This window comes from Empidonax traillii, unplaced genomic scaffold (assembly GCF_003031625.1).
Source record: "Empidonax traillii isolate 1590-97213 ecotype Southwest subspecies unplaced genomic scaffold, ASM303162v1 scaffold563:size410408, whole genome shotgun sequence".
NCBI lineage: Eukaryota > Metazoa > Chordata > Aves > Passeriformes > Tyrannidae > Empidonax > Empidonax traillii.
In genome coordinates, this window is record NW_020955756.1 from 170,970 (window position 1) to 315,148 (window position 144,179).

Consider the following 144,179-nt stretch of genomic DNA (forward strand, 5'->3'; position numbering starts at 1 on the left):
TTTCAAGCATGCAGAACATGTTTTGTAGAGCTATGTCCATGTTCATTGCACCTCCCTAAATTTTTAAAAGAGATATGCTGTTAGAAAAAGTGATTTTCAAATCAGATTCCTAAATGGACACATCAGCAATAACAAAGTGCCCAAATCATCTAGGATTCACACCTGCAATGAAGTCACTAGGAGCTGATGGAATATTGCTGCACAGAGATAAGAGCCTCATACTTAACAACTATTTTAAACCAAGTTTAGTGAAAAAAGAATGTTTGCTCAGTAATTTTCTACACATTTGCCTGTCTTCATGTACGCTCAGCTCTCTTAATGGCCTTCCAGTTAACTAGCCAGTTTCCATCAAGTTTGATGGAGGTTGAAATTATACTACAAGTTATTAAATTCCCACAAGTCTCATGAAAATGGACACCTAGGTTGAGGAAGGTGGTTCTGTTTGTGCCCTTATTGAAGACAAATCCTTAGCAAATGCTTAATCTTAGTAGATGCAGGGAATCTGGACAAAGACATTATGAATGTCTCAGTCATTGGGAAAACCTTCACCTAGAGCCAACACTTTATTAAACACTAGAGTATACAAACACAAAGCAGAAATCCTGTGGACATCGCGCTCTTCTAGTTCTTCTACCCTTCTTGTCTTAAATTTTTAACTAATTTTCTTAAATGGATGAATCTCATGTTTCCCTGCCTTGGTCATTATGGGCCATTTAAAACATCCAAATCAAAGGAAAAATACAAAGCATTACACAGGCAGTCAATCTACCTTATTAATCTGATTGTTTAGTCCGTTACCACTTGTATGTTTGTGTGCTCCTTCCACTTACCACCTAAATGCAGGTAATCAAAGAAAGGTGACTGGAAAAATTTTACCAACAATGTCCTGTATGGGCACTTCCTTTCTGAGGGTAGTATTTATTTCAATTATGGCTCTACCAAATTCTACTGTCTGGGGCTAATGGGGGCATTTGCAGCCCCATGAATTTTTTGACAAATATATTACTTTACTAAGGATAAAATGCTTCCCAGGAACATATCCTTTTTAACAATTTTCTGGTTCAGATCTATCTAGTCACTTCTTATTACAGAGAGAGGAGAGAATGAATGGAAAGTTTTGAGTTTTCAATGCTATACATATGAAAATCCTGTAACAGGGGAGGTATCCATCTGGTTCCAAACAGGAACCAGAAAAATAACAGTAATATCAGAAATTTATGTTAGTCAAATAATGCAAGCATTGAATGAAAGAAATTTAGTCGGATGGGAATCCATCTTTGCATTATTTTGCTGTTGTATCTTACTGAGTTGTTGAATTCTGCCTTTTTGCTAAAATTTCATACCTTCTGTGTGGTTAAGGAAAGTCAGGGAAAGTGTAAAGAATATCTGTATTCCTCCTCCTATTACCATTTGAGTGCTTACTGAGGTGGAAATACAGTGTTTTTCTTCTCAATCAGTGATGGGGTAGTTAAGTGGCATAATTTGAAGGGTCAAATTTTGAGTTAGGATGGATTTATCTGAATGAATCATCAGACTTTTCATTATCTCTATGGTTTGTCTGTTGTTACAGAACTTATCTGTGTGGTTTAGCAGTTTGGTGACAAATTACTACTGTCAATCTGGTTAGCTTTTCCAAGACGGTCACCAAATAAATGAAAACTGAATGCCATGATATCAGTTTTCATTATACATATGCTCATTCTGTTTATGTTTACACAGTGGTGAACTTTGCTCCAATTTACTCATTGTTTATTGCAGATTTGAAATATCAGTGTTACATCAGTGGAAATAAGCAGTGAAGAGAGGAGGAGTGAATGTTTTTGAAACAACGCAGAAAGCGCGCACACTTCACACAGTTTTGGAATGTCAAGCTGTAGATTAAGTTACATTCATTTGAAAATACTCTTTCTGAAAGCTACCTAAATCTGTTTCAAGATATTGTCAAAGGCTTGAACAAAAGTGAAGCGCCACAGATTCAGGATTATGGGAAGTATGAATTACCATGACCAAAAATAGATCTGTTGTGGTGTCATTGGGTTAAAGTGTTAAGGAGCAATGGTTGCAAAGGGAGAAACTTCCAGGAAAACAAAGAAACAGGACCCATGGAGTATTAATGTATCTTCCACCAGAAAAAAGCCCCAAACTTAAAAAAATACAGGCCCCTGAACATCCCCCCCCACCCATACTTGAGGAGACAAAGGACTAGCAAATAGTAAAATGGAACACACCATGTGCTGATGCCCAAGGAAGGAACATTGCAAAGAACCAGCATCCTTGCCATTTTCAATAGAGAAATTGTGGCTGTAAGGGTTCGCTAATTTCTGGTGGTGTTGCTATTTGTACTTTCAAGCAAAAGAAGCCAAAATAAAAGCACAGAAGAATACCAAATGGATAATCCAAATTTTGAATATTTTGCAGGAAAACCCCCTTTGTATATGAAATGATCTCTGCATTTTTTGTAAAGGGTCTTTGTCAATCCAGATATGGTAGCAACTTTTATCTCAAAGCATGAGTGGTTCTATAGAAAAAGAAAAAGTGGAAACCAATAAATAATAATTCAACTGAGAAAAAAAAACTTTGGAGTCTGAAGGACCAGGTTTGAAGCAGACACTAGGTATGTATCAGCCAGGATGACAAAGGAAAAACTGATCACGCATCCAGACAACTTGTTGATGGATATGCTTGCCAAAGGTAATTTAGTGCTGAACACAGAGCTGAAAGCAACCAAGTAAAAATCAATAGGCATCCAAGTGGTGCTGTGTAGAGCAGTTTCACAGAGGACAGCACACATCAAAGTACACAGTGAGAGTGAGCTGTGGCCCTTTCAGTCCTCAGAAATGAATTAAGTCAAACGCACATGGCTTCTTCATACAATGCTAACAGGATAGAAGGAAGACTTAAGCCCATCAGCAAGAACAGAGCAACGGATAAACCTCTTTGACTAAGTCTTAGTTTATTTAGTCAGATGGGGAAAAAAAAAAACCAACATCCACCAAAGCCCCCCTAAAACCATCACTATCCCATCTGTCTGTGTTATTAACAAAGCCTTGTTCAAAGGCTGAGTGGTGTTAACAAGGCATCTCTGCTCATTTGAACTATACGAAGGTGCAGAAAGTCATAAAGTTAATACATTGTTAAGCATTTATCAGACAATAACAACAAAAGGTAGTGAGAAATCCAAGAAGATCCACTACCAGCATTTATTTCAAGGACACAACTGCAGGACACGAAATTCAAATAAGAAAAATTTTTCTCTTGTCCCATCAGCAAGTCAAACTTCATCAAATTCTTGCTTTAAAGATGGGAGTGTGTGTGTCTGCGTGTAAATCAAAAAGGTAAAGCATATCACATCTCAATTCAGCCATGATCCTCTCCTTCCTAACCAGAGATCTCCACAAGAAAACAGGACTTCTCAAAGGATCATTAAAGAAGAAAGATGTGTGTTATACTGCATGCTCAAACAATGGGTAAAACCCAGCAGAATTATAGATCTTGGCTAATGCATGAGAAAGCCAGAAAACAGACACAAAGCATCACTCACTGACAGTAATATAATAGCGTGCTCCCCCGGGACTGACGCATGCAGAGTACTGATTGGCCTGCATGTCTTTTGGGGATGCAATGCTGTTAGTGTTTTTTTTCAGACAAAGGAAAACTGGGAGCCCTAGAACTCATGCAAAGAAAATGCCATTATCAATATAACTTTTCAGTGTTTGGACAACCCTGGGAGCTTTCATCAGGCTTCTTTCAGAAATTACAAGAATTCACATGCCATCTGTTTGTCCCTAAAAGTGCAACAACTGATGCCATTATCAAACCTTCTCTGCCAAAAGGGATGAAATTGACTCCAGCCAGCGTCCCCCATGCAAAGATTGCTTATTCCAGCATGAACTGCATGCAAACCATTAAGCAGGAATTTGGAGATGATTCCTGCAATGTGAACCCACTCTGCTGGATCCAGCAAGTTATGGCTGGACAACTGATGCCAAAGGGAATTTGGACATTCAGTGGATGCCTGAATCATCATCACCCAAAACTGTCTTGAAACTTATGAATTACAGATGTGTAACATCCATCCCTGCCAAACTGATGAATGCTTATGCATTAGTAATGGATTCAAATGCACAACAACATGCAAGTTCCAAGCCATATCAAGTAAATGACTGATGGTGAAAAGGAACAGAGTTTGCAAGGTCACTGTAGTGAAGATTTGGCAGAGAAAGATAAAAAAGAGAATAATCACATTATACAAGACCTGTGAAGCAAATCTCTGACATGATGCCACAGGGGGGAAATATCATGTTTTTTATTTATGGTATATTTAAAATTGTCAGTTCCCTACTTGTGTTCAGTTTTTTTGTTCTCTTTTTTGCCTGAGAACTATGTACTCTGATAAAGTGAGGATTGTCATCAGAAATATGCTTAGCAGAACTGAACTACCCCACTTAGAAAGTTATCACATCCAAACAATGTCTAGACATAGTAACACCTGCAAGGAGCTTCAGAAGAATTTTGACCACAGGAACCATCAGCAAGAAGAATGCCTGACCTTGACTCACCAGCTGTTGGCTGGACAAGACACTTATGCTTTGTAAGATCTCATCAGCTGGCTTCTTTCGGCAAGTGATCCAGCTACTAAAAATGGGCAAGCTGTCCTTGTTAACTGGGGAAATAAACTTCAGTGGAGACAAAAACCTAGTGCTAACGGAGGGGAAAAGTGGTTCTGCATCCTGGATGTTCAATTCCATCCTTGGTGGTACCATGCGTTGTCTACTGAAACAAGGGTTTATATATCCATGCAATGAATTAGACTGGGAAAAATGGATTCAGGTCCACCCTCATCCTCTCTCAACTGCAGCTGAATCTGCTCTAGTTCACCATTAAGCTAGTAAAAATATAGTGAAAAGAAGATAATAGTACAAGGGTAGCGAACAAGCAGCCAGTAGCAGAGGAAATGTGGAACTACTGTTTTTATCAATACTGACAACTTATGCTGGCTTAAAATATATGCCTGTCTACAATCCTGAGATCTTCCAAATAGCTTCTTATTTCAGCATATATATTACCACTCCATAATCCTGTCATCACTGCCTAAAGCTGGTCAAAACATTGCAAGGGAAGAGTGTTTTGGAAAAGCAAGTTTCTTTTTCAAAAACTAAGCTCAAGCCTTTCTTCAGGTGCGAAAAGGACCAAATACCTGAAGACCATTCCTGCACATTTAAATTGAACATCACCATCAACCCAAAACACATCTTGTCTCACTGCCCTTCACATGCACTACTGCCTGATTCCTGAGCACCAAAAGTTTAAATCAGAGAACATCCTAGAAGATGATAGAAGAGCCTGAGGAGGAAAACGCAGAATAAACTTGGGAAAGTCAAAACTGAATGAATTGATCACACCTACTTGTTCAGAGAGCAACCTAGCTAACTAAGTTCCAGCACTCCTTTCCCAAGTTACAGAAGTGATAGCCATTACCCAACTCCCTTCTTTTTTTGCATGCCATGCACAGTTTCTTGTCCAGCTCTGACAGTGTGCAAAAGCCATGCAGGTCTCTCATCTCCAGGGGGAAGAACAAGTATTCTTCACACAGATCTAGCTCACTCATTTCTATTCATTAGCATTACCAGCTTGAAAGCTTTAGGTCAGCATTTAAAAAAGAAATGTTTTTCTGTCCATTAGAGCCTCCATCTCCAGGATCTTTTGATTTTTACATAGCTATGAAAAAAAGAGTCTTTATCCTTTCAATTTTATTAATTTTGGCACAACTTCTTAGCTTCACTTGTTACTAAAGTCAATTGGCTTTTGTAATTAAATTATTTTAAACATATTTTACTAATTTTTTTAAAAAATTTGCTGTAATCTGCCATATTTTATCACAATTTATTATGCCTTTTAATGTTGCATTTTTGTGTGTTTGTGTATAAAAAGCAAAAAGAAACTGACATGGCTGAAATAAGAATTTCAGCCCTACTGAAACAGTCAATCAATCTGAAGTAATAAAAAGTGGCATATCTATTCTTTGGCCTACATAAACACTTCTACCTTGCACACTGATTCTGAAAAGAAACATCCGTGACATTCATTTCCCATGTACTTCCCACCTCTGCAGACCCTGGCTGTGGCAGGTAGCCCATGCTGTGTTTGCTGACTCAGTGGTACACTGGCTGCTGCTGCTGCAGCTCCTTTGGACAAGGCACGAAGCCTGCAGTGCTCTCCCTGAGCTACAGCTCACTAGTTACAACTTTATGTGCACTTTTTTTTTTTTTTTGTGAAATTGATTGTTAGTCCTAAACTTCTACATTCAGCACCTGCAGTCCTCTGGTATCTGCATACTCCTTTGCTCCACCTGAATCCACAGTTTCTTCGAGATCAGAATTTTTTCACATGTGCAACAACTTCAGGCAGAGTCAGATGATGATGTCAACCTTCTCAGTGTTCAGGTGATGAAAGAGGTCTCATTTCAATCTGATGACTCTAACCTACCTTTGCTGTAGAAGCCTACTATCCCAGGCAGCCTATAAGACTGTCTGAAAAACTCCTTATGGAATTATTTTCTTTCCCTCATATCCCACTCCACGCCCTTGGACCAGTGCTGAAAATAATACCAGAAACAACTAGAAATTCCTACTCAAGGGAGGGATGTTGCACCCGGGAGGGAGGCAGGTAACGCAGTTCCCTCCTTCTCCCCAAGCAGATCCTCCCCTCGGCGGGAGCGCACACGAAAGGTTTTATGGAAGTGACATATGTCTAATTGGCTGAAAGGTAATATTCAAAGGCCCACCGCTCCTCCCTGAGCTCAGGGACTGCAGCTGGCAGAGTGTTAAATCAGTTAACAGTTGGGCCCATTACTGCGCTGCACCACTGCTGCTGCTGCTGCTGTTACCGGGGCTGCTGCCCAGTTTGGCTCATTGAGCTCCCCAGTCAATGGAGAAGGCATCTCTATTGTGCACCTCAAAGCATGCTCACAGCCCCTGAAAGAGAAACAGGCCCCAAACTACTGGGGCAGATCGTATGACAGGATTACTTGCTTGTTGTTCCTCTTTCTTTCTCTTTTTTTTTTTCTTTAAAGGACTTCTATTGGACTACAGGAAGGAATTACGTGAGGGGGAGACCGTATTACATAGCGACAGCTGGAAAACTGGGGATTGCAGACTAGTAATGGAGCTGGGTTCCTTCTGTGCCGGCTGGACACCTACCTAAGGCATCTTTTAATTAATTTGTGTGGAGAGTGATCTCCAGAACTTGGGCAGCACAGAGCAAATCCTTGCGCGACTGATGTCAGTGGCAGCCTGCTCCCAGCACTGCAGTGAGGAAAGGATTTTTTTCACAAAGTCGCACACAACAGCCCCCCTTTGCAAACTTTAGAGCACAGAAGTGCAAGCATTTATTGTTCCTACAGGATCCAGCCATCCAGATTCAGGAAATGTGTTAAAGCTGTGATTAAGCAGAGTTCTGAATGCCCAGCGCTCCAGCCACAGCAGAGAGCAGGATCTCGGTCTGTAAAACTCAGCATTTCTCTAATGATGTCAGTAGATACCACCCAGCTGAGGAACTTCCCTAGCAGCCCAGCAGTGCTTCTTCTGCAAGTGGTTCTGATACCTCTGTCTAAGCAACAACGAACAGGAAATTTATATCCACCCCTCTGCTCTTTGCAAGTCAAGGCCATGTGTATGCACCTCAGACATCTGTATGTGTGCTTGCAATAAGCCATCTACAGTTTGCCTTCCAGAACTGTAGACAGGCACAGCACTACAGAACTCTGACATTGCTTAAGATAAGGACAGTAATCATTCAGTAGGTGCTGCCTCTGATGGCAGCAAGGGTATCACTATCTGGAACTTCAACATGACCCATAGCTGTTACACTTCCCTAGAAATGCACAAACACTACAAATTTCTGGTAAAGTACATTTATACGCCTCATCTCCCATTATTAGCAGCATCTCAAAGTGTTGAAACTTTATTTTACCACTCTCACTGTTCAAATACCACTCAGTTAATCATAGAATCAGATGGGTTGGGAAGGACCTCTGAGATCATCAAGCCCAACCCTTGATCCACTACCACCAGAGTTACTAGACTATGGCACTAAGTGCCACATCCAGCCTCTTCTTAAATACCTCCAGGGATGGTTGAATCCACCACCTCCCTGGGCAGCCCATTCCAATGCCTGTTAAATACCTGTTGAGCCACACTGTAATCTGTCTTCTCAGCCACATACAGAAAGCAGTGCCATCATTTAACCTGAGCCTAAAAACTGCACAAAACATGCAGTCTGTCCTGGGTAAAAATAGCACTTTCAGTTGGGAACTGCAAATCTTTCTGGAGGCTGGACAGATGGTGGCTTGTGCTACCAGTTTTCCTTCCCATTTTTTGATTGAGGGAAAACCAAGTTGTCAAATCTTGAAGCAAAGTGTTAAATTCTGCATTGTTTTGAGTCAAAATGCATAGTAGTCCAGGTCTGTAAAGATACCAAAACCCCCAAGCTTTATGACGTTCTTGGAGGAGAGAAAAGATCAGCCCAATTTTCATCTACATACTGGCACATTTGCATGGTTCTGGCAACAAACAAGGACACCAATGTGGATTTAAAAGCAGACTGGCACAAAGCAAGTTGCCACAAGAGAGAGTTTGAATTTAGAGTGCTTGGGCTCCGTTGTGGTAATTGTGATAAGATCAGATAAATGCTTTTATCATACCACAATAAAGGCAAAGTAAGAGACCTGACTTGCCGTTTGACACAAGCACAGGGCACTACCTCACACGTGCCACAAAATAAGACCCAACACTCAGTCATTTACCACAGAGCAGATGAGGCAATGCAAATCCCCGGGGTGAATAAAACCAGCCTGTTGTGCCAGAACATCCTGAAATAGCAACACATGCTGAAGCTGTACATTATTATTAACACCTAGGATTACGTCAGTATGGATCAAATCTTATCCAGCTCTTCCACACGTCATGTAGTCTCTGAGCATGCATTATTGTACTATTCAGTCATTTAATTAAAACAATAATTGATGCACAGAAAGAAAAATAAAGAGCCTTTTTTCTCAAAAGCTTACAACTTAAGCTTTATGAAAAGATGGTGTAGATACCTGACAGGATGCATTAAAAAATGGGAAGTGGATTTTTGTGCTAGCAACAGAAGAAAAGAGAATTTTAGAAACATGAGAAGCAAGGGGAGCTGGCAGAAAGGCCAGTCAGAGTACAGCTGAGTGGCCAGGCTGCAGGAATGACCGGATTGTGACAGGAAAGAGAAAGGATAGGCTGGATGAGAGAAAGACTAAAAGGTTTGCTTTTCCTATGTAGAGACTGCAAAGGGGCAACATATCTAAACAAAAAATTTTGGGAAAACATGGAAGAGGCAAGGCTGGGTGGAAGGGAAACAAGGGAAATTGAAGGATGATGGCATAGTGCTTAGTTCTGAAGTTAGGGCTGAGAGATCATGTAAGTGACTGCTGTCATCCTGGAAACAAAACCCCAGCGTCAGCGGGGAAAACACTGAGGAATACCAACACAGAAAATTAAAGACCAAGAGGTTTCACAGCTTTAAAGCATTTAACACTACTGAGCATCCAGAGTTTTTGGATCCTAATGTCTGTCATATTTTACCCTAGCTTTTGTGGTCAGCCTCACCAACAACATTAATTTGTCAGATGCTGCTCTATTCCCTTCACATAGAAGACAGAAAGAACTACAGGCCAGAGTCTACTCAGCCCTTGTGTCTGATATGCAGCTCCTGTTGGCACCATGGCAGAGCTGGAGCTCTTGGTGTGCAGCGAAGGGCAATCTGGTCTAGTGATCTCAGCAGGGGAAGGCTGGGATGTGGGCATGCTGCACGTCTTGTGCCAGCTCTCACACTTGCTTCTCCCTCTGTAAAACGGGAATACCACCTGCCAGCCCCACAGGCTTGTCAGGAGGATTGATTAATGTTTGTAGACATTTCTAAGAGAGGGGGAAAGCTCACCAGACAGAGCTGCTAAACTGCTGCATGCAGGCAAATGGTTGTATCACTGCTATGGCTTAGCATTGTCTTCACTCCACAAACTGAGACCTACACCATAAAAAAAAGGTTACATTTGGATTTAGTTATGTCCCAAAGATTTGTGGCTGTCAGGCACAACTACAACACACAGCAATTCCAGAACAAGTGGTTCTTAACCAAGGGAAAAGTAGCCCATCCCTTGCCTTTTCCTGGCATCCAGAAATCACGATGTAGGCTTGCATGTGTTCAGGGCTACAGGCGTTTCAGTCACAGTCTCATCACACAAACTTTCTAACCACTACCAGACATGCTCCCTCGTCCCTGGGCTCCCACCAGAAAGCATGCCTGCCCTTGTGTCTGAGCCTACAATGGCAACAGTTAATCCACGGGCACATTGGCTCTGCTGCAGCATTTTACTAGTTTGCCCTAAAACTTGTACCTTGAATTTTGATTGCCCTCTCCACCCAGACTGAGCGAAAATGCAGGGATGGGGTAACCCCTACCACGGCAGGGCTGCCATTCCAGAGCACAGATAAAAGTGAAACTTGAGCGGAAAATGTTTGCGGTGCCACTGGCAATCAAGGGCCGGGTTGTCCCAGCAACGGGAACACTTCATCAGCTCAGCTAACAGATGGTCAGTGAGCAACAGGCAGCATATGTTCCAATAAGCACTGACATCAGCACAGATGGAGGGTGGGCAGGAGGCTGGCCCTGAAACATAACCTGACATTTCCTTCTCATTTGGTGCTGCATTGTTATAACTCACACAGGAAGATTAGCAGGGAAAAGTGAATAGCATTAGGGAATCTGCTCAGGAACCGATTACTAACACTTCACTGCAGTTTTAGATTTTTACTTAACCAGAGTGCAACATTGTTAACAACATTCAGGGGCAGAAAAGGAAAATGCAGTGGATTTTAACGATGGGGCTTTATTTTCATCGCAGACAGGTTTTCCCAAGAACTAATTAACAGATTGCCACCTTCTAGGGCTCTAGATCTCCAGTTCTGATTTCTACAGCTTTTTCTTTTACTCCTTCCACCCCTCTCACAACAAAATGCACCCAAATACCCCACAGGATTAAATAAAGCACCACAACACATTATCACAAAGGGTATAACTTTCCTCAGTCCACAAATAAACTTGAATGGTTTCTACAAAAGACAGAAAAACAGCCACAAAAGAAAAAAAAATAAAATAAAGCATATAATTCTTTTGATGAGCATTCAATAAAAAACTAGGTATCAAAGGTGACTATAGTCCTTGGAATCAACAGTGGATTGATCTGGGACACAGAGAATCAGTATGCAAATGGGTTACACACAAGTTGTATATTTATAGACTTGCATTGAGGATAATGGGGAAGTGTGCTGCACGGCTGCAAAATGCCTCTTTGTGACAGGTAGCAAGATGTCAAGTATATACATCCAAATGATGTAAGTGTACAGCTGTATCACAGGCAGATATTAAAGAAATGCAACATGTGCAGCAACAGCCTTCTGTTACCTTGTGAGATACCTTTAGAAGTCTTTTCCCCTGCTAAGGCGTGGGAAAGTTTAGCAGGCACCTCCCTTCAATGCTAATGGGACTTGTATGTACATACATCTCTTGTGTCAGCAGAACAGACCCTCCAGTGAAGCCAGTCTACAGTCCTGGGGGACTGCCAAGCTGTTTTGGAAATGGCAAACCCTTCCATCTCTGTTCCTTGTGCCTTTCTTTGGAGGGCATGAATTTGATCAGAGATTTGCAGTCTGGATAACCCCCTGTACACCCTCCTGTTTATTCACACACCTTCTTCTCTGAAATTTTACCCAGATACTATGCAGTTGCATGGCCTGATTCACATAAGGATCTTCTGCCCTAATTCAAACTATAATCTCTCTGAGAGGTGAATAACATCAACCCCCTTTTAGCAAAACGTTGTGCAGGGAGTCAAATACTGATATTTTCATGTAGCTTCTAGTTTTGCACAGCTCAGTATCTGACCTCGGCACTGCAGAGTTATTAGGGGTAATATTCCACACATTTAGTGGCCATGCACTACAGCCACCAGTTCCCATGGTTCTAAGCTTGCTAGAGACTTCTAAAGATGGCAGGCTGTGCTCTAACATTTGAAATGACATTTAACAAATGAAGTCTTTCAGGGATCCACAAGGATTGGTCTGGTTTTGTATAATGTGCTCTTTAGAGGAAAAAAAAATCGGTATCTTTGTTTGCACTACATATGTTCCAAAATATGAGGCAAGTAGGTAATTTGGATTAGTTATCCAATAAGACAGGTCCTGAGTGTGCCATTTCTCCCCATAAACATATCTGTACAGAGGTAGTTTTTCTAGGAAAACCAGAAGCCTAAGGATGTTAACATTGTTTAGATCTCCGGAAGTTCCTGCCTCCATGTACATCCATTAATCAAACTGGACGAAGTACCTGAGCATTCTCTTCGGGTGAGTCCCTCAGTTCTCTGAAGCAGTATGGATAAGGACTTGAACAAATACATAATCTGAGCAAGGAACAGAAAGAGAGGAGATTGTTTCCACTTCTACTTCACTCTGCGACTTCCTGATCTTCAGAACGAGCAGGACATCCACATTTACAGAAATAAAAGTTATGTCTCTCTCCTATACACAACCCTCATTCTTCAGACTGGAAGAGCGGGATGGCAAAAACAGTTATGAAGTTTAACACGCACAAGAGCAAAGTCCTGCACCTGTGACAACACAACCCAAGTACCCAGCACAGCCCAGGAGCTGTGTGGCTGGGGAGTAATCTTGCTGAGAGAGACCTGGGGGTCCTGGTGGACAACAAGCTGAAGAGAAGTCAGTAGTATGCTGCTGCAGCAACAAAGGCCAACTTGATCCTGGGCTGCATCCGCAGAGACAGAGAAATAATTATGCCACTCAACTCAGCACTTTTTTGGCTACACCTAGAGTACTGTATCCAGTTCTAGTCCTCATAATTCAAGAATGAGAAAAAAGGTCTTTCACTGAAAGGCTGGACAGGGTCTAAAGGAGTTTGTGAAGTTCATCAAAGGGCTGAAAACTGGCACTATCAGAATAGGCTGAAGGAGTGAACTCCTCTCTTTGGAGAAGAGAAGGCTCAGGGACAACCTCGTCACAGTATTCCAGTACTTTAAGGGTAGCTACAAGATGACAGAGACTCTCTCTTCACAAGGAGTCATGTGAAGAAGACAAGGGATTTCATCTCAGTATAATAAAAAAAATTCTTTACAGTGAGAAAAATCATTCACTGAAACAGCCTCTGCATGAATGTGGTAGGGTTCTCATCACAGGAGGTTTTCAAGATGTGATCAGACAAGGTGCTAAACAATCTAATCTGGGTTCCATTTCCAATGGAAGGTTGGGTCAGGTGTGATCTCACAAGGCCCCTTCAGCCCCTGGGCTGTTCTATGATTCCATCTCCTCCACATCTTAAAAAAAAAAAGTTTTACAAAATGCCCTTGGGAGGTGAGACTGGTTACACCTTAATGTGTAGAACATCCTTTCCCTAAAAGGAAGTTTTATGTTCCCTCACCTGCTCCCCAAATACCAGTTTCTGTCCCTTCTTTGTGCTGGCCACAGCAGATAGATTGAGTAACTGATCAAAAACGATTATTTATTGTTAGTTTCTTGAGGAGGTTAGCTTTCAGTCTAGTCAACTCCCTGACTGTGTAAACAAGGCATGAGCAAAGCAAGTCTGTGGACAGTAGTTTTCAATTTGCTATAAAATAGTCCCCTGGAAATTCTGAGGACAGATGAGACTAATATCAGTTGATTTCAAATTCCGTGGACACACAGCAACAAGTGTGTCCAAGTGACAGACACGGGGCAACATGGGTCTTGTCTGGAATTTTAACCACCGAATCTGCAAAGTACAACCACAGGCAGGACCTATATCAGATGTGATATACCTGCAAGTGGAATATCATTCAGGACAGAGAAATGAAACCTGGGCACGGTCAATTCACTGGGGACTTCCTGAACACTTGCCTTTGGGACACTGAGAGGCCATAAAGTATAGAACAATCCTTACTGAGAGAGTATCCTGAAAACGCAGGGCTAACAGTGTAGCTGCTTTGCCCAGCGTCCCCACCAACATGAGAGCTCCAGTGATAGGTTAGAGCATTGCAAATAGAGAGATCCCAGCAAAATTTGCTCCCAGGAAGCATAAATAGAGCAGTTCTAGCAAGGCTCATGCAATGTCAGGAGCATATTTGTGCAGGGACTGGCAGTGTCTTACAAGCAATTGCAGGTGCCTGATCTTAATGCTAACAACTGCTTCTTTTTGTCTGTACTGCAGCCAGGACTTGGGAGTGTGAGAGAGATTGAATGCTTTGTAATGAAGGTATATTGTAACATTTCTCTCCAGGTGGCACTTTGTTAACAACAATTAGATCCTGATTGATCTTTGAAGGGCTAATTCTTATGTGGTTTGCAAGGGTCCTACAAGGAGCAAGTGTTGAGTGGGGGCACTTTAAAAGTATTAGTGAGGAAAAAAAAGAATAGTGCCATAAGAAATTTGCAATACAATGCCCAAGCCTCCTTTGCACCCCACAGTAATTTGTTCTTATTCCTGTTATTATCCCCTCGGGCACTAATGGTCACTTTATTAATTAGTTGAAAATTGCATTCTAGGTCAAATGGCAGCTTTTTTCCCTCCCATTGTTGCAAATTGCTAGTGGTATGGCCCAGTAAATGGCAGTATTACTGCAAAATGGGAAAGATCCTTTGCTTTTCAAGATAAAGCCTATGGACCAGCTGCACTTTCCATGACATTTCTAAGCAGAGCATTTCCCCAGGCCTGCTTTTAAGCAGTTAGAAATTAAACAGAACTCACTGTCATTGTTAAGATTTCTAATCATAGGCTGTTACTGTATTTGCTCTCACTCTCTTCACCCTCCCCCCATTTTAATTCTAGCTGAGCCCGCTTTCTAAGGTGCATCTCTGCAGTGCTTAGCCCCATTGTTCAGCAAAGTAGGCAGTGCGTTTAGGTGCCTTAATTTCTGGTGCTCTGATGGAAATACTTACTTAAAGACATCTGCCTTAGCAGGAGAGGACAGATACTTAGCTTATTTCTGAGAAATAAGGCCATGTCTGTGGCATCTGAAGTTAGAGACCCAAAAGTTACAAATCACTCTTGAAAATATTTGCTGGCTACTGAATGTAGAAATAGAGCAAACCACAGTCTCACAAAACAAAATGGGAAATTACAGATTTTGTGAAAGCTTTTTCATAAAGAAAACTCCTACTGAGGACAATAGATGTTTAGCCTTTAAACCGAGGATCAGCCCACCAGAAGTGAACATCAAAGCAGTCTATTTTCCATTAACTACTTTCTGCAGCCTACTGTGCTGGATGCAATCTGTCATGTGAGTTCGTAGTCCAGCAGTCAGGAAAGCTACCAGAAGTCAGAAGGCCTGGGCTAATTTCCCAGCACTGTCAGCCTAACACATCTAAAAGGGTGCAGTTAATCTGAAGTCAGCTGCATAAGCCATCTAAAAGACAAAACATAGCCTTTAATTTCTACTTTTCTTTTACAAGCAACTCTGGCCTCATATCCTCTTAATTTTCTTCTGTAAAGTTGCTTTTAAACTAATATAACTTCTGTTCTGGTGGGCCCAGTTTAAAATCAACAGAATTCAGTGGAAGAAAACCTCCATCTGGCCCTTCAGGGATGTAACTGAACTCATAGAAAGAACAAGAAAACTCTGTATGCGAGAAAAATGTTACAAAATATCTTACAGAAATTTCACATACACTACCCTCACACACTTAAAGGTACAACTGTTTTGGGGTTGAAACTATTCCCCCTGGAAGGATGGATATATCCAGCACACAGAAAGGCATCTTATCCTCCAGCAGGCTGGACAGTCCTCTCAAAATCTAAATGCTGTGAGGTGGCACCAGCTGTAGCCTCTAGTGAGCATTACACATAGCAGTTAACAACAACCCCTTGAATCACTGCACTCCTGGATCACTAGCAAGAGAAGAAAAGCTTTATTTCTTTTCTTCTTTTTGCCCCCTCCTCTACTCCTTCCCCCTCCCTCCCCCGCCCCAGTTTCTATAACAATAAGCTATCAGCCTTGCTAGGTTGGCGCTCTCTACAGACAGATGGGGGTGTTTGTCAGGGAGAGGGATGGTGGAGTGATCAAGCAATAACACGTTAGTGTAAACAAATGCACAATGACAAATTTGGGATTTCTTTCAAACTCCCAGCAAGTAAGTGTTAGGACATGCGAACTGTCTTCTATTAGCACTTAATATTTTTAATTTAGCGCTATTTTTTAACTTGCTTGGAGTAAAAGTTTCTTACAGCACTACTTGTTGCCAAGAATTAATATAGTAATCAGTAATGCAAAGAAGTAAAAGAATTCCATCATCAGAGTAAAAGAAGGTAAAGAATGCTGAATTTGCAGGTTATTATTTCTTCTGTTCAAAAACCTTCAGTAATCATTCAAAATGCAACCTTTATTTAAAGCATAAACCGCAATCACTGTGTAGATTTGCAGAGGTGTCACACAGTTACAAAATGAGCCTAGAGATGTAGAGAGTTAATAAAAAACCCCTAACAAGCCTGCATTAAGTGTATTCCAACCATGATGGACATTCAGTATGCCCAAGGTTTCTGAATTGTTTTTAAAACTTAGAAGTTTTGGTCTAGATGCATTGGCCACCTTTGCTCTCTGCTGCTGTGCATCAACTCTGTGGCTGCTCTCTTTTGTTTGGAAATGCAAAGTGTCCAGTGGATTTGTTTGAGCCTCTCCCACTTGCTCCTTTGTGGATCCTCCTCCCTCTGCACAGGGAAGGTAGAGCAGAAATTAAATCACACCTACAAAATGAAGGCTTTGTTGAAGAGAGAAGTATTGCAATTTGCCCAGAGATGGTCAAGATTTGAAGGCAGCCTTATCACCGTATTTAAATGTGGTGATCCCTCATATGCGTATTATGTAACAAGAGGTCTTGCTTTATCACCAGCATGCCTCAAAACTTGATAAACTTCACTGAAATTTAAAACCCTCCAGCAGAATGTAGATCAGAAGGACTGAAGGATTTGATGGGTAATTAAACTAGGGGGCAAAGATGATTATCAGAAGGCAGCACATTATACACTTACATACTTTTAGATGAGCTGCATCATCATCACAAATGAAAACTGAAGTATTATCAGAAAGTAAAACCAGAGCCGGCTGGCCCTCTGCTATTAACAAATAAACAAAGCCTTGACTAAAATAAAACTGGATGTGATGAAGGTAACTCCTTACCTTCTTACCTTGACCTAAATTTTCCAAATGCCATAAATGACACTCGAGTTTCTCATCACTTTTCTAAAACTTATAATTGCTTTCAATGAATAATGAATTTTTGAGCTACCTAAAGCATATTTGGAAAACATATCTGAGATCAGAGCAGCTCTTACAGTACAGTTTTGTTCTATAAGAGTCCAAAGGCCAGCTGCATACTTGGCTACCTAATTTCTGAGACAGGGGGCACTATATTAAAAAGCTTGCAGTTATCAAGCATTTTCAGAAAGCTGGGATTGGTTTCTGTGCCTAGTATTTCTTGTGCCTTCTGGCATTAAAAAGAGCAGATTAATACATTTGAAGTATCAACATATATAAAAATTCATGCCTAAATTAACTATATTAACAATTAATATATCCCTGCTTATCTGTGTGACCACTACCAATAAAAGGTAATTTGATAAGTGATCCAGTGACTAACTGTGGGAAAATAAGAACCAACACAAAGCTAAAAGCCTTGAAATATTAAATGTTGTATACATCCGTCCCAAGTATTCTGTTTTGTCCTTGCTTCCCTGGCCTGTGTAACTTTCAGGTTTGTATCTGATCAGCAAATCCAGTCCTTCATCTCCAAAAGACTTGTAAGCAGTGGTCACAAATATCACCAATGAGGACAGGAGAGTCTCTTGGTGATGTTTATTGACGAGATACAACATGATATCAAATATGAACACCCAGCGCAGAATACAATACTGTGTGACTGAAATTCTGTAGTAAGAGCAGTTCTTTGGCCCCAGTTACCTCCCTATTTGTAGTATATGGAGATATGGGAGACAGAAATTGCAATTACTACAACTGATGTCCTGCCTACACTCTCATTTCAGATGTGTTAGTGAATTTTAAGTTGTGCACTGCTTTAACTGGTACCTGGGCAATGAGCAGTACTCCATCCAAGATCAGGGTCAGTAACTGGTTTTCATTCCTTACCTGAATAAACAAATATTCCAGACTGTAAGGCTGAGGGTTTTTAATACAATAAAGATCTATTTTCCCAATTAGCAAAATCATAAATAAATATTAGTCCTTAGTTTTGTACTAAGATTAAATAAACTAAGGCTGGTGAGTATTCAGCCAGAATACCCTGCCAGCTGACTCTTTGTCTTTTACAGACAACTCTTCAGCCCACCATGTGTTGCTTCAACTACTTACTTCCAGGTAAAGAACACTTACCTGCCAAGACACTGTAGGCTTAACTTAACACCTGATCTTCCACCTAGGGCTTCAAAAGCAGTACAAGCCAGCAGAGCTCTAGGAGTATCAGTATCAAGCACATAATCTTTAACAAATGAGCTTCCATGTTCTGAAGCAGCTTCAGATTTGTGGTGTGTAATTCTGAAACATGGCGTACTCAGTAGCCTAACTATGGGGTAAGAAGGGTCTGGGTGTCAGCTGCAAGGTCCAGGAAAGCAATGAATGCAAGGTCCTAATTGTATAGAGATACACAAAGACACTTTGCTGGTTGTAGCCGTTTTCAGTTTCTCAAGCTGTTTTCAGCAGCAAGTAATCCCACAGACCACATCTATTGTTTTGACACCGTCCAATTACTATGACAGTTTCAGCTGAACTTTCTGACCCCCTGTGCTGTCAGGGCTCACAGGGCAGCAAGGGAAGGCAGGCCAGTCATGGCAGGGCAATGTAGGGCAGTGACCTGACTGGTGAGGGTGCAGTCCCACAGTAGAACTGCAGAGCAGGTCTGATGATGGTAACCATATTCACACAACATTCCTCTGGTCACTGAACAAGTCTTTGGGGATGAGGGACATGCAGGTCAAACCAGGAAGTCAAATCAGCAAGGCAAAGGCAGAGTCAGATAGGCAGGACACGGGAATACCTGCAAAGTAGATTAAGCAAGCACCAAGGGCAAGGACCTGGGCTTAAATGAACGCTGGACTCTAAAGCCAAGGGTCTCATGAGACTCCTGTGAGATTTCTCACATCTCTCACAGGTCTTTCTCACACACCAGCTGGATCCAAGGTCACCCAGCTGCAGGCAGCTAAACCCCTTCAGGGGGAGGAGAAGAGCCTGGTAGTGCATTCAGGATGCAGGCATTCAGCTGTCAGGCACCTCTGCACCTGGGACACCAGGTGACTGTATACTCACCATCACTGAGCCCTGCCCTGAGCAACCTCATCCAGTTTGAGTGACCTACATTCAGGAGCAACCTTGCCAGGTCATCAACACATATCCAAAAGGGCAGCCTCGCCAGATTCAGAAAGCATCATGATATTCCTATACTCTCAAGCACGATATGCCTATATAGCATAAACATGCCAAACGTTTCTGCTTATTTACTGGGCTGACCATGCTTCTGTATCACCAAAAGATATTCTCTTAGGAAGCTCTGCACCGCTGAGGAACATCCCATCAAACCTCCTAGTGAAGGACATATACCAGCCCACCTCCCAGCTTAGCTGACAAAGATGGAGTCAATGTTTAAATATGAATATGTAAACTTCTGATCTTCTTCTCCAACATTTAAATAAAGAACACCTTTACAAAATAATACCATATGTTTGACTACTCTTATAATTTTGCTCAGACAAGCAGATCACAAAAAGATCTGTAGAGCTTTAACACTGCTGTTCCCCTCCATCTCAGCACAATGCTTGCTAAGGTAGCGAAGCAATTAAAACTGTGGTTTCCTGTTTTATAAAAGAGGCATAAACTATGTTTTGATGCTTACAGTCCCACAGCATCATAGGATTAACTCAGTGTTTCCATGTTTTCTGCAGTCCATATTCAGATTCCCAGTGGAATGGTGTCAGAAATGAGTAAAGTAATGTAAGAGGAAGGATCCATAACACATAAAAAGAGAAAAGGTGATAAATGTCTTCCTGTCATTCTTTCTCTCACAATGACTATGTTAAAATTTCTGCTGAGTTACAGTTGACTAAGTTATTGATGTTACAGAATACTCTCTGATTCTCTTTCCTGAAGGGGAATGCATAAAGCTAACAAATCAATCCACAGTTTCAGTGAACACTGGATGACAGCTACCCAGTGCATAGGCTAGGGAAGATTGCAAGCAGTACAGCTGAACAAAAATGCTTTTCTTCACAAACACATATTCCTTCGCTTCAAATCCACATCTGTTTTTCCTCTGTCCTGTAACCATTCAAAACAACCCTGTAGTCCACATTTAAGGAAATCCTATTGGACTGGAATCTTTAAGGTCATATTCTTGTCTATGATTTCCTTCTAGAGTCCATAAGCTTTCTGGTACTCTGAACAATTCAAAGTTCAGTGAGATAGGAAAGTAGCACCTCTATGTTTCGACTTCCTCTTTATGCTTTCACTCCACAGTTCCTGGTGGGGAAAAAATATTTTGGCTTGGAAATAATAATAAGCAGCTTCTGCTTATGGTCTAACACTAGGAAGGAAAAAACCCTCACAGAGACACTATCAATTCTTCAGTAGTCAGGGTAATTATTACCAACAATTCATAGCATACCACAGCTAGCACAGCAAAACTCCCACTCTAGCTGTATTTAACTTTGTTTATTGAGGCCAACAGAAATCTTTTCTCATATCAAATCCTGAAGGGGGAATTACCAACAAATTCTGGCACACAATCACATTCTTTTCAAACACACCATTATACATCATGAGATCCCTGAAACTAGAGAACTTTCCATAAAACTCAGACCACATTATTCCAAAAGGTTCAGGGGAGAGGGGGGAGAGTGGGTGAAGAAAAAAATGGTAGTAAAATTACAGTCAGTGAAAAATCAATCAAAAAAGGAAGCAGGAATACCCCATCATGACAGGATCCCTGGAACACAAATCAAGACATGGTGTTGTGTAAAAATCGTGTCTGTTAATACTTTTAATATAACTAGAAATCTTGTACTGCTTATTTGTTTAGTTGGATTGTTGCTGTATGCTGAGTACAAAATAATATATTTATTTGATTACAAACAGAAAAATACATGCAAGGAAATCAAAGCACGGAGTTAGGTTTGTCTGACAATACTATTCATTTGGACCTAATATGTATCCTAAATAGGAACTAAGTTCCACTGAAACATGAAGTTACCTGCACAAGGCCCAAGAAACAACATTAAGTGAATAATCACATAATCACAGAATGGGTCAGGTTGGAAGGGACCACAGCGGGTCATTTGGTCCAACCTCTGCTCAGACAAGGTTGTCCTAGAATACATTGTAGGGGATTCCATCCACATGATTCTTGAATATTTTGTGATGGATACTCCCCAACCTCCCTGGACAATCTGTTCCAGCGCTTGGTCACCTGCACAGTAAGGAAGTTCTTCCTCATATTCAGGTAGAATTTCCTGTGCATCAGTTTCTGCCCATTGTCTCTTGTCCTATTGCTTGGCACCACCGAGAAGACTGTACTGAAAATGCTGAAGTACAAAACTAAAGATACTGTGATTCCGAAGCACATACACAGACGAAAACCCAACAGTTCCATAAACATCGACTTGAACCAACTCTGTTCAAAGTTTGCTACAAATCTAAGAAAGGCATGAAATTGTTGAAGTCTGTGTAGATGGATACACTTCAGTTGAGATGCAGATCAGTAAAAAAATAAACACAGTTCTAAGTGTGTCACATGCTTTCCATGATCTTATGTGTTGTTAAAAATTGCACAAGCTTTGTTATTTTACATTTTTTAGTACTGTTTATACTCTGTTTAATTAATTTTAATACTATTTAAAATTAATTAATTTTTAATTTTAAAGAAATACATATATCACTGAAATTGAGTCACAAAGTGAAATATATAAATTTTTATGAAATAATTCTGAAGATAGGTGTTTGAATAAGAATTCTAGACAGAAAATAAATACTGAGTTCTCATAAGTATTATTCATTACAGAAGTAAAGCATGACAGATTCTTTCTCTCTTCAGTTGGCAAAGATAGAAAAAGTCGCTTAACTGGAAGCACCAAATGCAATAGCAATGTTTCTGTCTTGTAAGAAAGTGTTACATTTTACAAAAAGATGATACTGTTTCACAGGCAGACAATGTCTACATCAGTGATGGCATGTTTCAAACTTTTCTACAGGTTTCAATAACAATGGTATAACCCTTAAGATACGGATATAACCACAATTACGACACAAACGACATACAGCATGAACATGATACATTACTCACAGCGGGGAAAGTCTTGTAATATAAACAACTATAACAAAAATATTCAAAAACATAGTTTAAGTAAGTCCTAAATTTACTTTAAAAAACACTTGTAAATTTACTTATAAAAAACACTTCAGACTTTCTGTTGTCAAATGGACACAACCATGCAGCTGTACTGAGATGTTATTGTGCCTCAGGTACCTGTAACTTAAGTTTTAGTGATTCTGGTCTCGAAACAAGAGACCTAACATGACAAGTGATTATCAAGGTGAACAGCCTCAACTTTGAGTGATTTCCTCCACAGTTAAGTGGTTCAGTTATTTGTACAAAGTTTACATAAAGAAGCTCTCATGAATAAAAATGATCTCAAAGGTAATTATCCCATCATCTCAGTTTGCCTCCTGTAGACATGTATTCTTTACCGAGGAGGAAGGTGAAATCTCCTCCGGTCTGGGTGTCCCAATCCACCACAGGGTCTCCCACCTGGAGAAAGGAGGAGAGGAATTAAACACTTTCAGTGAACATTAAAGGAGGAAAACAAGAGCTTATTCAGGTAGCCCTCAAGAAAAATTACATTTATACATATCTTGAAAAAAGTACTTGTCGCTGTCCAGTTGGTGTATAATTATGTCTAAAATTTTGAGATGTTGGAGGATGAAGTCCATGGTGTCACTGCTTTTCTTAAAACTCTTGGGTGACTGTAACTTTTAAATCTAGACCAATTAATGGGTTGGGATAGTGAGTCATACACTGTGGCTGGTAGATAAGACTGTTTGAATTCAGGAAAGAAAAATACATTATTTAGAACCAGACATCATAAGCTATATTTAAAGATATTTTCATATTGGTTAAAGTGTGCCCGCGTACAATACTGCTTTAGTTATAGATTCCCATAAGCAAAATAGTACTCACATTGTAAATTACATCTTTTTTTTTCAGCACTGAAGTTCTACCAAGTCCCATCTGCATTACAGCTCTATAAAAATCCTATTAATCAGAAACATGATTGAACACAGAGTATGCAACACAAGTGTGGAAGCCTCGACTAAATACCTCACAAATGAGGGCTTGCTTGCATTGTCTTATGTTACATGTTTTACAGTGTGCTAAGACTGAAGTGAATGTACCCTCTTGATGAAATTACATTCTGTGAAGAAATGGAAGTAATTCCTTTTTGCCTTGGACACAGTGAGACACATCTCCAATAATTTTTTCCCCTCTTTCCTTGACACTCATCTTCTGTTTCTCCCAAAAACTGCTTTCAATGCTCCATAAAAGCTTTTCTCCAAGACCTTGTTTTGGTTTTGGTGTTTGTTGTTGTTGTTGTTTTAAATAAACTACTTTTGCAAGTGATTTCTAAGTTCAATTATTTAAAAACCAAAAAGCTGCCCAATTCTTTTCTACCCAACTTTTCTTTTTTCCTTTTTTTTTTTTTTTTAAGAGAAAGATGGAAGAAAAATACAGCAAAGATGGATGGAAACAAGGAAACAAAACATTTTTTTTTAAAGAACATAGTTTTCTTAGGCACAATACAGTTGACCCCTAAAATCCAACAAGATCTAAATGCAAGAATGAAATTGTCAGAATGCTTCATGGTGTTCCCATCTCACTGTTTATGATTCTGGTGGTAGATGACTGGTAGCTACAATTATCAACCATTACTTCTAGCGCTCTGCGAGCTCTTACTCATTATGATCCCTCCCCTGAGCCAATCATACAGAGTTATGATGTTTATCTTATCACTGGCAGAAATTCTATATAATTTCCAACATCTTTCACTATTTCTAAAATATTAGGGTATCCTTGATTTTAACCATTCATGTAGCTGTTTCAGCTACATAGACACTCTCTCCCCTATCTCCAGTTCACTTTTCAGGCAGATTTCAAAATACTAGTGTGGGAACCATTGTACACATCACACAAATTTTAAAATATAGCCATAAAAGTACAGATAAGGTTACATTTACTTATTTAGTTTTTTGCTATATTTTGTATGCTGATTCAGATCTGAGTGGTAATTTATATTCTATGACACAAAATATCAGTGTTTAACAACTGGACTGCTGAAGAGAGCGACAAAGACACATGGTAATTCACAGTGATATACACAGTTCTTAATGCTCAGTTTATTTTTAGGTTTTTGTAGAATGAGATAACAATGTAATGCAAAATAGTGGTCTTCTAGTTATTGAAGTTTATCTACCAATAGGCTACATAGCCTGTGGTGTGGCGTTGCAGCCACAAGGCTAGAATCCATAAATTATCAAACCAGAAATACTAAGGGAAAATCTACCTCCCTGTGAGGCTTAGTTGTCCTGCTCTGAATTACACGGATGTGCTCTTACCCCTTTGTAACACCCAGCCAAGAAATTTACAGAGAGAAGCTAAATGACTAAAATGGAACCAAACCAAAAAAACCCCAACCCTCCTGAAAACCAGGCCCCCCCAGCTGAATTCCCTACATTCAAAATACAGCTAGAGGATGAGCTGTAAATCACAGCAGCTCAATGTTTTCTATCCACCATACAATGAGGGATGCCTAAATCCAATTCTTGTTCTGCCTGAGGGGATTCAAGCCATCATCTCAGAGAAATACCAGTGCTTCTCAGGTTGATGCTCTCTTGTAAAGGCACTCTTTCCTCTACTGGTGAAGTTGAGACAGTCATAGAATTCTTAAACATTAACTGACCAGAGAGAGCAAAGGCTGCCTAATCATCATTATTCTCCTGACACAGAAGATATGTATCCTGTGGTTACTGTTCCATTACTTTCTAATGCATTTAATCCAATGACTGATATATCATATGCAACAGTAGGAACTATATAACAGTTTACCATGGGAAGGTACATAAAGAGTGGGAGATGCAGGTATCAGTAGTATTAGTAGGAAGTTTTATAACATAAGCTACCATGAACACAAAATGGCTACTTTTTTGTTCTTTTTTCTCTCTCGTTGGTGAGACACATACAGCAGAGACATCAGCTACATAAAGAAACAACCCAAATACCTGTGCTAATATTAGCCCACTTAGGAAAAAGGAATTTTGTCAAAATGAGTCATGTTGGCAGATCAGTTTAAAAGGAGCTCTAAAGCATTGCAGGGCTCTTCTGTAAGGGCAGATGTATTTTTCCAATAAATCTGTTTAACTTCTAACAGAGGCAATTTAACTTCAGTTATAGGATCATGTTTTAAGAGCGTCCTGAGGGTGAGAAATAGGGCTAGTGTCGAAGAAGCCATGATGTTTTAATAATGCTTCTGAAAGACATTTATAACACAGCAGCACAGTTACTGTGGAACATACTTTGTGGAATCCATCTAGTCATAAGATCTCTGGAGCTGGTCAGAGATGATCTGACCTCTGAATATTAGAGAGTTTCTTGAGATGATCAAGAACTCATAACAATGACCAGTTTTTGTTTTGCTTATAGTCAGCATACATACTCTATACTTTAGCTTTACATTTTACATATAGGACTGAACAATCTTATTTGTGAATCAAATGGTAGCATCTTACTCGCAAATACTCAAAAGTGGCAGCTGAAACACATTAAAGACTTCACTGAATTTATTTATTATTTATCTTCCCTAATCACATCATCAATCTTCTTTGAAAACCTCACCTGGAAACACAAAAGAAATTCAGGCTCTGTATACTTAATAAAACAATTGATGTTTCTTGGACACTTCATTTTGTTGATTTTCTTTAATCTATGTGTATGTGCTTCAACTCACAGTAACGAGGATGTAGAACTGAATTATGTCAGCCCAACAGTGCTATCCACAGTGATGCTTCATTGAAATGTCTGTTCAAGAAGTGAGACTGGTGAATGACTTAAGATTAATGCCAAGGCAAGACAGAACATGCATTTGTTTCACTCAGGGAGTGACTTGGAAGCTGAGACCCTGACCTAGAAAAGCACTTAAGAATGTGTTTAACTTTATTCAAATGCTTAAGTGTTTTGTTGAAGTATGAACAAAAATCTGCAGCTAAAGACTTCAGACAGACATTTCTGTGCAGCTGTGCCAATTTGCTTTAGAACTATTACAATTTGAAACACAGTTCAGCTGAGACTGAGCACGAAAATTATAAATACCACATAAAAGCTTTTTTCCCAGAACACTGTGAGTAAAAGATGACTAGAGATTATAATGCTACATTCTACCTCACCCTGCAGTTAGATTTTCCTGATAGTAGTAACAACTATGATGCAAGTTTTGTTACTGACTGCTGTAGCCACAGGGTAACAGCATATAGCTTTTATATTGTTGATAGAGAAAATTCCAAAAACACATATGTGCACACATTTTTTACCTTGTGGTTGAGGATTTCTCTGTACAAACCCCCTCATCTGGTTATGATATGGAGAAACAAAATGACTTCTGCGTGGTTGTTGGAATCTGGGATTAAAATCTCTTTGTTCTCTTCCTGAAAAACAGTATTTACTAAGCAACTGTGACAGTATGTAGGATTAAATGAAGAAACAATATTTTTCAGGAAACAATATTTCTTAGTTTTACGCCAAAACACTCATGCACAATTACAATTTTTCCAAACTAAAGTCAGCCTAATAAGTGTGGTCCTTGTCCTCATTTCCATCTATGCTCATCATGATTACAAGCTGTTAACAAGTGTATTTAGAAACCAGATCAAAATTTTATGACACAGATTTGGAGACTGCAGTCATTAAACCAAACAGAAATCTCTGCCCAAATTGGAATCACAAATCATAATTAAAATGGTTAAGTATAGTTCTCAAAGAAAAGCAGATGCTAACAAGGTCTGGTACTATAAATCACCAACAGATATCCTTAATTTTTAAAGTCCAGCACCAGCACGGTGTAGTACCACATCAGAAGTATTCTTATCACTTCATACAAAGTACTGAACTAGCAGAAAAACATTCTGTCCGGTGTAATTTGCTCAAGGAATTCTTAAGGGGTGATTTTTACCCTCACAGACATTATAATTGATTGATAATTGATTATTAAGCAAGTAATAAACATAATATGAGCATAAACACTGAGATTTGGGGTTATTCTGAAATCTCAAAAGCCTCAACATTCAGGCTAATCTGTGATTGATGCTAAAAACCTTTTAGATAGTTTTTTTCCACTGAAAGTCAGGTAGATCACATAGGGAAAGCAAATGTCTTTAGCAAACCATGCCATAAAGCTGGGGGGAAGAAGCAAGGTTGTAAATTAAATAGCACAGTTCCCCAGGCTGCCCAAAAGCTTTCTTATAGTTTGAACCATATCACTGAGTCTAATAAAAAATATTCTCTCTTCATTTCCTCACTCAGACCTTCAACTATCAGTGGTAAAATAGGTCCCCTGAGGGAATGGGAGAAAAAGGTCTGAGTCATCTAATGCCTCCTATAAAAATAACTTTAGTCTCAGAGTAAATAGTGATTTTTCTGTCAATGAATGATATTAATTGCATGTAGCTAGATGGAAATATTATTCTATGTAAAGTTGGTTAATCATATTCACATGAATTGCTAAAAAGGGAAATATTTTTAAAGATGTCTCCTTTGGAGAAAGACCTTACAATTTACTTAGCTTGATGGGATGCCTATGTAATTGTCAGTGCTGTTTAAGGATAACTGAACTCATTGATATATTAATTTTACTGAGAAAATAAACACAATGCCAACCTGTGTTAAATCCATTCCCTCTTGGTCTGCTCTGTATCATTCTTTTCTTTGCCATGCAAACCTTGCAAATGAAAGACTTCAGATTCTGGAAGGGTGTATACAAAGACTCCTGCAAACAACAGGGTTAAAAATCAGTGACTGTTTTGCTCATCTTTCTTCAAGTGTAGCACAAATCAAACACATACCCAAGAACTAAAAGACTTGTCTTAGCCACACTCATGCACACATGAAGGTGGTAGATCTGATTCACATTTTTTCAGGAAGTGAATTTCAAACATTTAATATTAAAAGTGGATATTTGGAGGGATGAGTAGGGGTGCAGAAGAAGTGTTTTCCCATGTTCTCAGCAAAGTTTGTTTTTCTTCTCTGCTCATATCTCTAAATCACTTGTCTTCCTATTCTATTACCTTATACCTGTAGATATACTTAATTAGACTTCTATCAGCAATACCTCAGGTAGAGATGGTTAAAGCCTCTGGATAAGGACTGATAAACTCATGGAAAACACACCAGTTAAAATCAGTGTCTCCTAATCTCATATATTAGAAACAAAACTTAACCCAACAGTAATACATCAGCCCCAACTCGTGACTGATAAAATAGAATGAAGTCTAAAGAGAAATGGAGGAATTAAATAAAAATGTTTACCTTGTCGTGATGAAGAATTTTACTGTCAAAAAGAAAAGCTGAAGCTATTTAAAGATGCAACACTGAGAGATGTGATATATCCTTAACTTGCTCTGATTTCTACGAGCTTTGAAGAAGCGACATGTCTCAGAATGTATTTCTTTTCTCCTGATTTGTACTGGGCATGTGGGATTTTAGTACACAATAAAGAGAATTATGAAAAGAGAGATTTTAGAGTGATAGGATAATTTGTGATTTTCATAAATCTGAACAGATTTTTACAGGAGAACAATGCCTTTTTTAGGAGCAGGCAGGAGGGAAGAAGATGATGTGAAAGGTAAAAATTCAATAGATAGCAAGACTGCAGCAACTAGGGAGATTTCTTAAATTAGAGGTAGAGTCTGAATCCCTGAACCCTGCTGCGAACTTCCCAATTACATTTTTTGAGTTAACAAACTTCTTTATAGAGTCTTAAACAAAACTCGCAGGTCTTCTTGGTTTTCTTTTTTTTTTTACCACACAAGCTGATTCCAGTCTGTGAAGAACACCCTCTAATGGGAAAAACCTTTCATTTTATTCTTGGGAGAACAAATTCAGAATGTGTTTATGAAGGTTGGATGAAAGGCATGATCAGAAAAGAACAAAACATATCACTTATGCTGACCCCATTATGTAATTTGGCTTTAATTTTAAAAACTTGATTATAAACATACTCATTAGTGAGAAGCACAATAAAAAGGCTAATAAAGTGATAATATCATTGCCTCACTGCTTTATGAGACTATTATATCCAATTTTCTGTGTGGATAAAGAAACTAATATGATTACTGTTTTGAAAAACAGAGAACTAGCATAATGTGATCTAAGCATACTTCAAAAAAAAGCAAGATGGCTCTACTTTTTTATTCTTATCCAAAGCTGTCCATTTTTTATCTTTAACAGCTGCTAGGTTACAAAGAACTGAGTCACAGAAAAACTTGCCCACAAGTATATCAACTGTATTTAATGTATACACTATCTTCTTTGGGTACAAGAATATGCAGGAAGCAAACCCTAAAATGTTCAAAATTTTGAATATATATATAAATATTTGTATTTCTACTGTAATTCTCAGAAAGCTATTAACAGTTTTTAAGCCCCAAATCCAGCACTTATTCTGTGATTGCCTGAAGTTCCCAAAGTAATGTAACTGTCCAGATCATAGAGAAGGGACCTTAGGAGTTAGGAGACAAGCACTGAACAACAAAACGAATAACTTTTTCCTACTATTTATATATTCTGTAACAAAACATCCCATGTAGAATAACTTCTTTTCTGAATACAATGCTATCACTACCACCAGATTATATTTATGGTGCTCAAGATTGTTAACAAACAAGTTGCTGAAAGATCCTGGCTTCCAGCAGTACATTAAGCTCTGCCAGGAAATAAGTACCATTTCTATTCATTAAAGCTGAACTTAATAGGAAAAACCAATCACATAAGCTTGCTGCCTTGCCAGTGTCCCCAGCTAAACTGGCATCTCTTGGCAATTCTCCTCAAAACAGATTCTTGCTTCAGACTGATAAGCTGGAAAGCTATTTTATTAGTCTGGGTACATATCTCTGCCATATATGTACCATAAAATCATACCTAGAAAAGAAAATTATATTTAAACTACTCTAAAAATTCACATGCCTAGAGTATCTTTTCCTCCCAACAGAACACTTTATCTGGGTTTTGGGTAAAACAGAGCATCAGGCTTTTAAAAACCCTAACCTAGATATTTTAGTTGATCAAGCATATTTCTAACTCTGTTCTAGGGAAGTAATCATCTTCCTTCATCTTTGTTATAAAACAGGATAAAATATATCTCAAACCTTACCACACCAAAATTTTCAAATGTTAGCTAAAACCCACAACCTAACACATTTAAAAATACTGATCTCAATTAACGTAAATCTTGTACAGATTTAGATATACATTGTCAAAATTATCCACTAACCTGAAGTATCAATTTCACACAGATCTGGATACTTTATATATTTTCCTATCTATTCTCTAAACCATCTATTGTTCTGCAAAAGTCTTGCATGAAAAACTGGATGAACCATTGTCCCAATCCAAAATCTACTGAAATCAACCAAACAATTAATGGGAACCACAGGATTTGGATAGAAGTTATGGTCCTAATCATATGATTGAACACATATGGAAAGGATTATTCTCCTCCTTCATGCTAAAAACACATTCATTCCACACACCCACAAGTGTTCCACTCATCACTCCAGACCAGCACGGTATGTAATTGGACACAAAATTATAAAAGAAAACTATACAACAACTGGCACTGAATGCACAAGATTAAAATAAATTAAAACTGAAATATTTTTTTCTCTCTAATTATTTTAACCTCAAGTGATACATTCAATAGCAGATAAAAACATTTAAAAGGTAAGATTTTCAAAAGTAATTAAATGATACAGACTTTTCAGGTCCGCAATGAAAAGACACACATTAATTGAAGCTACCTTCACCGATGAGTATAGACCTATCCAGAATCTCTCCACAAATTCTGTGCTAATGGGGCACAAGCCAGGGCTGGTTTGAGGCTTCACTCATGCATCAGTACAGTCTCGCACCCAATCTAGCAGACCCTACCTCTGAGCCTGGACATGACGCCACTGCAATGCATTGTGTTGGGCAGGACTCTGATGGTACCTTGCTGCCCAGACATGTTTGAAGTCACATCAGTTTTTTGGTAACATTGCATGTAAATCTTACAAATCCCCAGATTTGTAAGATAAAGTGGGACTGAGAACTAAAGTACTTAGAGGTACAGGAAGGTTCTTGGTGAGAGTTTAAAAAATTACCTAAATACACAGCTTCTTCTGATTTACAGTTCCTCTGAATTTACCAAACCTTCACCTCAAACTTTATGTTCCTTAATACCTGTAAAAATATCACTCTTAAATACTTTAAAAATTATATCCAGTGCACCTATTTAAAGATGTTCTTAATACGTTGCCTAAAATCTTACAGGAAAAAGATCTTAATAATATCTCAGTACTAGGAAACCATTATGGGCATTTTCATTTTTTGAAATTGACAACCATTTTCCTTATATTACCTTCTGCGTAATGGAAACCAAAAAAAAAGGTAAATTAAAGGTTTCTTCATAGGCTCAGTATTTCTATTTTTTTTTAAAATTATTTTTTGCGGAGAGTGTGAAAAAGGAATGAGAGAGAGAAGAAAAATACAAAGAAAGGGGAACAGTATAAACACGAATATTAAAACAACAAAGTAAATGGACAGGTGCATTTTTTCAAAGAATACAGAAATGTCTAAGAGGATGTGATTACTTACATTGCCTTCCAAAAGCTCTTCCATAGAGCAACCTCGGTGCGACTGCTGGTATTTTTCTTGAAAAAGTTTTCCATCAAACACTGCCCAAGGCATCAAATCATCCATTCTGAATGGATGGCCACAGGCACTATTGGCCATGAGCAACGTTGTAAGGCCACGAACCAAGACAGCGCCAAGATGTACAGCTCTGGAGTCTACTTCTGCAAGCTGTAACAACACACATACAAAAAGATAGGCCTCACAAATCAGGAATGTGAGCAATCTTATCATCACATCTAACCATAAGAACAGCAGAGAAAATGATAAACTGCCCCAAAGTTGTGAAAAAGATGGTCCTCTCTTGCACAGCAGAATTGGTCAAAGGATTCTGGATCTAGTTTTATTCAATAAGTGAAGTTTAACAAGTACAGCATCTCACTCAAGTTTTTGAGACAGGTACATTCAAAATGAAAATGGGAAGACAAAATAAATGGCTATTCTCCATTGTATTTTTCAAGCATCAGCAGTTCTCCAGAAAAAATTCTGTTAGTGGAATGTAAAGCACGAACTGGGAGTATAAATTGATGCGTACAGTCATCCGTTGACCTTCCAAAGTTTGATTACCCCGGAAATGCTACAGCATTTAGAGATCATTTAAATTATAGGATTTGACAGAACAAAGTTTATTGTATCCACATTTTTATTTTAAAAACTCTAAAATTTCCTCTGACTGTAGTCTAAAAGTCAAATTATTTCAGCATGGATTTTTCCAGAAGAAATACTGCAATGGTATGACAGCATCTAGAAAATGCAAAATGAGAAATTCAATAAGACAAGTAAAACTCACAGTAAAAGTAAACTTGATGGGTGAATTTAACAGCCTGCTATGGCAGAGCATAGCAAAATACAAAAGCTTTGAATCTAATATGGGCAAAACTGTGATTTTAAGTATTGTGCAAACAGTACAAAGCTCCTCAGTGAGCAATGCCTTTTTCACAGTCTGTACTGAAGCAGTCTGTCAGGACCAGAAGAGATTCATAATAGTGTGGCCATCAATACTGTAATTAATGGCAGCTGTTGTGTCCTTACAGTATAAATTATACCAGAAATGGAAAAGGGCAGAATTGTAGAATGGTTTGGATTGGAAAGGACCTTAAAGATCATCTAGTTCCGAGTCCCCTGCTGTGGGCAGGGACACCTCCCACTAGAATTTGAGCAGTGATTTAGAAAATGAAAGGTCCATCTTTTTCTGACTGTTACACTTCATACTTGAGTAAGGGAGACTCTCTTATACCCTCCCTTTAAAATGTAAGTATTTTCAGAACGGGAGCAGGCCACTGAGTTTCAGGAAGCTATTGCCTCCAGATGTAAGCTATCATTTTGCCAGCTGAGACTAATAACTACATGCACACTCATAACTCTATTGCTCTGGCAAGTAAAGCAGAGGTTTGCAAAATGTCTAACAATGCTAAAAGGTACTTGAAAGAGGAATGTGGTTTAAGTGAACCAGTATTATTTGTACTAAACTAGACTGCAAGACTGCACACAGTCAGTTACCACGTTGCAGCTGAGAGATTCTTACATTGCATTTACCACATTGTTTCTGATCACTTTATCAAACTCTAACATCTGATAAGGAAGAGAGTCCACATCATTGCAAGCTTTAAAATTGAATCTGCTTGGTTTGTGATCACAAAGACTTTATGAGCAGGAAGTACAAAGAGAAGGAACTGCTGGGAATCCTCAGAATTCCAGGAATTCCTTCAGATTTTATATACCCGCATCTTGTTCTCAATGCAACAACAAACTGAACTTTAGTAACTTCAATAAAACACTTCAGAGCATTCTGACAAGTGGTTTGCTCTTATGCTACAAGGAAAAGGGACTACATGGTAAGCTACAATTAGCAGTAGAGGTCCAGAGTGACGGTAGCACACCAGCCAGCTGAATCAAACTTGGCCAAATTTATATCAATATGATTTATGTCACCAGTAGTCTCTTTATTATAGGTCAGTACAAAACCAGACTGAAATGCACAGTCATATGAATTGGTATCTCCTATCACTGAATTATTGGTACTGATGATGTCAAAAGATTCAATTGCTGAAAGCAAACGTTCATGAAGAATAATGAAAACAAGTATTAAGGAAAATGAAAGAGTAAAAGCTGTCACCTGCAGCAAGCAATTTCCCATCTATTAATTTAGTGGATGTGCACTATATAAGTTCATACCTTTCTGTAAGATGCTTTTACTGTCCCTTTTAATCCTACTGGTATCAAGGATATAAAACAGCTGCTATAACAGATTACTAATACTACCTGTGGATGCTGGATGCCATCTGGGCCATAAATATTGCAATAAAGCTTTTATATATTTATTTTATTCTGAAAACTCTAAACATAAACCCAACAGAAATGTGATTAACCCAACTTTCTTTGGTGATGCCATTCAAGTTAACACAAACCAAATGCATACATATTTGCAGAACAAATGTCCAGGTAAGAATCTGAAAAAATTTGCATTTGATGGTGATGCACAAAAAAGTAAAATACAGAAGAGTACTTTGAGTGCTGTCTCAAAATGGAGATCAATGTAATACTGGCATCGATGCTGTTACTTCTGTCTAAGTGAGTATGAAATCTGAGCCACCAACAAAACCCTAGCTGTGCTCTTTTCAGTTACACTTCAAACATATTGGTTAAGAAAGACAATGTTGATGGTGACAGGTTTTACAGGTAGAAGACTTTATTGTCTAAGGATATCAATCCAGAACTTTCCTAAAGCACTACAGTATTGTAGAGTAGGGTGTGTATGTGTGTGTTTGTGTGTGGTGGGTATCAGGTAAGGCTTGTATTTTTAATGGAAATCAATATTGGCAAGACCAAGGCAAGAACTATCAACAGTAATTTCTTTATTTTAATAGAACAGGAAATACATTCACTAATGGGTAATTTCTATTTTCCATGTCTGGCAATAAAAACCAAAGAAAATGAAAGCAGAGTGAGTCTGTAACAATGAGGCTGTGCACTTGGCAAACCACGGCCTTGCTTTGCCATGGGAATGCTCACAACAGCTTGGCGTCTGCAATATTAAGACGTCATGAAGAGAAATGGAAAATTCCAAAAGAAAAGGAGTCTTGTCTTGCAGGGCATTAAACCCTAGAGATTACTTCCTTTCAGAAATCGTATCTGTTCTTTTTAATATGTTTACAAACTCAGGACCCCAGTGAATCATGCGAGATACACCCCTGTGATCTTGCTGCTGCTGCTCCTACCACCAGCTGATGACATTTGTGTGAGAGAAACAGGGAGTGTGTGAGAACTGCTCCTTCTGCACCAGCTGCCTGTGCTGTGCCCCTGCTGCTGCCCCTACCAACAGCAACTTCCCACCCTCTTGACACTTGGGGAAAAAGATTACTTTTCCTATTTGTCAGCATTAACTGAACACTGAGAAGAGAACTCAAAAGCTCATAGTCCTCAAGCATCATTTCAGCAAAGGTTACTGATATCATGCTTACAGTGCCGATCTGAACTGGATAAGCCACTTAAAAAGAGCAAGAGAAGTGCTACAGCACCCACAACGCTATGTATAAAGTATTTTTCTAACAATTTGAGAAATGTCTTTGCTAGAAAAGCTATCATCACAGACTTATATCACACCTTCTTCTGCTCTAGAGACACAGGGCTCTGGCCTGTGGACCACAAGTTCAGACCACAATCTCTGTGGTCATGTGCATATTCATTGGCCCCAGAAAGAGGTCTTCCAAGACGGAAAGTGTTTGCTCACAGGAACACTTTGCAAATCTAGACCCAGAGACTGTACATCCTGCTGAAAAGTATCAACTTACAGGAAGAAAAAAATACATGGATCTTGTATATGAAATGCAAACTTCCAGTTCAAATTAATCAGGATGTAAAAATATGTTTATGTTCTAAGGAAATACTACTAGTCCTCTGAGTCTTCTTTGCAGATTCACAAGTGATTTTTTGATAGGGGTGCAAACTTCATGCTATGCATTTTGAAAGCGGCACAAACTATTTTCAGGAATATACTAAAAGAACCCCACAACTCCTTCACCCCTTGGCTGCATGGAGTTTAAAGGGTTCATATTCTGTTAAAATGATAAATAGGTTCTACGACAGCTGAAATGTGAGTATAAGTATCTGAACATGCCAGATGTTGGCAGGCACAAATGAAGGTTGGAACCATACCCTCCAGCAAAGCCATCTCACTATTTGAATTTCTAGAAACCAAGGAGAAAGTAAAGATATAATAATAATTTTACTATTCTTTACTTGTGTTACTTTAAATGTCCTCTGTATCTCTATGTATTAAATACCACATTTTGTTTAAAAACTGGTTCCTTTAGTAGGATTTTCAACAACATTCTGGGGACGGTCTTTTTGTATTAATAATTGTTATTTAGGTTAAAGTTGTTCTTACGCATTTACGTTTTTTCCTAATCTGTTGCTTTCTTCCTGTGATGAAGTTGAATACAGAAGATATGACCATTTTGAAATAAAAATGTAAAAAGAAATAACTTTAAAATCATATAAGGCATTTCTTGCCCTCCTCCCTTCCCCACCCCAGCCACCCACAAAAGAACATACCTGTTTTTATTATAAAAGGGAAAACATAACACTCAAGGACAGGTTAGTATTTGATAATTTCTAGTTAAAATTAATAAATTCAATAACAATAGTTACAAATCAATGTTATTTGATCCAAGTAATAAACTGCTGGAATTCAAGTGGTAGTGATTAAAATCATACTGCCCTAGTTTAACCAGTCCTTTTTAGATACATCTGAACTCAGTCGGTATATTACCAGTATGCTACTTCTTACACTAACTCCAAGAGCCACTGCTACCTTAAATGATCGAGTATTTAACCATAGGCAATTTATGCTTGAGCAATAAAGGCAGCAGGTAGATTCTGTCTCAGGAACTCGTCATCAAAGCAGAAAGGCTTAGCTTTGCCTGAGAGTGCTAAGGCAAACTGTGTTCCAAATACAGAGAGATGAACTGTCCACTGATGACAACTTAAGTAGTTAAATTCTCTGCAGTGGAAAGCATCACCAAACAATTTCAAGCAAAAGGCAGAGACCAGATCTTCCTGCCTTCAGACATTAGTATGAATTCCCAGTGTGAGCTGTCAAAAGATGCTAAAGTCCCTGCGCACTGGAGCTGTATGTTCTGTTTTTGAGCAAAGATATCCTAAACTGGTGTGGTGGTGACAAATTTCAGACGTGTCACCCTACAGAGGTGGGCTGGTGAAATGGTATATTTACTTGGCATCATTCAGCTTTAAGCAATAAGCTGCTGGGAGCATAGTGCATCATCTGCTTCCTTGACCTGCCACACTGAGGGGGGAGAGGAGCACTAGTATTTTGAAAACAGACTAAAGTTTATTCTGATAAAGAATAAAAGAGCTTAAATTAAGCTCTTCCTGCTTAAACAACATGTGTGCAAAGGAAAATGGGGATTGAAAAGCAATCCTGTGAGGGAATCTGCTGCACCAGAAACTAGAAAAACCAGTTTTTAAACATTTCTAAGGCTTGGAAGTAAATATTTAGCAGTAAACAACCTAATTGTTTAGTATTTATATGTTCAGCAAAGTTTATTTACCAGGTTTTATCAGGACTTTGATGTAAAACGATACCTCTGTGCAAAACAACACTGTTATTTACAATAAGCCAAAACCACCACAGAACTTAAAAAAAAATAAAAATTGCTTTTTTTTAAGCATCCTACATAAAATAATACAAAAGTACTACTGTTTGCCCATTTGCAACTAGAAAAAAATCTCCTTCAGTTACAGAAAGATAACACCTAATTTCTGCGTTAATTTTCAAATATAGCCACCTTTATCAGAACTTTTAATCATATTCACAACAACCTCCAGCATAAATTACATTTCTGTGATAGCAGTTTTCACCAGTTAAAAAGTTTAGCCCTCTCAGCTTATTTATACAGTTACTTAATGGACAGTGCATTAACACCTGTAAAAAGACTGAAATAACATTATTTCTCTTACTTTAGCCACAACTGCTGAACTCTGATCTAAATGATCAGAGTCATCAGGCTAACTATGTAGCCCAACCAGCAGTCATATCCTTTCTATAAAAGTTAATGGATTTATCTGGATTTTAATTCTTAGTGTCTCAAATACTTGCTCATGTTTTCGGTGACATACTTATCCTTGAACCGCCTCACCTTTCCATCACACAGATAATACTGAATTTATTTGGTAGCAAAACGTATTTTATTTGTTTGGGACTCTGAAAATTCTTGTAATCTGATTTTCCTTCCTTTTTTTTTTTTTTCCCCTCATACAGTAGTTATATGTTGTGGAATTATGAGAGGGGGAAGTATGAGTAGCTCCACTTGTCTTGCAACTAATAAAGTTTTCCCCCAGATGGATGATAAACTGCCAACAGACTCCTGATATGTCTGCATCATGAACTGATGGGCAGGAATGTCCTGCCTGTGCTATGTAACAGGCATCTGAAATGGTTCAATAATTATTAGAATTTTCTTCCCTATGCCTGTAGTGATGTATCCCTCTCATATGGATGCCCTAACAATGTGATATCATGTTAAAGTTTCCTCCTGTTGGGCAATTTAGAGTGCCTTCCCCATCCTCCCTACTGTCTAATTAAAACAATCATCATTAACATATTTCTCTCACAGACTCCTACATCTTTGTCAAATGTGGCTGAAATTAGTCAAGATACTCAGAAGTTATTAGGGGACACAGAGAAAAAAATTAAAAATCATGCAAAAGGTCATTTCTCTTCCAGTAACTTTCCATTGTAAGCCTCAAAACATCAAACTTTTTCCACTACTTTACTTTCTGACACTCACTATGTATTTCTGTATTCTACTCTACACTGACTAGCTCTTTTACCAAAATCTTTGAAGCAAGGGTCTTCATTTGCTACCTGCATCTTCACCACACTCCTGATCTGAAGTCCTTACCCACACCTTAACCCAGTGCTTTCCCATTGTTTAATCATATGGTTGGTCCATGGAACAAAGTTTTAGGAATGAAAATTCTGCCAGCAGCAGAACTACTCAGCAGAGTATGCTTGGCTGCCTTTGATAACACAATGTGTGCTTCCACAGCCATGGACCAGATTGGCAAATGGTAGCTGGGTAGGCCTGCAACTGCTCACTTCATTGCTGCAACTGTCCAAGGCTTAATTAGCCATGCTTAAAAATTAGTTTACTTTTTTATCTCCCCAGAATCAGAATAGATGTTCCAGATCTACTCAACTGCCCTAATGTATGGCCATTTGCTCTCTTAAGCTGTTTTGAGTTTATACTTTTTAAGGGCCTGATATTTCCCACTGAAGCCAACAGAAAGACCACTGAATTTCAGCAGAAGGAGATTAGGCAAAATTTAGCATGTCTGAAGCACTACAGCTTCCAGAAACATTATTACAATTGTTATTAATGTCATGTCTGGTATATAAGCTCTTCAAATACAACAGTCATTGAACCATGATGGTTAGTGTAGAGAATTCCAGGGGAACAAATACTGTTTGCCAGTGCCATATTGGTTTTGTTGGAGTTTTTTTCTCCTTTGGTTTCTTTGTATTGCAAAGCAGCTGCACAATAAGATTGTTGATACTGTGGTTCACCCTTTGAAGTGATACCTCCAAGGTAAACAGTTCTAGCTAAAGAATTTTCTAGGTGTTAAGTCCACAGGTTGAGAAAGAAAAGAACTGGTCTGCTTCTTTTTCACGACAATCCAAAGGTCCAAGGCAAATCGAACTACAAGTCACAACAGCAGTATCTCAGATGACCTATGAAAGAAACTGACAACCTGCAACCTGTGATCAGGTATGCTCAAGAGATCAGGAATTTTCTTGTAACCAAGCTGCAATAGAGTAACCACTTCCAGAATACCTATTCCTTTTGAAATGGAAAACTGCCATACACAAGTTGAAAGCTGCTGCCTTTTCCCACAATAATGTCAACCCCGTGCTGGGGTTTAGATAAATACATACAGAGAAATTAGAGAACCCTTGTTTGGTGCACACAGATGTTGGATAAAGATGGTCTTCTGAGCTGTAACTGACTACAAACAAAGGTTTCAAAGAAAATTACTTACACGTAATATTCTACATTTTCTTGTACTGCCACTATGTCAGAGCAAATTAAAAATAAATAGGGAGTTTCTGTGAGAGTAACTAGGCCACTTTTAATGATCTATTCAACACAGAGAGCAATGCCGTTTAAAAGAAAATGTATGCTCTGTAATAAGCCAAACTTTGGGATCTGAGCCCTTCAGCCAGCACTGGACTCTGCAGGTGCTTTGTTGATAATGTTCCAGTCTCAGGAATTGATCCACAGCCATTTTAAAACAAAAGGTATCTTTTTTTCCCAGTTATGCAGTGCCAAAATAAACTTCCTGCAGAACCACTATACTTTCAGCCTCCTATAACTGAAAAATATTACTTGCCATTGTTGCTAGCCTGAAATATTCCTCTGCTGTATTGAAGCCGTGGGGTACAAATACAACGCACAATTGCATAATTTTGCTAAAAAGTAAAAAACACCGAGCAGATTGAAGGACGGATTTTAAAAAGTGTATTGGCATAGCTCTGCTTTTATTACATTCAGAAGTAAAGCTCTCCCTGACTTTAGTAGGAACTTAGGGAACTTAAGTGCTACCATAGAAACACTTTCTGCCAAGATGTGTTTGTGTATTCTATACACAGACGTAGTAAATAGAAAATTATTGCTGAATACTTAGGTATGCATTAACTGCCCTTGCTAAAACCAATGCATATATAACTTTGTATTTGGCAAGGAACAATGGAATATCTTTTCTTTTAAATCTATCAGGGGGATATATAGCAGCCTACATGAATGTAACACACCTTTTTAGTTGATGTGCATATCCTTCCTACTAATGCCGGTGTGACATGATATGCTGACGAGATTACTAAACAATTAAATCTCTTCATAAATTTTCTTTGGAGGTAACCTATCTTTACACATTTAGTGCTACTGTCCCTGCATGTTGTTTTCTCTCTTGTAACACTAGGATTATAATTGTTTTAACAGCTGGTGATGTTAATGCACTACAAGTTCACATTTATATAGCATTTGTACTTTTGGCTAAAGAACTTCTACTATTGAGACTACTGGTGCATGAGTACTGCAAGCAAGAACCAAAATAGGAGAAAGAACTGAACAATTTGACCAAACTCAAACTTATAGAAACTGGACACCATCTTGACTTTTAACCCCTGGACAATGATCATGTCAATCAAGAATATACTTGAAAAGAAAGGGAACAAATCAGTTCTTGGTTAGCCTGGCTGTTTCTGATATCTTCCAGAGGAATATTTCTTCTATAGTAATTTGAAAAACTCCAGTACATCCAACAAGGAACTGTAACCATATGCCTATAAATGCATCCACCTATAAATGGCTCATTAGGTCATTTCAGAAAACATTTTTGCTTCTCTGAAGTTGCACATAGCCATCTGCTTCTCCAGGGAAAGCCTAGACAGATGTGCAGCTTGCATTCCTGCTCAGGCGTGACAGAGGCAGGCAAGCAGGTGCAGGCAGCCCTGAGCAGATGACAGGCAGGTGCACGCGTGCCACCGCTTCCTGACGGCACGCTCCGCTCCCTCCCTGGCTCCAGCCCCTGCGCCTCACCTGCCCTGTGGGGACACAGGTCAGCCCGTAAAGGCAATGAAGAGCAACCCCACCTACACCAAGCAAACACCACCTCCAACCCTCACGGACTGCTTGTTCCTTCGAGCACACAACAGGCAAGGAAGTGAAAACTATTTAACTCAGAAGTAAACGTACACTTTGACCAACAGAAACTTGGCAGGATAAGGTCAGTTGATATCAGAAATATTTATTTTCCCTCTCTGTAATAGGTTATCTCTGAGTTTTTCAAAGCTGTCAGTTTGCTTAATATTTTGCAAGAGCTTTATTACCCTCACTACTAATAACTATGTTTCACTTCCTGCTATATTATTAGGCATAGATCAAAAAAATTAACAGTAATTTCGTTATCTGAAACTCCTGAGTGTCTTTTATGTTAAGCATCCTGAAATATTCTTTATGCTACATACAGTCTCAAAGCAATTTATAACTGAAACACTGCTGCTATTTCTGTGTTGTTGAAACCTTGCTAATAATGAACCATGGGGCAGTAAAGGGGAAAACTCCCAGAAAGCAGAACAAACTTACACAATTACACAGAAAAATGCAAGATCATCTTCCACAAAGGAATATAAATCGTTTTTTTAAGGCTCCTGCTCAAAATCTGAGTCAAGATCTCATCCATGGACAAACTGAATCCAACTAAAGAATACATTTCTTTTCAGAAGGTAGAAAAGATAATCCACAACTCGCTCTCTCCAGCTACCTGAAAGAAGGCTGTAGTAAGATGGTGGGGTGTGTGTTTTTTCTGCCATGTCTCAAGTGAAAGGACGAGAGGAAATAGTCGTAAATTCAAACAGGGTAGGTATAGGTTAGATATTAGAAAAGCTTTTTTCACTGGAAGAGTGGTTATGTACTGGAATAAGTTGCCCGGGGAGATGGTGGAGTCACCATCTTTGGAAGCGTTCAAGAGGCATCTGGAGATGGCACTTGGAGATATTCTTTAGGTGTGAATATGGTGGTGCTCAGTTGATGGTTGGACTAGATGATCTTGAAGGTCTCTTCCAACCTTGGCAATTCTGTGATTCTGTGATCTAGTTATACTGTGGTTTGTATTTGTGCCAGTGACACATAATGGAATTCCCACAGTTATGTGAATTCTGATACTAGAGCTTACGTCAAATGTAAAAAATGTTCAGGGAAACAGACTCTAATAATACTAATAAATACACCAAATTTGGTCAAGAAGTAAGTGGGGAGAGTGGGGCAGAACATCAATCTTGTCTGCAAGTTGAATATGTTAGCTTAAGACTTTTTTTTTATATGCTTAGGAAGCAACATCAGCAAAGAAAGATAGAGCCAGTTGTCAATGCAACAGGACTGAGAAAACCTGAATTTCTTCAGAACTTCAAAACACTCCTATGAAAATAGAAACAGATTTAAAGATGGGCTTCTCAAAAGCTGCTGCAAGCAGTGAATAACTTCAGCTCCTGACAGATAATTGTATTTGCATTAATGCTTGACCTGTGTAAGTGGACTGTTTCTATTTGAACTAATTCATTTAAGAATGTCTTGAGGACATGAGAAGACAGTTATATTTCTAAGTTTGAACCAATCCCAACTTGAAACCACATCCAATACTGTGAGACTTTTGTTCCAGAAAACCTAAAGACTCCAGATAAGAGAATGGGCTGGAAAGCAATGCCAAGATAGTAAACCACCTCAATCCCCTCTATTCCTACTCCCTGCAGTTACAATCCCACTTATCATTTTAAAACCGCTTTTGACAGATGCAAATTTTGAGGGAATATAAATCCCAATTTAGTTAAGCATCTGGGAATGCACTCAAATTCTACTTTGGTTAATACTAACTTACATCACAGAAGCAGGCCCTTTCTTTGTAAGAGGGGGTTATCTGTGAAATCTTTACAATATTCTTACTTGCATTTCATGTTTCATTCAACCCAATTAGACTTAAAGCAAATATTTATTAGGAAACAGTCACAAGGGAACAATAAACACACACTCTCTGGGGAAGAAAGAATTTTTTTAAAAAATTATATTTTGAAAAATATAGATAGCTCACAAAGGCTGTTTGGAATCTGTTTGAAAAATATCACACAGTGTTGACAAATGTAGCTTGGCTTGCCAAACAGGTCAGAAATTCTTGAATGTTTAGAATCCAAATATTATTTACGTTTTTCTGTCTGCACAGCATAGAAGAATGAATACAGAGCTTAAAAATACAGAATAGATTTAGCAATGCCCTTTAAATTTGAGGGACCCTAACCAAGATACCTACACACTACTAACCAGGTTATCTATACTGCTGCCATACATACTCTAAACCATACTGCTATTTTGCATGGATGTGACTGAGTATTCCTCAGGAAATAGTTAGAGAAAAGTATCTTGTGCAATATTGGTATAATACTATTATTAAGGTAGTTTTGCTTCCACGACACTGTACAATGGAAAATACTCAAAGGTTCTGCACAACTACAATTCCTGCTAAAGCTATTTCCACCTGTCAAGCTAGTTAACTAGTTTGCTGAGTATTTTTGTATCATTATTATTATATTATTATTATTATTCCAAAAGATAATTAAATAATACTTAATACACATTTTGTGAAATTCATTTTCAATCAAATTGCAAAGACTCTCTGGAGCTTAAATTTTAAGATCTAAAATGAATGTGTTCATTTCATACCAGTAATACCTTTAAATAATCGAAAGTACTTAAAAAATTGAAGGAATATACTTCAGTGCTTGACAAACACTCAACAACCAGTGGCCAGCTCAATATAAGAATCAAGACTGGAAGCATGACTGCTGGTGCCTCTTTTTCTCTGCAACAGCCTCAAAGTTAGACTGATGGCTCTCCGGGCTTTTTGCCAACACCACACACCAGATTAAAATAGAAAGTAGGGAAATAGACAACCTGGGGTCCAAAATTTAATTCTGACCTTATGTATCAGCTCTATGGGAGGCTTGGGCAAAGCAGAATGCCAATCTACCATATAAGGGGGGGCAGCACAAGAAAACTAGAAAAAAACTTACCAGAAAAATGTTTTCTCTATCTTGTGCACATTTTGGTATTGTGAGACCATCGATCTTGAAAAATAATCAAATCTTCATGTATAAACATTATGTTATTCTCAGAAAGTAATATTTAATGTACAATGTAGTTACATGTCCACAGCCCACTTTCTTTCAGCATGAGATAAACTATATTTTTTACGGCTTCAACCCACTTTATTCAAACCATAGACATTTCTGTTTCAGAAATTTGTGGGTTTATGGATCTCATTAACTATTAAATATGGACAGCATATTAGAAAGCAGAGTTGAAAGTCAAGGCTGATCTCTTCATGCTATCAGAAGAACAGGCTCTAGATTTTCTCTCATATTTCACAGTGGAATTTCAGTGTTCTTCTGCTGAAACATATTTGCTAATAGAGTCTTTTACAGAAACAGAGAATTTTTTTTAATCAAATTATTGTATTTCACAGAATTTTTTACAAGAAGCAAACACTTTTTCTACATTTAAAATAATACTATAGTTATAAGTCTAAAATGGCAAATGAGCAAACAACTTCATAAAATTTTGCAGATGCTGACTAAGTTTAACATAATTTTCCTTGAAAGTTCTGCAAGTCTTTCTAAAGATCACTTTTAACCTTTCAGTGGAGAATAAGAAGTATGGTAAATGGACTAAACTCTATTCCTGATTTCTACTGTAAATCCCACGTATTAATTAGCTATGTAGTAGTGTAATTCATTGCACTTGGATCATTTGATTTTAAACATAAATGTCTAGAACATTAAGCTCTTAAATAACTATTGATAACCTATTTACTAACTATTAAAATAACAGCCTATCTCAAATTTGCAAAATGACTAGATAAACATTGTAATGAGCTAAACCAGCTTAAGCTGTTCTGAGGTGGAATCCTGAAAATTAGATTCTTGAATGATAATGCTTAGAAAGCTTGCTTTATTAACCATTATTCTTAGAGTACTTACATAAGATACTCTATTTATTCAGTGTACTGTTCTTTCAAAAGAAAATTCCCAGGACATAATTAAATTCATCTACACACCACACTTCGGAAGCACAGAAACAGGAAGCAGCTCATTTTTTACTAGTCCTGTGAAGTGAGAGTAACTTCATATAAATCTTGAAACTGATCCTGGTGCTTCCACAAAATTACAGGCGGTTTACATATGACGAAAAAAAGTATTTTTATGTCAACTGATACAACATAACATCTTTTCTTGATATAGCTTGACAAGACACAGATATAAAAGAAACTGAAAAACAGCAACGGTTTTCCACCAGGAAATCCATGTCATCAAAACACAGGAAGAGAGGTTAATTTGAAGGCAAATGGAGGAGAGTTTTGAAACTCTTATTAATCTATTCACAAACTCAGAAGAGAAAGAGACCAAAATCTTTCCTCACTATTCCCTTTAGTGGGATTTATTCTGACTCAAACTATTACCAAAGTCACTATTGTGAATTTCAATAGAATAAGACAAGGAAGTGCTCTACAAAATAGCTTGATATAAAATTTTTGACTGCATTATACAAATCTTTTGGGTTTTTTGTTAGCACAGCAGAAGGCATTATTGGACAGTGCATGAAGTACTTTCCTAAGCAGCAGAGGGACAGAACTTTGGAAAGGACCTGCCAATAGCACACAGAAGTCAATTCCAACAACTTTCTGTCCACTTCACAAGACAGTGTAAGACCAGCTTCTCATTTAATGCACTTTTATGCCCATAACTATCTGCCATAAGCTTTGGGGGAAAATAAAAAAAATTTCGTGAACAACTCTGAATTAGTACAGTGCTGGTAAGTAGCATACATTGATTAATACTACATCTTTGCAACACTCAGATTTCTATTTTCATAGAATCACAACACAAATGAAGCACACAAAGACCTCTAACTCAAACAGAATAAACTTTTAAACACTTTAGAAACTTATGTAATATTACCTAAGTGTATCTTATGTATACATATAGTATATGTTATAAGTGCACCTATAAACAAATTGTTTCAACACTTAAGCTTGGTTTCTTTAATGCTTTTGCTGAATGACTGCCACACGGATTTGATAAAGTAATGATACAGTGTTGAGTGCAACACTATGTGCAATAATGTCTTTGACAGAAATAAATCCTACATTTTTGCTGTTTTCCATATTGTGTTCATTTCATAGCTTCCTTTTAGTAACACAGACCTTACACTTGACCAGCTGCAGAATAAATTTGTGATGAATTTTTAAAAAATGATAGGAGACTGGATTTCATCTGTTATAATGACTGAAATAACGAAACTGGAAGCACACTGGTTTTGTTATTTTGGTCCCTGTGCGCTGGAAAAAAATGGATAGTAATAGGAGTGGTTGGTTTACCTTGCTATCAGCAGAAAGTACTTTTAAAATTCTAACATGGACTGTTCAAAGCAACAGAGAATTTACTGGAAATATAAGCAAGACTTAAAGAGTGAAGATATGTTAAGGTTCTAACTATTTCTAACCCTTTCCCACCTACTTCTCAATGGCCATTGACACGCGCAGTGTGTGCTCTACATTGCTAATACTTTGAATACAATTTCAAGATGTGACATTGAAAATACTCTTGTATAATGGCCATATGCAAGAAGATATACTTAAATGGTTCTACTGCAATAATCATCTAGGAACCTGCCTTTCCACATGTGGATTGAAGAAGGTAAGAAAGGAAAAAACCAGATTTGCATGGAGTACATAAAATATTTAAAAGAAATCGTGACTAATTATAGAATAGTGTCATCCAAGTAGTTTTCACTACCGTGGGTCACATTAGGTAACATTTTTTCTGGTTAGGTTTATACTATGTTTATATTCTTCCTCAAGTATACTAAAATTTGATTTAATGTAGTGATTTTCACACAACCTATGTCCCAAAACACAATCAGTAAAAAATAATGTAGCAATGTTGTAAGTTCGGATTCATCATTACAGATTTTTTAATCAGTTGGAAGTCTGGAAGCCAAGTAAGGAAGAAATCTGAGACTACTCACTACTTCACAACCACCAAAAAATGTAATTTCCATTTTAATTTTTTATGTGATTAACAAATCTAAGTATTCACATGAATTCACATTAAAAGCCTGTGTATTTACCATGACCGTTAGTTCCCATATCTGAAAAAAATTAATGTAGAACAACTTTCTCCCAAAATATCTTTCATGACCATTTTATGCAATACAATTATTCTGGTCTGTACCTGCAGACCTGCCAGTTGAGCAGCTGACTTCCCTTTGAGGCAGAGAACGAGTGCCACAAATGCATTTAAGTCCTCCAGAGAGAGGCTGCTGACCTAAAACAGGTGAAAAAATAACACATTATCTGAAGGCTCTGAAGAGGAACTCTCCTGAAAATTGACTCCTCTTACTCAAGCAAATCAAACTTAGATCAATGACCTCATGTAATTATGACCACCACGAATGCATTGTCTAGGAAAACACACTTTCAGGGAACAAAATACTTTCTTTCACAATTTGCATGAAATGCATGTACCAATACTCGTGTATAGTGTATATACATGGATTTCTACACACACACACACACAGAAAAGCCCACCCCTCTTTTTTCCCTTGAAGTTTCTTCAGGAAGGAAAGAACTTCATCTCCATAACACCAAGCATAGTAAAAAAAATAAGATTTAAAAAAAAAACTGCTTTATAATTAACATCCAGGATAAACCCCACTTCATTGAGCCACAGATGTGATGACCATTAGGTTTTTTTTTCAAATGCTTACACAGTTATCTGTTGGAAACTTTAAAAATAATCTAAAATATTTAACTGCCTATTTTTAGCTAAATTGCAAGATTTTTAGGCTACAAATTGAAGAGAGGAAAACTCTAAACTATGAGAAAACTAAATCTAGCATGCTCAGTGGGATAACATAAAGAAAAATTCTAAATTCATGTAACAGTTCACTCTAATACTTCTATGAGTGAAGGGGGAATGGGGGCTTTTTCTCCTGTGGAGTTCTGAAATTCTGTAGAGGCACATGGTCACCTCAGAAGAAAGACAGTGCCTTGAGACCAGCTGGGATGACCTCATGACAATACCAGTTCAGTTCTGATCCTTTCCTTCCTCTTATAAGAACATTATGTGGACCAAGACCACATATCTGTTACAACTGTTGAGACTATAAAAAGGGCTTTAAAGCAAGATCCATAAAACATTATAGTTCCTTATCAACTGGAACTTGAGGAAAGGTTTCTCTTGCAAAATGTGGAAATGTGCATTGTGGGCTTACAGAGAAGTTAAAAGGCTGCCTAAAACTCTGCATTGCCTTTCTTTAAACAGCTTGATTTTGGGGGGATGTTTAGTACATTTTATTTCAATCCAATAAGAGCTTCAATTTAGTGACAGATAAAATGAAGGAAAGAAGAATTAACAAAAAAGTGTTAATGTAAATCAACAGGAAAAACTCCCCAAATATTAAGAGGCCCTCTATAATTATGTCATTCATTTATTTGCTTAGGAGGAGTAACTCATTCTTTCCTCCTCAGGATAAAACTTATCTAACCACTACTGAGAATTTTTAAAATTTATTTTAAGTCAGGCCTTGCATTTGTTGCATTGAAAAATACTTTCCCCTCTATGATGCTGCTAGATCTTGCATAAAGCACAAGAATGGGAGGGATATTAGAAAAATTTTAAGCTTTCAAAGTGCTCCTTGGTATTCATTAACTCCACCTGTCTGCTAAGATCTGATAATGGCCCTACTTTACCCTGTAATTCAAGTCAGGTGTCACCTTTGTGTAGGGAGCAACAAGAGTTTTACTGAACCTGCACATTTTATACATTGAAGTAACAGAAAAGTGACTTGAATCTATGAAACAATTCTCAATACTTGCACAATTTTGTGCTAAAAAAAGGTAATCAAAGATTGCTTGCAAGTACAACAGCAAGAAAATGTCTCTAATAGAGCAGATCAGCCAAAATGCTTACAAATGTAAAAGCACTCCTCCGGAGAAATATTTTATTCATTAACAAAACTTTGTGAGTTACCACAATTCCACTGTCAGATTTTTTCCAAAACCATAAGAGATTGAAAGAGAAATTTCCCCTTTCTTTGCAGACTTCAAATTTTGATATTTGAACTAATTTGCTCCTTTCCCAACTCTAAAGACAGACCTGTTATTTTGTAAATTTTTGTTCTGAATTTGGACGACATTTGAAAAGTACCCTCGCTGAAAAAAATGGTTTTCAAATCAACACTTTCTTTACATAGTTAAGGTTTGTTTATTATATTTTTTCCTTACTTAAAAAAAAAACGTTTTCATTAAATATTTGCATATAAGTTTTGAGGAAGCCAGATGGGTTGGTCAATACGAAGGTTCCTGTAAAAACCTAATTTTTAGGTTAAATTAAATAATGAGGAATGAAAATGTTAAGAAGTTTATTCTCCCTCACATGAGCTGAAGGAAAGCTTGAAGCCTGCTCCAAGGCAACCTACAAATGGTCAACTTAAACAATTTTTGAGAAAAAAATCCACCTTCCTTCTCTAATAGAAATTTAGGACTAAAGTGTAAAGTAAAGACAAGAATTAGATCACAGTTAGACAAGCATTGTTTTTTCAGCTATAAAACAAATGGAAGCAATTTGGACAGCTCGAAGCATGGCTGCTGACACTCTGGCTCTCAAGTTGTCCTCTCCAACACTCCAAGAGAACAAATGGACAATGCCAGAGAAATAAGCAACATTAAAAAAAACTCAGCAATGAAAAAGATTTCAATCTAAATTGATTCCCTTGTCTCATTCATAGGGAAGATTGTATCAGGACAACTCAGAGGCCAGAAGAGAATCAGAAAAATGAGAGAGATGTTGAGAAACTGGCACCACCATGGAAACCTTCCATCAAACTAAGCCCTTTCGATGATCTCTCTACTATTATTCCTGTTGAAAAGAAGAGCTGTGAAACTGCTTTCATCTCTGTTTTTAACAGTAGAACTCATTGGATAATGAGTTCTGAAAAACCATTTCCCTGACAAACATTTTTTTATTTTACTAATATGCTGTGATCAAGGTTCAGTAAATCCATATTTCTATAGGTATTCTGTCCTGTTACTCCTCTTTGTATTCCCACTAAAGAAACCCTTTCCAAACAATTTAGTTACCATGCTATGAAAGATTGTGCAGGATAGCACAATAAATAAATGAAACACTGATAACAGACAAATAAATGAAACCATGATTTCATATCCAAATCTGAAGAACACTTCAAGTATGTTAATAATAATATTTTATACATATATATAAAATATATTTATCTTGCTGAATAAGATATATCTTGCTGAATTGAAACTGCAAGGCGTGGAATGATGTTTAATGAGTTTCATCCTCAAAAAGCCTTCAATTTATATTCTGTGATACAAAAACTAAAGAAGAAAAAAATAAGAGCTATATGGATCACTTGTATAATTCCCATATGTATTTCCTCAACGCATCATTTAAATTTGAGTAAACACAAAAAGAAAGGAAAAGAAAGGGAGAACTTGTTTTCATGTATCATATGCCAGCATACATCTGCTATTGAGGAAAGTGAAGTCTGAGAAAGCAGAACAATAGACAAAATGAAGTTCAGTGTAGGTACAAGTGAAGCAGAGCTTATCAGATTAGATAAAAGCATTATAATTTTCTCAGCCTCAGGGAGGAAAATCTGCTTGTGAGATCAGCATTTGAAATGAGGCAAGTACAGGCAATATATTAAATACCTAAGAGAAAAGTAAACAATGAAGCAATATGGTATTTAATCTTGTGCCCCTTTTTATTACAATTATGGTAGTCTTCAGGTTGCCAAATATTTGGAATTATAACAGAACTACTACCTAATGATCCCCTATTACTCAGAATTTAATGAGAAGAGCCATATCCTCAATTCTAGCTTGAAAATGAGTAGATTGACAAAATGGTGTGAAGAAGCAGTGAGAGCTAACTAAATATTTATATTGTCTGTTTGCACAGCCTGCATAGTCACCTGAGGGAATGTCTTCTTTTGATGACACAAAGGAAACACAAAAGGAGCAGCTTTAGTTTGCAAACAGGTCCCAAAAAACAGGGGAAATCCCTCAGTTTATACTCTGTTAAACTGCCCAAGGGGTTTTGTCATAGGCACATGAGAATTATGTCTAACTACTAAAAAAACCCCAAATATTTCTTGAGCAGGATGGTGCATGTTAAGCAGAATAATTAAAAATACTGTAATGCAGTACTGTTATATTTGATCAACTATGCCTACAGTAAAGATTAGGAGAAAAATCTAGCACAGGCTAGCAAGAAATAGTTTATTAGTCAGTCACATCTATTAGCTGACAGCAGAACTAAAAACAACTGTCCCAGTTACCTGCATCATAAGATAGGTCAGCAAGCAACAGAATCCTGCAACAGGTGCTTCTAGAGCTTGGATTTCTTCCATCTCATCCTGAAGGTGAAAGCATGCCAGAAATGTACTATACCGTTGCTTTTCCACATCGGGTCCTTTGGCAAGCCACAGTGTTTTCAAATTAGGTGTTCCACCTACAAAGGAAATCCACTATTTTATTTTGGCAGCAACAAGATAAAACACGTCTACCTCATTACAATCTGAAAGGAAACAATTGATCTGCTCTTGGCACTTGCAAGGATCACAGAGCTGAAAATAAAATGTATTTGACAAAACTTGCATTGGAAAAAAAAATAACATAAAAATACGGCCCATAATTTAAACAAAATTTATTGAATACAGGCATGTTTAAGCAGAATGGACTGAATTAAATTGTTACAACAACATAGAAAACTTTGAGACAGCAGGCATTTAACCTATGCAAAACCAAAGTTTGCCTGCAAGTGTGTTCCTTCCCTTGGGGATCCACAGCATTAACTGAAGCTCACTTCATCATAAATAGTGATTCAGCAGAAAACAACTAGATCTTTTTCTTCTGTCTCTCCTAGAGCTCGCATATCACTGAAGGATCCTCACATTGTCTCCCTTATAATCACCTATTTTAATGAACAAACTGATCATTGATGCCACTTGCTGGCAAACAGGTATTCTCCATAAAACACTGTGCTGGTATGTCTCCTCTGCAGTAGGTTCCAGTTTGGGAACAAAAAAAAAAGGTGATCTGGTATTTTGCACTCCGTAGGCTACTGCATGAAACACTGCTGCAAACACACACAAAAGAACTGTCATCAGTTATGATTAATGCACCTTTCCAAAATTTCTATACTATCATTCATGCTTGTCTCTAAATCCTTAATATTTACCTCATGTTGCCATCTCCCAGGTTGTGACGTGCGAATTAATATAAAATTTTCTCCTCATTTAAATAACAATCTGTTATCAAAATAAACAGTAATGCACGTGAAATAACAGAACAGCTAGCTGGTTCTGCTTGAGAATCTCAATAAAAGACAGAATTGCACCATAAAGTACTGCTGCTTCTGTAGTTATATAAAACAAGGTGTGAATTTTAAATGTGGACTAATTAAGCAACATTTGGTAACACCTTCTCCTTTTTTATGTGACATGCAGCAGCTGCAGACCAGTTAGGAACACTTGGTGATAATAAATGGTTAAAGTGACAAGGTGTTGAAATCTACATAGACAATGTTTATTTAGCCAGGAAAGCCCATTAACCAAATGGTACTAATTCTATAGAGAGGGGGAACCTAGAAGAGAAGTTAGTATTTTCTTTCTTTATCTCACTGATGGATGTTTCTTTTACTACTTTTAAGACTAACTCTCCTGTCAAAAGTTTTAACCATGTAAAGAATTAGTATCATAAAATCTGTAAGTTTCTAACCCTATTAAGAAAAAGTACTAGTTGCTTAACTGGAGACAGAAATGCAGGTTAAAGATAACACAAATAGCGGCAGTGAGTGGGCCAGTACAGACAGCACCAAAAAGACTCAAATTAGTGGTTTTGATATTGGTAATTGCTGCCTTAAGATAAAAAAAGAACCACAGAGACTGACTTCCAGGAATTAAAACAAATATAACATGCAGGAAATCAAAACAGAACAAACTTTAAAATCTTCCTACCAAATCTGAGACAATTTGTACATGGGCAAGCTCAAATAGTTTTGATGGTTTCTGCATACAAAGAGATACGCCGGAAATCAGTTAAAGCAAAGTTCTTTTTTCGCATCCAGGGTTATATCTAATAATAGAAATCCTTCTTTCTTCAGAATAAACCATTAACTATGTCAATATTCAAGATTACATATCTATATTGAGAGAACTCAACAAAAAAATTCAAGACATCTCTTCCATAAACAATTCCTTAAACTTTCAGAAACATCTACTTGCGCCTGGGAAAAAGAGGTACAGATATATTATGAGTTATTTACTCTGGGAAAGAAAATCTTATTTTCTCTCCTTTTGAAACACACAGGTGTTATTTTTCTGAGATGATCTCTTATACAAGCAATAAAATTCCATGTAGTTCCCAAGACTGTTCTATTAACTCTTAAATGAAAGGTAGGTAAAACAAAGAAAGAAATACCCTGAAGTTTAATGACTCTCCCATCATAAATAAAGTCCATAGCAGATTCTAGGATTCATATACAGTAGATCCCCCAAAACTGTTCTCTGCTCTAGTTACATCCTCGCTACATAATTTACAATAATTAGAAAACATTTCCGAAAGAGAAATTTACTTGAATAGGCAGAAGAAATAATTTACTTTCAGAACATGTCTAGATATTTACTAAATTAACCTAAAAAACAAGCAGTAACAAAAGGAAAACACACCAAAACATACTTAGATATGTATAATTGATATGTCTTTACTGTAAAGATTAGTAATGAGAAGATTATCTATCCTACTGGTTTTAGGAACCACAAGTTCCTGTGAATTACTCAAATGCTGCATATGCTTATAGCTATTGTCAGCATGCACAAAACTGTGTGAAAATCATATTTAGTACTATGTAAGCTATAGTTCTCAGGAACCTCAAGAAGAGGAGCATCACAGAGACCTTCATGCAGGTTAAGAGATACTACCTGACTACACACAAACATACACAACCCACAAGTTAAAAGAAAAAGCATGGACTGAATTACTTTTTATCTTTTTCCTGTATACTCATATAATTAATGAAATTGTCATACAGAAAGCAGCATGATAAACAAAAGCACTTCAAGGGAATACATAAATACTTATTTCATTTGTTTGAATTTCAATAACTGATTTATGAATATGCAATACATGCAAAAGTTGTGGAATGCACTAATTCTATGATATCGTTTAACTCAAGGCTTTTACAAAGATGATCCTTACATTCATACCAACTTCAAACAAGTTGTCATTGTGCATACAGATATAAATGTATAATATTAATTGTTCATGTAAATTTGAAGTATTGACTGTTGAAATTTTATTTTATAACACCACTAATAGAACTTTAACACGTCTTCATTTTTACATGTTCATGTTACTCCTGAGCAATAAAAATAACCTTATAAAAAATAAGCTTATAAAAATGTACTTCTCAACAACTGTGGCCAATTTTAAAGATGCCATAAACCTAAATGCCAATCAAATCTGACCATTAAAAAAGCATTCCAGAAACAACATTTTGAACCTAAGCATATTCATGTCATATTCCTGTAGGAGGCAATGATTAAAATACTGAAAGTACACCCAAACTCTGTGGTATGAAGCTACAATATCCTATAGGTTTTCAGAAATGAAATGAACAGCAGAATCTACACACTTCCGGTAAAGACTTTGGAACTTCTTCTGTTCCATATAAACTGTACACATATCAAATATATCTGCTATGGTCACAAGATATGGATGTTAAACAGTATTTTCCTGGATCACAGATCTTCTAACGAAATTAATGTCTTGATGACACTTTTTATCAATTTAAGTGCTACTTTGTCAATGGGTAGGAAACAATGATCATATTCATTCACCTGAAAAGAAACATTCCAGAAGGAAGAAAGAGATACAGAGAATGCAAGCAAGCAGAGATGCTAATTCAGAAGTCTGTCTCTCAAGAAAAATACATATATATAATACATACTGTATTTTAAATTTATTTTAAATTATCGTCTTACTTACCATCCTGCCTTTACGATTTTTTTGTTTAAAAAAAAAAAAAAAGATATAACATTCAATCTATCACCTGCAACTTTTCCAGATGCAAGGCAGTTCTACTGTTTTATATAAAAAGTTAGTGGGAATTCTTTCCTTTTTTTTTTTTTTTAAGATCGATGCAAAATTTAAAATATTGATTGTTACGTAACTACAGTTCAAAGTTAATAGCTTCTTCAGACTTTTTAATCTAAATCAAATTTAAAAGAGTCAGAATTTTCCATATATTCTCAGTAAAGCTCTAAAGTAGTTTTGATTATAAGGTTATCAGTTTTTTCAAAAAAGATAAAACAAAGAATCTTCCAAAATTAATTGCACTTGTGATTTTTCTAATAGGTTTTTAGTAAAGTCTTTTTTCTCTTTTTGTGTAACCTGATCTTGATTGACAGCTTTGAACTCAAACTTCCTATAACAACTTCTTTAAATTTAGCTCTAAATATGATCCCTGTCTGAAAAATGTGATGTGCTGTTGAGGACCTTATTTGGTGAATTAGAAAGTCATGCTGTGGAAAATCAAAGATGCGTGAGCGAATCTAAGGCATACAAATATGGACTGTAAAAATTTTAGAAAAATATTTGTTCGCTGAAGGAATGACAACAGAGCACTAAAAATAAACACTAAAAGTCCTCCTCCCCTTTTTTAATAGTCTGCTTGAACAGCCTTTCATTACTGAGTCAGTAAAGATTATGGCTGAGAAGATTCTGTTTTTATAAACTCCACTTATGTGGTTTCTATAAACAAATAAACACAGTGATTTTAAATCCTGTTTATTGTCAACATAAAGATGGGTTCTATGCATAGCATGTTTGCAGAGCTGTAGAACTCAAGTACATGAGATTAAGTGGATTCCTCTCCAGAAAGGAAGGAAGGAAGTATAATATCTGGGATTGAAAACTTCACAGCAATAAATACAGTATATTTGCCAGGCAATTTGAAATGTAGGTATGGTTTATACTTCACTGAATTTTGTTTCCTTCTTTTACAAACGCATGTCCCCAGACCACTGTATGCTGAAATAAAACGGTTGTATAGGACAGACTCATCAATTTTTACCCTGCATATTCTTACCCATTTGCAAAATTTCACAGCAATTTCATGGTATCACAAAGCCAATCAGATAATCACTCTCCTAATTTTGCATATGGGGTACAGGACAGTGAAATTATATCAAATAAAAACTCATTTGTACTTTATCTATATAAATGATTTCTTTCCAAACAGTCCTTTAAAAAAGATTTTGAAAAGTCTGATACCTAATGGGCAACTGGCTATCTTTCATCCTTGAATGTGAAGACTCTCATTAAATTTATGAGTTAGGATACTTTAAAAAAAATTTATTATACATTTATAAAAAAGTGCATGTATTTCAACTTTTTCTGAATCTGGACTTATAGCAGACCAGAACAAGGACTACTACAGAAAGCTCTGGTGCTGAGGGAAAAAGTGCTGGTGATTATTCTCAAAAAGTTAAGTAGATAACTTTTCTTAACAACGTATCAATGTTATTGTATATCAATGGAACAAACTCATATCATATGAGAGACTAAAAAACTTATGTGCTTCTGATCCATGTGATAGCAGATGACTAGACAGAGTGAGAGAGAGAGTGAGAGAGAGAGAGAGAGAGAGAGTGAGAGAGAGAGAGAGCAAGAGAGAGAGAGAGAGCAAGAGAGAGAGAGCTGTGAGAGTAAAGATGACTACAATAGCATGGACAAAAGAACAATTATAACAATTTTCCCTCTGAAATAACAAAATTGAAACAGTACCGTTTACTTCCCATCCTAAACTTGTATTGCATGATACCATTTAGTGACATAGACAGTGCCCAATCTTTTCACTTAAGTATATTATACTTTCTCATAAATATAACATATTTCTCGTAACTCTAATTTCACTAAGAGTGTTCATGAATGTGCTTTTTACCAAAGGGAAGAAGACAAAACCACACAAAACACTTGAGGCTTAAGACAATAGAAACAGCTTCACATAAACAGATAACCTAATTATTTTTTTTATTGAAAGCTGGAATCTCTTTTTGGGTTGTCACTGGTGACCTAAAAATTACTTTTCTCTACATTCTCCATCAGTCTCATTAACAGATTCTGTCAAAAACGTAATGTACAAATTTTAATACGGCCCTACACACCACCTATCCTGGTCTTAGAGCAGTATTTAGAACTGCTAAGAAATTGTTTTCATTTTAGAACTGATGTTTGAATTAGCACTGGGTTTAACAAGACACAGCAATAACGTGTATCTCAAAGCTGAATCCTACTATAACTGCAAAAAGCAGTTATAGGCATGCAGCACTTTAGCTCCTTGTTCTCTACAGTCATTCTGGATTCTATATGAAAAGTATGATGATGGATTGTCTAACCTCATTTTAGTGAGGTCATTCTTTCAGCTTAGACCTAAACACATTTTTATTCTACCTGGAACAGAAGGTTGTACAGGTTGTATCAGCTCTGGCTGCTTGAGAGGATTTCCAAAATAGACAAACCACTCTTTTACCAAAGGATAGGCTCCACCTAAAAAAAAAACAGAATTGGATTATTAAGTGAAACGGAAATATTGACACTAGTAAGCAGTTGTGACCAAGAAAAAAGTTTTAGCAACTTTATGACAAATCAGAGCAAATGAAGAGAGTTTCAACCATGTACTATAAACTTGAGTTTGGACTTGGGAACTGCAGCTGAAAATATAAATACAAGAGTCTGTAGAAAGCAACTGAAAACAGTTTTAGGACTTCCCATTATATGGGAGTTCAGGAAGCTCTGGAGGCATCTGGCATAGCTTAGGCACCTACATGAGCTACCTCAGTCTCAGGACTGTCACAGTGCCACATATGCAGGCAGTACTTAATATGATTCACCTCCCAACTTCCCCTGACATCTCCCGTGTCAGGGTTTGAGCCAAAATCTTTATAAGTAGGCCTTGATGGCTATTAGAAAGCTGACAAGATGGAGTCATCCCACCATCAGATACAGAGCTTTTACAGCCAGTTCCAGATCTTTTATCTAGTGCAAAGGGACTGTTTACACATAATAGCTCAAGCGGCTTCGTAGTACCTAACCTCAGGTCTTCCCTGCACCCCACTAAAGAGGGTGTATCTTACACTAAAAATGTCACTACTTGAGTTGTGTGTCTACCTACTTGATGCTTGGGAAAAAAACCAACAAACTAAAAAAATACCCTCAGATAAAAATCAAGAATTTAACCATTTTTGAAATGCAGTCTATCCAATTTACAATAGTCAGCTCAAAATCATTCTACTGCAGGTCTTCATTAAAAAAAATCCACAAACAAACCCAGAACCATTGTTTCTATAAAGGTGTTTCTGCATTCTGTCCAGATTTTGCTTATGGTAACCATGTCATAGTGCCCTAAATTTCTGGTAAACAGTATGGCTTAAACAGGTTTAGCTAGTCCTGGGCTAAACCAGAAGTACTGTTTCAAATCTTTTCTTCTTTTCCTTCCCTTATCCTTTTGAGATTCAGAGAATTTCATCTCTAATTCCTTCCAGCTCTCACCCAGTGCTGAAGCCACTGTTCTTAAAAGTTCCTGCTTTTTATCATCAATTCCAATCTCCCTGCAATTTACTGCACTAGTGTTTCTGATGCCACGATGTGAACTTTAATCAGAAACTTCACCTAAATGAAAACAAACCAAACAAATCTCTCCAACATTGACCTTCCATTCTCCACCCAAAAAAAAAGTTCTGTCACATGAATTTCCTGATCTTGTTTATAGCTCAGTCCTGGAGATGACTGTTGGCAGGAATGAACAAGTAGTGTGCTGTAGGGCAAGGGCAGAAATTCTTCAGATGGAATTCTAGTGTCAGGAATAAGAGACGGAGAAAAGAACATGACAAAATCTGTTTTACAACACCCCTGCTGCTTCTTCCTTCCGTCCTTCCTTACCCATGGACCTGCAGCACAAACTCCCAATAAAGGTGAGGAGGGACTGAAGAACCAACAGATGGACTATGGGGGACAGTATTACACCTGGCTTGCTATGCTTCACTGTTCAAAAACTGATGACATTGAGAATCAAATGGAAAATGCCTACTCTAGCGAAAAAAAAAAAGCCTTAAACTGTACATTCCAGTAGCTGAATAGTCTCGCATCTTGACTATAAATCATTGTCTGTGATAATGCTATTTCAGGAAAAACCCCTCCAATTTAATATCCTGAAGTCACTTTCAGAAACATTCTGATGTTTTAGCATTGTTTTAAGATTTAGCACGTATTTATTCAGCTCATTCAGCCTCCTAAATTTTAGCCTAGTTTCTTAAGGAAGCAAACCTAATACAAATTCTGTCTTACAATTAACTCATGGATGCACTCTTATGTTTCAGCTAAATCTGACATAGGAGAAGGGATTCCAAATGGATTAAAATCCTAAATATTTTGTGAAACTGGTGACTCAGCTGACAGAGAGTTACTATTAGGGCACCAACTGAAAGAAAGGTAGGAAACTCAACATAGTGTTTTATCCAAACAGACTAGACGGTAAATCAATACAAAAGTAGCTCTAGAAGAGCTAGAGCTGAGAAAGAAAGGTAGATGGGATTTGGGAATAGCAGGGAGCAATATAGAACACCAAATGTTGCACAAGGAAGTTGTCAGGGACATGAGGACAAATTAAGATGCTGGGAAGAAGTGTAGAAATAGAAAAGCTTTGCTGAGGGGAAACTGACGGGGAGCATCATCCTTTGTGAGTTCCACAGGTCACAGAAAAACTTATCAAAATGTGTCTTAATTCTAAATACCAGTGAAATGCCAGCCCTCTCTGCATGGAAGTATCTCTGGAAAAAAATCCCTAACCCTTTCCCACAGTGCACCTAAAGAGTATCACCAGTGAAATTTAAGAAATAATGTTTCTTTGTTTAAATAGATTCTGAATAACCTGTGGAAGCAATGTTTAGGCAGCCTAAGGAAAGCTTCAACTATGTGCAAAACACAAGACTGTTGGAAAATGCTGTTACATGTGTTCCTCTACACCTGCAACAATGCCAGCCCTCCTGAGTGGTCACTGGTGATAACTGGCAAAAATTCTGCTAATGAAATGTTTCTGACAGTGTCAAAGTGAGGATCAGGCTAGCCTGCTAATGTTAAAACTGGGAGTGATGCCAGGACTTCCAGGACTTGGCCACGGGCTTAGGCTACATTACATAACGTCCTAATTGGCAATGGTCATGCAGGTGCAGGTATTTCCATGGACTGTGCTATGCCAAAACCTGCTGGCTTTATTCTGAACTCTTTGCACACCCAAGAAAGAGCTTGGCAGGCCTATCAAGGTGCATTATTTGTCGTTATTTTCCCCTCCTACTTGAATCTTTCCAAAAGCACTTTTTATAGGAAAGATGCTAAAAAGTCGACAATTTATACCACTATATGCAATGTTTGAGGTAATGATCAGAAATAGCTCAATTAATTATAAATGTACTTTTAAAATAGGCAACAAATGGCATGTTGTCAGCATCACCATCAGCCCCCCATTTATCTTTGGAGGGTCAGAATTATGGCTGTGATTCTGCAACATTTCCATGAATAGAGCTACATACATGCTTACCATACATCAAACTATACCAAAGCCATGAGCAATTCCTTCAGCAGCACTGCTAACTTTTATAGCAGGCCACTGATTTGGTCATTCCGACTCCCTGCCATTCCCTTGGGATGTGTCACCACAGCTGTATGTGGCTACACAGAGTCAGATGGGGAAACAAAACCAGGTTAGTTACCTGACTGCAAGAAAGGCAGGGAATTGAGAGAGAGAAAGAGGATATTATCAGTTTCTCAAACTAGGCCACCACACAGCTGCACAAACAGCTGCACTAGCACAACTGAGAGGATGCACAGAGACTGAAATGAGTGGCTGTGCAAGAGAATTACTTATAGTGGCACTGGCACCAAAAGAAACACTTATCCACTATGGCTTCAGGCAAAGTGGCATAGTATAGGCCAGTGGTTTCAAAGGATATCAAAGGATATCAAAGGTTTCAAAGGACAGACATCCTGCTCCTATGGATTTGTAGCTCTCTTAGGCACCCTTGGAAATCCTACCCTAGATGTTCAAAACTAACAGTGTCTTATTTCAGAGGAGAGGAAACAGTTTACATTATATTTAACTTGCTCTTACCGAAACTGTAAGCACTGTTTTTACTAAATGTTGGCTGCTTTGCCAGTTAACAGTAAATAAGAGATTTGCAAACTGCAAGGAGGTCAGTTTACAACACAGGGCAATTGACAGATATTAAGAAATAAAAAAAAAAAGGATCACTTACACATACATGTATTGTTCCAGTAAGCTCCTTTTTAATGCTAATCCAAAGGGATTCTACATATACTACAACCCACGGACCCAACAGTTCTTCCCATCCAACCTCTTATGAAATTACAAAAAACAGTCAACTTGACCTCATCTGAGGGAAACTGGTGAAGGATTCTACTTACTTGGTATAGAACAAAACTTTCTTGTAGGTCTAGCAGTGAATCCATAAAAAATTATTGCTTACACTTACTTATGAATTCTAATATAGACTTCGATTAATGATCTACTTGACTTAGAAGCAACTACACAAAAAGAACTCACAAACTACTAGAAATTGACATGGTTAAAGCAGTTAGAGGTAGATAAATGCACTAAAAATGCAGATTTAATAGAGGTGTCGTGCAGACACACTCTACCTATCTTTCTGGAAGGGTTAAGGATTGAGGGGGCACTATTATTTATTTTAGGAAATTATCCCAAAAATCAAATATATTTGAAGCCTGAACTGGGAATATTTAACACATGCCACCTGTGGTTTTATTCTAAAATCACTTTCTTAAAAGAAGACATCTTTCACATTCAAATTTAATTTGAATGCCTATTTAATTTAATGCCTATTACCCTGCCATCTCACAGCAAAAAACTGTTAATTAGAAATTTTGGTCTGGGTGTTTCTGAAAACATCAATGAATATCCTGCTGCTTAGAGGAATAAACAAAACTCAACCAAGTTATAATTGTCTACAAAATGTAGAGGCAGTAGCCTGAAAAATGAAAAATGACAGATGTGCATGATTACTGCTGAGATTTTGTCTCCAAATGACTGCGTAAACTCTGATTCGGTTTTTCCTATTTTTTTTTTTTTCTATCATGGCACAACTTCAACCTCTGGCTGCTGAAGGAAGTCATGTACTTAATTACCTTTCTGTGCCTTTCTAAGCAAATAGTTTTAATATTAGGTTTGATGGCGGTGCACTTTCATCAATAAAATGTAAAGTGATTACTGTGGAGAAATCAACATATTCAAAAGAATAAAAGTTCAATACACTTTTTATTTTCAACTCACTGCCTGAAAGACAGTGTAAAGATAACATTTAACTAATGGAAGCCTTTAAGAACATGACATTTTCCAAGGATGTGAACAAAGAACTCTCTGTCTTGAAGGAAATTAATGGAAGCACAGGTATATATATACCTGTTACAGAATCTGTTTATACCGCTGGATAAAGAAATCATATTTTCTTGCACTTGGATGAAAGAACTAACAATTGCTGGCATGGCTACTTGCATTTGTATTATTACAGTAACTGTATTTGACTAGTCTCAGAATTGCAGACTTAAAATCAACAGAAGGTAAAATTTTAACAGTGCATTACTGTTTCTGCAAAAGCGTATTACAACTCACTAATTCATCAGGAGTCACACTTACCAAAGTAATATAAGGTTTCAAATACCCTGAAACTTTCAAAAATCCTCTAAAGATCGTTGTTTTGCTCAATCTTTTGATCATTAGCAACTTTCACAACTTCCCATTTAACGAGGAAAAAAACCTCAATTTTTTTTAAATCACTTTAAAAGCAATGAAATGGAACACCATGTAAAAAAAAGCCCACAATTTCACTGTCACATTTTCTCTTGATTCCACAAGAAGTACACTTCAGCTGCCCAGAGTTTTTATCCTAAATGCTGATGTAGCCACCGAAGCAATGAATTCAAGATTTCATACTTCAAAATTGAACATATACTTGAATAATGGTGTAAGCAGTCTAATCCTTACCTTTTCCAGGTTCCAACAAGACAGAATAAATATGCTGACGAGCAGGGCGGAAGATAAGTGACTGTCCAGGAATCTCAGTATCACAATCATCTTCCAAAGAGTTGCTGCATTCAATCACTCCATTACTCAGGACATTGAAGACTGAATAATTTTCAGATTGGATATGCTGTTCTTTAGCTAACTGTTTTTTCAAAGAAGGAAGAAGGCATTATTTCCAAAAATAAGAAGGATCAAAATGTATTCACTGTTTGAAGCAATAGCTCTTTTCTATCAGCGCCAATAGAGAAAACAGCCAGGGAAGGAACAAGTGCTTTTTCAGGTAACACCAATATACTATATTTTCAGACCTCCATCTTTTTGTAGACAGGAATCCCTAGGAAGAAACCCATCATTGTCTTTCTTAGCCCTTCTTTTAATTCTTAAAACTTTGGAGCTTGAACGACAGTTTTTTAGAGAGTAATTATTCTTAAAATGAATTCTGAATTCAGACACAGATGCCCTCCTTTAGTTACCTGAAAATGTATCTTCTCTCTTTAAATAGTGAGTGGAGGCATGACAAACCCCAAACTTTTAATTTTATTGCAAGATAAACTTCACAAGCCAGCTCTGTTTCTTCCTTGAGCTGACTCTGCGCAGTTTACGTTCTGGTGAAATTAGAATACTTAACTTCACCCCACATTTACTTTGCAATAGCTCTTCCCCATGTAAAGAAATGCAATCCACTCCAGTGAGGAAAACCAGGTCTACAGGCTGTTGCTGCAAAGCAGAGTAACAGCATCACCCAGGCTGCGTAATAACCATGCACTGGATGCAGATACATCTGGCTACAGGAGTAGGCTAAAAGCAGCCTCAGTACCAACCGGGTCTGCTGGTCTGGAGCGGCTTAGATGCAAAAGCAACAAAGCTGCTCTCGAGGCAGCGTAGAATTTCAACCAGTAACACCTGCAACCTGGACTGGCCAAGTGCAGAGCCAGACAGACTTTCTACTTCACAACCTCAGACCAAAACTACGGGGGTGTTCAAACAGCTGAGTGGAGTGAATTATTTCCATGGGGTGCCACTAATAAATTCTTCAGGACCCATGCCATATGGTAAGCAGGCACTGACGTCTCTCTGCTCTGTGTTCCCTGCATGTGTCACGCTATTTGTATTACTTGGGTTGTGACATCCATGCAGCTATCACAGCCTCTTTCACTGTGAATTACCAGACCACTGGTCAGAGCCAAATTCACCATTTCTGCAGAATTCCAGTACCTGCAAACCTGCAGACTCAGCAAGTCAAGGCTGAAGTCAGACACTGGGTCATTACTGATCAAAACTAATTCTAATGAAATTTCATACTTTCAGAAGAAATTCTCACATGAGCGTAGAATCAATGACAGGCTTCCGTGTACAATGCAAATCAACAGAGCACTTACTTACAGCAATGAATTAATGGTTGCCCTGAAAAAAATGTTTTCGTGTTCCTAATATGTGTAAACAATGTAATCTCCCCAGTCTACTTTTGTATAAAATAAAAATCAGAATTAAGTACTTCTAAGCATGATTTGAATGAAGCATTAAACTATTTCATACAAACCACTGTCACAGATATGAGATCATTTAAAAATACTGCTTTACTGCAGTTTGCCAATAATCTACATATTCTTATGTAGTGAAAAAAATACAAGCTGATTTCAGAAGTAGTGTTGTATTCAGTGCTGTATCTTGAAAAATATTAGATTCATACCTACAGTCAGCCAGAAAGTTGTGCTCTTTTTTTCTGAGAGAAAGGAACACGAGGCTATGTCCTCACAGTCGGAATTAGAAGAGAGTGTCATTTGCATGCAGTTCAGATTACGTGCAAGGTAAGCAGAATGACATATGGGTTTCAAAATATGAAGCAAAGTACACACATTACATATACAAATATTTAAACACCTGTAATGAAAACAAAAGAGAAGTTAACGTGTCTAACATTTTGACTTTTATTTCCTTCGCCTAGGGACTGTCTTCACACAGGATTTATGCAGCAATATTGAAGAGGCATTTTTAAATGGAGTTTCTAACCATTATTATTTTATTACAGCAGTAGCTCAGCATGATGCTAGAGAACTGCAACCCTTCAAATGAAAGATCAAGCTAAGAAATAATGACCACTTGTCATAAAGACGGCATGGTACATTCTCTTAAGGAATAAGGATATTGCCACTATTGTCCTGGCCATAATCCAACCTAGATAATTACATTCTGGCTAATTTTTCCTTGTACTTCAAGCATAAACAGTATTTTTCAACACTTTATTATGACGTATGGTTGCTGATTTTTAAAACGGCTTCTGTTTAACTACTGCAGTTAAAAGAGACATGCATTGTATCTATGTGTGGATAACAAAAAAAAGCCCAAATATATCTGCAGTTTAGCTGAAATGTGCATTCCATAGGTTATAAGGTAGTTATAAAATGTTTTATGGTCTTTTTAAAGGAAAATATAAATGATATGATTACTTTGGAGTAATATTGCTCAAGATAAGTGAGTCAGGAAAAAAGGCTCTATGTTTGAAGTCTGTAAGAACCTAATAAAATAGGAAGTGACAGATGGCTAATATTGGATCTAAAATACACTTCCTCGTATAGCTTTCTTTTTTTAAATCTCAGTATGTTACCTTAAATGCCATGAATTTACAGAATTGTACTCTAGACTTACTACTATTGCATAAATTCTGATGCAAGGTAGCTCATTTTCTATTAGCCAGATAGGCTACCCTAAGCTAATATATCTAATTTCCCAGAGTGACTCAACCTGACGTGCCATCTCTCGCTCAACACCAGCACATCCCTGCCCATGTGGGAAGCCGTAAGTGAAACTGGAGAGGTGGGCCTGTGCAAACCGCATGAAGTTCAAACAAGGCCACGTGCAAGGTCCTGCATGTGAGTCTGGGCAATCCCAAGCACAAGCACAGGTGGGATGGAGAACGGGTTGAGAGCAGCTCAAAGAAGGACTTGCTGGACAAGCAACTTGACCTGACCCAGCAATCTGCATCCTGGGCTGCATCAAAAGCAGCGTGGCCAGCAGTTCAAGAGAGGAGATTCTCCCCACCTACTCTGCTCTGGTGAGACCCCACCTGGGGGATCCTCAGCACAGGAAGCACACAGACCTCTTGGAGCAGGTTCAAAGATGATCAGAGAGCTGAAGCATGTCTCCTACAAAGACAGGCTGAGAGAGTTGGGGTTGTTCAGCCTGGAGAAAAGAAGGCTCTGGGGAGACCTTAGAGCAGCTCTCCAGTACCTAAAGGGAGCTACAAGAGGGCTGGAAAAGGACTTTTCACAAGGGCATGTAGTTACAGGACAAGGAGGAATGGCTTTAAACTGAAAGAAGGTGGGTTTAGATTAGTTACTAGGAAGAAATTCTTTACTGTGAGGGTGGTGAGGCATTGGCCCAGGTTGCCCAGACAAGCAGTGGATCATCCCTGGAAGTGTTCAAGGCCAGGCTGGATGGGGCTCTGAGCAACCTAGTCTAGTGGAAGGTATCCCTGTCCAGGGCAGGGGTTTGGAACTAGGTGATCTTTAAAATCCCTTCCAACCCCAGCCATTCTACAATTCTAAGATATGATTCTGTAGGAAGTTTCCATCACAATTACAATTTCTCCATTCTTAACACAGCTTTCTTTGGTGCCTTGACTGTGTGTGCCAGGCACAGCCAAGCAAACCACTGACCAGCTTATGGCTGACTTGCGGGTTCTCAAAGTAAAAGGATGTCAATACACCATGTAATACATGGGAGTACATCTCTATGCCCAGCTATACAGCAGTTGCTCCACGTTACTAGACCTGCCTGATGCTTCAAAAAGAGAAGAACCACTTTTTATTAAATGTGCTGCATCTACTCTCATAGTGATGCATGCAATAGTCCAAACCATAGCTCTACTTAACAGGCAAAAGATTTTGCAAAAGCAAATTTAATTCAATAGGTTCGATGTACTAATTACCAAATTTCACTAAGTAGTCATGGCAATAAATTGATCATTAAGCTTTAAAAAACAAGTTACCTGAAAGATTTCTTTATCTTGACAGATGGCTGATTGCTGTTGAAGAGGTAACACCTGACAATTTGTTACACTGGGAGGAATCCATGGAGACTGCTGCCCAGGCAAAAGATAGGACTTTAGTCCTCTGTAAAGCAGTGTCTTGTCTGATCCCAGAGGTAGCGTATCTTCCAAGTGTTTCAGGCTGCTGCATGAGCATGGAATTTTTGAGATGTAATTTGCTACAGCTAGAAGTATTTTTGTTCTTCTGTTGTAGCTTGTGTTCTTGTGGGGACTGGTGACCAAACATTTGTGCCAAAAGCCTTCCAACAAGCTTTCTGGAACAACATCATTGCCAAGCAAGCAAGCAAAGAGAGGGAGGTGTGTCAAACTAATACCCAGCGCATGGCAAAGTTCCTCTCGAGAGTACATAACAGTGACCAGTCTGTCCAAACGGAGGTTCTCAATGGAGAAGTAGGGACATGTATTATAGATGAGGTAGTCACTATCTTGCCCCAGAATTCCTATGCAATTGTGTTGCAAACCATATGCAGCCACTTCAAAGTCTGCCTCTTGCAATGTGCATACTGTTTCCTGACCAAGCGATTTCAGGGCATAACGTGTAAAAGTAGGCAAAGCTGAAGGAAGAACAAACATTTCTCTCCCTGGTTGTTTCCTGTGAGTCTTAATAAACTGAAATAGTCTGGCTATTTCCTTGGTATTATTCCACCTCCGTTTGATCCACTCCTCTCTCTTTTTGTCTTCTACCACTCCGTCAAAGTAAAACACCAACTTGATACCAGCTGCCATAAAAACGTTAATAAAATCCTCTAAAATGGCAAGGTACTCCCGCCACTGGCCACCACAGACCCAAAATTCTGGTGTGTACCAGTATCTAACACAACTCATGGCATCTACTACAATAACAGGTGGGAAATCAGGATGGTCGACGCGATGTTTTTCTGCCATTTCTCTCAGATCTACTGTTTTGCATACATCAGGGCAAACTCTTGCCACAAATCCCTGCAAACCTCTAACGCCCATGGTTGTTCTCTCCAAAACTCACAGCAGTCTGAAAGAAGAAAAGTAAAAAAAAGTTCTAAAATGCAAAGATAAGAAACATAATGAAATTCTATAAGCAAAAAACCCACAACAAAACCAACAAACAAAAAAACCCAACAACAAAACAAACAAAACCACAAACAAACAAACAAAAACAACAAAAAAAACCATGAAACACCAGTAGCTTGGAAACTGAACTGCCGTTTTTCTGCTTTTGCTGATAGCTTGTTGCCTAGTCTTGGACTTATAAGAGTTTGAAAGTTTCGTTTGAAACAACAAACCTGATACAAGTACTCATTCACTCTCCTTTCCATTTCTGGCTTTTATTATCAGAGAAATACGTAAACATCAAAAGGTTTTCATAAATATGACAAAAAATTTCAGATTAATACCTATAGAAAAGCATGCCTAGGCAGAAAAACAAGTATAGATTTCATATTATTAAAAAAAAACCCAAAGCAAACACGCTTATGGAATTCAAAAAGAAAAAAACCAAAACAACACATTGTGAATTGACAGCTTTTAAAGGTATTCCCGGGATCTTGGGAGTTTGACGATCTAACACCCTCCAGACAAGAGTTTATGAATGCCACCCTCTTTAATCGCAGAATTAAAGGTTTGGGTTGGAAGGGGCCTTTAAGGACCTCGCGGGTATCAGGGGCCGCTGCGCCCAGCCCCGGCAGGGCCGGGCCCCGCCGCTCCGGGGTCTGCCAGGGGACAGGGACAGGGACAGGAATGAGGACAGGGATGAGGACGGGGATAAGGCTGCAGCCACCCCCTCGGCCCCCCAATCGCGCCAATCCCGCCCCGCACTGACCCGACAGGCGCTTCCGCTTCCCTTGGGGCGGGGCCGCGCCTGCTCCCGGCGGCGGGGGCGGGGCCGAGGGCCGGGCGGGGGCGATGCCGGTCCCGGCGGCAGCGGGAGGGGGGCCGGGTTGGTGGGACCTGCGGCTGTCCCCGCCCGCGGGCTGGGCTCCCCCGGCTTCGTACGGCCACAGTGGGGCCGGAGGGGCTATTGTGTCCGCGAGCAAACTTGGTCGGGACGGGGGGACGGGGGACCGTGGGGAGATGAAAGCGCCGCGCACTGAAATCGCTTGAAACCCCCTCCGAGTCGCACACCGGAGATTTATGTCGCTCTTTGGCAGCGCGACCTGCGGAGGAAGGGGGGGGGGGGGGGGCGCGGTTTCCTTTGCTGTGCCCGGCGATTGCCGGCGGAGGGGAACCCCCGTTTTTCCCCCGCTTATCCTGGGTAGGGATAAGGGCTCGGCTGCGGGCGCGCCGGGAGCACGGCCCGCTCCCACCCCGCCGGCAACAGGTGGGGACCTGAATAACTTCACATCTTTCCGGGAGGGGAGACGGGGACATGGGAGAACCGATGGGAAGATTAGATCAGATGTTATTGCCGGTGAAAAAATTAAACAGAGCGGTTCTCTGGGGAGCGCAGATTAATATATTTGGTCACTCCATGTGCACAAAGCCTCACCATTGTAGCCGTGTCTGAATGCCTGTGAATAGGATGGAGCATATGTGGCCTGTCACCGCAGGTGCCCACATCTGTTCGTCTCCGGGCAGATGCTCTCAGAAAAGGGGAGAGCATTTCCAAAAGCTCAGGCCCGCCCTGCCCATACCCATCCTTTTTCTCATAATCACCTTCTGCAGAGGAGTTTTTGCCCCCACCTTCTCTCTCCTCCCTGTCTTCCCTGCCATGGAAGAAAATGCAGAAAGAAATAAAAGCTGTGCAAATTGAAAGTGGCTTGGAAAGCCCTGGAAACGTATAATCAAACTGCTCCCCCTTCTCCCTCTCCAGAGTATATTTAGCAGCAGGTTTTGCACTGCAGCCAGCATACAATGCACAAGATGCACACACTGTGTGAAGGGGGCTGCAGGCCACAGCAGAACAGAAAAACCCTTCATGCATGAAATGCAGTGCAGTACAGCAGCACGCTGTGCTTACTGTCACAGGGAGAGAGCGATCTGGGCAGCTACTGTCTGGAGTGGTAGTTTGCAGCTACTATTTGGAGTTCTGGATTAAGATGATGATTAATAAAGCTGGGCAAAAGAAGGAGCTTCCCTATGAGAACGGGTGAAGGCAGTGAATATTTCTACTGAAGTTGGTATCAGGAGGAAATCTTGCCAGCCATCCAGGGAAATCTCATGGCAAGAATGCAAAAACATTTTTCTGAGAAGTGCTGTCACATTTTTTTATCATGTGTACACAATCTGAGCCCTATCGCTCACCCTCCTTGTCTGTGACACCCCCGCCAAGACAAAATCAGGCCACAGCGCTGTATGGGGTTACACCAGGCTTGCCTAAAAGGGCGAATGGGGCATACGGCACAGGGTAAATCTCAGGATCATGGGATAATTCATGCGGGAAATGACTTCAGAAGGTTTTCTAGTTTAAATGGGATCTGTGGTTTCTAGCTTGTCGAAGATCGTGAGTATCCTTCAATCTAAAGGCGGGTCAAGATGCCAGTACTCCGAATTCGAGGCCGAGCTGCTCCACACAGAAACACGGGCAGTGAGGGCCTATGGATCTCCATGTACCAGAGTAGGGCCTGGGGGAAAGAATGGCACCTGCCTGGCCCAGGGCACCCATGGGAGGTTTAAGAAATAGTGCTGTCCCGGACCAGAGGGAGCTCAAGGGCAGGGGAAAGGCAAGCCAGGGGAAGCCTCTAATGTCCCGTCGTCCCTAGGAGGCCCTGCGGTTCTGCCCCCCCGGGCAGCCCTTCACCCTTCCCATTTCGGGAGCAACGACAGCTCACGCACACGAGTGACCAATTTTATCCCTCGTAGTTTCCCACACGCAAAATCCCGTTGGAAGCAAGCCAGGGACCAAACCCAAACAAACAAGTATGGTAGGGAAACGAGGCGGGGGAAGTGGGGGGGCTCGCTTTCTCCTCGTGAGCAATCAGTAAAACACATATAGGGGCCACTTCGGGATTTGCCCAGGGAAGGGCTGGAGAGCAGCTGGCTGCGGTAATCTCTTCGGGAGACAAAGGAATGCCCCGTCCCAGGATCACAGGTAAACACACAACCATTGTAATGAAAATGAGGGGCTAGGATAGGGCCGGAGCAGATGATTTGCGATTTGAAAAAGGGGGCTGGGGGGAAGGGAAGACCCAGAGCTGCTTATCTATCATCTGGCCTCGCTGTGTGCCAGCTGAGCCACGCGACTGCCCTTTCTTATTCTAATCAGCACATGCCTTTGCAATTTCGGGCTAACCTACACGCTAAACTTCTTAATCCCCCTCCCCGCACACGGCAAGGGCGGCGGAGCGCCCCTCCGCCACCGCGGCACCTCTGCGCCCCCCACCCACCCGCCCACCTGCTCGGGGCGCCCGGTGGCGGGGCCCAGGGCAGCGCCGGCACCCCGATCGTGCCGCCGAGCCTGGAGCCGATGGATGAGCCAGAGCCCCGGCCCGGCGGCACCCCGCCTGCCCTTCCCTCATTTCCCATCCCCTCCCTCCCGGCCCGGCCCGGCCCGGAGGGACAGGTGAACGGGGCGTGCGGGGAGGGCTGCGGCGGGGGGACAGCCGCGCACACATACCTCCGTAGGGACTATAGACCTAATTAAAATATTATGCACACTCGGCTACACATAGCTCCACACGTACACGTCCCTCCGCCGACGCACCGTTCGCCATATGCCCGGAGCCCTCCGTCCGGGGAAAAATCAGGGTTGCGCGCCAGCGATGGCAGCGCGTAGCCCTAATTAACACACACGCATATCCCTCCCCCCCCCTTTGAAGTGACTTTTCCCATAATCTGGCTCGCTTAGAAATAAAAGCTGCGGCTGATGGGGAGCTCTAGGCAGCGCTGCTGCTCGGCGCCACCGTAAATCCTCGCCGGGGTGGGAGAGGGGGGCCGGCGTTGCGGGAAGGGTAACAATTAGGGGCAGGGAGGGCGAGCACAATGCTCCACCAGCCCCAGCGAGCCGCTGGCAGGCGGGGCCGGGCCCGCCGCGTCCCGGCCGTGCGGGGTCACCGCACCATGGCGGGGCCCCGGGCTCTGCGCTCTCCCTCCGGGGGTCCTGCTGCCGGTTCACCCCGGCCGGGCAGGCGCGGCCGGGCAGGGCGGCGGGACGGGACGGGACGGGACGGGACGGGAGCGGTCGTCCGTCCATCCCCGGCAGCGGGGGTCGGTGTCAGTGCGCGGGCACGGTTTAACAGCGCGGGGGCGGCGGGGGCGGCGGGCGAGCGCGGTGCGGAGACACGCGGTTGGGAGCGAAAAAGCGCCATTTGGTTGGGAGCAGATGGCTGGCTGGGGGGCTGATCGCGTCTAAAGGCGTGTCATCCCCCTTCAGCGAGAATCCCTAAGGGCTCCCCTTGTCTTCGAAATCAATGAAAATTAAAGTGCAGAGAATGGATGAATAGTTAGACCTCGAGTCCCTCCTTTGTTCGCCTCAGCTACTGGTGGGCAGGAGTTAAACTACAACAGCCTCCTATAGAAACACTTAAGTTAAACAGTCTCCCCGTTAGCCCAGCATCTGAAAGAGAGAGGGAGAGGGGGGAAAAAAGCAGAAAAAGGAGCTTTCTGCTTGATTTCCCCAATACAGAATCGCGTGGCATAAATTAAGCCGGAGAAGAATGAGCGCCGTGGGCAGGATCCTGCCGACTCTCACGGCGCCTTTCAGTCACGCTCAGCAGCGGTAATCGAGAAATCTGTGCCACGTCAATTTAACAAATACCCGGTACCGAAGGGGGGTTGTTAAGGATTTGGGGGCAAGTTTTTTCAGTTGTTTTGTGGTTTGGGTTATTTCTGTTGTCGTTTTCTTGGGTTTTTTTCTATCTCTAGGTTAAAGCCCTCGCGCGTGTAACTTTTTCTTTCAATTTTTTAAGCAAGTGGATGCTAATGGACCAAGTTTCTATCTCTCGTAGATTAAAAGATTCGCGGTGATGTATCACTTCTCGCCTCCACCGACGGGCCACCCCCAAATTTCAACACGGATACTGCCGCTCTCCTCCCCCCGCCCCACTCGTTTGGTAAACCCGATACGAAGTGATGTTTTCCTCTTGTCTCTCTCCCTTTCCCGGCGATAACGCCATAGCAAAGTTTGTGAAGCAGCGGCAAGCCAGTTGAAAAGATGTTGACGCTAGGTGGCAAAAGTAATGTGCAGTGAAAACCGGCGCTGCTGCGGGATGCGCCTCCCCGCTCCCCGCTGCCGAGTTTGGGCATCGCGGGGGCGGACGGCCGGGGCTCCGCTCCCTCCTAGGCCTCCTTCCCTACATCCTCGCGCGGTGCCTGCGGGATGGCTGCTCCCCTCTCTGCCCAGATACAACTCTCGAATAAAAAAAATCCCAACAAATTCAAACATTCCTGTACATTTAAACTTTCGCGTATGCTTCGCCGGGCAGGGAGAGGGAAGAAGAGCATCTAGATGTGGATGGCTCGCCCTTTCGACCGCAATTAGATGTAAAAGACACATGTTGAGTGGTGAAACGTTGCAAATATCTGGATGCTTGTTTAAGTACCGGGAGTACCTGGCTGGGTATGGGGTAGGTGCCACAAACGCCCAGTAAGTGAACGTGGCAGCTACAGTTCTGGAACAGTTGAGAAGAGCTGGGCTGAATGAACTCATTAGTGATTTTATTTTAATTGGTATTACTCAATGCTTTTATTTTCAGAAGTCTTTAACAATTTCTTTTCTAGTGCATTGTAAGATAATTTGTGATCAAGACATCTGCTTCAATGAAAGTCACATTTTGCCATGCAAATGCACGTTTCAACCCAATAAAGTCGCCATAATAAGGCTTTTAGCATGGCATACCTACAGTGAGGTTATTGTAGCCAAATCCTCTCCTTTCCTATACAAGCTTAATCTGTGCTGAAATGATCTGTTACAATTAAAATGACATTTACAGAGACAGTTACACCTTGCATCCTAATGAATCCGCTTGCCCCTACCAAAGGTGTTTAAACAGAGGGCCCAAACAAAGTGAAAAACCCTGTTTCGAATGACATGCCAGAATCACCCTCCAACTTTTATCCCCCGCTTCCACCCATCATTTAAAAACTGCTCAAATGGTAATAGTCTCTGTCCCGCTTTCACCGCATCAGTAAACTCCTTTCTATGCTTTTGAGATCAAAACAAAAGTTGTACTGTCTGGTGGATATGTAAAAAAAAATAATAAGGTGATGGCTGGTGTAAAGTTGGGCTGGTTTATTTTGTATGTGTGTGTGTGTGTGTGTGTGTGTGTGTGTGAGTGTGTGTTACGGAGGGGGGAAGTTCTGGAAGGGATTTCTTTAAAAAATGTGCGGACATTGTTGTAGAGGCAGTAGCGTGCGCCGAGGGGAGCTCTTTCTCTCCCTCGCATTGTGCAGGGAGCAGGTGCTGTCTACATTACCATACAGCTGAGAGCACAAAGAACTAACTGATTCAGCCCTCACACAATAACAAACGGCCTTAATGACAGCCACGCGAACGACACACACCAAACTCACTTTTTACTAAGCTGAAGGAGGAAAAAAAAGAGAGAGAGAGAGGGAGGGAGAGAGAGAGGGAGAGGGAGAGGTTGCTGGTGATGATAATAATCATAGAGGGGTGCGGGACCCGGGCAGAGCGAGTGGCTCTCTCTGGCAGCAGTGGTGGCGAGGACGGGACCCGCGGAGCTCCGCAGACGGGTCCCCTCCACTGGTCCCCGCCGCGAACCCGCCCTCGCGCTCCCCCGCCGCCGGGACCCCCGGGAAACCCCTGTCCCTCCGCCGGCGGGATGCCCGCCGTGAGCGGAGCGACGGCAAGAGCGAGCCTCGACTCACTTCGCCCACATTCGTTGCCCCCCTCCCCAGTTACCCCGGTTATGCCAGGGTAGATTCGGTGTGAATTTCATGGGATGGAACTCCCCTCGTTGTGGCTCGCTGGCGTCCACCTCCCTCGTCCCTTTAACGCCGGCTATGCCCCTTGGAGTGATCACGATCACCGACCGAGTCACTTTTTGGGGTCACGGCGGCTGCTTTCCACGTTCCAAGAGGCAATTACAGCCCGCGGTCCCCGGGGCTGCTCTGTGGCAAGAGCGTGTTGCACTGCCTCTCTCCGGTGCAGAGGGGGTGTTACCTTCTCCCCGGAGCAGAAGGGGGATTCTTGCGGTTACCAAATTTGCAGGAATGTAAATGAACACGTTTTGTGAGTGCGAAGGGGAGGGGGAGGAGGGTTGCACATTTTACAGCTCACTGACCATTTGGCGATCCATTGAGAGGAGGGTTTGGAAAAGTGGCTCCTTTGTGACAGCTCTAGCCAGATTGGGGGGCTGCTCATTTGCATCTCATTAGGCATGCAGGCGGCCGGCGGGATATAAGGGCGGCAGGCGCCCAAGGAGAGGCAGATCCTTAGCGCTTCGCCCTCGGAGAGAGCCGCCGAGCCGAGCCTCGGCACAGAGCGGACCGGAGCAGAGCAGACCAGGGCAGGCACCCCCCTTCCCCGTAGAAGCACACCCGGACACGCTCTGTGCGCTGCTGTTGAGACAAGAGCTTATTTTTCCTGGCTGGGATTCCTCTAAAAACAAAAGTAAACCCACAACAAGGAAAGAGAACTTCGCTTCCTTTGAAAAAAAAAAAAAAAGAAAGAAAAAAAAAAAGAAAAGAAGGGGTTCAAGGTTCCGACGTGACCTGCTCGCCCTCCACTGCTGTTTGACACCCACCAGCCCCGACGTGCGCAGGGCGAGCGCGACCGCGCAGAGCCGCTCCCGCATCGCACCGCACCGGGAATTATCGCCGCTGCCTCCGCCGCTGCCTCTTCAGGGATTTCCAGATCGCCAATTTTTAATCTTCCTTGGGAAGTCTTTTCTCTGCCTCTGTTGGGAATTAAGTTGCTTTTTTTTAAAAATTATTTTTATTTTTTTCTTCCTGGAGAAAAGGAGGAGCATCGTGGATTGCGAAAGAAAAAGAGTTTAACAGATTAATCTTAACCCTTTTTTAAAAATATTTTTGTCCTCTTTTCTTTTTCTTTTGCCATCCGAAAGAGCTGTCAATTGCCGACAGGCTACACCTAGAGGTATCGACAGAGAGGAAAAAAAGTCAGAGACACTCCTAAAAGAAGGAGACCGTGACACTAACTCTTCCAGCTCTGCTGGGACAGGCGGCTTTGGCCGCTGTGTTTTTTCCCTTACTCCGAGAGACACTTTCCCCTTTTCTCTCTGACGAGAAGACAAGGGGGAGGAAAGCGAGGGCACCAGAGCTGCACCTCCAAAATGGGAGGTCGGTTTCTGCTGATGCTCGCCCTCCTCTCGGTGCTGCTGAGCCGCTGCCAGGTAAGTGCCCGTAGGTGGATGACAGAAATGTCTGCACGGGGTGGTGGTGGTGGTCCCTGCACCAGGGGATTCATACACCGGGGGGGTCCCACGGGGGTGCTGGGAACTGTCGCTGCCTGTTGCAGCAGGGAGAAACGGGGAGGGGCGTGGGGAGGGGGTGTCAGTCTCGCTGCTGCCTGGCCGGTCAGGGTCGGAGGCAGGCGGGGTAATGGCTGCTCGGCGGGCTGACGGCCGCTGTTACTGCCCCGCAGGTCGGCTCCTCCGGGGTCTTCGAGCTGAAGCTGCAGGAGTTTGTCAATAAGAAGGGGCTGCTCAGCAACCGCAACTGCTGCCGCGGGGGCGGCCCCGGCGCCGGCGGGCTCCAGCAGTGCGACTGCAAGACCTTCTTCCGCGTCTGCCTCAAGCACTACCAGGCCAGCGTCTCCCCCGAGCCACCCTGCACCTACGGTAGCGCCATCACGCCCGTCCTCGGGGCCAACTCCTTCAGCGTCCCCGATGGCGCAGGCGGCGCCGACCCCGCCTTCAGCAACCCCATCCGCTTCCCCTTCGGCTTCACCTGGCCTGTAAGTGGGGGGCGATGCAGGAGGAGGGGGGGGGCACCCATCCCATCCCATCCCATCCCATCCCATCCCATCCCATCCCATCCCATCCCATCCCATCCCATCCCATCCCACCCCACCCCAGCTGGGCAAGTGTTTTCCCAAGGGGCCACCAATCCCTTTGAAGTGTCAGGGTAGGAGAGAGACATCTACTGATAACTCTTGGGGACTGGTGGTGTTGCTCTTTGGGCCTACATACCTGCTCTCATGCTCTCCTGGTGGATTGTTTTTGTTCCTTCCTTCCACAGGGCACTTTCTCACTCATCATTGAGGCTCTGCATACGGACTCACCTGATGACCTCACAACCGGTAAGTGTCCCAAAACAGACTTCTCCCCAGAAAAATCCCAACCCTGCAGCCCTACTTGGTCCCTCTCTCTGCAATGTACAGCACATTCTCCTCTTTGGTAGACCATGGCAAGAAAGGCCAACCCGCTGGCATGCAGCCAATGTCATGCTGCCTCTGCAGTTCCCCTCCCACCAGACAACCCCATTTGAGTGTCTTCCTATGCCCCTGCCTGCTTTGGGCTCCCTAATCATTCCTCTCCTCTCCACTTTCACACAGAAAACCCCGAGCGCCTCATCAGCCGCCTGGCCACTCAGAGACACTTGGCAGTGGGTGAAGAGTGGTCCCAGGACCTGCACAGCAGCGGCCGCACTGACCTCAAGTATTCCTATCGCTTTGTGTGCGATGAGCACTACTATGGAGAAGGCTGTTCTGTCTTCTGCCGCCCCCGTGATGATGCCTTTGGTCACTTCACTTGTGGAGAACGTGGCGAGAAAGTCTGCAACCCGGGCTGGAAAGGCCAGTACTGCACTGAGCGTGAGTATCCATTTTCTTGTCTCCTTGGGTGCCAGTTGCAGCAATGTCCCCTGAGCTCTTCAGGTTGGCAGAGAGAGGATGTTTCTTTTAACATCAGGCCCCCAGGCCTCCCAGAAGAGGGAGAACCAAGCTATGGTGGGTGGAAGGATGGTTCTGTGCACAGGCCTTACCAGTGTGGGGGGTGGTAGATCCTTAGCATTGTCCCTTTTCAAGCCAACAAAATATCAGTATCAACATTACACTCTTGCTCATTTGTTTTTGCCCTGGTAGCAAAATGTTCAGCAGTTGCTTGAGGATTTATTAAAATATATCAGGACTACTTTTTATACTTACCCATCCCTTCAACCATGTGACTTTGATATGACCATCTGCAGGGTACATGGCTTCAGGGGAGGGAGCTAGGCTTTGGCAACATCCACGTGGCAGGCTTACTTGTAGTCTGATCTTTGTATTGAGAAAAATACTGGGAGGCCCGGGATATTCCCTGTGGCTTCTAGACTGTACCTTTGTCTTTTGGGGTACTCATATGCTGCCACTAACAGAGATGGTTGCACCTGGGGCCACAAAAACATTCAGCTTCTTCTCCATCTCTCTTCTGTGCCATTGTCATGATTGTTGCTACTAATAAAGTAGCGAGGGACAGGAAACATACACCTGAGCTTGAAGTTTTTGAGGAATGCGGTGTGCTGATACAGAAGGAAAACCTGGGACAGTAGGCAGATCACAGAGAGGACAGTCATGGACGTCAGATTCTTTCAGGTTGTACAAGATTTCCGCCCTTTGTAGATACACAGAGGTGTACACCCAAATGTGCACACAGAGCTCCTGCTGCAGCTTGTGATGGCATTCTCTGTTTGTGTGTATACATGGATCTGAAATATGCTGGCAGATAACATACTGGGCGAGTGCTCCTCTCTAGTCATCAAAGGGCCAGGCAGGGAGGGAGAAAACAGTTACGGGCTGTAAAGCAGCCACTCAGTTTTCTTGTCTTTTTGTTTCTGTTTAAACACACCTACACTGTGGTCTCAGCTGAGCTGCTATCAAACAATCCCAGATTGATTATTCACACTGTTTGTGACTGCTAGGATGATTTTAGCAGTTCATGGTACAATGTTGTACAGTACACAGCAGGCAGAAGGGCTTGCATTTCCTTTGATAATGTTTTAAATAGGCGCTACAACCTTTCCCATGATCAAAAGTGCCTAGCCCAGTTGTGTCAAGGGTTGGGGGAAAAGGAAACATTTTGATAATGAGCTCTTTCGGGGCTGTCAGCACATTCAGATGCCTCTACATCTCTGCTATTCCCATAGCAAAGCAGAAGGCTGTCCATCTTTCTTGACTCATTATGTATGCTCTTCCCTGTTTTCCTTCTCAGAAAAATACAGCTTATAACACCGACGCAAACCCACTAGGCAGGGGAGATGTGTTTATGTGTGCATGCAAAAAGAATGTTTTGCCGTTAGTGAGCGGAGCTGCCAGTTGCAGATTGCTTCCCGTTGCCTTGCCCCCAGCTCCATTCTTTCCAACTTGGAGGCGATCTGATTATCAGCGCCGATCCTTTCTTTCTTTTTCTTCCCCCCTCCCCTCCCCGCCTTTCCCCTCGCATGCCATTGTCTCCGGCTGGCTTTGTTGAATTAAAACTTTGCAGTGCCTGCTTAATGAGTTCCATAACCAGGCGAAGTAATGAGCAGAAGTCCCTTTTTTCCCTTCTCTCATCCTCCCTCCCGCTGGCTCGCTTACCTCTTTTACCAGGGCTGCACCCACCCGCCCGCCCCTTTTCGGAGCGGGGCGGAGGGGGGAAGGAGGGAGGAAGAACTTTAGACTTATTTATTTGAATAAGAAAAAAAAAAAAAAAGTTTTTTTTTCAGCGAAATCACGCGCGTGCCATAGATTAGCTGTGGGCAGGGATAGGCTGCCCGGTCGCCGGCCGACGGCCCCATTGGCTCCGGGGCCGGGGTATTGTTGCAGTGGGGCAGCTGCTGGGAGAGAATAGACAATAGAGCAGCTGTCTTGCACTGGCACCCTGCACACCAGCTGTCCACTCTTATCTGCACACACACTTTCGGGGGATATTAAGAGGTGGAGCTGTGTGCATAGAATTGGAAAAAAGGACTTCTGACCCTCACTGGGAAGGGAAGGGGGGTGAGGGGCTGTGGGGAAGGGAGCAATTGTGAGCCCTCTTTTGTCTGTGTGCAACTGTATTAAGAAGAATGCTCATCCCCGGTAATAAGTAAAGTGCCCAGTTACGGGGCGAGATCAATACTCCTGCAGACTCCAGAGATTAATTCAGCTGCGCTTAACTGCCCCGACCTAGTAAAAGGGACTTGCTCCCCACCCGCAAGGTGCTCTCGGAATCGGATTTGTAAAAGAAAGTTGTTTCGGCACCAGGCTAATGTCTTTCCCTGCTTGGTTTGTTTACAGCAATTTGTTTGCCTGGATGTGATGAGCAACACGGCTTTTGTGACAAACCTGGGGAATGCAAGTAAGTTTTCTGTTCCCCTCCTGCTCTCTTCCATGCCTTTTAATGTTGATGCTCTGGTGTTAAGTAAGCCACTGGACATTTGAATGGTCAGTTTAAAGGCCTTTCTACATATTAAATGGAAATCTTAGAAATCCAGGTGATGCCAGATCAAAGTACAATTCTAGAAGTCAAACATCAGTGCCATTAATATTAACCTAGTAAGTTTACAGTGCCACGCATAATGTTTAGTTGTTTGTTATTAGAGTAAACAAATTAACTATCTTGAACCATGGCTCTATTTAAGGAAGTGGAAGAAATAGCTGGGACCAATGAAAGCTGATGCTACGATTGGACTTGGTGACTTTCCTTGATGAAGGATCACTGAGGACTTTTAGGAAGCTTGATCCCTGGCATCAGTGTGTTTGCAGAATTTGTGATAGAGCTTCCAACTGTGAGAACTCTAAATTTGACCAGACTTCGTTGTCGGTATTTTTTCAGATGCAGAGTGGGTTGGCAGGGGAGATATTGTGATGAGTGCATTCGATACCCAGGCTGCCTTCACGGTACCTGTCAGCAGCCCTGGCAGTGCAATTGCCAGGAAGGCTGGGGTGGCCTTTTCTGCAACCAAGGTGAGTTCTCAGTCCTTCCCTGAGTGTCTGTTTTAAACCCCAGAAAGGCAGTGACTATTTCCAATTCACCCACCCAGTGCTAGCCTTGCAAAGTAGCAAGCATCTTGACTACTTCTTTAAAAAAAAAAAATTCTTTTTCAGACCTGAACTACTGCACCCATCACAAGCCCTGCAAGAACGGTGCCACTTGCACCAACACTGGTCAGGGGAGCTACACTTGTTCTTGCCGCCCTGGGTACACAGGCTCCAACTGTGAGATTGAAATCAATGAATGCGACGCCAACCCTTGCAAGAATGGTGGAAGCTGCACTGTAAGTTTGAGTAGTCTGTGTCATCAGAAACTCCTAGGGAGGAGTTAATGGCAGTTTTAGTAATTTTCAAAATCCATCTTTGGATTTCAGAGCAAATTCAGATAAATATTTTGATCATTTCTCATTTCCTCCCCCCAGGATCTCGAGAACAGCTATTCCTGCACTTGCCCCCCAGGCTTTTATGGGAAAAACTGTGAGCTGAGCGCAATGACTTGTGCTGACGGACCATGCTTCAATGGTGGGCGATGCACTGACAACCCTGATGGGGGTTATAGCTGCCGCTGCCCACTGGGTTATTCTGGGTTCAACTGTGAAAAGAAAATCGATTACTGCAGTTCCAGCCCTTGTGCTAATGGTAAGGCCAAACATGCTACAGTAGTCTTCTGAAAAGAGACCATGCTTTGAGTATGAATTTACTTTGGCTTCTGGTTTGAAATTCATAACAAGGCTGATCAATATAGAGTCATAGAATGTCATAGATTAAAGATCATCTAGTTCCAAACCCCTCCCATGAGCAAGGACACCTTTCACTAGACCAGGTTATTCAAAGCCTCATCCAGCCTGGTCTTGAACACTTCCAGGGATGGGACATTCACCACTTCTCTGGGCAAGTTGCTTCAGTGCCTCACCACCTTTATAGTAAACAATTTTTTCCTAATATGTAATTTAAACCTGCTCTCTTTCAGTTTAAAGCCATTCCCCCTGGTCCTATCACTCTTGTAAAAAGATCCTTGTCATGTCAGTAGTTGACTTGGTGGAGAATCTGTACTAAGAAAGCAATGGTGTGGTTTGGGCCATTGCTGTAGATTGCATTTTCTCAAGGGATGGCCGTGGCCAAGTAACTTGAACCTGAAGCTTCATGCATGAAAATGTGGAAGATTATACTTGCAAATGTTTTACTAAGAGTCTTTGAGGTCTGTGGATGCAAATGCCAAACTAGTGCTAAATTTGATTATTTTTAATCTGGTAACAGTAATCTTCCTGTTTTGATTAAACTAGTGAAGACTTTCTTTACTGTAGTCCTCCTCATTCATTGACACTCAAACTCTGTAACATGAGATTGTGGAGTTAATCTGGACTAGCTTTGTTGTCCAAGCTGAGTGAAATGTTAAAAAAGGAATAGGACTGAGGATGAAAAATAAATCTGCTTAACAAAAAATCTTCCTTAAACAAATGTACTTTTTATGGTGGATCAGATTTGGCAAAGGTTGAGCTAAACCTCTCAAAGAGAAAGCTTTCCTCAGCTGATTGTGACAGTTGCCCTGAAACAGCAAGTGGGAGGCTGTTGTATCTTGCTGCCCACCACTCAGTGCTCGTCCCCCTTGATGTCTTACAGGAGCCCAGTGTGTCGATCTGGGGAACTCCTACATATGCCAGTGCCAGGCTGGCTTCACTGGGAGACACTGTGATGATAACGTGGATGACTGTGCCTCCTTTCCCTGCGTCAATGGAGGGACCTGCCAGGATGGCGTCAATGACTATTCCTGCACCTGCCCCCCGGGATACAACGGGAAGAACTGCAGCACCCCGGTGAGCAGATGCGAGCACAACCCTTGCCACAATGGGGCCACCTGCCATGAAAGAAACAACCGCTATGTCTGTGAGTGTGCCCGGGGGTACGGCGGGCTCAACTGCCAGTTTTTGCTCCCCGAGCCACCTCAAGGACCGGTCATCGTTGACTTCACTGAGAAGTACACGGAAGGCCAGAACTCCCAGTTCCCCTGGATCGCTGTCTGCGCTGGAATTATTCTGGTCCTTATGCTGCTGCTGGGGTGTGCTGCTGTGGTCGTCTGCATCAGGCTCAGAGTGCAGAAGAGGCACCACCAGCCTGATGCCTGCAGGAGTGAGACTGAGACCATGAATAACCTGGCGAACTGTCAGCGCGAGAAGGACATTTCCATAAGTGTAATTGGTGCCACTCAGATTAAAAACACAAATAAGAAAGTAGACTTTCACAGTGATAACTCTGATAAAAATGGCTACAAAGTCAGATACCCGTCAGTGGATTACAATTTGGTGCATGAACTCAAGAATGAGGACTCTGTTAAGGAGGAGCACAGCAAATGTGAAGCCAAGTGTGAAACGTATGATTCAGAAGCAGAGGAGAAAAGTGCAGTACAGCTAAAGAGGTATCTCACATCTGAGCATGGGGTGGAGCTTGACTTTGAAGGGGGGGGGGTATATTTCTCATAGGTAGCATTAAGCAATAGCCATCTGACCTGTTTTTATTCTGTTTGTCTTCAATAGTGATTCTTCTGAAAGAAAGCGACCAGATTCAGTATATTCCACTTCAAAGGACACAAAATACCAGTCAGTGTATGTCATATCAGAAGAGAAAGATGAGTGCATTATAGCAACTGAGGTTAGTATACTGCCTGGTGGTTGGGACAGCAGAGAAAAGTCTTGGTTCACAACTGTGGTCCAATACATGTCAGAGCAGCTAAAATTTTTTGCAGTGCCACAGTGGTTTGCACCCGTTGAAATCCAGCCAGCTTGAGTTTGCCGTGCTATGGATGTTGTAAAGACAAGCTCAGTGACTTGCTGCTGTGGATGTTGTGGGTTTGACAAGTTTTGTAGATGCGGGTACAACGATGGTGTGGTTGTGGTCTGCTGACCTACCCCTTAGCGTGCTTCATTCAGAGTTCTGTCCCTATGCAACCTTACAGCTCTCTTTGTGCTTTTCATTAACCTCTCCTGATCTCTGCTTGTGTTTTCTCTTACCAGGTGTAAAACAGAAGTGATATGGCAAAATGGTTGTTCAGAACAATTTCAGAGGAGACGTGCCCCGATGAATGCTGCTGAAAGAGGAATGGGAGATAGATTCCTTCACTGACTGCTGCTGAGAAACTAAATTCAGGCTTGAGCTGGTTCTCTACTGAAGTTAGCAAAGTGACTGCAAAATAAAGAAACAAGATGGACACCAGGCAAGGGTCTGTGTTCAAGGATTACTGTTGCACTGCCTTTTATGAATTTTATCATTGCACTATGGTCAGTTGCTTTTCTATATATATTTAAATGAATGGACTTACTACATAAGAAGCATGCACTGCCTGAAGTGTATATTTTGGATTATCATGAGCCAGTCTTTTCTTGGATTAGAGACACAAACACTGCCTTTATTGTCTTTTTTGATACTAAAATGTGTTTTTACTAGGTGAGAAAAAGTGTGTTATTTTTTTGAATCTGTAAAAATATTTTCATGATAATTGTAAAGCTTGAGTATTTTGTGATGTTCATTTTTTTATAATTTAAATTTTTGGTAAATATGTACAAAGGCACTTCGGGTCTATGTGACTATATTTTTTTGTATATAAATGTATTTATGGAATATTGTGCAAATGTTATTTGATTTTTTTTTTACTGTTTTGTTAATGAAGAAATTCATTTTTAAAATATTTTTCCAAAATAAATATTATTAATGATAACCAGAGTGCTATATTTATTCAATAACCAGTGATGAACTGACTGAATTTTGGAACCAAGCATGCGCCAGGCTTCTGTGGACTCACGGGTGCATTGGATAGGACTGAGACCTATTACAAAGGCTGGGAAAGAACTTGGATGTTGACCCTACTCTTTTCCCTCCTAACCTTCTGACCTGTTACCCCCATGGTTCTGCTCACTCCTAGCCCAAAGACAAATGTCAAAACCTTGAGTAATATTTGCTCAGTTATGTTGAGCTGAGAGTGTACATAAATGCACTTGGCATCACTTCCTGAGGAAAAGCAGGAGTCAAATGTGCTCCTTTGCAGTCCAGACTTGCTTGGGGCTTGTCATGACTCAACTCTTCATTTCTTGCAATCTCAAACACTTCTCTGGAGTCCAGGGGAGTTTGGGACACACCACCCAGGGCCCCCAGCTTGGGTCCTTGATGCGCACTCCTGCCAGGGAGTGGCACTTCCCTCTCCAAGAAAGAGTGACAGTGAATTGACGAGTAGTCAGAACTCTGCTTGCAGTCACAACTACCTGTCTGAAGTACTAGTTGTTGGTTTCTGCTCTGCTCCTGGTGCCAGTTGCCTTCCTAGTGGGACAGTGTGATCCCATCCCCCTGAATGCTCAGGCAATTTCCTCAATTTAGTTTGTCCTGAATAGTTTGCTTTCATGTTATGCTGCATGTTAATCAGCAGAGGCCAATCATTTTATTTCTCTGTATTTCCTCTTCTTCCCAAGCTTTATGGAGCAGGCTTGTCTCTTACAATGTACTGCACTTTGTACAGTCAGTGCTATGGTCTCAGCTGGGCCCTCTTAATGTAGAAATAGCAGTAACGGAGGGAAGGCCATTGATGGTTGAGTGTCTCTGTAACGTCAGGTCTTTGGTACTACAGCAAGTACTACTTTAAGATAGTATCAGGTAAAGGTTTGGAAAAGCACACAGTTCCTTGCTGTTGTGAAGAGGCACATCACTGGCACCTACCTATCTTTGTTTAAGAGTAAAACAGCTTTGGAAAGCTCAGTTTGTCCAAATGTGCTAATTATCAGCAGTGCTGAGCTTGGTGAGTGAGAGAAAATGTACTGTGGGCAAAGGGAAGGGCATGGTCCCACCCTTCTGAAGAACCTTCTGAAATGATGGCTACACAGATCAGCCCAATGACTTCTTCCATTTCTGTCTTGAGCAGGGTCGGGACTACTGTCTCATGCAGGATTTGCTTCTTCTACAGGATTACAAAGTCTTCCAGACCTGACTGGGTGTGTATATGGGGATCTTGGTGAGCAGAGCAGGTTGAGGTATGCAACGTGTAGCACTGATTCCACACCCCTTGCTTTTTGTACCTTGGCCTTGCTGGGATACAAAATGGATGCTCTGGGCAGAGGGTGAAAGCTATGCATGTCTTTACTTAAGCGAGAGGGTAGCAGATGGAGGTGCAGAGCCACGTGTGCAGGTAGTGTACACTGTGGGCTGGGGGCAGTGATGGGGCCGTGCTCACTCCAGGATGGGAGCTCTGCTGCCAAAAAACGGCAGAAACCTCGCAGTCAGCAGGGTCTCTGAAAAGCATCCTCTTTCTAAAATGAGAGGAGAGCCTGCCTGGGGAGTCCATTGAGCTCGGACAGCTGAGAATTCAGGGCCCTATCCAAAGCCCATTAAATCAATGGAAAGGCTCCAGCGAACTGCAGGGACACATGGCACCATGCCCCTTCTGACACAGCACATCTCTGTCTCTCCCCAGGGAAGCTACACATACTGATGCAGCATGTGTCCCCAAGGGTGAGGAATATGAAAGCCTGTGGCTGGTCTACCCAGGTCTGTCCCCAGGGCAGCTCATTTGTCTGGTGCGAGCCCCATGTACTGTGCCAGGACCTTGGGGGCCTGGGGTCCCTTCTCAGGCTGCCACTGTGGCACCGTCCCTTCATGCCCCCACCTCATCCTGAAACATCTCCTCCCTTCCACCCTGCAACAGCGAGGGAGGACTTGATCTCCTTGTTTGGTACCAGGTCTCAACAGAGCGGCCAGAGAGGGCACCCCTCAGTCCACACCTCTACCAGCAAACCTGTGTCTCTGTGGCAAGCAGCATTTGCATTGTTGGCACAGACAAGACATGTCAGGAAGTTAGAGGCACTGAAGCAGCAGAAGAGGTTAGCTGCAGGGAGGTATTAACTGTCCTGGTTGTGGAAGGGGATTTCTTAAGTGGAGTGTGTCACAGTTTTTGAAACGTAGGAAACTTAGGGTTCAGACAGCATGTCTTAGGTTTAATTGCAAGACACAGATTTATGAATTGATATTTGTGCTTACTTTGTACACAGTGCAGAAGGACAGCTTGTGTATCAGGAAACTTGGGTGCTATTCCTGGCTCCACCAGAGACCTGATGTGTAACCTTGGGAGAGGAAGGATGGTCTTGTGGTCAAGGCACTGCAGAGGGACTCAGGAGGGCCCCCTTCTATTTCCAGTGCTCCCTCCAGACTTCCTGTGCAACCTTGGGCCTGTGTCACTTAATCTTTCCAGGACCTTAGGAAAATGGGGGCCTCCTGGTTGTTCTAACAGGGAGAAGGTCATTTGTGCCTGTGAGAGAATACCACAGTGGTAGGGAATGTTAAAATACCCTTCAAGGCAAGTAAGGCTATTTCCTATTTCTGCATGTCAGATTGCTTGTCTGCGACGTGGTGAGCTGTTTTTGCAAAGTGCTTTCAGATGCCTGCGTGGAATAGAGACCCCTATCACAATTGAAACATCCATCATCTCAGAGAGGATACGCAAACCCTGCACTGGCAGCGAAGAGACAAACTGGTGGGGGGAGGGAGGCAGCTGTGGTGGTGTAAGTGTGTGCGCAGTGTGTGCAGGCGGGATGTGATACAGCTGTGTGTCCACAGCCCAGAAAGGAGGCCACACATGACAGTGTTAACATGGGGGGCCACAGTGACATCAGACTTCTCTTGCAGATCAGCACCTGCAATCAAGTTCTGTAGTCGTCTCTGTGCTGTGGTAGTCTCTCTTACAGCAAAACCATTTTACAGGTAGAGATACAGGTTAAACTCAGCTTGGAACTATGAGAGTCAAGAAGAAAAGCTGCACAAATTATACGGATAGGAATTCTTTACTGACAGACCTGGGAAAGCTCCCTATTGTTATGACCTAACATTCAAAGTCATATATTTCAAAGAAAATTACCTGAGAACTATTTCTAGGCCAAATCTCAAACTGAGAACCAATCTCTTTGGATGGCTGACTTCTACTTGTGTCAGATGAATGAGGAGCCTCTTTGTTTCCTTCCCTCCTTGGGAGCTACATTTTTCACCTGGCTCTTAAGACCTGCCTTTCTTCCTGAGTCTGTTACCTACTGTGCAAATCAGAGAAATCAAGGCTGAATGTACTTGTGAGGCAGATTTTCAGATGAAATATGGAGCTTATTGTTGTGACAACATGACAACATGACAACATGACAGCTGATCTGGCTGCTCTCAGTGAAGCAGAGGTGGACAACAGACCCACTGCCATGTGGGCGCTGCTGCATGGTCAGTAGGGTGGGGAGGTGTGGGAGATGGGACTGGAGGTCACAGCATCCTCATGATAGGTCGGCTTTTTTTTTTTTTTTAGGAAGAAACATCCTTGGTCTTTTCTCTGGCTGCTGCAGCCTCATCTCCTGCATCAATGAATTCATCACTGTTGGGGCTGCTCTCTGGCCCTTCAGCCAGTCGGTATTGATCGGTCTGCACCCATAGTGTTAAACTGCCTTACTCCCCCAAACTGGCTTCCTGTGGGGGATGGCCCCTGCTTTGTGTCTAGGAACAATAGCCTGGAACTCTGATAACTGTGGGGGAAAAAGCTTGGCAGGGACCACTGTAGCAATGCAACCATACAAATCATTGCACTCTAGAGACCAAGTGCTGCCTAATTTCCCAGGACAAGGGGCATCCAGAGTATCTTAGTGCCCTGCTCAGGAACACCTTACAATTTGACACAGATGAGGAACACTGTGTATCAGCTGTGGAGGTAACTGTGAGGGTCAGTGACCCCATGTCACCTTCTAGGGGCAACTATATCAACTGATACTGCTTACTTTAAAGTCTGCTCCATGCATGGGTTATATATGTCTGGGGGAATTTTTTTGATGGTATAAAACTATACCAGCTGAATGGCCAGTGTGGATGCAGCTATATTGAAAGAAAGGTCACATACATCAGTGCAGATACCTTCTCTTCTCTTGCTTATTTATCTATAGCCCTCTAGTAAAAGCAACTTTACATCATAGTGTTCTTCAGAGCATGGCTGTGCAGCTTATCTTTCAAAAAATACATGGCTGTTCAGACAAGGTTTGAGTACTTATGGCAAATTAATGTGTGTAATCTCCACATGGTAATTTCCCAAGATGCTGAAGGCTGAGCAGGAGAAAGGATCAGATCCAGGATGAACTGTGTTCTTTTTCATAACATGAAACTGGAACTTAGTGAGGACAGCACTTTCTGTGGGAAAGGACAGAGTAGATAGCCAATCCTCTCCAGCCCTTAGTGCAGGAGGACATTTGCTGCAGGGTCATTTCTACTCCCATCATTGCCAAGATGTTCATGCTGGAGGCAGTTCATGATCATTTCTAATCAAAATTTTTACCTATCAGAAAACGTTTTTCTGCAAGTCCATTTTTCCACGATGTTTTTCTTGCAAGTCATATTTTTACAAAGGAGATTTCCAGTGGAGAAACTGTTTTTCAGCTATGGTAAACTGAAATACCCTCTTGAAAAACTCTTAGGAGTTTTGCTTTTTCATGAAGCACGATAGGAAAATGACAAGTAAGTGTTTCCCAGCAGTCAACAAATTATCTGAAAACTTCCTTTCTTTTTTTTTTTTTTTTTTTTTTTTTTTTTTTTTTTTTTTTTTTTTTTTTTTTTTTTTTTTTTTTTTTTTTTTTTTTTTTTTTTTTTTTAATCCCAAAATAGAAGTGATCTGGGAATTTTGCCTCATTAAAAAGTTGTATATTTTAATTTTGCTTGAGAATGTGAACATCTTTGAAGATAAATTCTCCCTCTTATCCCATTTTCTGTCCCTTAGTAGCACTTTGGTGGCTTGAGGAAGGTTGTATTTAATATAAGCAAACTGCATTTTTGGCCATATGCCAGAAAAATGGTAGTACTGTTGGTATAGTAGCCTTGATAAGGAAAAACTGGTATCCTCAAGAACAACAAATTACATGAGGCATGAAGTGTAATGAGGTATGAACCTTTAACATAATACTTTACCATTAATAAAAAGAGTTCAAAATGTTTTCAATGGGCATAGAGTGAAAATACCCCATCTACGTTAAAATTAAAAATGTATGGAGAAGAATCAGGTAATCAGCACGATCCAAGTTCTACATCCAAGATAGTTTGGCAATTAGTTTTGTGCCTATCTTCTTAAGGAACTCAGAGATTCTCCCTTCCAAGGTTTTCTATACATATGAACGGGAGTGTTTACAAAGGCCACCTGTCTAAAAAATGTAAGCTTCTCACTTCAGTCTGGTTTTACCTTAGTTTGAATCAAAGGGCCATTGGAATTCTCCGTTGCCCTACAGTGGTGATGGTTTGGCACAGCTGCTGCTTCTGCGACTGTGGGTGTCTTTGGAAAATTCAGATGCCCATTACTCTCACTCAAAGTAAGTGGGATTTTTCAGAGCAAAAATTAACATGGAACAACTACATGACATGCTTGTCATAGCCTCTTTTTCTTTTTCTTTTTCTTTTTCTTTTTCTTTTTCTTTTTCTTTTTCTTTTTCTTTTTCTTTTTCTTTTTCTTTTTCTTTTTCTTTTTCTTTTTCTTTTTCTTTTTCTTTTTCTTTTTCTTTTTTCTTTTTCTTTCTTTCATCAGTTTAAAGACAGGAACTATGAAAAATGTATGATATTGTGTAAGTTCTTCTAATTGACTTCAGGAAGTGTTATCTGGAATGGCAGTTGTGAGCACACAAACTCAGCAGACTTATCTGCGTTATCTAATTACCAGACTATAAAGTTCTGCTGACATTTCCTTTTGATAAATACAATACACTGCTTTCTTTATCTATCTGTATTAAAGAAACAATGTTCTTCTAAATCCAACCCCATGCATACTTTCTACTAAAACAACATTATAAACCCCAAGACTAACAGAAATGTTGCCACAGCTTCAACAGACTTAAGTGAAAACAGTGGCTTTCAGATGAAAAGCATTATCAAAAGGGGGTAGGAAACCACTACAAATCTAAATGTTTTGACTGTGAATAAGCGTGAAAGAGATTTGAGAGACATTTATTAAGTAAAAAAAGAGCGCTAGAAAAAGGTGTCAAAGAGCAGTAATAGTACATGCATGCCTGCCTTTCTTCACTGCTGCTGGGCTTAACTATGCACAGAAATATAGAATCATAATCATTTAGGTTGGAAAAGACCCTTAAAATCACTGAGTCCAACCACCGACCCAGCGCTGACAAGTCCACCACTAAATCATGTTTCCAGACATCACATCTACATGTCTTTTATATCTTGCTTTATATTACACATTAATGTTTACCACAAGGTTTTTCAACCAGGCTTGCCAGAGCTGGTTAGACTTTCAGAGTTCACTTCTACAGGTGCACAGGAGGTTTAGGATTATTGTGGAAAGTAGGACTTTCCACAACTAGCCTTGGCGCTGGATGCCTACAGGTAATGGATGTAAAGGAAAAGTGTCCCTAAGCAATGCTTGTTGCTGTTTCATTCCTCTGCTTTCTTCTGCTGTGTGAGAAGAGGTTTGGATGCCTCCTGCACTAGGCAGGGAAAGAGCAAGAGGCAGCCAATGGCTGTTGCAGGAAGAGGTAGGTCAGGGCATGGTTTTGCTTGGGGAACCCTGATCCTCCAGACAGAAGTATAGTGGGGGAAGGCAGATGAGGAACCTCCTCCACAGCTCTGTGGGGATGTGTTGGACTTCATCTGAGCAGGCAGATAGAGGCTCCGACAGTAGGCAAAAGTGACACAAAAACATTACAGCGCCTGTAGCACTGAAACACCAGTTTGTGAGCCCTCTGAGTTTCCATTTGCCTCAGTGAAAGCTAGGCACTGGGGGGCCATGTTGGTTGGGAATCCTTTGGCACCTGTATACACCTCACAGTCACCGTGTGCCTCTACCCCTGTGACTGACTATCCAGAGCATACCAAAAATTAGAGGGTGCCCAAGTATTCAGCAAAATACATGAGATATTCAATGCTTTTAAACTTACATCTAAAATAAAGAAAGAACCCACAAGTGAAAAAGAAAAGCTGCGATAATACCATGATAGTGTAAGATGTAAACACACGTTGTAGATCAAATGTAGCCACCAAGTTCTGGAGATGTTCCAAAGATCACTTTTCTATCAGTTAAAAAAGATACCATTTCTGTCAGAAATGCTAAAGGAAGTGTTAATGACAGGAATAAATAACAGGTGCTGGTAGCAGCTGTTACTGATTAATGACTTGTCTTTTTTTAAATAGGTTTTCTGTTGGGGGAATCAGAAGTTTTCAGTAATGCTCCATTGTAAGACATTTGAAGACTGTTTTTTCCTTTTGTAATAATGTACTACCCAATTATTTCTAAGACAAAATGAATTCAAGAATCAAGCTAAATTAATATTTGAGAGTCAGCCCATCAATAATTGAGGAGAATCCAAATGATAATGCTTCTCAATTACATAAATTACTTGCTTTGTATGATTTCTTTCTGTCCTTTTTTTTCTTGTTTTCTCTCACTCTTTTTCTTTCTCCTCCTCTTCCCCACTTTACCTCTTTCTTTTTACCAGAGGTATCTGGAAATGGTGGTTCCAATGCCGTGTATATTTGGCCCTGAAGTTATTTTTTTATAAGCTGGTGAAGGATGATGAGATTGAATGTCACAAGAGAGACTGGCACTGTTGCCATTTTTCAATGATGAAGTAATTTAAAAGTCACTGAGGACAGCTCAGTGAAAACATCTGCTCTGTGCCTTGGGGCTATCAGAGAAGCAAACAAAATAGTGTGATGGAAAATAATATGGAAAATAAAGCAATCACTTTAATTAATATTAATAATTTAATTTTACATGCATCTAAAACCACTTCAGAAACAATGGTAACTACCATAATATCTTATTTTTAGCATAAAAATGAAGGCATGTGGGCTATTATCCTGGCCCCTCTGAAGCCAATAGTAATGCTGGTATTGACTCAGATGGAGCCAGTTTCTTACAGAAATCTAGGTCACCCAAGACTCCCTTTCCAGTATTCTAGAGCCCCATGTCCCTGCATCCTAAAATGCACAGAATCCACAGTCAGTTCCCATCTCTATGTTTCAAAACAGGTAGGCTCATAACTGAATGGACTGCAGAGACTGATGGAGGTGATGAGGCATATAGAAAGGCTGTCATGACATGATAAAATGCTAGGGTTTCCTTACTGAGGGGTGGGTAAATATGGAACATGATAATACATGGAACAGTGAATCAGCTTCTACTTGCTTGTTGGAAAAAACAAAAGTGAGAGGACTTGAAACACAACATATATTTCACCTGTGGAATTCAGCATCTATGAACAACTTAATATCAATTTCAAGAGCTTAGCGTGCTTTAGAAAAGCATTCTTGTTCATATCAATAGTGAGGATCTCTACAGCAACAGCAGAGCCGGTAAGTAATAGAATAAAAGCCTTAATATGCTGAAGCACAACGTTACGATAGCTGGGTCATGTCACATGTTGCATACTCTTCTGAGGCTAATTTCTGTCCTTACTGTTCATTAAAATACTTTGTCTCTTTCTTTTAAAGTGGCTATTTAAAACCATAACCAAAGACAAGATGCAGTATGAAATAAACACAATGGTTCATTTTGGTTTAGAGACAAGAGCTGAAGAGCTTTGATTTGCATCCCCATTGTCTGTGAGTGTTCAGAAACTCTGAGTTATCTTCATCTGATCTTGGTTTTTTTCACTTGTCCGAAGATAATGTTAAAGATAATTCTATCATGCCATGACTTCCATGTATCAAGCCACTTAACAAACTTTGCTCACATAAGGAAAACACACTTATTTTGCAACAGAGCCATTACTGGGGGAGAACACAACACTATTCTGTACAAGACCAGTTATCTATGACAGTTGTGAAGAGAAATGCAGATGTAATTCTAAATATAAGGGGAATGGGAGGAGATAATGGTCCTCACTGACATGGGTGACAAGGGCCATTAGCTCGTGATCTATGAGGATAAATCAGCCTCTGTTGTGTGTTGGGCCCCATGGTACCCACCAAGTGTGGTTTTGGGCATGGTGCCACTTGCTGCATCACCACTGCTGCCTCCTGAGCCCCGCAACACCAGGGCTCTCTGTGGTCCGCTGCTAATCTGACACTGTCTTGTGCCCTCAGCCCATTTGCATGGTATAGAGATTGTAGGTCAAGGTAGCAAACATATGGATATAGTCCCTAGCAACTCTAGAGCATTCATGCACAGCGAACTCTATCTACCATCCACCCATTGTGTTTCTCATCAGTAACTACATTTAAGATTAAAGTTTTTTCATCTGACATGACTGAAACAAAAAGTGTCTCTACATTTAGAATTACTGGTTGCTATGAACAGTCCACTCTGCAGTGGTTCCAAAAAACCATCCCAGGCTAAAACGTTTTCTGAGAACATGAAGTACCAATGCTGAGGGATCTCTTTGGTTTTGCATGCTAGTCATGATTCTCCTCAACCAATCCAAAGTTATTCAAGAAGTATTCCCTCTGCCCAAAGAAATCCATTCCACAGTTTTCAGCATCCCTCTCTGACAACCAGGATTTCAAATCCCTTTATCTGGAGACAAACAGAAAGAGTGTGCTTGTGGTGAATAATTTGAGCTGATATTCTTGCCAGCTGTTAAGGGACACATGCAAAAAAAAAAAAAAAAAAAGTCAGTGACATCTGGTCAGCACTGATATGTCCTAACAGAAGTATTTCTTTCAGGGTGGGGAAGGGGCAGTGGGGGTAAAGAGAAATACCATCTCCATGCACCCCCTTGCCCCCTTTTGAAAGTGAAAACGATAACATTGACCACAGCAACTGGAACAAAAATTGCAACTTACATCATGGGGAAACAGTGACATTACATTAGCCCATATTACACAATGGTTGAGCAGTTGCTTTCACACACTAAGCTTTCAACTTTAACTTTTTTTTCCCCCTTAAGCTACACAATGGATTTTTTTGCTGAGTTGGAAAATATCAGGAGACAGGCAGAAAGCCTTCCTTTTGTTCCTTCATCCTGCCAAGCACCTCATCATAAAGATTTTTTCCCTTCTGTTCTGTTTTGCTTTCCCAACTTCCTTTCCCCTTTTCACCCTCCTCCACTTTTTTGTCAAATAAATGTGACTAATTAACAGCATGGCTTCTTTCCACTAAATTGTAAAACCACCTCCTTTAACTTCATGAAGGTGATAATGCTGCATCCTGGTTTGTTCTTGGGAAGTAGACTTGTAAACTACCTTCTGAGTGCTTTGATTCAAGTGCTGGTTTTCTTGGGCCTCAGACTGGAAGACAAGTTGACTGTAGTTCAAGAGTAACTTCAGCTCTCTCCTTCTCTTTTGGGTCTGTTCACTGAGGTACACCCAGCTCATGTCAGTAGATAATAGAAATCCCAGAATGGAAACACATAAAAAAAAGTTGTTTCCTGGGGTCAACAAAGGACAGGAAAAGAGCCAACAATTACTTAAATAAACAGCATTCAGAGAAACAAAAAGAAAAAACCCCTTGCCTGTACAAACTGAGTTACATATGAGGGAAGCAACGGTTTAAAGCAACCCAGTGCTCATTCTGCTTATATTTAATAATGTTAGGAAAAGGAAATCAAAACCAAATAAAATTTGGAAGTCACCCTCAGAAAACCAATTTTTCCCCTGCTTCCCACCTCATAATTATACTCTGGTTTTATGTAACACTTTTCATTATAAGAGCAGAAATGTCTGCAGGGTGGACATTTCCTGGGGATTAATGACTAGCTGAAGATTAACAATTTTCTGCTACCGTTCAGACCAACAGCTCCTCCCAACTTGTCAGTAAAAGTAATCCCTATACCTCAGCCAATAATGTTTATTAATATTAGGAATAAAAGAGCAGTGAGTGATTGTGAGTTTTGTTCTGTACAGAAATCTTAGAAGAGGCATGGCAGGAAAGAGAGAGATGAAAAATGTCTTTAAGCTGTAGGAGAAAGATACAACATGCAGGATTTAGTAGTTGCTTACAAATGACTCCCACTTATTGTCAACATGGAAAAAAATCAACCATACTAGTGATCGCTCTAGACATTTTAGACTTCTCAGAGAAACCACAGGGCAACTGCAGGGGGGAACAGGCAAATGAATTTGCCCTGTTGTGAGAAAATGTTTTGCCTTCATATCCAGAATGCTCAAGGAAAAATTCAGGCTTGACCATAGGCAGATGATTTGTGAATTCCAAGTGTGGAAAGCCGTTTGCTCCCCTTCATTGGCTCAGCTGTCAGAAGAAGACATCCTCTGAGAGTTTCCTGCTTGGTCAAATTTAATATTCTTTTGCAGAAATCAATGTTAAGGCAGGAGACGAGAGTCAGGACTCTGAGAAATCTGTGAGAATGGTGGGTCTGGCCTTTCTCAAGGACCTATCTAAGGAAGGACATGTGAGGACGTGCAATTTATTTTCTGCCTTGCTTTGGGCTTTGTGCTTCTTACATTTCTCCCTATGCTTTGGTGTTAGAGACTGGCACTCTTCCCACAAGGTGGGTGAGGTGCTCTGAGACAACCCATTTGATATGACAGACCTAGAGTCTCCTTTAAAGGAAGGAGTCCTAACTCTCTTGAATAGCTACTTCCAGAAACACAGAACCTATCAGAATACATGTGAGGATCAGCTGAGCCACTCAATCCTATCTAATCTGCTTCTTCCTAATTGTAATCTCTTCTCGGAAATGTGAGTTCAAATGGGTAAGACATTTAAGGCCAAGTGAGGTGCACTTGTGCCTCCAGTTTGCTATGGCACCATTTTTTACCTCATGAAGCCTTGTGGAAGAAACTCATGTCTTGCAGACGATCAGTAAAAAGCCATAGGTCACTAGCATTTAAGTCATCAAAACAAGAATTCACTGGCAAACTAGTTTCTTTTGTCTGTATGTGCAGAAGCTGAATTTGCTCTATTAGAAAAATCCAGTACATTCCATATCAACACTAAAAGGTTCAAGAAAAAGTCATCCTTGACTCTAGTATTGGGAAGGACGTTTTTTTTTTTAACACTGAGAAATAAAGAAATGAAGTAATAAAATCAATGAGAGTACTTCAGTTAGAGCGAGACTGTATACATATATATATATATATACACAATTTATCTACATATATATCTTTATCTATCTATATATCTGTATCTGTATCTATCTGGCACACATGCACAGATACACCACACACATCATCATATTTTGTTTCTTTCTATGAATTCCTCAAAGATATTTTAAATTTATTTAATTAAACTGAATTCTTCCCTCAAATATTTTTGAGACTGTCTTCTCTTTAGTAAATGAATTCCTGACAGAACTAGTGGCAGCTATTATCTTCCTCAGAGCTCCCATGACTAGCATCTATTAGAAGGGTGTTCTTACAGTCAGGAGAGGAGTCCTCCTGACCTGGATCATAGTTCTCAGGCTGAAATGAGGACATGATTTTGGGATAACTGCTTTGCTCCAATTTCCCATCTCCAAAAAGGGAATCGTTGCAGTTCTACAGCTTTCAGTGTTGTGGACTTATCCCTGAAAATTAGCACTTCAGTTATTCCCTCCAAAACATAGTAGGAATAGCGATGGGATCACTGCTGTCAGTGGTAACCTCACAAAGATGGCAAACAGCCCTCCAGAGAGCACACAGCACTCCAAGTACAGTATAATCAGCACTTCAGGTGCAATGGTTTGGGAAGAAAAGTGTTGCATAATTAGGTGAGCATAAGTGGTGTGGTTCAGCAGTGAGTGGCAGTGAAAGCCTTTTGGACTATGAGTTCTTTTAGAACAGCCACAACTATTTATTGAAATTGTTGATCTTGTGTGATTGAATTTCAATGTTATTGTCACTGAAGAAGCATTGAATTATAGAGTGTCAGAGGTCAACTGAACGTGAGAGTGGAGCTAGCAGACGATCTGAAGCACAAGAAACACTTCTGCAGTTGAGTAACAGAAAAAAAAGCTAGTCACATCAGGAAGGTTGCTCAGAACTGAACCTAACTTTATGAGGATCAGCCTGAAAGTTGTGATAACAACTAACCAAATATTGATCTTATTTACGTGACTTATTTAATTGTAGCACCTTGAGTCACCAGTGAATAAGCAGGTACTAATGCACAACAAAGGCAGGACTGAAAAGACCCCTTCCAGAACCTTATAGAAGAACTAAACAAGACTGAGGCACAAAGAGATTAATTCAGAAACTCAGTTCCCTGTTGTTGGGAGACACTTAGCATCATGCAGCTTCTTAACTTTGAATCACAAAGTACCTTAAATATCCCCCACTGCTACAGGAGCTTTAGGATCCTGGGGGCAGACCCTTGCCTCCATGCCAAGCTCATTGAACTTTGGAGACATCTGTGTTCTGCCTGAGTACCCGGACAGGGCTGATCTTTTAGTGTGTCTGGATCTTAATGCACCCCAGGACTAGTACAAAGGATACTTGGGGTGGAGAGGGTGATTGCTACTCACTGAGCACACAAAGGCACAAAATGTGAGCATAGAAGGATAAAAGGTATGGTTTGCAGCCATAACAGTTCGCTGATTAACTCGCAGCAGCAGAAGTGATACAAATGATCCTCTCAGCTGGAGAATTAGGAAATTTCAGGGGGAGGAAGGCAAACACAGTCCTACATTGCCCCCCTTGGAAGAGAGTCCACTTAAAGATGATGGCATTTATGCAATCAATCATAATCTGTGATGGTCAAACTGATAGCCAAAATGAAATACCTGAAAAAGACTGTAGACTAAGGAGTGAGGGAAGAAATCCAGCTTTGACAGAAGTAAAGCCTGGCCTATCCAGAACAGAAACACAAACAAACTCAGATGACTTCTGTGAAGTTCAGATGGCAAATTCCGAAGAATGAAAATGTGGTGAAAAAAAGTCTGCTGGGCACAGTTTACCAATAATCTGTGACTGTACTGTTCCTATGAACCTTGCAGAACCTTACAAGAAACGGAGGCTTAGCACTAACAGAGGCCATTTTGGGTCATGGAGGCTCTTCAGCTATGAGGTCTTTCTAATTTTTCTATTCCTCTTTTTCTCTTGATGCTTTCTGATCCTCAGCTGCAATGAAGAGAGCCTGATATGGTAGTGAGGTTAGCTTTAGCAGGTAAGATCAAAGCCCAAAGGCAGGCACAGCCTCACACTGTGCTCTCTGGCCAACACTTTTTCATTAACGGAGACACAATTCAATGATTGCTGCAATTCCTGGCACATATGCAGTCGTGGGAATAAATCCCTCCATATTGATTTTTGCAGAAACACGACAGGGATCTCTGCTCCTTGCTCTGGCCTGTCATCTTTTCAGTGATTGCAAGTAACAAAAAAGAAAAGTGTGTGTGTGGGGAGAGAATACCACATTCTACAGTAGGTAGATGGGGGTCATGGCGCGTGTGCATGGCCCGAGTGGCAGTGTGCAGTGTATGCCTGAAGCAATGTGCACTTACAATTAGTTGAATTTCACTGTGTTGGAGATGGAAGCTGACAGGCCCCCACAAAAAACCTCCCCGCAGCCAGACTCATGCTGAGATCCAGAGCGGAAAAGGATTTTAACTGAAAGGCTTTGAAGGTTTTAAATATGGAGGCAGTGAATTCATGCACTGTTTACCTTTGCAGGCCTGGCTTTGACTCCGTCTTTCATTTTGTTTTAATGAAGTAGGTGGTCTCATGTAACTCCCAATTACTGCAAAACTCCAATGCCCTAAACCACATAGCTTACAAGTTATGAATATTCACTGAGGCCCAACTAAATTCCGAGGAGGTAACAACATTGCAGTATTTAGACAGAAACAGCTCAAAACAGGTATATCCTCACAGAACTGTCTATTACAGGGACGAAACAGCTTTGAAGAAGCATGTGCCGGTGACTCCACTGGAGTACTGAATTAAATGGACCAGAGATCTGGGTCACTGTGGAAACTTCTCTGTGTCCAACTGAAACACCATTCTTCCATTTGAAGCCTATCTAATTTACAAAAAATTTATGTTGATGATCTAATTTATGAAAAGATCAGATAATTCAGAGGAAGATCGGAAACCTCACAGGTGCAATTTACCTCCAGATGATGTTTCTACCCACCCCAGCACACTTTGTTCTGGTTTGTATTCTGAGATGAAGACTATCGTATAACATACATGGATGCTTTAGTTTACCATTTGATGCCATATGAATTACATTCACCTTCATGTAAATCCTCACCCTTTTGTGATTCACAAACTCTATATCCCACAGCTTACTAAGAAGATGGGCTCTTCCACAAATTCTACATCCCAGCTCTGCCATTTCTCTTCCTTGCCCATGGCAGAGCATTAATTCCAACTCTTTATCCTTGGCAGCAAAACTGATCTGGCACCTACCATACTGATAAACATCTGAGCAAAGCAAGTTTAACTTTGTTTAAACAGAGAAAGGATCCTAGGGAGTACAAGCCTCCAGCCAAAGCCCAGTTGTCATAATATGGATCGCTCATTTACAGTCCTCTAAGTGCTTGCTTTTCATTCTCCTCAGGATGACGTGAGGCCAGTGCCTCAGAGCATTACCTCTTCCTATGGCCTTCCAAGTGGCATTTCAGCTAGCAGTAAGGCAGCAGCTTTCTTTCAGATTTTGGAAATACCCTGAGTATTCCCCCTCTTCAGACAGTGAGGACCACTTACAGCCTTCCACACAGATTGCCCCCAGCCACAGTCCATCTGATAATGGAAAGGGAATGGTGTGAGCTCAGGAGGGCACCACATGAGGGGCCATCTTGTCTTTTTCTTGAACCTACATTGAGAATTGAAGTGTTACTTTCCTTAGCGCACAGTCTGCTAAGTAACAGTGATGCTTGATGTGGGTGCTGAAAAGGATATTTGTTTGTATGTTAGAAGAGCACATATGGAAAAGACTTGTGCGCACAAGGCATAATGTGCAAAACACAGGTTCCTCCTAATCTTTTCAGGCTTCTTTCCTTGTCCCTATCTCATGTATCTAAGTCTCATAGCCATGCTATCACATAATCTTCTTGTTAAGTGCAATGTTGGGAGTAGTTCTTTTAGATACCAGGTAATCCACTTGCAGCATGGATCCTTCCACATGGAGAGTACATGATAGGACCTCATCCTCTTATATTTCTGTATGTTTCCCTGAAAGGGAAAATAGATACTTGCAAGGTGGATTTCCAATTTTGTGAGGTTTTGTTTCACAGCTTTGCTGGCAGTTCTGACACCGTTCACCATTTTTCCCTCTTGTCTGCAGTGGGGCAGGCCCAGATTTACCTTGCAGAAAACACTGCTGGCCAGCACCATGGAGGCTGACTTTGGAACATCTGTTGGCTTCCCGGTTAGGCAGACCATCCTGGCGTCTCTGATGTCCCATAACAAAATCATTGTTTTCTGGGGGACACAAGGTAGATGGCTGTGGCTTAAAGTGTTATTCAAAGTCCTCCTCATAATATCCTCTTCATAACACATTATCTCTGCACAACAGGGGAGGTATCAACTGCTCAGAGAAACACTGAAAAAATTAAAGATTAAAACTGTCCTCTCTAGGGTATTATTTTTTATTGAGCTCTCGAAGTTCATATTTTATTTCTTTTGTTATTATTTTTACATCTTAAATTCAGCTCACTTTCTCAGATTCCCCCTCACATGAACTTGTTTCATTAAAAACTCAAATTCTCTGAAAATGCCATTTAAATCCTTTGGACATATCTGCATGTGAGTGAGCCCCGATGTCCTTCTGCTGACATCAGTAGAAGTTGGACTTACGCCTCCTTGCTCTTGTTTTGCAGTCAGAATTGTGACTATAGATCCTTAGGCCCTGGGGACTGGGCTCAGTAGTCTGACAGGTCCTTTCACAGCCCTGTGCTTGCACCGACATCCTCCCCTAGGGCCACCACCAAACAATGGTATCCACCTGCAGGGCACTGCAGGCCTGGGGCCTTACTACCTCACATCCTCCCCAAGAAATCTGTGTTCACAAGAGGTTCTTACCACTTCAGAGGGCTCCCCTTTGCCCTGAAGTCTTTTGTTGGCTCAAAGAGCAGATGTGGTGCAGGCAACAGCAGTGCCAACTTCCCCCAGCGTCCCCCAGCACTCACCTGAAGGGAGCAGCTGAACAAGAGGAGGAGGTGGTTCAGCCCTACTGATTTTTCCATTCTTCAGCCTTTTAGCTGAGCTAGCCTCAAAAAAGCACCAATTACTGCCACCTGTAGCAATAGCCTTGATGATGGGGAGAGCTGTCAGCTGGGAAGTGGACTGACACAACCAGTTCATTTCACATAGGTCAGCAAACAGCCATCAGATTAAAATGATTTTTGTTCGCTATCGACCTGGGCTCGATTGGAACCAGTGACCCGGAGATGAAAGGCTCAGAAAGAAGGGTTTCTATCTGGTGTATGGTCACACATCACTTCTGTCTCCATCTCACTCATTTTCTTGTCTAAAATGCTTTCTTTTCTTTTTCGTTTCTCCACCCAAAAAATTATAAATCCATCCTCTACTCTTTTAATTGCAATGCACCATATGGGGATCTGTTGAGGTTTTGTTAAGGCTCTAGTAATCTATTAGTCATTCTCCCCTTTGTGTTACAAAAGATCTATCCTTCAAGAGGCATGTATTGATTTCAGCATTTCTGCAGCTTGTTTGAATTTGGAGGGCACTTGGTGAAGTAAAGCAGAGCCTAGCTTGAAATCAAGAGTGGTAGCAAAATAGCATGAACAAGAACCAGGACCAGTCTTACAGAGGATTCAACATTCAAACAATACAAGGAAAAGTTAAATGAATGGGAAAGGAGACACACTAGTAGCCCAGATCTGCTTCATTTGGCGAATAATGTTCTCTTGGATTGGAAATATCTCTATCCATTTTTAAAATATGGACAAGTCTTTAATTTTATCTTATTACACTGTTGTCTCTCGTTTTTTCATCCTTAGCCACCCCCTACAGTATATACATGTGAAGTTTCTAACCTTTTTTAAAAAAATTATTATTAGAAAAAAGAACCTGTACTGGGATTTTTTGGTGATAATATACTGTTCCAGACCTTCTTCATTTATTCTTTGTTTGAGAGAGCTTCCCTCTCATCTATGCTTATGTCTAAGTCCCACAGTAATAACAGGAACATCAACTTTCTCCTGAATTAGGATCTTTGTTGCTTATGAATTTCACAAGATACTCACAAATCTTAGTTTTATGTTAGCATGTGGATAGTTTTTTCTTTCTGTGTTAGGGACAAAACAAATAAATGGGACCCAAGCAAAATTTTAGAGCTTATAGAAGCGATACTAGTAAGGATGTGGGATTCTGTAATGACTCTCCTTACCATGATCATGACATTAACACCCATTTTTTGAGGATGGCAGAGAATATCTACATAAAAATGCTACATTCTCTCTTCTCCTACATGAATAGTGCAAATATGGTAGACCACTACTTAAATCAATGTAATTTTCAGGCATTCAGAACAAGGCATTTCCCCTGTATTCCATATTCCTCCATAAAATTCATTATCTATGATAAACTATTCATTTTGATTAAACCTGTAATCCATCCCGTAAAACACTGGTTATTATCATCCTCACTAGAGCTGAGCAGTACCATCATCATCCTCACCACCATCATTACCATATGAATCACTGGTAATAACTGATTTTGTTGGGATAATTGCTTCTTTGTCATGTCTGCAGTTGCATTTCCAGTACATGCGTGATGGTTTAAAATCACGAATGGGCAGTAGTTAATTCTTCCAGACACTTACATTTAACCCACAGAAGTCTGCAGGCACTAGACCTTATTCTGAAGCTTTTACTATTTACAAGTTAGAGCTTGCTAACACTGGTCTTTAGGTCTTTAGAGGGAGAATTCTTGCTCTTTCACTGAGAGTGAAACCTTTTCATTCAGGTGATAATACTGAAAACACAAACTCCAGAAAAATAGTCCTGGAAGGCACCTTTGGAGGTCTTCCAAGTCCACAGCACTGCACAAATGCAGGACCATCCCCTTTCCTGACAGTGATCCAGTTGCATGCTTTGCTGTCATGACTACCCGAAGGTTTTCCAATGTCTGAACAAATTCCTGACTTGTGGATAAGGAGAGCAGGTTATTCTATTCTCTTTACTGGAGACCTTTCGTATATTTGAAGACTGTCGTCCTAGGGTCTCTTAGACTTTTCTGAATGTGACCACCCTAAATTGTTCAGCCTTTTCTCACCTTCTTTGGGTTTTCTCCAATTTCTGTCCATTTGCTTCAACAGCGAGACTCAAATTTGCACAGAGGACCAATGGAGAGCTACATATAGGACTGTCATACACTGACAATACCTGCTGTAACATCAATATATGTGTATAACATATAAAGTAGATTATAATATTACACATATTTATGAAAATAGATATAATACATTCCTATACAAGCCAAATTAATGCAGCAATGGCATCATTCATTAGGAGTATTGAATAACTGCAGTCTGGCACAGTTCTGGCATGGGCCTGTACCTGTGGCTTTACCAGTTGCTTTTCTTAGGAAAAACACTATTCTGTTTTCGAATAACTGCTAGACTAAGTATTTTTGCTTCTTTCCTGGAGAATTCACTTCCATATTAGAAGATTTTGACCCCTGATTTTGTCTAACTAGAACAAAATCTAGACACAAGATTGTTTCTGATTTCTGATGGATCGTACAGCAATATTTTTTGCTGAGAGGTCTCAGGCAATGGACTTTTCAGTGATTTTTGTCCACCTCTCACGCACATAAGAGTATGCAGAATACATTGTATGATGCTGTGTAATAGTCTGATTGTTCAGTGAGGTAACTAGACCCATGGCAACTCCAAAACAAAAGCTGTGGTTAGAGGGATGCTGAGCCTTTGCTAGGAGGTCCTGTTGAGAAACCACCTTGGATCCATGCAGCACTAATACAGCTAGAACAAAGTTTCTTTGGTTTTGACTAGGGTAGAAAGAGTTTGTGCTTGCCTGGAGTGTGGGCAGAGAGAGCTTGTGTCAGCCTACAAAGGCTTTTGCAGCCAAACCCTAAGACAGTGATGCAGAGTCTAGGCATTTCTTTAATATGTTCTGATTCATTCCAAAAACTCTGTCCCCTGGAGCTTTTATGAAATACTGCCTAACCAGTTGCTTCCCAGCCTGAGCACAGTACACCATCAGCCATCCAAGGAGCTGGTTTATGGAACAATCTTCCTTTTGGAGTGCATTCAGCTCAAATGTGAATACTTAAGGTACCTCATGACCGACAGAAATGTGAATGGCTATCATGAGTCTCTGATCCAAGAAAGCCTGATAATTCCCACACTGAGAAAATCTCCAGACTCTGTATCCCTTCTTCTCCAACCAGTAGCTGGTTTTCAAGACCACAAAATCTGGTATTGTTCAACAGAGTACTGATGCCTAAATATAATGGCTCCACAAATAGGACTCTGTAATGCTACAGAAACATAAACAACAGAGTAGGCAGTGCACAACACAACTAATGGTGGAGTAGTCAAAGCCTGGAAAAGTTAACTGCTAGGTGTTGTGCAATTCTCTGAAAAATGTACACATATCACGAAAGTCTCTGTATTACTGTGTTTAATTCCCTTGTTGGCTTATTTTTAGGCACAAGTTTTGTCTACAAAGATATTTTTTGGTAAACTAGAGACTGCATAGTATCTGGACCAAATGCAGTACATTTTTACATTTTCTCTGGATAGAAATAATATTTTATGGTAACTATGCACTTAAAAGAAGAAACAGCAAAGCATTGACAAAATGTTGAAAGCAGCAGTCAGAAATAAGAAAATGTAGTGAAAAACCTAAAATCAATAATAAAGGATATAATAAGGGACGAAATTTAGAAAATTGATGGGAGAAAGCCAAAGTTTGATAAGTCCCTATCTGGATTTGCTGAAGACAATGAACAGGAATTTTTAATCTGTGGTAGGAACAAAAGAAATCCTAATGATGGGATTCAAATATTAGCAGATGGAGATTACAAAAATGGCCTCCTTGCATGTGGAAAAACAGGTATTTCACAGTTTGGGTTTTTTGTTCTCAGTGTACTCCTTTTTTCATAGAAGCTCCTTTCAGACACTGAGTTACTGGAAGAAAAACAAGGCACCATCTTTCAGTGATAATCCTTTATGAAACATCAGGGATCAGTAACTTATATGCACAAGTTCAGAAACTACTGATGGATGAAATCTTTGGTTTGTTGACATTTAGTTTAAGTTCATCTCAGAGCACTAAGGATATTCGAGCTGTACAGAGTGCAGCCTGCTGATAATCATGAGGGCAAGTGGGATCCTAATAACAATGGCCCAATTAGCCTACCATTTATCTGAGGGGAAATAATGCTTAGACTGGTAAAGATTTTAATCAGTAAAGAATTAGAAGATTCAGATATTTTGGTATTGTTGCCTAAATGGTATTAATGACACCAACGAAAGCTGATCTTGTCAAACAACTGCTAACTCCTTCTATGAGATTTGGAGTTCAACTTTTACAGATAACTACAAAGATACAATGTATTTCATACAGCATTCAGTCTATGGGACACTAAATAAGACTAAAGTTCTTTAAAATATTCCTAGAACATGTGATAAATAGATTAATAGCTAGATACTGGCCTGTACGGAAAAGAAGGTGTCCTTGGGTAATTATCTTTCAATGAGATTGTTCCTAGTGTGCTTGATAGCAGCCAGATGCAAGCCTAATCCTGTTCACCTTGGAGTAAAAAAATTGCCCTGCTAAATATAAATTTACATAAAAATATTGGTAGAATGCTTGAGGATACAGCAGTCATATGAGGCAACATGATCATGTGTCAGACAAAAAAATGTCTTTAAAACTGCAAAATGGTGAATACTTAGGAGCAAAGTAGGTGGGCCACGCCTGGAAAAAGTAGAGTTTCCACCTGGAATATGGCAGTTTTGGACAGGATGGACACTTACAGTGGAAAAGCTTCCTGAGCATAGCTATGGCAAAGGGGTCGAAGCAGTCCTTGAGTGCCTGCACAGGATTAGCAAGTGACAGTAGTCAAACCTCATTCAACAGCCAAGAAAGATGAAAGAAGTGGCTTTCAGTGAACACTTTAAGGAGTTTAAGCAGTTTATATAGCAAAAAAAACCCCCAAACCAAAACCAAAACCAACCAAACAAACAAAAAAAAAACAAACTAAAAGACATAAAGACACAACAATTGCAAAGAAATCTACATACTTTCATAAGATGAAAATATCAGATTAAGGAAGGCTTTTTTACTCTGGAAGAGTCAAATCAAACAAAAATGGACATTGATGCCAGACCCACTCAAATGATGAACTAGGTACATGTTTTTGAAGAGTCATTGAAATACTGGAACAAACTACTACAGGAGGTAGTAGTTTTTGGTTTTTTTTTTTTAAATTATTATTATTATTATTATTATTTTTTTTAATTTCATCTCATTAGAGCAGGACAGGTGATCTGTTTTAATCAAGTACAGGTAATTAGACTCAATATGGGAATAACTGGGAAAATATGATGCCATATGGTATGCAGAAAGTCAGAGCAGATGATCTAACAATCCCTGTGGTCTTTGACTCTGTGCAACTATGAAATCTGTCCAATTAAATCTAGTATTAGCAAAATGCTGACCTCTAAATCTAGGCTTGCCCAGGACTGTCTTTAACATCTTTGGACACGGGCAGGTCAACTTGGTGTCACTGAGGGCATCACAAGTGGATCTTGGACTCACTGAGGTCATGGAATATTGCAACTGGGTAAGTTTACAGTATCTGCCAGCTGTGAGTGGGTCTGGGTAGGCTGAAGAAGCAGGTAGGCAGAAGCAGTTCACCTTTTGGCAGCAACTGTATACATATGACAGAGACAGAGAGACAAATCTAGAAACCAGCAAAATCAATGGCAGGAGTCTCACTGATTTAAGTTGGTTTAGGATTATGCAGAACCAGAGTAATGGTGTTTCCACTTATTTAAATAAGAATTCAAATCCAGAGGAAGTGATATGGGGTTCAATATAAATATTAGATACATACTGCACATAGAAGTTGATGGTGCATTCATTCTCATTCAGTGGCTATTACTTGTTGAAAGCTCCTCTCTGACATGTCAGACATACTAGGCTTTTAAATATTTTGCTTATTGTAAACTCAAAGATTGCAATGTCATCTTTGCTAATACCTGTGGCACAGGTTCCAATCTTTACTTAAAAGCTGAGGACTGGTAATATAGTAAAACTCAGGAGCTCTTAGGGTCCAGCCCAAGCTAACAGGGGGCACAAACCACCAAGCCCAGACTGACACACAGACACCCACCATGCTCCCCTTGACGCCATAGAGCAAATGGCCTTACAACTAATGCTGGTGACAGGACTGTCTCCTTCCATCCGAATGACACTCCAGCACATGCTGTGGTGTTGAGTCAAGCTGCCCTCTCCAGGACTTGCCAGCAACACTCCCTTCTCCTTCATTTCTCATCCCAGGAAGGTACTAGAACTAATCAAAGCCATGTCTTTTACCAGGCACTTGGTGTCTGTGAGTAAAATAAAATAAATGAGCTAAAGGTAGGACATCAGACACTGTTGAATTTCCTGTCTTTTGTGGTTAGCCTGTATTACAATACTCAGACATTACTTCCAGGCTGTACAGGAGACCAATATTAATGATTTTAGTGTATGTGGGGGCTAGTCACTGTTATGAGCTTTTTAGTTTTTTTTTTTTTCTCTTCATGTTCTGTTGTTCTTGCTGCTGCAAACACTTGTGCCTGGAGAAAAAAAGAATTAAAACGGGTGAGAAAAATAGATCGGCCTCTATCAATTGGCCTGCTCAGCAAAGAAGGAATAGATTTTACTCTAATCTGTACCATTAGCATAACAAGAGAAATGCTGGAGCAGTTGTTAATAACAGCAAAGAGGTTGTTTAAGTCAAGCATGTGTTTCAGCTCCACGGGCTGATTAATCTTGTCACCATTTTTTTCTTTTTTTTTTTTTTTTTTTTGTTCAGAAAACTTTTCACTGGAGGCAGAGGGTAAGGGAGGGGGAGGGAAAAAAAAAAGAGGCAGCAGAATAGCCACGTCCCCGCCTTCAAACCTGTCTCTGTGTCTACCCTTACTTCTGCCTGGATTAGTCGACATAAAGCTGTTTTCTACAGGCAGGGCCCTCAATGGCAAGTTAAATTCAGACAGATTGTGAGGAGTGGAGAACATGGGCCTGAGAAAAGGGACCCGGCTCCCGCCCTGACCCCGCTTTGTTCCCCTGCCATGGTCACCTGCCACCCCGCACAAAGGCCCACGCCGCCGCCACTGCCGCGGCCGCCACCGTGCCGTCCTGACCCGGCATGGCCCCATTGGCTGCTGCCCCGCTGTTGCCGGGGAAGGAAGGCTGGGGAGAGGCCAGGGAAGGCCGGGAAAGGCCAGAGGAGGCTGGAGGAGGACGGGGGATGGAGGGTGGCTGGGTAGAGCCCATGGGCTGATGCCTTACAGGTGATGGGAAGGAGGTCGCTCATGGCTGGGAGACCTGGGCTGAGCACACTGCTGCTGAGCTGGGGTGGTCAATCCACCCTGGACCATGATCAGCTGCTCCAGTGACCTCTTCCTGATCTAGTACAGGCCTCTCCTGCCTCTACTGAGCTGTATTTTAGTCTTCATTTCACAGGGTGGGAGATGTAGCTGCTTGGTTAAACCAACACCAAAAAGAGAGTGCGTGAGCAAGAGCAGCCAGCAGCTCACTCTTGCTATCCAAACCTGCCTGCGTGCAGCAGAATCTTTTTTCTGCTTTGCAAATGGATCTACTGACAGTAATGCTCTGGAGGGAGGAGAAAAGATAACAGCTCCTCACCTAAATTCCAGCTCCTCGCCTAAATACCCTGCGCACCCATCCTAAAAGGAATTTTGTCCATACTTGTTCCTGCTGCTGAAACAACACAGAAAAAACATTACTGCCTCCCTGCAATATTTCCTGATTCGGGAAAACATTTATACACAGGCTTCTCTGTAAACATGCCAGTGCTGCTCTTCACTAAGGGAAGCTGCTGGCAGGCTGACACTAGTTTTGGTTCCTAATGTGGGTGAAGCTTTTGCCCCTGGCTCGCATCAGAGGGCCCAAGTGTCCCCACCTCTCACAGGTACCATTTGTTGACTTCAGCCAGACCATGAGCAGAGAGCGGTGAAAACAAAGAGCATCAGAGTCCCTACGCTTGGCTTGAAATTGGAAAAAATATCCAGTAAGGCTTTAGTGTACAAATCTCTTTTTGTTGAAAGTAGTGATTTGGTGTTTGTGCCTACTTATATCACACCTGTTGTTTGCTGTGCTTTACTGAAGATCTTGGGAAGGTCATACTGCCCTTCATAGCAGGTCTTACCTTGGTTCACCTTTTTACAGGAAATAATAAACACACAGCTTCTTCTGCCGAAAAGGTATCAGTAAAGGATCTTATATCTTAATGGAAATAGCAGAGGACACAGTGGTGCCTCAGTGAAGCACAGACTCAGAAGCTGTGGTAGGCTTGCAGTAACCGAGCATCCGCAGCTGACCTGTGAGGAATCTGTAGGCTGAAAATCTGTCTTCAGAGCATCTGTTTATTGTAATCCTGCTCAATGATTCTGTCACAAGTCATGTTATCTGGCTGTTAGGATAATTTTATTCTGCCTATGGATATAAAATTTTATATAACTGGACCACACACAATTTTCACAAATGTATTCCTTCACATGCACACTTCATTGTCCTTCATTTTTAAAAAATGAAATAATGAATTTCTCCATGAAGATGGGCCTGTGCAGATTTTGCAGCCATCATGGAAAGTCAATAGGTCCAGCTCTAGGTTACTCTCTTTGCTTTCCCAAGCTCATCCCATTTTAGTGGTAGAAAAGCTGCGAGTTACCCAACCATGTTTTCCTTCTATTATACATTGACTCTGGAAAAAGGATTTCAGAGTGCAGAGAGGGCCTTGGTCATGGATTCAGCAATATCTTTGAAATGGTCTTAACCAACAGCAGCTCAGCAGATCTGTTATCTAACATCAAACCTGGCTTAGCCTGTAAAGTGCTTTACTCTCCTTACTCTTGTACATAAACAGAGAGAACATAAACCAATTTTATATCAGACGTCCTCATGTAAATTTATGATAACACCGAAAATGGACTTCAAATAACTAGCAAAAGTGTGAAGGCAAGATGAATTAGTACTGAAGAGCATATTACTTCTGTACAGAATTTGTCCTTCAGATTCTTTCCGTTCTGATTCTACAGTTGTCTGTATTAGAGCTGACAGGGTAAAAGCACAGTTTTTATATACTACAAATGAGACTAATGGGAACAGTAGCCAAATATAGTCTTGTAAATGCTTCCCTGATATTTGCTTTGTCACCATGTGTTGTGTTGCACTGGCTGACAGTTCCTTGGGATTGGGCAGAAGGAGAGATGAAGATCTGGGGAGTGGGGGGGGCTTAGTTTTGAAAGACTTCTTCCACAGTCTGTGGTTGTTTTTTCCACTCCATCTCTCCAATATTTTGGTCTAATTTAAAAAATCAGCTAATAATCATTATTTCTTCTAGAGTCAGCTATCTGACTTATTTAACTCTTAGAAAATTGTAGGAGATATGTAACAAGTAGACTCAAATTAATGATAAGTTAAAAAGAAAAGGGAAAAAGGAGGGTAAAAAATACATGAATGCATCTAGGGAGATAAAATATCACTTGTGATTTATGTATTTTAGGGAGAGATATTTACACTGCTTATATTGATATAGATATTGCCATAAATAGTGATGTAAGTGATAACTATATTATTTGAAAGTACACAGTTTTAGAAATTATTTGTGGGGAATGGGAAGGACACATACACATGAGAGATGTAATGTCTCTTTTAATCATACCAGTTCTCTATGTGAAGATTTATGTGAACAGAATTGACTTAAAAATCCAACTGCTAGGAACCTGGTCATCTTTTAATTGGGTTTTGGTCAGAAGGTACATAAGGGCAATAACTTTACAGAATTGTAAACATGGTTTTACTAGTAACATCTGTTGCGCTTTCTTTCTCCTTGCCCCATAGTGGGCTATTCTGAGCTGACACCAAGGATATTGTCATGAGTTAAAAGTGGCTCTCTGGAGACTGGACCGTTCTGCGCTTACAGTCTCTTACTCTAAAAGTTCCCAGGAGAAGCGCTTGACACACTAACTGTTTGACAGAAGGACAAGGCAAGATGACAGCTTGGGACGCCTATGTCCATCAGAAGTCTCAGTCTGTGTCCCACTAGCAGAGGGTATTTAAAGATCAGACACATAAATAATAGCATTCACACACATTTGGTTACAATGCTTAATAGCCGTATCAGGAATCAGGAGAAAAAACAATGCATCCTTTATAGTATTTTTAAAGGAATTAAAACCGCTAGTTAGGACATTTTTTGCTTTTTGTCTCTTTGTTTTTCAACCTTGACTTAATGCTAAACCAAAATAACCTAACCAAAAAAAAAAAAAAATTATAATAATAATTTAAAAAAATCTGCATCATTTTCCCATCCATTGCAAGTTCTGAAGGTTTTTCTACCAAAAATGGTCTAGCCTATTTCTTTTTATTTTAATGATCTGATGCATAGGAAAAGGGTTAACTGCATAACTTAATCACAGAATATCTTAGATTACAGATAGCCTGCAAGAAAAGGTTTTGCAGCGTGGTAATAACTACCACTGCATCGTGGGAACAGACTGTGGCAGACAATGATGGAATTGACAATGGTGCATACAAAGGCCACCTTTGGGAGAAACCATATCTCACAGCATGCTGGGAAAAGTGAGAAATAGTAGCAGATGCTGTCAGGACTATAAGCAACAGATGCCTCCTGGCCAGCGTTCAGCCAGTACAACCAGATCACACCATTCATAAGCAGGGAACATTTTTTTTTCTCCCTCCCTTTGTAGGAGGGAGGTAGCAAATACAAATATTGCAGAGGAATTAAAAACAGCAGATGGTGGCAGCAGGATTTGATGAGATCAGGGTCAGGTATGGGTATACATTTGGTAGTGGCATTAATCATCCTTTCCCTTTGGGAACTGAAAGTTCAGGCCACTAACACAGCATTAAATTGACCACCTTCAGGTTATGTTTTACTTACCCAGTCACCCTCAATACCCCCTTGTCATCCTCCCCCCACTTGAACAGCATGGCTGTATAGCTCTCTCGTGCAAGGCTCTGGTAGATTTAAGAGAGTTTAAAAGAACATATGTTCAATATTTGGTTAATTCAATTTGTGCTTAAATCATTAATAAGCCAGCCAATCCCGAACAGGAAACGTTAAAAGCCTCCTATTAAACCCTCTGCATTATCTCTCTCTCTCTCATGCCAAGCTGGTTGTTTTCACCTACAAATGCTCTCTGTTTATTATCTGCTTGAATATATTTGGTCACCTTTCATCTTCCATCTATTGCTTGAAACGTTTAGCTTATAGCTCCTGTCGTAAATGCTCCAAAGGAAATGAGGAGGTAAATAATACAGCTCTCTTGGAAAAACAAAGTTGGAAGTGTAAATGAGCTTTCTTCCATGGGTTGCTCAGTGCATTGGGTTCAATACAGTTAGATCATTAAAGGAATGTAAATGAACAGTTCATTTCAGAAAGTGACACAGATTTCTTTTCAGAAGCTTGTTTCAGATTTTAGTTTTACTTTAAGAGTGGTTTGAACTTGTTACAGGTCTCTGTGTGAGGACTTGTCAAACCTCTGAGATAATTTTTCAAAACCAAAATATATTTTCTCCCAGTTGTTGCTCTACTACTGGATTGTTGAGTAAACATGATGGTGATGATGGCATAATGATTCCACTGCTAGGGTTGTGGGTTTATTTGGCAATTAGGAGAACATAGTCAAGTAATTGGAGGATCTGCAGTTTAGCATTGTCTGTGACGCTGTTTTCCTCACCTCAGGTAGGTGATATTTTTTACATTCCTCAGTAACATTTCTCTGTTGTGAAATAGACATTTTCATTATACCCGCATCAAAAGAGTAGTGTGGATGGTTAAACAAATTATTCTTCATTTCCCAGTGAGTTTGCAGAGTCTGAAAAACATGCCCAGTAGGCATGTTATGTCAGATGCCAAAGTCTGACAGTTAGGTGGTTGTAACCTGAAACTTTGACACATAAAATGTAAATTCTGAAATTCAAGGTGCAGGAGAGGTGAAAGCTGACTTCCCTTTATTGAATTTCTATTTTGAAACTCTGGTCCTAGGCTTATGCAGAGTGTTCTGTGAAGACACCCCACATTGTCCTCACACCCTGGCTTTCCAGGCCAGTGGATTTCCTGGCCACTCAAAGCCCTGATTTTCTAGAGACATAACAGGGAATCCGGCAACACACTGTGGGTCAAATTGGGTCCTCCAATAAAGCCACTCAATTCTACTTCACATAATTTGGTAGATTTTTGCTATGTTGATAATAAACTTTCAAATCCTTATTAGAGGTTTTCCTTTTAATTCTTAATCTAAAATTCATGCTTATTATTGAGTTGTGATTTGAAGTACAGCGTATCTGTATGCTGAGGATAGATTGGAGATTAGGGAGTCACTACTTAATTTATAAATTTGTCTGTTGCATAAATATGCCAGAATAAGCAAGAATGAAGAAGACATTTTGTTCACAGCAGGGGAAGAAAATATTTGCAGTCTCCTCTGAACACATTATCCTTCTCCCAGACTGCTATCTTCAGCATCATCAGATTCATTTGCCTCAGGGTCTGTGGCTTGGTTGTTCTGCTGCTAAAGCCAGGTGACTCATCCTACTGAAATGGTAAGAAGACTAAACTTTTATTATTCGGTATACTCTTCTGTTGTAATTATTTAACAAAAAATGGGGGAAATCTGTGTGATCTACAGGAGATTGCACTGAAGATAGATGTTACTTCCTAAAAATGAATTCTCTCAGTTAAAAGACAGAGAGTGTAAAATGAAGAGATGGGAATGATTTTTTATGCTAAATTGTTTCACAGAGCTGTGAGCCAGATAATGAAACTAGAAGATTTAGTTTCACCTTGTGTATGTCAGAAAAAAATTACATTTTCCCCAGTTACCTTTCTCTCATGCCTGGTTAAATGCATGCTTGCCTAAAGCATAACTTGTGCTCTCCTGATGCACAGAAGATTATCTGATAAAATTCACAGCTTTGGGATATTAATAAAAAATTAAAGAAAAAGCACTAGACATTTGCTTGGATAAAAATATTACCCACATGAATGCTATCCAGTCTTTGATTAAGAATGATAAGGCTCTTCTGGAACACTAATATCCAAGGTATCTACAGCTATAATATTGAGGATTATATGAAGCATTTTATTACTCTTTTCAAGGTTCTGGCTTTTGCTTCTATATTTACGATACTGGCAAAGTTATGAGAGAGAAATATTTATTCTGTTACTGGTGTGATATCCTGCTTGACTGAGAAATATGGCAGACCTTTACTGGGTCTTTTTGGAGGAAATATTTGCATAAAAATCTGGGCAAGCACTCAGTTTACAACTACCAGCAGCTAAATGTCTACAGAGTGGCATAATCAAAGAGAGTACTTTTACTGGATAGAAGTGGCTCCTCTGACTAAAAGAAACCAAGCAATCACATTGGCTCTGATGTCTTCAAAGTCTTGAAATGTACATGATTTTGTTGTGCAAGGTGCCAGATTGAAAATGAATTTTTGTGGAGTCCAAACCAGACTTTTCCAGTGATCTGGATAAGAAACTAAACTGATCCCTGAACCAGAGACAACAGAGCCCTGTAAATATGAATTTGAATGATGATGTTTTGAAATCCATGTTGAGTTGTGAAGCCGGCTATTCAGAAATGGAAAAAAATTGTCCTGAATCTTGAATTCTGAGATACTGAAATCTTTCAAACGTTGTTATTGTTTGGTCTCCTGAAATTACTTTGCTTGTAATAAAACAACATGCTGAAATGTGTTGACTAAATGATTGCATTCCATATTACCTTTTGACATGATAAGAAAGATATTCAGTATTAAATACATGCTACCTAGTCCATAAAAAGATGTATTGAGGACTGGCAGCAAAGACAGTTCCCAGCAGAGAAGGCAGAGCCATGTCTAGGGTGGTGCAGGTAGGCTTCGTAGCATGGAGACAGAGCTGAATGCAGGCATGGAGGCGGCCAAGGCAAGACATCTCCATGCTCCATCAGGGATATTGGGATGCAGCTTTGGAAACTTTGGAACAACTTCAACTGCAGTGCTCTGTGACTACGGCAGGGTGCAATTCTGGAAGATACTGAAATCCTTCATGTTTTGAGATACAGGTATCTGGAGGTAGCTCCTCAAAGATCTGGCCTAACTTTAAAAGTACTAACTTTATTGGGGGTTACCAAAGGCTTTTTAGTGCCCCTGTAGATCAGATCTTTGATCAAAATTCCAACAGCTGGATGGAGCTCTGACCTCTCACACCTGCCTCAGATAATCAGCAAGATCCATTCTTTTAATTTTCAAATTGTAAAGAAAAAGTCTTGTTTGGGAACTTCTTTTTGTGAATAGCCAATTGTGTGTGGTCAACACAATTCTCTCCCATTGCTCTTTCAACAAAGTTTGAAACTCTTGTGATTGCTAGTGAAAGCAAAAATTAAAAAACCACATCTTTTGAAGCCTAACCAAGCTTGTGTATTTGTTTTCCTGCTAGGTTTGGGATAAACTTTTCCACCCAATAGGAAGTTTTTTTGCTTTAACTTTCTGTCTTGAGGAGCCAATCACCAAACTTCCCCCAGTGCCCACAAGTTCAGCTGTCATTAGTCCTTTCTTCTCAAATGACTAATTTCCATCACTCCATGTCATCCATGAATGGGAAAGTAATCAGCACCATTTAGAGAGAAAAACCACTTAAGCTGCAGGATCCTTTTCTCTCTGTCGACTGATTGTGATTTCATATCTTTTATGTAAAGCAGACTTTCAGAGCTGTTACCTATTTAAGGAATTTTTCAATTAACATTTTTTTTCTTCAAGAGTGGCCAGGGCCTTTCGATTCCATCACAAAGGATTGGCTTACTTTTCATATAACACTGTGCTCAGCTCAGTTCCTTCATCCTGAAAGTCTTTTATTTGGCAGTGATAATTTAGTTTAAACCCTCACCAATCAATAGCTGATCAATGCACAGCAGGAAAGGATTTCAATTGAAAACCCATTACACTTCAAGGGACTAAAAATTTCTCATTTGAACAAAAAGTCCTCCAACCTTATTCAAAATCTGTCTAATTGGCACTTGGTTAAAAACAAAAATAAGCCTAAAAAGGGAAGAAAGTTCCATATGAACATTAAGGAGAGACTGAGGTTAAGGACTGGTCTTGAAAGGTAATGAGAACCTTTAGTTTTTAAAGAACTTGGTCTATCAGGACATGCCAAGGTTAGGCTCCAATGTCAAAACGCACTTTATGAAAAAGGTCATATTTTTTTGTAAATGTTTGCATTAGGATTGATTTTTGTGGAGTGTGAATTATATGATTTCTGAACAATAAGTCCTTCTTAGTTTTTCTGCCTTCATGAGACGGAGTAAAATCAAATCCCAAACAACATGTGTAATCCATTATTGTTAGCTAGTTTTTCTCCTAACCGGGGAATATCATAATCACAATATTGTGAAGCTGGGTTCAACACTACTTGTGCTATAGACGCTTGTGCTTTCCTGCAGAATGATTTTCAGCTTTCTTGTGTGCTGTCAGTCTAATGGAACTGACACTGTGGGAAACTTTGACGTTGATTTCTGTGTCATTGCTTCTCTGTCCAACTAATCACAGAACCAGACCAACAGAGTCTCATGACCATTTCTAGGGTCGCTCTGTGAAAAGCCCATTGCAAACTCCTGTCTTGGCAGGTGTTGGCTATATCCTGGTCTGATTTCCCACAGTTTTGTCTTCATCTCACTTCTACTCCTTCCTTCTCTCCATTGTCTCAAGCAGATGAGGCAAGAAAGAGACATATCCTCCACACCTGCAAGAGCATGCTCTCCTGGCAAAACAAAGAGCTGTAGCCATGTCCCAGGTGAATGACTGATGCCACAGAGCAGTAGTGGCTGCCTGGTGGCCTCAGAATAGCAAGCAGAAACATCATGAGTGCAGCTGTGCAGGTGGTGTCCCAAAGAAGCCTTTTGCCGAGTGTCGCCTCTCTGAGCCATATTCTCCTGCTCCAGGACAGGCTGTGCTACACGTCACCTCCCTGAGGAAGAAGTGGTGGTCTCAGGCTTCTCAGAGATGGGGGAAGATTGTACTTCTCTGTGTAATCTGCAGTGAGAAGGGAATACCTTTATTTCTCATCTTTAACCCCGCTGAGCAGCAGATACTCAGGCTCTGTGTTTGCTTTGTCCAACCAGAGTAACGCAAAGGCCCCACAGAGCACCGGTATCCTTTTTGACCACTCCTGGATGATCCACGTCAGTGAAAAATGCTCTCCCAGCTCCCCTCTCTTGTAATCCATGCCCTGTGAAGCTACTGATAACCCCAAACTGTAAGACCCACACCAGACTCGCCACCCAGACCTAAATGTCCTTTGTGTCACAGTGCAGTTCGGATTCCCCCTCCTAGTTTGGCATGATCCAGAGATGGACTTAGATTCATCTGAGAGGATTTAATGCCCCAGTTTTCATGCCAGAAGCATGTTCTTGAAAAACATCCCTTAAATGTCATCAGAGAGACATTAGGTAAAATGAGGAAGAATGGGAGATCTCAGAAGGGATCCTGTTTTCAGACTTCCAGATCTGCCCACAGATCCTCTTGAACCCAAATAACAGCAGCATAGTAATAATAGCAACAGAAATAACAGTTGTGTATGATGCCTACTTTTCAGTAATTTACTCAGAAAATCACACTGTAGCGCTCCCTCTTGAGCAGTTTTTGCAGGAAGTGAGGCTTCACAGGCTGTCCTTCTAGTACTCTCGATCTTCCACAACATGTCCTCGCCCATTAGCCAAGATTTATTTTGTAAAGAGATGTTTTGCTTTCTTTTACAGTAGAATTAGGTGCCCCCATTTCTTCCTTTCAATTTTTTGATTTAACAACAATTCAGTAAAGACACAGACATTTCCAGAAATGCAATTTTCCATGTTGATATAAAATGGTGAGTATCGACTTTGTACTTATCTTTCTATAAACTGAAAAAATTTCCAGTCTAGGCAGCTCCAATGACCATTAAAAAGCCAATAAATAAGCATAAGGAAGAGCATTTATTTTGACAAGACAAAGTTTTGGCACCTTTACCCACACTCCCCAGTCTCTTAGCCTGAGCACTAGCTTAGTAGGCTCCTGGGACAAGAGGGCAAATTGAAAGCCCTTACTTTAGCCCTGAGTAGTTAAAATCCAAAAAGGTGCATTGTGCTAGTAGTCCTTTCATAGCCCCTGCCTCTTTAATGATAGCTATTTCTCCTTATTGAACCTTTTCTTCTCTGTTCCTCTCTCCTCCTTTAAAGGCTTCTTTGAGTGAGTGCTGTGCCTCCTGTTTTTCTTTTCCTTTTCCTGCTTCCTCCCTCTTATTTGTTTAAACCATTCCCTTGTTCATCTGCTCTCATTTTCTTTCTGCCTCTAACCCCCCCATTCAGTGTTATTCTTTGTTGTTTTTTTCTGTGTGGGTGTGAGCACATTCTCCTGCCTTATCAGCTCTCTGGCCCTTTCTCTACAACATCTGAGTGGATGCTGGAATGATCTTTAGCCAGAATCTCCCTAGGGGTCTCAGTCCCAGGCTCCAGAGCTTCTGAAATGAGATGGAAAAAGAGAGACACCCTGGCAGCAGCTTGTCCATAATGGCCAGATGGCCAGCACTCACATTAATACAATATCAGGCATTGCTGTAGTTCTGCCTTGGAAACTGCTTGCCTGTGCTGGCATCTTCTCACACTCTTATGACAGCCATGCCAGTCCCAGCACCCTCTTGGGAAAACAAATGGAAATGACCACATAAATACTTTGAATTCAAGTCACTGTGCAACAAGAATCACCCAGTATTTTCATGCGTGAATGTTTATGTTATCCCCTCCCCCTGCACACTCTCCCCTCTGTCCCCCTCTGCTTCCATTATACATTGTCCTTTCCTGTATGTTTTGCTGATCTTGAATTCAGCTCCCTTGCAGGCTGGGACTGTTTTTGAATTTACCCCAGCTTTCATGTGTACATCCTTGCACACTGTGCTTTGTCAGGTGGGACACCAGAAAGCAATTGCACATGTCAGGACTGGAAGGAGTCTACTATCTACAAAGGAACAATCAGTTGTTACTGTTTGGCTATGGTGAGATGGAGGAACAAGCAGACAGTACCTCCTTTTTTTTTTTTTTTTCTTCCCTTGTTTTTCATGACCTTGTAATACTTCAGAGCTTTGCTTTGTGTCATGCCATTTCCAGAAAAATATGGATGTGAAACAGAAAGTTTTGTGGCTGATGGACGGATCAGGGGAGGCAGAGGTGGAAAAAAGATGTCGGATGCATCTGTGCTCACAACCGCTCTTCCTTCTCTAAGTAGGAGTGCATGATTCAGCCTACTTCCACAGCCAGAGCTGCTCCTCTGGGTCTAGCTTCCCAAAAACTGTAATGAACATGGTACTGTGTGAGCAAGGGCTTCTAGGGCCCTTTTTCCTGGCCTTTGACAGGGTACGGTATGTTTCGGCTTTGGCTCCTGTGAGCTCTGACTTGGCCTCTTGGAGACAAAGATGTGTATGGTAACACTTGAACGTTCAAGCTGTGGTTGTTCACACCGGTGTGTCAGCTCGTCTGTGTGCAGCAGCCTCCGTCCTGTATGCCAAAGGAGGAGTTACCTGATGGTGTGGGAACATTGTCTCCTCATGTGAATCCTAGAGCTTCCCACGCTCATGCACTGGGAGGGATGGGAGCCTGAGCGTATAGGAGCACCTAACACCTCGGTGCAGCAGCAAAGCATAAGCCACTGAGCAGAGAGGTGAAATGTGAGGCACATTTTAATTCTTCCAGTGAAACTGTGTGTGGAGTCCCTCACTCCTGTTGGTAAGGGACTTCTCAGGTGGACATTTCACTGATGGTGTGAATAGGGGCACCATCCAGTGCTATTTGTGCAGCTCTATTTGCTTTTTAACCTCTGCTTGTCTCTTGCTTGTCTTTCTCCCTTACAGCTTTCTAATCTTTCCTGGTTTTCTTTTACTTGGAGTGGAAAGGGAGGGAGGCTTAATCCTATACTGCTTCCTTTTTTTTTTTTTTTTTTTTGGTAGGATAACCCTTGCTTGTTTAGGATCTGACCCTGTTCCCATTGAAGTAAATCCCAAAATTCCCATTTAGTTCAATGAAAGCAAGAGTAGACAATTAAATCATTACTATTATTAATTACATTACAGTGATGCTAAATACTACTACTATGATTACTATGCCTTCTATAACTATTCCTATTACTAGTATTACTAGTATCATTATTACTACAAATAATATTATTTATTGCCTATTTCTTTCCCTATGGAGCACTTTGTTGAGGCTGGGAACAACCTATGCAGCTTAAAGGAATTTCAATTTTTGTTTGAAAAGACAGAAATTATTTGGTGGGAACCTTTAGCCAGGAAATTACCTCTTATGCTAAAAGAGGCAAGAACATTTAGTTGAGTTTGCATCTAGGAAGTGAACAATGGCTGCAGTTAAAAAAAGAGGGAGACTGAAACAAACAGATCTTGGCAGTTCTGGCTCAGCTTTGCTGAAGACATTTATGAGCCTTTCAAGTGGCTTGGAAGTTGCAGGTCTAACCAAACGGTGCTACCTTTAGACTTTGGGAGACATAATGAGAGAGCAGAACAGGTGGCTCGTCACTTTATACACAGAGGGTTAGTAAATATTTGTCGGCAAACAGGGCTGGCATTAGCACACAAGTCTGAGTGTGGCTTCATTAAACACAGTTTCTGCTTCAGATCATTAATTCATTTTAATTATGTGTCCACTGGTCAGCGTGGGTTGGGGCAGATGCAGGAGAGATGAATGGAAGTCAGGAGGTGAGGGGAGCATGCAGGAATGCCCCGTGTGCGACAGCCAGAAGGGCGTCCTCCATACACCCAGCCCACGTGCACCCTTCTCCTCCCTCTTCCTCTCGCCCAAGTGCTAACGAATTTTGCACAGGACATTTCCTCTGGGATCAAATAATGCCTGGCTGGGGTTAATAGCACTTGGCTGTGCTTCATGTCAGCAGCTCCACCTAGCTGGTCATTAATCCATGGCCTCAGGGGAAGTCCTGTGTTTCAGTTATTGTAGGATTAATGAGATTAGATCTAGTCTGTACCACTCAACAGTTAATTTCCTCATTTGAATGTTTAAAATTGTGTGAATGATGGGGTAAAATTTATTATTTTATTATATGAAAAATTCTCCTCTATGTAAATCCCATCTTGAGCCTTTATTTGATTGAGGCACCAGCTGAGGAGACAGCAGATACTGAGAGAATCAGAAAGTGAGGAAAGATTAAGGTCTGTGTTAGAAAGAGAAATTGCACTAACCATGGCTGTCACATTAGAGCTGGTGCAATGGACTGACAGTGAGTTCAACTTAAACACCAATCAATATTAATGGCAATGGAGAGAGCAGCTTCTGGCCTGAGCAGCGTGTGAAGTAGTTCTTGTGCATATTTAGTAGGACATAAGTGCATAGTATAGGATCCTCTTGTGCTGATCTCATCTGATCGTATTATCCAAGACAGCTAAATATATATAGATAATAAAAGCATATGCTGATGTATCATTAACTTGAACAGCTAATATACTACTCGATTTTTCTTTGTGATGGGAGATAATATTGATTCATCTGTTATCATTTCTATCTCTGAATTGCTGGTCTTGTATGTCTTTTGTTCATGTCTTTTCTCCAGGTATAAGACAGGTTTTTTCTTAATCTCTAATGCTAACATATGTGCACCTTTGTATATGTGTATCCTGAAAACATTTGGGTCGGTCTTCTCTCCATGCTGGCCTCGGCCTTCACATTTAATGCCCAATAATTAAAAGCAGCACTGCTGCCCACCTTTCCATCTTTATGCTACTGCACATTGGTGAGGGTGCTGCTGTGTACCTTCCCGGACCCTGGACTTGCCCTCCTGTCCTCTGGCCTTTGCTACCAGTGGGCACAGCCAGGAGATGCACCCTGTGGACTCTGGGGTGCTGTGCAACACTGCACACTGACCCCTGACTTTCCTGAGAAAGAGGAGGGAAGCTCACTGATGTCTTTAAACTTTTGATGTGTTTACAGGCAAAATTGAAGCAGCTGTGAGAGTTTTTGAGAAGAAATACAATATAGGCCTAATGTTCTTTTCAAAAGCCTAACTAAAGACAGAGATATCCCCATTACAAATCAAAATGAGCAACTTCTGTCCGAAGACCGGATCATGTTAAGTGTAAATCCACAGTGTGGTAGAGCTGAGAAATTGAGACTCGTGTCTGCCTTTAAGCGTGGAGACTGCAGCGCAGGGCTCTGTTTGGCATTGTTTCTCCTAGCCCTCAAAGCCTTCATGCAGTGGACACTTCTGGGAGGAGAGGTGGAGGCATTGCCTCTCCACTCAGCCATTCCCAGCCTCTTCCTCAAGGCACTCCCTCCCCAGACTGGTGGGAGCATGGGATCAAGTCCTGTGGGACAAGGTAAGGGAGCAAGCTGGTTTTCCACTTTCTAGCCCAAGTACACCACATTAGAAGGCCAGAGAAGCTGTTGACTTTTGTCCTCCAGTTGTGTTTAAAGGGTAAGAGGGTCCTATTCAGTCCTGGGATGTAAAGCATTGAGGCATCAGCCTTCAGAAGGGGAGTCAGGGTGGGAGGTAAGCACATGGTTTGTACAGTCCTCAGTAGGGTGGTCAGAGATTTAAGACACAGTTTTCCCCTTGCTGCTCTATGTCATGGAATAAACTGCTTTTGACATCGGTGGGCAAACATGCGAAGTGCCTGGAATGTGGAGAGGCTCTACACTTCCTCCTTCTTAATGCAGGTGATGCCAAGAGCTCCAGGGCTGCAGAAACCTCAGCAGGGCTGAGATCAAAGAATGAGAAATGAATGGGCTAGAGGATTGGCCACCATTGCTTCTATCAATATGAAAAATATCAGTTAAAAAATAGCAGCAGGTAACCTGCAGGCATCATGGGGTCTCAGCAGTGATCTTATCTAGCCTATTGTCCTATCCTGATAATGCTTCTGTTAGGAACTTGTATTAATTAGGAAAAGGTCTATTAGTCTCCTTAAAATAGTTACAAAATAACTAATTCTGGCAATGTCAGTCACTGTCTGGATTATACTGAAAGCACACAGTTCTGTATATCACACATACACACATATATGTACGTAAAATGATTCTGTCTGCTGTAACCAGATGTCCCCATTATCCATGTAAAGGATAGAGGGCATCGTGAATTTTTCATGCAGAGTGATTTCCATTTAAGTGCTGATCTGGATAACATTGATCTGTAGTCCCCTGGTCATGCTATTATTCTTTCATAGACATGAACAGTTTTGATTCTTCCAAGGGAAATATATTTTTTTTTGCCTCTACATTGGTGTAATGAATAGGACACAGAAAGAAAAGGAAAAGTTGAATGGAACAGGAAACCTGCGCGTGGCATAACAAAGAGAAGAATTTTATAGAGAACTTTCTAAAAAATGCAAAATGTTGACCAGAAGTATCCTTTAGGAAAGTGATACTTTTGATTATTATAGCCGTAACAATGAGCTTTAGTTACAGGAGTAGTAAATTGAGTATCTCACTGGGGACAAAGCTGCAGATTAGACTTCAACTTGGAAATGATATACATTCAAGTAAGCTGAATTTGATCCCAGTCTGACTGTGTAATGTGGTGGCAAGGGGGCAGGGAGAGCAAGAAGGAAAAGAGAGAGAGATTATAGGGTGTGTGGACCATATAATGCCTGTGTTTGAAGTTGATCCACTCAAGAAACCAACTGGATGATATGGTGGGGGCCCACCTTGTCCTTTTTGTCTTCAAATTCAGAGAAAGGAACTGTTTACATCAAACTTTATCATCCATTAGGGGTTTATTTTTTCACAATCCTCCTTAATACTAGGCAAGGATGGGTAAACATCACCTCCATGTAAATCACCTGCATTCTCAAACACACAGCAAACATCTGGAGAGCTGCTGATGTGTGCAGAAAGGTGGCAGAATATGGTGAAGGAGAATATCTTCACTGTCTCGCTTGGATGATGTGCTGAGGAGAGCAAGAAAGCCATCAGTCATCTTCCTCAGGCCATTTCTTCTGGGTAGAGATGACAAATACCCATCTCACTTTATGACTGTGGCCCATATCCTGTGCGATGAGATGCTGCTGAGCAAGGGAAAACAGCATCTGTGAGAAGTGTCCCACATCCTCAGACTCTCTCGAATGTTCGTCGCTGTTCCTGGTAGTGGTTCCTCTGTGTCCGAGATGAGCACATTCCCAAGCATATGGTGCGAGGCTTTGCCTGCTCTCTTGCCACAGCAGAGCCAAAGCTGAGAGGTGGAGGGTTCTGTGGTAGGACTCAAGCCTGTAGCATCCGCTCACAGAGAAAAAGGAGCAGTGTGTTTAGTCTCTCACTCTTTTGTACAAACATTCCCTGAAATCAGCGGATTTGCTCACTTCCACGAATTTTTCACTTTTGCTTCCTGCGCTGAGGATGTTGTTTCAACAGACCCTGGGCACCAGGTAGCGAGATAGCCGAGGCAATAAGATGTCCCTCTCTCTTTCCCCATCCCCCTTTCGTTTTTGAAAGCCACCAAATTTTACACAATCTGTTCAACTCATCTCCAGAGGTAAAAGACAGAAACAGTTGCCAGTTATGTGGGGCTCAGTGATCAGTGGTATCAATGCAGTCCCTTCATTTGCCTCCTGGCTCTGGCTTCCTGATCGGTATGGCCGTTAGCAGAGACAATGCCAGCAGAGCAGATGCAGAACTACAAACCACTGAAGGATGAAAGGGAAAGAGAAAAGTCTGTTTATTGCAGCCAGCTCTAAACGGGAGGGGGGAAAAATGACCCAAACTCCATCCAATTAAATTTTCTAATTAAACTGGGGACACACACATTCTCTCCCTCTCTCATTCCCTTTCTGCACACACGCACACGCTCATGCACGTGCGCACCCCGGTGCTTTCAAAGTGGGGGTCCTGCCGTGGAGCTCATCCTCCCAGCTCATAGTGGGGCACAGTGTAACAAAGAGAGGAGCCTGGTCAGGCTGCAGAAATGATAATGACATTTTTTTTAATGGAGAAACTTCACCACTCCAGCAGCAGCATTTATGGGAAGAACAACTGATAAGAAAATTATAGAAGAAGCAGTAAAGAAGAAACAATGTGAAATGTGAACAACTCCCCATATTGTATTAACAGAATTGTAAAAATTAAACAAACTCTCTGGAAGACTTAAACATGCCCTGCGCCGATGCAGTATTTTGTTACTCTCCAGTTCTGTGTTTGGCTGGAGAAATCCTGATGTGATTAGTTGGAAGTTCCTGGCTGTGCAGCTGTGCAGTTCCCTGCTTTGGCCCTATCACTGGGAGGGGATGGCCAGAGTGACACACTGCTGGAGCCAGCCTCTGCCAACACCATGAGAGTATTCAGGGTAACTTTCTTTAAATAGGGCTTGGAGATGGATAGGTCTCACTAGAACATTGAGGAACTCCCTGAACATCTCTTTCAAAACAGAAAAATAGTTAGGCGTGCTCCTTAATCAAGGGAAATGCAAAAGGTCAGTGAATTTACAAAAAGGGGAGCTGTAATGATATACCTGATAGTAAATACATCCAAGTTAAGCATGAGTCCCTCTGGTAGTTCAGCTGTGATTTGAAACCGGCAAAAAAATTGTCTTGAATTGAGACCTAAAAAAAAATCATAGCCAAAACACAGCAAACGATCTCAGACATCATTTGCCAGCCTGAGCAACAAGCATCTGTCAATGAGTGTCTTGCGACTTATCACCATAAACATGAGACATGCTGCTCAAAATGGGAACTTGAATTTTACAGAGTGATGCTTAAAACACCAAGTATAAATGATAATCTGGATTAAAGTGTGTCCAGCATGCCGAGAATAACAGAGGCCAGCACAAGGTCACTGTAAGCAGCTCATGGTAACACCCAAAGCTACAATCAAGCCACTCAAGAGGTGGTCACCTCCATCTCCTTCCCTTTTTTGTGATCCCAGAGGCTTCAAGTGTCCCATCTCTGCGGATGAGCCAGGAAACTCCAAGGGTGGTGTCTGCAGCATGGGCTGAAACCTAGAGGGATGTTTTCACCACAGGTGGTGGTGCTGGTGTGGTGGAAAGGATGATCTAATATTTACAGAAGGTTTGGGCTGGACTGAAGGCTAACTGGCAGGAGTTCACATAAGACGACACAGAGGCAATGGTAGGTTGCAGACAACTACCAAAGGGATTGGATACAATTATATCACTCCCACCAATTATGGTGTATAGGAAGTTATTATTAATGAATCAGGCTGAAAAGATGTCACTGGCTACTAGGTTGCCTCTTGAATTCCCAGGTAGCCACTATGCTGAGGAGTGATGGTGCTTGTGTGTTCATCCTGGGTGACTGGGTCACCTTCAGGTGAGAAAAGCTGGGGTGTGGGTTAGGCACAGTGGTCTCTCTGATGGAAAGGCAGCAAGACTGATTCTGTGATTTGCTTTCCTGACTCAGTTGTCCCTTTTCACAGGCTCCATGGAAGAGGATGGGGTTCAGGATTGGCACAGCCCAGTAAAACACTGAGCCCAGCCTGACCGTGGTTTTTCTGTGTAGCTGATCCAAGTGAGCTAATGTGGTTTTGTAGACTTTTGGGTTTGCTCTAGTAAACAAAGAATTTGAGGTCATCAGCTCTCAGTTCGGTAATTTCTAAATTGAAATAGATACAACCACAAGCTTTCAGGTTCTGGGCAGCTCTGTGTACAGGATTGACACAACAAAATACTAAAACTGAGAAATAAGCATCAGCAAGCCCTCCTTAATATATAGGTACATAGGTGATCAGAATTGAAACAGATAAAAACTCAGTATCCACTCAGCCTATAGAATATATTTTTCACAAACACTCCCCTGTTCAGTCTTTCTAGCTGCCCTTCATATAGTCTTTTACCTGAGTATCTGTTCAGGGGAAGCTGAAGATTATGTCTGTTGAACACGCTCACAGCATCACCTAGCCCTGGGTATGAAAACTTTTCAAGGACTGAAGACACATTAGAGCTCTCTCACATTGAACACATCAGTTTGTTGGGAGAATTTTCCTACCTCTCAGGATGTAATTCCACAAAGGCTGGTGAGATTTTACCTTTTTAGAAAGTCACCACATACTTTTGCAGCCCCATAGATGCTAACTCTCTGACAAAGTTCTGACACATTAATCTGCAAGGCTGTTTCAGATTAGAAAAGTATCTTTTGCGGACAGTCACCAGTGAAAGAAGGTAGATCAGAGGAGAAACTTAACAGTTGAGTTTTTGAACCAGAATCAGGTGCCAAATTACTGTGTCTGAACATTCAAATGAGTGCACTGGTCCTGAAATACCTGTTTTACTAATCTAAAAGACATTTGCGGAACGTAACGCAGGGTCAGGGTGCTGAAATTCATCGTCTAGATTTGAAAATGCAGCACTTCACTCCAGGAGTGCAGAAGCAGTAAGGAGGTCTGGTCACCATCCACTCCAGTCTTGGAGCATCACTAGCAGCAGTCAGGCAGCCTGCCTTGGACAGAGGCTGAAGCAGAGAAACAGAACTCTAATTTTGGTGGGGAGGAAAGGCCTGAGAGCTGGGAACAGAGCTGGTATAAGGGGCGCAAGAGGGATCAGGTTGGGTTTGGGTGGTATGACCATTTGCCCATGGGGAAAGCAGAGGTAGCATTGGTTGAGTTTAATGGAAGAAATGTTTAACAGCTCTCTTGGCATTTGGATGGGCTGTGGCTTAATACCCAGGTAGTTGACCAAGCCACTTCCAATACTCCTTTGGTTCTGAAAATCTGCTGTTCATGCTCCCAACTCACCTAACCAGACCCAAGAAAATAGGATTTGTGCCACTGACACTTATGTGGACACACTGTGTCTCCACCACAGTTAGATAAGGGAGCTATGTTCTGAACAGATGATGCTTTTGCTAATGTTTCTAAATATAAATAACTTATTTCTACTTGAGGTGATCAAATGCCTGTTTCTAGCTGTGTTGATACATGCAGGTCCTGTAGACAGCCTCTGACCTTTGCCTCTGCATTCTGTCAGACAAATAGGAAAATACGTAATTTATTTTAGGTCTCTTCTGATTCTAACTGAATCAGGTGAGACCCCTGGATGTTTCTGCTCAGTGTTCCTCCTCACCTCCTTGGTGAGAAAGTGGTATTTCGCATGAAGAAAGAGCATATGTTGCTCTCACCTTTCTGAGGAGTTTGAAGTTGTTTCTACTTGAGGTGTTACAGGTATCTCTGTGGTGAGAACAGAACCACATAGATCAGCAGATGGACAGATAGAAAGATATACAGAAGGATAATCTATGGTCAGATTACAAAAAAGTGCCAGGCACCCACTATTCTCAGAAAAATAATTTCATGTTGTGAAAGGGAGCAATAGTTTCATATTGCAAGGTAAGTATCTTCCTTAGGAGGTATTAATCAGAATGTAGTACGATTTGATCCTATGCAAGTTTTTCTTGATTCAATCTTGACTTTTTCGCTTCCATGAAGTTAAGGCAGTATTTGTTATACTTGAACTGATCAAAAGCAATAATACATATGTTCTTTCTGTGAGAAAAATAGTACCATCAGTTTTCAGAGGAAGACAAACACCTCCTCATGTTTTTCAATATATTTCAGGTCAATACAAAACCCAGTTTCTCTTTCAAAGAACTTTTATATCAGATTTTTCTTTGGAAAGCAGAAGATGCTGATATGTTCCTTGCTTCTGCTTTCTTCTTTGCCTAGAAGTAACCAGGCAGATGGTGCTGGACCATGCTGTTTTTAATGCAGAGTGGAGAGTCCAATTACCACACACTAGAAATAATGTCTTTTACATATTTCCAACACAAAACACATAACAAAGAGGACAGCTCAGTCACAAACCATTTAGCAAACATCTCCATCTGCCAAGCCCCACGGAAGACCCAAATGTGCAGGTATGTCTGCAAGCAGCAGCATCCCAGGATGTGAAGTGTGAGGAAGATAACTCTGCCTGGCAGATTAGGTTGTCATCACTGATCCAGCACTGATCAAAGCTGGCAAGAGCTCTGATTAACTTTTGTTGGAAAGGCGGACCTGTATTCCCACCACTGCCTGGTGCCAAGTTATCTTGGCACCAGCTGTGAGGTTAGGTGATGGCTGTGGTGGGGATGACAGGCTCTCTCTCTAAAAGAGGTCTGAGTGTGTCCTTATGGGTCACATCTCCAGAGCTCACTCCATAGGATGCTGAGTTTTCACACCACTTGGACTTTATAGCAAAAGCAAATATACAAGATGGTGATCCTTCTGCCAGGTGGAAACTTTAGACGATAAGATACAAACCCACATGCAGACAGACTGTAGCTATCATCATGTCCTCTGACACTTTCTTAAACTCAGTCAGGGACTCAAGTACTGAAAATTTGCCTTCTAGGCTCTAGCATTCTTGGGTGGAGAACTGAGAGAGTATGTTGGACTATTTACAATTTTTTGGTAACTTTTAAAACCCCATTAGAATCATAGAATCACTGAAGTTGAAAAAGACCTCTAAGATCACCAAGTCTAACCATTTACCCAGCATCACTAAATCATACCCCTAAGTGCCACATTCACATGCCTTCTGAACACTTCCAATGATTGTAGTTCCACCACTTCCTTGGGCAGACTATTCCAATGCCTGATCACCCTTCCAGCAAAGAAATTTTTCCTAATAGCCAATCTAAACCTTCCCTAGTGAAACTTGAAGCCATTTCCTCTTCTATCACTTCTTACTTGGGAGAGGACGCTGATCTCCACCTGGCTCAAATCTCATTTCCAGTAGTTGCGAAGAGCTGTAAGGTCTTCCCAGAGCCTCTTTTTCTCCAGGTTAAACAACTCCAGCTCCCTCAGCTGCTCCTCATCCGACTTGTTCCCTAAACCTTTCACTAGCCCTTGTTGTTGCTCTTCTCTGGACACACTTCAGCACCTCAGTATATTCATCTGTATGATTTTCCCGTTTCTATCCCCATCATTCCCTGCAACTGACAAGACAGAGGAGAATACTGCTTCTCCTCCAAATTTCTTGACCAGCTGCCCTGATGTCCCTCTTGTTTGTTCTCAGACTTCTTGCTTGGACTTCATCATTGTTCACCTGAAAAAGCATAATAATCAGAGGACTGTACCAGACTTGAGAGTTTCTTGGCAGTGCCCTTAAACAGGCCCCAGGGAGACAGCACACTTAGATACGAGTTGGGACTGGTTGGCCCTTTGTTTCACTCAGAAAGAGTCACTGACGACAATTACCCTTCTTTTTTTCTCGACTGAGGAGGTGGTAATTTGAGGAGTAGGCTGACAAGCCCTAGGCAATTCTTCCAACCTGGATGGACTTTCATCCAGATTGTCATGTGCCTGGAACTCAAGTTCCCAGAGGCTCATATCTATCGTAGAAGGGCACCTGAGAAGGTGAGGTAGGCTGCCTTGAGCAGAGACCTGTTTCTATTCTCCCCATCTCTTAGGTCCCCTTCTTCTGCATGGTGGTGAGATGGTAGGGGATCCTGTGCTTCCTGTGATGCAGCCGGCTGGTGCATTTGCCACAGGGATGGTGTAGAGTGGCTCCACCAGTAAATATCAGGGTCCCTTATGCTTCTTAACATTTACACCTCCGCTCTCAGCTCTGCCACCAGGATGAGCAGATCATCTGCCTGGTTGCATCTCACATAGCTGTCATCTCTGCTGTCAAAGGTTCTGAAAGGAAATGAAATGTTGACTTTCTACCTTCAGTTCCTTTGAAAACTACCACCTGGATTCATTTAAATATTGTAATAATGTGTAAAATACTTAATTTGAAAGATGCCTTTTAGCAGCATGGTCTGGAGGGGAGCAGGGGAAAACCAACCAGACAGAAAGTAAACCTGTTGAAACACTTGAGGGGCACAGTGCCTCCAGGAAATAAATCAAACATTTCCAGGTAATATTGAACCATGTAATATCTTTCTTGTGTCTTTGGGAGTTCCCAGCAAGCCTTCTGCCTTGCTGCCTAGAATGATTGAAAGCTAAGCTGATCAAAAGACAGTGACACTTAGCTTTTTGGTTTTTTTTTTTTTCTTTTCTGCCAACTGAAATGTCTGTTCTTGTCTTCTGTTGGTATTCTGAGAAGTCTGTTCCTGGTAAGAAGTTGAAGGGAGCTGTAGATACCTGCATGCTCACTGTTTTGGAGTGGAGTGCCATTCAGTAAGATGCAGACAAGACAGGTCTAAAGAAGAAAGCCGGCCAAGCCTCTGCTTGGATTCTTTTATGTCTAACAATGACTGAGAGACTCCAGACAGCAGAGTCCATCTGTATCTGAACTTAAGGGGGGACTCTCTCCTCACAAAGCCTTTCACAAACTTTGTGAGAAGGTGAAGTACCAAATATGTCTATCCTTCTGTCAAAATTCATTGAAATTGTCTTATGCATTAAAAAGTTTTTAAACAAAAAAAATGACTTTAAGTCACAAATACCTGAATTAAAAGGTAACTTGAGGTAGAAAACCTGCAGTGCAAGATTACGTTGATTTTTTCTGTATCTGTTAATACTGTACCTTTGTTTTTCAATATTATTCCTGTGACTGGATATCTCTTCTGCATGACACATTAGCTGAAGAGATGACATCCAAGAAGGTATTGGAAGAAGCAGAGAACAAAGACAAGAAAGGTGAAAAATCTTTTTGAAAAAGGAGTTGCTCTCACATGCATGTCTGTGTCCCCCACCAAGGTGGGGATTACAAGTAAATAAGAGCTATTCGCTCTCTAACCAAGAGAGTTTCTTCTGTCTCTGCATCCCAATCGGCAGCTCAGCCCCACCAAGTCCCTGAAACACTGTTTGCATTGTTTACTGTATGTGGTACCAGAGAAAAGCTGGTGTTACTGTTATTTAGCACCAGCACTCTCCAGGCTGCCAAAATCCCTGTGCCAAAAAAGAAAGGTCATTTGAACCTCAGTGTCTGACAAAACAAGCTCAAACTGTCTACTGTGGGAACGTGGTTTTTCTTGGGCTGATCCCATTCTGCAGCCAGAATGGGCAATGGCAGGCTCTTCCCCTCCTGCTGTGTCTGGAGGTGAGTTCTGAAATTCCAATGAATCATTTTGTTTGTCTTGTGAGGCCTTTTATTTTTTAATAGACACTCTGCCTTTTGTTAATGACAAAAAAAATGGCTCCTTCCATCTCTCTGAATAGCAGTTGCTGCTGCAGGCAGTGTGTGTGTCTCGTGGCTGATGGGGAAGCAGTGGGGTGTGCATCAGGGCTGAGCCAGTCCAGCCTGGTGAGCAGAAGATGCTGATTTCAAGCTCCTCTCTTTTTCCCCAAAGGTCTGCATCAGTTTTATACACCTGCATAGCTGATGAGACATTTATGTGGCTACAGCCCACAGAAGTCTGATCCCTGGTTGCTGCATCCCCCTCTGGCTAAATGTCTGAACAGTGTGGCAGGGTTAAAATGATTGCTCATGGGGAATAAAGGTTAGACACCTATATCCATACGTCTCGGAATATGAGTGCCTACAGCTCCCATTATTCTGAGCAGACACTGGGGCTATTTGTTGAGTCTGGGAAATCAAAGCCTTTCTTAGGTAACCACAGGATCACTTCATGAGGGGCATGAAGATGAAGAACTTGCTTTGTGGTCTCACATGTGATTTTGTGAACCTGCTTATGATGTCATGGAAGAAGCTATATTTTGGAGAAGGAAGGGAGCCCTCTCTTATGATTATGCCCATCTAAAGCAGTCTGTTGGTGCATCATGGTAGGGTTGGTACTGTTTTCAAGCCTGGCTGGAGGTACATGCAAGTGGCATAGCGACTTGCAGAGCTTGCTGTTTTCTGCAAGACCAGGATGGCAGCTTGGCCTGGCTGAGGGAGGCACTGACTGGGAATTTGTCAAGGCCAAAGGGCTATGGGCTCTCTCAAACTCCAGGGCATCCATGCTGGACCCATGGCCAAAACAAACAGATTTGGTGGCTAGAGGTAGGCCAGGTGAGTTTTACCCATAGGACATTTGCCAAATGCAAACTCACTCCCCTTCCAGGTATAAGTGGCTGGGAAGCACCTCACATCATCTGTCAAGCCTTGAAGCACCACATTGCTCCTTTAGTGCAACCAAGGAGTCCACAATTACAACCTCAATGAGGCTGCACCATGTTTACTATTGCGCATTTTAATAGTTTCTAAACCATTGTGGTTGTGGAGTTTCCCTCACTAGAGATATTCAAGAACCACCTGGATGGACACAAGCCTGTGCCATGTGCTCTAGGATGACCCTGCTTGAGCAGGGAGGTTGGACCAGACGACCCACTGCGGTCCCTTGCAACTTGACTCATTTTGTGATTCTGTGAATCTGTGGTTCTGTGAACTAATGTCAGTTTATCTATTCCATGCAATGCCTAAGTGGTAAAAGAGCCAATAACCCTAGTAAGGGAGTAAGAGTATTGGTCTAGTGGTCGAAACACACGTTTGTTTTATCACTATACTTTGGGACTTCAGATACAAATCTAGGCAGAACTGATACTGCCTTCCACCACTCTGAAACTGATAAACCAAGCAGTTTGTTATGCAGAAGTGGTGTTTCTTATAAAAATAGGGGTTTACTCAGAAGGACTCTGCATAAATTTCCTTTTCTCTGAATCAGGCTTGTCTGTTGCATGCATTTTGACTTCAGCTCCTTAGCTTTCTTGATATGCAATGTGCACTGTTGTACATGAATTGTCAAGCCTCCTAGGATGTCTGTGCTGTATAAATGTAAATATAATTAATTTAGAATAGCATTGCAGTTCTTTCAAAGACATGGACAGCTCCTGCTCTTTGCATGTCCATACTGGTCTTTATTCACAGATACAAAAAATAACCCCTCTGTCCTGTCTTTTTTGATGTTGTCAGGCTCTCTTCCAGCACTGTGTATACATCTCATTTACTTTTTCAGAAAAGCCTTTTCACGATAAAAAAATCCCATCAGAAGTAGTTGTGTGACCTTGAAGAGGGTATCCCCTGGTGCCAGTGGAGACAGTTCATTTTCAGAGCTCTGCCTTCAGCCTAGTGCAATCACTGCACTAACTCACAGGAGTGTTGCCATTCCTCAGCACTGTGGCTGTTTTCCTTGAATATATCACTAGAAAGGGTGATGGGTCTGTTTCTTCTGAAGCAGAATTTGGGGTAATACCTTGTTAATGTCCAGTAATATTCCCTGGAAATGGGTTTTCAGTGGGTCACAGCTTGCTGTGCAACTCTCTGGTTGTCCTGACAGGGATAGACAGTAGCATCTTCACATGCATTAGCCTTCATGTGAAGACTAAAACCCAAGTTTCCAGCTGCGATGAACCTGATGAACTGATGAACCCCTCTGGGATGGATCAGCATTATTGACCTTGTTCTTGCAGTTTGGGCAGTTAACGTAGGAACTGCTCAGTATTAAGTCAGTTCTCAGCTTCCCACTTGAGGTTTAGCTAGGAAACCCAGGGACCTTCTGCAGAATCCATTTCTGTAAGTGCCAGATCAGAACTCTTAGCCAATAATGAAAGCATTGGTGCTGTATCAGCTTATTTACAATGTAACAGTTGAACACAGGCACAATTTTGGTGATTTCAGGGGGAGTTTTGCATGTAGATAAAGGGTAATAAGTGGTGCCTGGCTTTGATATGGAACAAAACAATGAATTATTACATGTAAGTAGCAACAGATCTACACTGTGATGAAACCTTACATGGGGCATGCTTTTGAAGAATGACTGAACATCAGCTAAGGGGAAGTTTCCATCATGGAATGTAGGGCAGTTTCACAGGAGACTACAGTGATGAGAGATTTCAAAGCAAAGGAAAAGAGAGGAGAAAATCTTGATCTGAGTGCCTAGCTGTTCTCTGTACCTGTTCTGGTAAAACAAAGTTGCTTGCAGTGTAGAAGGGCAGAAAGGAAAAGAAAAAAACAAAATGATGCCCCGCATTTCAAGAGTCTCTTTGGAAACATCTCTGCTTTGCTGAGGGCTAGCATAATCCAGCTTTGCCTTCCCTTCCAGGAGGAATGCAATAGTAATATTAAGGAAACGTATCTGCAGTTACAAACAGCTGAGCATACCCAGTACTGCCAGCATAAAGACTTTCGTGGCAAAGCCTAGTTTGCAACCACTGGTGCCTGTTCATAATTGCCAAGCCCTGGTGCAGCACTTTCCCTGCCTGTTGGGGAGTATGTGTGATCAGACTTGGCTTAGAGCCCAGAGCAGCCTGGGTTTTATTTTCCTTTTGTATGAACATGGAGAAGATTTTCCAGTAGGATGGGTGGCTTAGCAGATAATGCACTGGCCTTTCAAAGTAGGGAACGTGGTCTGGGTTCACCCTGAGGTCTCAAGCAAAATGATATTACCAGTCTAGGCAATTCACAACCCATGTTGTATAACAGTTTGTACTCTGTAAATTTGTCTCTATTTTTCCCTGCTCAGGTTTACTGTATTTAGAGCACAGTGCTAGCAAGGGAATGGTATTACATAGCCCTAGTTACTTCCAGTGAATATGATGGTCCTGCCACAAGCAGAAACTGGGAATTCTGCATGCAGTGAAAGAAAAAGGCTCAAACTCTACCCAGTTGATTAAGTTTCATCATCAAATTGTGTTATTGGGAACCAGCTATGGCAGGGAATATTATTAAAGCAGACCAAAGGCATGGATATGACAGACAGTTTACTATAATCCAAAACCATAGGTAACATCTTATCTGTGCTACTTTGTTAATTCCTCAGCTGCTGGATTCACAGCTAACTCCTCTGCAGTTGAGTCCCTCACAGTTGGCTTGTTATGGTGTGACTGGGTGCCAGGACGACTGGTGACATAGTCCCTTTCACCTGGACCATCACAAACCAGAAATTTATGGAGCAACAGATGCAGGATTCAAGCTGTCCCACATTAAAGATCCAATAAAAGAAAAAAAGCTAGTCAGTCAAGAACAACAGTGTACAGAAACTAAAAATCTCCTGATTTTGTTTGAGTTTGTTAGAGCAACCCCCTAGGGCTCACACTTGCTCTTGCACTCTGAGGATGGGATACCTCTCAGAGTTGTGCGGGGACTGAGACAGCAGCTGGCTCTGCCTCTTCCCAGGGGCAGCCCTTGCCTGTTCCTGTCTCTTCTTTTGACCTCTGCTAGAGGTGTTTTGGGACAGGTATTTTGGGACTTTTCTTCCATCTTAGAGTTTTGCTACTTATTTGCAATCATTTCCCATTGAGTAATCAACCCAGAACACTGTTGTTACTGACCACAGTTGTCTGGTATTGATCTGGGACCATAAGCCACTGCACACCATTTGTACTAGCTGTGGATCACTCCCTGTTTCCTAAAACAGTCCATGCTGTTTGGATGTACACGGTCTGCCCCTGCCCCCTCAGCCCCTGAATGTGACCAGATCTCACTTATGTCATTCAGTGAAGCTTGTCCTGACTTAATGTTTGTTAAACCTCCAGAAAAACACACTTTATTCAGAGTGCAATACCTGTTGGGTAGCTGGTGGGTTGAGGCCAGTGCCCATTACTCCTGACTTTCTTTCCTTCCTTGCCTCTGTCCGTACCTCCCTGTTATTCCTAATCTAAGTGAAAATCCTGCTGGGCAGGGGCCATCCTTACTTACTGTCTTTGTAGAACAGGTAGTCCACTGGCTTTGTGATCTCTTCTTGGAAACATGATCAGCCACACTAACATTTTGATAAAGGGGATTTTAATAAAAGGATTTTTCATTATGCCATTATTTTTCCAATAAACTCCCATTATGTTGTACATAATATATGCACAAAGGTTTAATCAATTTCTGGGTCAGTTGCCTTCAATTTAGACTTTCAGAAGAAGGAGCCATTCAAACATAAAATGTATTTATGATTTATGAGCACCTTTTTGTGCCCAAGATGTAACGTGAATATTTAGCAGTGCCATATAAGCATTGACAAGTGCAGTCCTGCAAACAGTGATGCTTTTGTGTACTGCTCTTTTCCTGCATTTCACCTCTGTGATCAGGACTTGTGTCATTCCGTGAAGTGCTGACACAGTCCTCCCAAGTGACCATGGTTTTACTGAACAGAAGAGAGAATACGAGGCAGGATACCTTCTTAAGTTTGTCAGGTTTGTTAGGTTGTTGAGTTCATGTAATACCTGGGTTGTCATTTCCTCACCCCTCTCTGCCCTTCTGCTGCAGTTCATCCTAGTATTTGAATTCTGTTAAAAGTTTTCTGTGGGCAAAACTCCGGAGCTCTGGATTTTTCAACTTTTTTCATCTGAGCTTGCCTTCCTCCTTTATTGTTTGGGTTTGTTAACTGGCCACTGTTGTCATTCTCAAGTCCCAATAACCATTTTTCATCCCCCTTGTTTTTCCACAGGAAAGCCAGGAAGAAAGGCGTTTTCAGCAAGGCCTCCCTCTTCGCCGAGTTTCGTGCACAGACTTTAATCATTGCCTTGCCTGGAAAAGGGAAAGAGCTTTTCTTAGAATGTCCTACTGCAGTGTGTAAAGACTTCCCCCCTTCTCCCTTCCTACTCATTAAAGCACAATTGTTGACTGCTCTGGGGTCCCTGTGGGTAAAGCTTGTTTGTAATGTCAATTACCTTGAGTTTATGAGTTAAGAGCTGTTGCCGGTCCTCTGGAAAAAGGAATCCTTCATTTAGCTGTCACTGGCACACACTGCAGTTCATTCGGCCAAGAGGAAATGGGGATTAAAAGACCCGGTCCTGCTCCCACTGGAGGTGGTGGTATGGCTCCTGGTGAGAACAATGGGAGCAGACCCCAGCCTCAGAGGAGAGGGTGGTCCTAGCTTGGGTGCTCCCCTGCTCCCCCTCTTCCCTAAGTGAATGTTGATAATTACTGCAGGAGCGTCTGCTTGGTTGACTTCCTCCAATTGTTTCCAAGCCCTTATTTTGCTTGATGCTCAGAAAGGGTCATTTGTTTAGCTGCATAGCAAGGCTTGTCTAGAATGACTTAATGTGTTCCTGAAATGCTTGAAAAGGTGGGTGACCATCTCAGGGAGGGGCAGAGAGAGTGGCTGAACAGAGGTCCTTTGCATATTTAAGCCCATCCTGGTTGAAGTGATAAGGACAGTTGACAATGTTGGTGGCACGAGACATTTTTGATGAGGTATAAAGAAACTGTGACCTCATTTCCAGACAGAAACCTACACTGGGATATCCCAAGACCATGTTCAAAAGCTCTTTCTGAGGAATTAAATGGTTCACCTGGCTGCTAATCCCGGTGCTTTGATAAAAAATCTCTTTTTGATGTCTTGGACAACTGGATACAGCAGAGTCCTCAGCTTGGGATGCTGCAGGAGGATATCTGAGGTTCTCTAGCAAACACCTGACTTGTGACACAACCCACTGCCTGGGTTAAACCCCCATTGTTCTCTTAGGGAAGAGACAGAGAGATAGAACAGTCAGCAATCCAAAATTAATGAAGGCTCAATTATGACACTTTTTATCCTGAACATCTTCCTTGTCACTGGAATGGGCAGGCCTAAATGGGATGGAAAAAACACCATTTGTTTCAGCTGCTGAACACGTCTTTATCACACCACTATGTGTTGGTATAATCAAGTAGTTTTTCAGCCTGGTGTGCTAAGCCTTGCTTGCCAATTCTTCCTCTGCTTCTGGTAAAGCATTGGGTGTTTGTGTTCATTCTTTCATCATGGAAATGTTTTTGGAAATATCCTCAGTAACAGCTGGGCTTTAATTGCTGGGAAAACCAGGAGCTCCACACTACGTCACAAGTTCAAGTAACACTTGGAAAATGCAGAGGTTTTTTTTCCGTAGCAGAAGATATTCTCATCCCGGGGACCATATCAGTTAATAATAATGCTCCTTTGCATTTCTTTTCACCTTCTTTCTGAAGGCCTTAAGTTGCTGAGCAGTCATGAAACAAATCTCAGAAGATCTCCAGTGAGGAATTCTAGAATTACTTCTTTTCTTTAGAGAAAGGGTGTCAAGATACAGAAAAATCAAGTTATGCTGTGAAACTGTGACTGCAGTGAGCCCTGATGGGAAATGAAACTGAAGGATACTTCCACGTCCGAGTGTCCTAGGAATTTTGTGTTGGAAATATGGTCAACCACCTTTCAGCTTAAATGGCCTGTCTCAACTCCCTTGTCCTCAGATAGCAGCATGTTTCTATTGAACTCCTCTTGGCAGACTTACGGGCTTTTTTCTGAGCTTCAAATTACCATGAATATTCCTCACTTGCAGGAAGTCACTGATGATGCATAGGCTGTATTACAGCCTTAATCAAAACTGAGCATATTCAATATCTTATTGAGAATTTTGGAAACGTCATGCAATCAGCTTTTTTCTGTAATCAGCCATGAGTGTATCTTGAGGACTCAGTTCCTGTGCAGCCCCAATGTTCAATGACTTTAGGTTTATGATTTCACTGTAAGGGTCACCTATTACATCATTAAAGACACCACCAACTGTGCTTTGCTTTGAGTCAGGGAAAACCTCACTATTCATACTCAGTTCTAAAGTTTCTTTAGTTCCAGGCAACAAAACTTCCAGTGAAAGGCTTCACATTGAAAATATATCTCAGTGGCATCAGCTTAATAACACAAACTGAGGTTTGACTCCCATCCAAAAAATCTCTACTTCGTTAAGAAACTTTCTGTGCATTCAAAAAGAAAATGTTAAAGGACTGAGGTATTTTTCACCCATCATTCTTAATTTTCACCTGACTGTGTGAGTCTCCTCTATGTAGTGCTCTTGTAGCCGAGCAAGTAGCAGCAGCACAGCAAGCCACCATGCGTCAGCTGGGCTGTGGCAACCTTGGTAACTGTTTGCCATGTATGGTTTTGGTCTGCCTTACATGTGAGGTAATGCCATTTAGCTGAAAACTTGTTGAAAGAAGCTTAAACTGAAACAGATTAGAAAAGCAGACATGGACAATTCCAGCGGTTTGACTGACATATTGCAACTCCATAAGCCCTGCACACAGGCTGTGTGTCTGAACGTTTGTGCTACTTGCTCACAAAACCTGATTTGTTCACCACACACACACATGGGTTGCGATGCCCAGCCAGTACTTTTTGAGAGACACTGTCTCTGGTGAGCCTGACATGCTGCCTGTGTCACCCTGTGCTCTCAGGGAGATGGTGATTTTTCTGGATGCAACTGAAAGGATTGACGGGTCTGATCTTACCAAATGTGCTTATGATATGATGAGGTGTATTTAGGTCAATATATACTGATTGGACACATTCTAATTTCCAGTGATCCTGGCTAGCAAGTTAGCTATTTAATTTTACCAGTAGCAGCATGTTGAAAGTCACATAGACAGAGCAGAAAGCCTGTGCTGCTCACTGAAAACAGAACAAGACTAGGCTGTAGTTATTTTTTATACCAGTTGCTCCAGAGTGAAAAAATACTGGATATTTTTATCTAAGCAGGTCACATTTTGATGAGGAGCCATAGGGTCTGGAGTTCAGAGGGCAAGAGCGAGTGTCACTAAGGATCTTGCTGTGCTGTAATCCCTCCTAAGCCATGGGTCTGCAGGGTGACCTTGGGTGTGACACTTGATCAGTCAGCTCAACCTTAAGCAAGAGGCAGCCAGACTGTCCCCTGCAAGCCCACATGTCACAGTGCCCAGCTTTTTAAGTGATGCTTCCCTTTCCCTAGCAGAGATGCTTCCCTTTCCCTAGTAGAAGGAGCTCGTGATAAGTTATGTTGCAATAATCAATCCCTAGTTCCCCATGCATTGCTAAGTAATAATCAACACCATTACAAGTACTGTAAATTTTAAAGATTTGACAGAGGAAATGTCATTGTTAATAAAAAAGGGCTGGTGTCAAATGGATGGGTATTTTGGGTGCTCCATTGCCAGGTTCTGCAATTTTGTCTTGAGACTTGCTCTCTTGGTATTTACTGTTTCTCGCAGTAACACAGCTGAGAAAATGCTTAATCAGGGCTTGTAAAAGGTTTATAAAATAAGATTATTCTGAGATACAGTTGTATTTTTTAAAAGACAACATCAGTGTTTTTTGAGTAGGGAAAGCAAATGTGGTTACTTAGAGGCTGGTAGCTTGGCTGAGAGGAAGGAAGAAATGGGGTACCTACACAAAGTGCAATTCTCTATATCTACCTGGCATCCAACTTGCACTCCCAAAGGGTTTATCCCTCCTTAGATGTCCTGGACACCCAAAGACATGCAAAATGTCACTGGACACCTATGTGTTAGACTTAATCTAGTGGCCTGATTTTAAAAGGCGTGAAAAAATCACAGCACTGGTGAAGCTGAGATAGAAGACAAATGTGCCTAACCCATTTCATAGGCTAGTTATTTGGCTTTATTAGATTGCAGTGAAGAAAAGCTGAGGACAGCAGACACCCTCTCTGATTGCATGCAAATGAGAGGATTGCCAAAACTACCAATAATGGCTGACCTTCCTTTGAGGAAGAAGCAACTCTAGATGCTGGCTGACATTGTGGTCAAGGGGACCATCCTTTGTTCTCCTGAAATGTGTGATTTTGAGAAGAACAAGGAGGAACTTGTGGTAGTAGGTAATGTTGCTTATCAGAAGGTTGGCTGGTCTCAAAGATTGCCATGAATAGATGAGCAATAGCTTAAGTGAACTGTCCTTATCTACCCCAAAGCATTGCTGATAGTCACAATTTTGTTGCTTAATTTAATTACTCATGATTACTGCAAGCAGGATGAGATTTCATCTCAAAAGTTGTCTCTTTATAGCACTTCTGCATTTTATCTCCTTGTCCTTACTACCATGATATCTGGGCTGTATTTTTTCATTAGAGCTTTTGATAAAACCAATCAACTTTTCTGTAGCTGTTTGCCACTCTTCTGAAGCCTGTGAATATACTCTATTATAACTCTAGATAGCGATCTACTCTCCCTTCCCCCTGCCCCCTAGGTTTTTCTGTTTCTTATAATTTCTAATCTTAAGCTTAGTAAAGATGTTCTTAGAATAGAAACCATAAAAAGTGTATCAGGATGCACTGATCTAATTGACTCATAAACTCCAGGAACTGGCCTGTGATTGAAAGAATGACTCAAAATGCTCTCTTTTTACAGAAAATGCTGAAGAGTGTGTTAAGAGACTGGAATAGTATTTTCACGCTGGTAAAATTTTAGTTGGGTGGCTGTTGATAGAGGAGGATTCTGTATGCATGCTGTGTCTGAAAGAGAGTAAACTGACTGTCATCTCCCTTCTGAAACATCTCCCCTCCTGCATGGAAGGACAGCACTTGTGTTTGTGTAAGGTGTGGTAGTCCCCGTACTCATTGTTTCAGCATCATCCACTGAGGCAGGCAAGGTTTTGGGCAGCTAAGACATAGCATAAGGAGTTCAGGCATTTAAAATATCAGTTTGTGTGGTCTTTGGGGCTTGACTAAGTTTAAAAATCTATTAGATGCAGTTGGGGTAGGAGAGGGAAGTGGAGATTTTGACCACAGAAACTTTCACTGTCTCTTCAGCAGCAGAAAGCAAATCTATTAGATGTGAATACAACAAGGCTCATCAGGGCAGTGCACAGGCCCTGAAG

At 41.0% G+C, this 144,179-nt stretch overlaps 2 protein-coding genes across 6 annotated transcripts; one reads left to right on the forward strand and one right to left on the reverse strand.

Moving 5' to 3' along the window:
- Positions 1-9,655: 9,655 nt before the first annotated feature.
- FAM120B (family with sequence similarity 120B) lies at positions 9,656-69,777 on the reverse strand. 5 transcript variants are annotated; one of them, XR_003572791.1, is made up of 12 exons: positions 69,729-69,777; positions 67,874-68,921; positions 63,847-64,027; positions 58,227-58,322; positions 52,687-52,851; positions 52,052-52,224; positions 47,917-48,009; positions 32,022-32,228; positions 28,050-28,158; positions 26,708-26,821; positions 22,279-22,877; positions 9,656-9,669 (listed from the first exon to the last, which is right to left on the reverse strand). XR_003572791.1 is itself a non-coding variant. In XM_027897854.1 (11 exons), exons 2-11 carry the CDS (start codon positions 68,891-68,893, stop codon positions 22,813-22,815), a joined length of 2,220 nt encoding a protein of 739 aa, XP_027753655.1. In that variant the 5' UTR covers positions 68,894-68,921; positions 69,729-69,777; the 3' UTR covers positions 22,014-22,812. The 5 variants fall into 5 exon arrangements, 4 of the variants coding, with proteins under 4 accessions (XP_027753655.1, XP_027753656.1, XP_027753654.1 ...); XM_027897854.1 differs by lacking the exon at positions 9,656-9,669 and having other exon boundaries at positions 22,014-22,877; positions 52,687-52,848; XM_027897855.1 differs by lacking the exon at positions 9,656-9,669 and having other exon boundaries at positions 22,014-22,865.
- Positions 69,778-76,823: 7,046 nt separating this feature from the next.
- Positions 76,824-85,378, forward strand: DLL1 (delta like canonical Notch ligand 1). Its single transcript, XM_027897857.1, has 11 exons — positions 76,824-77,157; positions 77,409-77,720; positions 78,005-78,065; positions 78,321-78,578; positions 81,000-81,060; positions 81,538-81,668; positions 81,810-81,979; positions 82,118-82,334; positions 83,316-84,108; positions 84,227-84,341; positions 84,704-85,378. Exons 1-11 carry the CDS (start codon positions 77,098-77,100, stop codon positions 84,707-84,709), a joined length of 2,184 nt encoding a protein of 727 aa, XP_027753658.1. The 5' UTR covers positions 76,824-77,097; the 3' UTR covers positions 84,710-85,378.
- Positions 85,379-144,179: the final 58,801 nt, after the last annotated feature.

Coding starts and splice junctions, on each gene's coding strand:
- FAM120B (XM_027897853.1), bottom strand. CDS start 68,893: ATGGGCGTTAGAGGTTTGCAGGGATTTGTGGCAAGAGTTTGCCCTGAT. Junction 52,225..52,686: donor CAGTTTGTTCATTAAAATAG/GTGATTATAAGG, acceptor TTTCCTTTGTAG/GTGGAACACCTAATTTGAAA. Junction 28,159..32,021: donor AAGAGCTTTTGGAAGGCAAT/GTAAGTAATCAC, acceptor TGTTGTTTGCAG/GAGTCTTTGTATACACCCTT.
- DLL1 (XM_027897857.1), top strand. CDS start 77,098: ATGGGAGGTCGGTTTCTGCTGATGCTCGCCCTCCTCTCGGTGCTGCTG. Junction 82,335..83,315: donor TTCCAGCCCTTGTGCTAATG/GTAAGGCCAAAC, acceptor GATGTCTTACAG/GAGCCCAGTGTGTCGATCTG. Junction 84,109..84,226: donor AGTGCAGTACAGCTAAAGAG/GTATCTCACATC, acceptor TGTCTTCAATAG/TGATTCTTCTGAAAGAAAGC.